The sequence below is a fragment of the Oryzias latipes genome, chromosome 7 (genome assembly GCF_002234675.1).
Source record: "Oryzias latipes chromosome 7, ASM223467v1".
Taxonomy (NCBI): domain Eukaryota; kingdom Metazoa; phylum Chordata; class Actinopteri; order Beloniformes; family Adrianichthyidae; genus Oryzias; species Oryzias latipes.
The window spans coordinates 28,923,903-29,053,887 of NC_019865.2; the positions used below are offsets into that span (position 1 = coordinate 28,923,903).

Here is a 129,985-nt window from a genome sequence, read left to right on the forward strand (position 1 = left end):
TGAAAATGCTCTCACACACACTACTGAAAATGCTCTCACACACACTACTGAAAATGCTCTCACACACACTACTGAAAATGCTCTCAGACACACTACTGAAAATGCTCTCACACACACTACTGAAAATGCTCTCACACACACTACTGAAAATGCTCTCACACACACTACTGAAAATGCTCTCACACACACTACTGAAAATACTCTCACATACACATGTGAAAATGCTCTCACACACACTACTGAAAATGCTCTCACACACACTACTGAAAATGCTCTCACACACACTACTGAAAATGCTCTTACACACACTACTGAAAATGCTCTCACACACACTACTGAAAATGCTCCCACACACACTACTGAAAATGCTCTCACACACACTACTGAAAATGCTCTCACACACACTACTGAAAATGCTCTCACACACACTACTGAAAATGCTCTCACACACACTACTGATACTGAAAATGCTCTCACACACACTACTGAAAATGCTCTCACACACACTACTGAAAATGCTCTCACACACACTACTGAAAATGCTCTCACATACACTACTGAAAATGCTCTCAGACACACTACTGAAAATGCTCTCACACACACTACTGAAAATGCTCTCACACACACATGTGAAAATGCTCTCACACACACTACCAAAATCCTTACACACATCCTACTGAAATTCTCAATAGAAACGGAAGGCATTTCAGTAGAAACAAAGTTTTTTTTAAAACTTTATTGTTTGAAACGAAGTTGGTCGACCGAAGGCATTTCAGTGGAAACGAACCTGCAAAAACAACTCTAAGCTACAGAGGATGTGAACAGGTGAACAGGTAGAGAGGAAAAGCAGGTAAAGAGGCGGGGGAGGGGCTTTGGCTTCAAACTCTGTCAGACAGATGAAAACACGGGCGTCAGATTCAGACGCAGCTTTTACTGCTGGGGGTTGAAGCAGAGACTTTCTCTGGTATGATTTTATGAACTCAAACATGGAAACATGATTACCAAGTAGAACTCTTCAAAATAATAAACCTGATCTCTCCACATTCTAAGTGTCTAGCATGCATTGATGCACACATCGCTCCATGTAGCGATCAGACCATAACCTGTAGCTGGTAGCTCCGCCCACACACGACCGCGGTATCAGGCTTTAAAGAACACACTAAGAGGTGGGGCGGGTTTTGCACACCCCCAACAACAGGTTAGATGACAGTGGCCATTAGGCGTCTCTACCTGGTGCCTTCATAGAGCTTCAGTACATAAGACTCCAACAGCCACACAGCCTAACGTAGTCCGCTAATATATATTTATGAGATATTCATGGGAACACTGATCCCGCGGGATTTTTTTTTCTGCCGCCCGCTCCCGCCCGCAGCACAATTCAAACCGCTCAATCCCGCGGGATTTGGATTGCAATCCCAATGCAGCCCTCTGCATCAATCCACACTGGTTTCCGTAGAGACTTCTGGGAAATTGCTAGTGCAGGCTGCCGACACACATCACCATAGCAATGCTTTTGACTGCTTTTGACAGCCAACTTCCGTTTCTTCTGAAATGCCTCCGTTTCTATAGAAATTTTCAGTAGTATGTGTGAGAGGATTTTGGTAGTGTGTGAGAGCATTTTCAGTAGTGTGTGTGAGAGCATTTTCGATACTGTATATGAGAGCATTTTCAGTAGTGTGTGTGAGAGCATTTTCAGTAGTGTGTGTGAGAAAATTTTCAGTAGTGTGTGTGAGAGGATTTTCACATGTGTACATGAGACCATTTTCAGTAGTGTGTGTAAGAGCATTTTCGATAGTGTGTGTGAGAGAGCGTTTTCAGTAGTGTGTGTGAGAGATTTCACATGTGTATGTGAGAGATTTCACATGTGTATGTGAATGAATATATTTTCAGTTGTATGTGTAAAAACATTTCACTAGTGTGTGTGAGAGATTTCATATGTGTTTATGAATGCTAATTCTGAATAATGTCCTACACGGCACCTCATAAAATAGACCCAGTTTTACACCTTGGTAAAGGTCGTTTACCTACTCATTGCATGCGGTGCCGTACGAGAACACACCTGGTTTTGCTAGCTAAAGCTGGACCTCGTGGCCTCTTAGCACAAACCAAAATTCCTAAACGGAAGCAGCGATATACATCTAAAACACAATTTCACACACTAAATATTTTAAAAATAAATTTAGATGAATATAAGATACAGAAAATGAAATAAAAAATTTGAAGAGGAACACATCAAACCCACCAAATGTTTCAGTAACTCAAAGCAAAAACACACCTGGTCATCACCGAGGCAAAAATCCAAAAACGAAGGATTTTCAAGGTCAAACATCGTTGGATATTTTTATAAAGAAATGGAAATAACGACAATAAAATACTCTACACGCTTTTTTCCGTCACTCCTTTTAGATTCTTTCTCCCCACAGAGCCTACTCACAAGCTGTATCATTCTTCTTTTTCATCTTGTAGTTAAAATGGCGAGAGGTACCAATGATGAGGTGCAACACCACCACCTACTGTGTAGGAGTGTGAGTTGGAGTGGTGGACTACCTAACTAGTCTGACTGTCTCATGACTGCTACTAAGGTCATTCTGAAAAGAAGAATATGAGTTGGACAATCACTCCTGTGATAAGTAAGAGTTAATTGCCATCGAAGTGTGCATTATCACATTTTAACGCATGCTTTGCGTCGGACGGTTCAGGCTTCCACGGAGTGCGTTAAAAAGGGATAATGCACACTTCGAAGGCCATTGACCCGCTTATACCATGGTCACTTACAAAAGAAATAAATATTAACCAGTTTTTAGTCCTTAATTCTTGTTTTTTCTGATTTGGATCGCTTTTTTCACGAAAAGCGAAAAAGCGCCAAACCGCCGCACCACCGCTGCAGTCAAGATTCGGCGATATAAAGCGATAAATATGCTGATCGTCCTGATGGGTTGAATAAACCATCAGTTTAGTGAGAAAGTTCACCTCTTACCGCTTGTTTTTGTCCAGATGGTGGAGCTAAAGGTTGTTTTAAAGAAGCTGGCGCAGTGATACAAAACATTTAGGATATGTGACAGGAACTTCTTTTTGAGGCGTGCGGCTATCACCGTGCGTTATCACTTTTTAATGCACACCCAGTAGCCAATCAGAATCAAATATTCACCCGGACCATGGTATAAGCTGTTTTAATACATTCACTCATTCATGAATTTGTCTTTCAGACGTGCGGGGCCTTGAGGTTGGAGCGGCCTATGGAGAAGCTACCAAAGTATAAAGATGGGGTAAACCTAATGACTGTATATGGGAACCTAGTGTGTTGTCGCCCACAGAAAATGGCTTACCTCCGGTTTCAACCAAATGATCCAGCCAGCAAGGCCAAGTGGGCCCTATATGATTAAAAAGTGGGAAGAAACTATGGGCCCCAAATGGGTTTGTCTGAAGTTTCCATGGTGGTCCCACTTGTGTTTGCCCACATTGGCTTAAGAGGACACTCAGTGCTGTCCATCGGCCTGGCATCCCCCCAGCTGTGGGGATGCTATCTTGCTACCGTAGTGAGGCAGCCCACTGATTGTTCACTTGAGCCAAAGCAGACAAACACTTCCCCCTTACTCTTTTGTTTTGGATAAGCATTCAATCTGACCTGGCGCTTACCCGATGAAAGAAATTAGCATGAACATTTTGACGACAGGCTCACCAAGTGAGTAAAGATTCGTGGCCCGTACAGATTTGCCATTTTTTCATCTGCAGACAGGCTGTATCTATGTATAAGGGCAGTTGTGACTGAGGCTTTAAATGCAGACAGCTGTGAATAACGGACAACCTGAACGGGGTGTGACTGTGACAGGGGGAACACAAAGAACTTAAAAACAGAACCAGGAATAAATAAATCAAACAAAATGGCTTCACACACACCATGAGGAAAGAAAGGTAAGTGTCAAGTTTAATCACCGAAAGGCTCACAAACACAACCGCTGTGACAGACACACATTCAGAGCATAACTATGTGTCAGTTTCCTTAAGTATGTCAGCTTTTTTGATCTGACTTTAGCTTTTTTTGGGAAAAAACGAACTGAAGGAGAATCTTTCACGCAAACCTACCGAAAGCTACGTCTAAAACTAATCTCACCGTGAAACTTTATCCCTTGGAGGCAGGTTAACGTTGGGAGTGGGGTCAGCTGGACCCCACTAGACAGTGCTCTGAACCTTTTTTCTTCAATGATTTGTGATCTTCACTGGTGTCCATGGATTACATAAAATCCTCTCCACCTTTATCCACCTTTGTCATGGTAGGAATAACACGTCAATGCAAGGATTGGGGTCATCTGGACCCCACAAGATAGCACAAGAGTTAAAACTCTGGCTCTGTGTATGTCACTAACAAGGTTTTGCACTGTTTCCTTTCATGTTACTGAAGATTGATGGAGAGGAAGAAGGAGGCGAGGGGTAGGGGGTGCACAGACCTGGGAGAACAACTGAAAGTTTAAAGAGATGGAAGTAGAAGGATGCAGCGGGTAGAGAGGTAGACATGGAAGATGGCTGAAATATTCATTGCTAACTGCTGTTAGTGCTCTCAGGTTATTTCTGGTGCTGCATGACTGGATGAGTGTGTGTTTGGGTGTGTGGGTGTTTGCCTGCAGCACTTTCAGCCTTTTTATAAACGATCCATCACTCCGTCTCTAATTTCGTTTTTTGCTTTTGTGCCTTTACATTCATTCTCACTCAGCTGTGTTCTCTCTATGGTTTTGACTGTTTTAATCTTTTTTTATTATTATTATTTTTGTCTTAAATTAAATTAAGAAGCCAAATATTTATTTTTTAAAAACTGAACGTTTTTCACAGGCAAAACGGAGTGGGAAGAAGGAAAAAGATAAAAACGGAATTCATATGCCATATGATATCTACTGATATTAATACATTTAGTAGGATTCTTTATGTTTTACACAGAAGCAGAGCTTGAGCACTGTATAGAGGGTAGGGGGCAGAAGATTTTGGAAGGGTGGCAAAACACCCATTACAATGGCCATTATAAATGAAAGGATCAAAAATATGTATTTCTAACTGTTTCACTATTGGGGCTCTTATTTCATATAAAAATGTTGCTTTTGTTAATTTTGAAATGCCCAAAGAAGCTTGTATTGATGATTTCTGACAAAAGTGAAGGCCTGCAGTACACGAGAAGAGTCAGAGGTTATGGAAACATTCCTTTCTGAGCACAATTTCCACTTTTTTATAGCTGTTGCAAACCCAGTGAGCTTATAAAATGTTCATATTTATCATAGTCATACTTTTAGCATCTGTAAACTAATCTGTGAACTCACTGTTTATCCAGTTTTCTGCAAATTACAGAAATCAACACATTCCTTTGTCTTGAGATGCGGATCTCAAAACATGGTCCACAAATGGAAACAATAGATTTATTTTTTATTTGAATGAAAAATCCTTTTAACAAATACATTCTTTTTTTTTTAATTTTGTACAGGTATATTTTTTATTTTTAAACAAAAACAAAATATTTTTGACACAACAGCTTCAGACATTCAAATCTGACGTTTTGTCTTTTAGACTGTTGTGTTCTTTTTGGTTAAATAAAGTGTATCTTTTTCTTTTTAAGGTATTGTTTGAAGCACTGTGAAAAAGGGTTTTCATATGTTGAGAGCACACAACACACATCCCTCACTGTGGTTCACCTTCAGCCAATTGGAATTGACCCAACAAGCTTCTGATTGGATGTCTTTTTGCATGCATCACTTGAACATAAAAAGGCAGACAGTAGAGACGCAACAGGAGGAGAAACTGACAAAGTTGCCAGAAACCGATTATTTACTTCCTGATCAATTTTATACCTTCTTACCAGCATAATCTTGTTCGTGCATCGAGCTCTGCTGTCACTCCAAGTGCTCCATTGATTTTTCTACATGTATCTGTTTTATTATGGCCCGCAGCAGCAGTCACTGACTGCAAGGACCATATTGTTTTCGCAGTTGGAACGACGACTTCGCCGCCTTTCAGCGAGAATGTGACCCCCGCCGCATGCTCGAAAAGTCACCAAAACGTGCACACACCTGGGATAAATTGCAAATGAATTTTCCACATAGTCAACGTCACCCCCCCCCGAAGACGATGACATCACGGCCAGCGATCCCGTCAAAAAAATGAATGGGCCGAAAATCGCGTATGGGGCCCAACAAAATGTACTTCAAAATACAGTCGCGAAACCAGAACACAGGTGTCGGGGATATCCCAAAGAAGTTTTGAAATCATTACGCCGCGGCCACATGACCTACGGCTTGGCGGCCATTTAGTGGCGAACTCTGAGAATTGGCGATTTTCGTGTTTTCCCACGATATGGGGAAACGACACTTTTGTTTGAGCGATTTTCACGCAATTGCACACACTTGCTGCCAGCTCCAGTCTACAAACACCACAGGAGTGTCGTTGACCTTTGACCTTGGGAAAAGGCCGCCATCTGTAATTTTCTCAAAAAAGCACCTTTAGCACCAGATACAAACGAAAACTCGTCGTTGGAATTTTCGTCAATCGTCTCGTAACTTTTCGGGCATCAACGGCCAGCTACCCTGGACAAAATGTTGGAATTAGAAGTTGTAGAATTTGAATGGCGTGGGCGTGGCGAGCTAGTAAAGTGGCGCACTGTTACAACTCCTATGTTTTTCAAAGGACTACTGTGAAATTTGAATGCATGCAATAATGCCTGAAACTGCATAAATTGAAAAACACTGGATATGGACATATAAGGAATGTGGGCGTGGTTAGCATAAAACCACTGTTGCTAAGGACGAAAAAAAGTTTACTTTTACCGATTTGCCCGAAACTGGTGTCAACCTGTTCGTCCTCCCGAGGGGACCAAAACATAAACTGGTTGCTATGGAGATAAAATAACAAGAAAAGCCGCCATTTTGAATTTACTAACTTATGATGTATAGCTCTCACCAATGGAGTAATGGGTTTTTCTGAGTCAGTTGATGATGCTGCTCGCTATGCTAGCACTTTTAGCCACATTAGCATAGCTGGCATAGTTAGCATAATTAGCATTTTAGGTAATGTGTTTTTCTGAGTCAGTTGATGATGCTGATCGCTATGCTAGCACTTTTAGCCACATTAGCATAGCTAGCATAATTAGCATAATTAGAATTTTAGGTAATGTGTTTTTCTGAGTCAGTTGATGATGCTGATCGCTATGCTAGCACTTTTAGCCATATTAGCATAGCTAGCATAGTTAGCATAATTAGCATTTTAGGTAATGTGTTTTTCTGAGAGAGTTGATGATGCTGATCGCTGTGCTAGCACTTTTAGCCAAATTAGCATAGTTAGCATAATTAGCAAAATCAGCCTTGACTAGCTGTTAATTTGTGGGCGGTGAGGGCGGTGAGGGCGGCGGTCGTGCGTAGAGTTGGGCGTAGAAGGCGGGTTGCGTCTGCGGGCCATACAACGCAGCTTGCGGCTTTAATTTTACATCTCCTTTCTTTTCTGTCCTTGCTGCAGCTTCTAACTTTCCTGTTTTGTCATACAAACTGGTGTTCTAGTATTTTTTTTCATTTGTCCCTCAGACTTTGGTCACAGTGAGCGGCTTTTCCTCAGTAAGTCTGATTCTGTTGGAGGGTTCTTTTTACTCCTACATTAATTTCCTTGGCTACTGTTGCCTTTTGGTTGTTCAGTAAAGAGATTGCACAGAAAACCCCTCTGGAGAATATGTTGCTTAATCATATAATTTGGCCACATTGTGGAATAGTCTGGATATTTTGGAACTTTTACTTCTCTATATAAATGTAAAATATTTTATATAAGTCAACAAAACGTTTAGTGCTGGGAGCTAAACTAAGAATGTCGCTTGCCTCTGAGTTTTCACTTCTGACTATCTTGAGATTTATTATCCTTCACATCCAATAGAATGTGAAGGATCCTTCAATGGATCTTTGAGAGTTTCCATGATTGATTTTAACTATACAGATTATATAACCAAGATAATCTGTTGAAGACTAAGGAAAATAAGGTCAGGACTTCAATAAGGCTTGGATTTTATTTTTATTTTTGCTAAACTAAAAAAGGTACAGTATTATAATTTGTGTTCTTTTATTAGGATTACATTGAAATTTTGGTCAAATGTGCATAAAAACATTTTGTAGCGTCCCGTACTGAACTTGTCTGTCTCCTGCTGCCAGAGTCCCATGATGCAGTGTAAAATCCGCCCCTGGATGACCACAACAGCACTGACCTTCCCTCCAGCGGATCATGTGCGTGTGCAATAAAAGAATGTCCTGAATACAGCAGAGGAAAAGGAGAAAAATGTGGATCAGCTAGAAGAGCAAGATAAAATTGGGTAAAGAGGATGAAAGAAGCGTTAACTAAAGCTGAAAACGATTTGCAGTGACGTGACCGCGTTTCATCTTCCACCCTACCCCATCCTCCTTTCATTTCCTCACGCCAATAATCCATCTTTTCTGGTTGTTCTTGATTTTTTTGTTTGTTAATTTACTTATTTGTTTCATCATTTCCTCATCACTTTACTTATTTGTCTCCCTGCATGGTTTTAACAATGGGAACAAATCCGGTTGACTTATAAGTAAGAATTTATAAAAATAAAAAAAAGGTTTGTAACAACAACAGAGAGCTCGAAAAGTTAATACTCCACGTCTGGAAGGATGGCTATGCTGATGTAGTGCCAGTTTTTTCAAAGCCTTCTTGTCTTTTCTCACATTGTCATTCTCCACTAGATGCTGATTGTAATGTCACTGTGAGCTGAGCTCGAGAGTCTTTGAATCGTCTGCTTTATAGGTGAGACCTTGCTTATTGTAGTATTCAGCTGTACTTTTAAGGAAGTGTGTAATTGGTTCAGTTCAAATATACTTTATCATTTACTGAGGGAAAATTAAAAGTTGTATTAGTTTAAGTTTTTGATGATTGGACGAGGACAGGTTGTTAAGTAGGAATGTTGATTATCCAACAGCGTGGTAATTCTGGCGAAGTGGCTGGGAGTAGTGCCGTGGGGTGGAGTTGTGGCGTGGCGTGTAGTCGTGGCATGGCTGGAGGCTTCGATCTCTGGTGATACTCAGTTGGCTCATGTGGAGATAGGACCCAGGTCGGCACTCGTGGAAAGCTGTCCTGTAGACGAGGTGGAGAACTTGATTTAATACATAGCACGGAAAGTGTAAACTAGAGATCGTAACTTGGGACCAGGTAATGCACCATAGAGGGGCAACGAACTACCAAAGAATGCTGGAGAAGGTTCCTCTAAAGTAGAGCAGGCAAGATGATGAGGTGATTGCCAGCTGGGTCCAATCTAGAAAGCAGAGAAGGGAGGGGGAGGAGAGGACTCCCAGAGGCACCATGACAGTGCCCCCCCCCCCCCACACACACACCCCCCAACGACCGCCGCCGGGCGGTCCAGCATGTCTGTCCGGGTGAGCTCGGTAGATATCTTGATCAGGGATGGGTCCAGGATAAGGGAACGGGAGATCCATGACTGCTCCTCAGGACCATAACCCTCCCAGTCCACAAGGAACTTTAGACCCCGGCACCGAACGTCCAACACCCGGCTAACAGTGAAGGCCGGGGTGCCATCAATGATACGGGCGGGAGGTGGGGAAGTGGAAGGCGGGCAAAGAGGGCTCTCCTGGACAAGTTTGATTTGGGATACGTGGAAGGAAGGGTGGATCTTGAGGGCAGCCAGCCACCGGAGACGGACACAGGAGGGGTTGATGATCCTGTCGATGATGTAAGGTCCGATAAAATTGGGAGCGAGCTCACGAGAGGTGTACTGGATAGGGATGTTCTGGGATGAGAGCTAAACCTTTTGACCTGGTTGGTAAGAGGGCCCCACCACCCTGTGACGATTGCAGATCCGGCAGTTGCTCTCCTTGGTGCGCAGGAGAGCAGCCATGGTCTGGCGCCAGATGCGTTGGCACCATCAGAGACGGTGTTGGACCGAGGGTACCGCCAAATCGATCTCCTGAGAACGAAACAGAGGTTGTGAGTACTCAAGGGAGGCCTCAAACGGAGACACCCCGGTGGCAGATGAAGGGTGAGTATTGTGGGCATACTCAATCCACACCAGAAAATTGGACCAGTCCGTGTCATTTTGAGCTGCATGGCAACTGAGGGCTGCCTCCAACTATTGATTAGCCCTTTCAGGTTGACCCTTGGACTGGGGATGACAATCAGATGTGAGGCTGACTGTGGCTCCTAAGGCATTTTTAATCACTTTCGGATTCTTTGACCCTTCCTGACTTGTGTGTTTATCCGCACCAGCATCATGCAGCTCAATCAAGTCCCACAATCCACAAATCCTCTTGGAAATGTAATCAATCTTAACATTTAAAGTCTGAATCCTTTTTCACCGCAGTTCATTAAACAATGGATCTTCTTCTTTTCAGAATGACAGTGTGGTGTCATGTGGGATCTAAAATCTGTAGTATTGCTCTTGAATTGGTGTGGTTCTAGTGTTTGGTATCTGCACAGATTGAGCTCTATCAAAAGAACTCCTGGCTTGTATTTTTAGATCAGGATAGAGACTGAATCACAAACATCGGGCAGACAGGGAGCATTCAATGGGTGCTTAGTGAGTTGGGGGATTGGCCTAAAAGGTTTTTACAGTTGCAATAAAACTTTGATGGGCATTATTGGGGCTAAATGTTGGCTTATAGAGATGCATTTTAATCCTGCCGCATTTATTTAAAAAAACTCTACAAACATAGATAATTATGTCTCCATGTCATGAGATCAGTCAGAGACTCTCCCAGTACGGTGAGATTCGCCATATTATAGCAGGAGCTAACTCGGGGGTCGGCAACCCGCGGCTCAGGAGCCGCATGCGGCTCTTTAGCTCTGCCCTTGTGGCTACCAGGAGCATTTTCAAAAATGTTTGAAAATGTAAAAAGATGGTGGAGAGGAATATATTTTTTGTTTTAATATGGTTTCTATAGGAGGAAAAACAAGACACGAACATTCCGAACGTTTTTCCAATGCTGTAAGAATGTGTAGAATAAATATTGTAACGCCCAGCAGATACATCAGTTCCAGCGGGAGAAACGGGAGCCAAGCTGTCAATCAACTGGCTGCTGGAGAACTGTCCGTGTCCCACACACCACACGACTTTGAACAATCTCAGGATGTAAGAGACAGAAAGAGAAGCTGAGAGTGCATTCTCCTTTCTGGCACAACAAGTCCACTTATTTGAACACACACCACATTGAACATCGCACAGCCGTCATCAACCTCTCCCCCTCCCACACTCATGGTGCAACAGAAAGAAACAACATAACAGGAAGAATAAACTAAGGTGGAACAACAAAACTGCCACATGAAAAGAAACGTAGGCAAACAGAAACGCTCATTCTGAGCCCTAATAGACCTTTTTCACACTTCCGCATTTTTTGACCGGAAATACGTCAATGACGTGTAAAACAACTTCCTGTTAGCATAGCGGCACATATGAAGAATGGCAGAGTCGAAGAGTTGCAGTTTCTGTTGTGTTCCAGGCTGTTCGTCTTCCAACCAAAAACAGCCTGGCCTCTCATATCATTATTTTCCTGTGGATCCAAACCTGAAACCCAAATGGATATAGGCGATCTGAAGAGAGGAAGGGCATAGTTTTAATGTAAACACAGGTAGCACCCTCTGCTGCCGGCACTTACTAACTTCGCTCCGGATGTGTGGTGCGGCTGCGTCGTTCGTCGCCTGAAGAGTGGTGTCGTCCCGAGTATTTTCCCTTGGAAAAACTTTACTGCTCCTTTGAGAAGGGAGTCAGTATATGACAGAACCTCAAACGTCAGTCTATGCAGCTATGCTGTGAAGATAGCGACACGGTGGCTAAGCTAAGGCAGTAAAGATGGATCAGGACTACGTGACACACCCACCTGCAGGTAAGGTTGTTCATAATGTGTTTGGTTAACGTTAGTCAACTATGTGTACCGTTATTGGATAAATGCATTTCTACCTGAAAAAATTAATGTATATAATAAAAGCTGTTCACGCTCTCACCTATTTTAATTACATGTATTTAATTAATTTTGGGTATTTTGTCATTAACCAAAATAAATGAAATGTATTTGTAATTAAATACTTAACATACTTTTCAAAACATGATTACTGTGTTGTGTTGAAAGGTAGAATAAATATATCAAGACTGATTTTTAATTTCTTTATCTTCACAGGTGCTCTGGATGAGGCTTTGGATTACATCCATGACTTAGAAGCCAAGTTCCTTTGCTGCAGCCAGGAGACGATGTCATGGCGGACAAAAGTTCCTCATTGAAGACCTCCTTACTGACAATGGATCTGAGATCATGATTCCACCTTTTAAGCTTTCAGCTCCATCAGCAAGGAGGAAATAGAACAAACCCCAGCCATTACCCGCCTCAGAATTATAGTGGAAAGAGTGATCAGTAGGATAAAGTCCTTTCACATCAGGGACTCTCTGTGCCGCTCACACTGATGGGCAGTGTGAATCAGATCTGGCTTAAATGCCGTGTTTTGGCAAATTGTCAAGGACTTTTTTGTGTTGAAGAGTGAATTAATGTTTGGTATGTAAATAATGTATAATGTGCAAATAGTATGGAAAAATTTAGTGTTTCCACATATTCTTAAAATCTAGTTAAATATAATTGTTATATTCGTAATATTTTCCTGTTGAAATGTGACTTTGACTTCACAAAAATAATTAGATGAACAAATAAAACAATTTTGGTCAAAATTGTGCCTCATTTAATATTTTTAGGTATGCGTAACAACAACTGATTAATAACAACACAAATAACATCAAAGATTTAGAATAAAAAAGAACATTACAGATCATCAACAGTAAGACAGAAGGCTGAACTGATTTTTAAAGACAAGATAAGTGTAATTTAAGGTATGCATTCATGCATTTGCTATAATATCTATCCAAGTTCTCTTTCATTCCATCTCAGAAACCCCATCCAACACAGCCATGAGAGGTTGGGGCTGCACCTGGCATAATCTGCTTCCAGATGCCATCAGATATGGATCTGGCAGTGGTCCTACACAAGAGAAACACAACACACAAAAGTTAGACATAAGTGCATAACTACATTTAAATTTAATGTAATTTTTTTACATTTAAACTTAACTTGCTCTCACAAAGCAACAAAAAGTTAAATTATTCACCTGTATATGCCTTGTACAGTGTGGACCTCAGACCGTCTTAGCCAACTGTTTTGGGTTTTTGCACCACCAGCTCACTAACCGGTTCAGGATGGATTCCCTTATAAATAAAAGGCAAAAAGAAATTACAGTCTGTAATAACTACTGGGGGTGTTTTTATAATAATCTACAGTTGTTATGGATACACATCCGTTCTTAAATCATAATGATAATTTGATCACAAACCCACCTGTGTTCTTGGTCTGTGCCATCTTTGCAAGCCACTCGTGCAGGCCAGGGGGGGGGGGGGGGTGGATCAGCCTGCTGACCCAGCTGTGAATAATGTGCGGTCTGGAAATTAAATAGGTTAAAATTAAGACATACTTATGTTGCTACATCAATGTAACATGAAACTATAACTGACAGTAGGGTGACCAGATTTGAGTTTGTAAAAAAGAGGAGTGAAGTGAGTTTGTGAGATATTTCATCGAGAGTAATTGGTGTTCAGAGCTGCATACATGAAGCAAATATGATTACATTTCATCTATGTTCAATGTTATTTTATCATATAAGTATCGAAAAATAGGACATGTCCAGGAAAAGAGGACGTGTGGTCACCCTACTTTCAGAAAAATAATACTAATAGTAAGTGAAGAAAGTGCCGCAACTGTCTGCAGCAAGAAGAATGAAGACGCAAACGGGCACCTTAACATTTCTTATTTACAGCTTCACCAAATTTTTGGGTGTTATGTTAATCTCATGCCTTTTCACTTAAACACACACACAACATATTAACTGCGATGTGTTATACCTTATATTACAAATAACACCAGGATTTACAGTTGACGTAAACAAACACACAGAGTTACCGGTGATGCGGCTATGGCTAAGCTAGCTGAAGCTTACCTTGGTAATGGTGGATAAACTCTTCATGGACGAATTTATATCCCTTGTCCAATTTGTTTCCTTTAGTGGACGAATGCATCTTCACACTCTTCATCGCATCGGCGCTGATGAACTTCGGAACACAACTCAGGCTCTTCGAAAACACTCTAGGCTCTGCCATTCTCCGCCAGCGAAGCACAAACCGGAACTAGGTTTACACGTTGCTGACGTGTTTCCGGTTTTTGCGAAAAAGGTCTATTAGATCAGGAGACCGCATCCCACAATCCCCTGCTGCTAACAGACCTAAAACGCACATGACCGCCACTACAAATTAAATTAACATTTATGTCAACGAAGATTTGCGTCATAGCCTGCGACACACGTTTCTACCAGCAGGGTTTTTTTTGTTTTTTTTTACTTTTAGCGGACCGCTAGGCAGGTGGCTGATGTAAATCAAACCACCGTCAGTTCCGTGCATTGCTTGATGAAGTTGAAAGCAAATATTCTGTTGTCCTGCTACACAACAAAGTCCGATGGCTGTCCAGAGGTGACGTTTTGCGTCACTTTGTCGTCTGTCCTTTACATACACGTGAAAACATTCCTGAAAAGCAAAGACCTGGGGCCTCATTTATAAAACTTTGCGTAGGATTTGCGTCAGAAGTGGCGTACGGATGAAACATAGGACGTGCGTACGCACAGAAATATTCGGATTTATAAAACCGTGCGCACGCACATCCTACGCATCTTTTCCTTAATAAATCACAACCAATTCTAAATGCAGCGCAGCTTTTGCGGCTGTATGACACGCCCATAATTGCCCATAAATGGTCCGTGAAACGCCCACAAATGAATATTCATTGATTGCGAAACCATGGCAAACACCGAGAGGAAATGAAAAAAACGTAACTTCACTCAATGTGAAGTAGAATTTATCGTTGGCGAGGTGGAAAAGAGGAGAAAAGTGTTGTTTGGAGGGCACAGTGTGGGCATTACTAATGCCTAAAAGCCACGTGAGTGGCAGACGCCGTTAATGCTGTAGCCTCACAACCTCGGACCGTGGTTAAATAAAAAAGAAATGGTCGGACATCAAAGTCGAGGCAAAAAAACGTCTGGCGCTGCATCGCCAGCAGAGTGTGTCTGCCACGGGGGGGACACCGGAGCTGACCCCTCTTGATGAGAGACAAGCGGCAAGAATTGGGGAATCCCTATTAAGTGGAGTGGTGACTGAGGCGCAGGGGGACGCCGACGCGCCAGATGCACCGGGTGACACACCCCCAAAAGCCCGCAGAGGGAGTAAGCCCTGGCTGCAGCCTGCAGAATGGGTCAACATAGTGGAATGCTTTGAACGCAGAGGAATGTGAACACGCTGTGGAATGTTAACCCCGCCCACACTGAGCCCGTCTGCTGTGGAATGTTAACCCCGCCCACGCTGAGCCCGTGCATTTGATTCACCTTTGTCACAGCAGTTGTGATTGCAGGAAAGGGGAAGAATCAGTGGAGCACATTTTGTGTTATTGTGAGTTGTATGAGGAAGAAAGAGAACAGAAGGGAGGAAAATTTGAATGGTGCAATTTTTTTTATGTATCACTCAAAAAAATGATTCAAGTCCCTCTTTCATGTAACACAATAAAATTCTGTTTGTTTTATTTAAAAATATTTATTTTAAAAGATTGTATCTGCATTTAATTGACCTAACACAAAATGTATTAATATTTTCCCCTATAACTCCAGTAATCCAAAATAATTGAGTTCAAGTAAGGGGCATGCTGTTGAATGCTGTTTTCCTGTTCCTCTTTATGCTTTTTGCCGACTCTCACGGCTACAATTTTTCACCTATTTTAACCATTGAACTATTAAAATGTTCAACTCCTTCATCTAATGTAATGCCTGGTATGACTATTAGTCCTTCAAATCCTTCGACTTTTCAAAAGTGAAAACTTTAGTTCGTTTTTTCCACGTAAAAAACGAAACTGTGGCATGAAATCGTTTCAACTCGGCTTCTCCCAATAAGACGATGCACGAAGAGCGTCATTTATAGAAATAAGGAATCTATTTATTTATACCGGCGGCCCCATTTCATCACTAGTGTGTTAGCTCAGTGGCTTCGTTAGTGGGTTAATAATATAGAGGTTCTGAGTTTGAATCTGGCTGTAGACTTCTGTTGCATGATCTTTTTCCTTTGCCTTTCTTGATAAAATTGAGTTCGACTAACTCGATTATATTTCGTTACATGGAAGAATTTTCTTTGAGGTGGGGTTACTCATATTTATTGGATGGAAATCCTGCCCACAATTAAATTGAGTTCATCCAATGAGTTATTTTTTTGAGTCTGTGAGGCCAGACAGAATTTATTAACTCCCTAATACATGCACATGGAAACTTGTAAAAGGCATAAGAAGACAGGAATCACTATAAATTCTCTAATTCAATTACATTTTTTTTTATTTAGCGCAATGAAAAACAATAAAAAGGGGATCATGAATACAAAGAATCTTCTTCTTTCTCTTTCGGCTTTTCCCATCAGGGGTCGCCACAGCGAATCATCCTTTTCCACCTCACTCTATCATGAACATCTTCTACCCTAACGTTAGCCAACTTCATGTCCTCTGTTAAGACATCCATGTATCTCCTCTTTGGCCGTCCTCTTGCCCTCCTGCCAGGCAGCTCCATCTCCAACATCCTTCTACCAATATATCCACTATCCCTCCTCTGAACATGTCCAAACCATCTCAGTCTGGCTTCTCTGACTTTGTCGCTAACACAGGCAACGTGAGCCGTCCCTCTGATGTACTCGTTCCTTATCCTGTCTAACCTGGTCACTCCTAAGGAGAACCTCAACATCTTCATCTCCGCTACCTCCATCTCAGCCTCTTGTCTCTGTCTCACTGCTACCGTCTCTAACCCATAGAGCAGAGCTGGTCTCACCACTGTCTTGTACACCTTTCCTTTGAGTCTTGCTGGCACTCTTCTGTCACACAACACTCCTGACACTTTCCTCCAACCGCTCCAACCTGCCTGCACTCGCCTCTTCACCTCTTTTCCACAATCCCCATCACACTGAACTGTTGACCCCAAGTACTTAAACTCCTGCACCTTCTTCACCTCAGTCCCCTGTAACCTAACGCTTCTACCTTGATCCCTCTCGTTCAGACACATGTATTCTGTCTTACTACGACTGACCTTCATACCTCTTCTTTCCAGAGCAAACCTCCACCTCTCTAGCTGTTCCTCCACCTGCTCTCTACTCTCACTGCAAATTACAATGTCATCCGCAAACATCATTGTCCAGGGAGATTCCTGTCTTACCTCGTCTGTCAGCCTGTCCATCAGCATAGCAAACAAAAAAGGACTCAAAGCTGATCCTTGGTGTAGTCCCACCTCCACCTTGAACTCCTCTGTCTGACCTACAGCACATCTCACCACCGTCATACTTCTCTCATACATGTCCTGAACTACTCTGACATACTTCTCTGCCACTCCAGACGACCTCATACAGTACCACAGCTCCTCCCTCGGCACCCTGTCATACGCCTTCTCTAAATCTACGAACACACAATGCAGCTCCTTCTGACCTTCTCTGTACTTTTCCATCAACATTCTCAAAGCAAAAATGGCATCAGTGGTGCTCTTACGGGGCATGAAACCATACTGCTGCTCACAAATCTCCACCTTCTTCCTAAGCCTGGCTTCCATTACTCTTTCCCACAGCTTCATTGTGTGGCTCATCAACTTTATTCCTCTATAGTTGCTGCAGTTCTGCGTGTCACCCTTGTTCTTAAAGATCGGGACCAGAACGCTTCTCCTCCATTCCTCAGGCATCTTCTCACTCTCTAAAATCCTATTGAACAACCTTGTTAGAAATTCCACTGCTGTCTCTCCTAGGCACTTCCATACCTCCACAGGTACGTCATCAGGACCAACGGCCTTTCCGCTCTTCATCCTTTTCAGAGCCTTCCTAACCTCATCCTTTCCAATCTCTGCTACTTCCTGCTCCACAACAACCACATCTTCCTCCCTTCTTTCCCTGTCATTTTCCTCGTTCATCAGCTCCTCAAAATACTCCTTCCATCTTTTCTGTAAACTCTCTTGGGTTGTTAGCACCTTTCCATCTCTGTCCTTAATCACCCTTATCTGTTGCACGTCCTTCCCATCTCTGTCTCTCTGTCTGGCTAGCCTGTACAAGTCCTTCTCTCCTTCCTTTGTGTCTAACCTGTCATATAGCTCATCGTAAGCTTTCTGTTTGGCCTTTGCCACCTCTCTCTTCACTCTACGCTGCGCTTCCTTGTACTCCTGTCTACCTTCCTCAGTCCTTTCTACATCCCACTTCCTTTTAGCCAACCTCTTCCTCTGGACGCATTCCTGTACTTCCTCATTCCACCACCAAGTCTCTTTACCGTCTTTCCTCTTTCCAGATGACACACCTAGCACCTTCCTACCTGTTTCCCTGATAATCTCTGCTGTAGTTTCCCAGTCCTCTGGAAGCTCATCCTGACCACCCAGGACCTGCCTCAACTTCTGCCTAAATTCCTCACAAGTTTCTTCATTCTGTAGCTTCCACCACTTGGTCTTCTTTTCTGTTTTCCCTCTCTTCTTCTTCCTGACCTCCAGAGTCATCTTACACACCACCATGCGGTGCTGTCTGGCTACACTCTCTCCTACCACCACTTTGCAGTCATTAACCTCTCTCAAATGACCTCGTCTACATAGGATGTAGTCCACCTGAGTACTCCTACCTCCACTTCTGTATGTCACTCTATGTTCCTCTCTCTTCTGGAAGTAAGTGTTGACTACAGCCATTTCCATCCTCTTCGCAAAGTCCACCACCATCTGTCCCTCCAGATTCCTTTCCTTCACACCAAACCTGCCCATCACCTCCTCATCACCTCTGTTGCCCTCACCAACATGCCCATTAAAGTCTGCTCCAATAACAACTCTCTCTCCTCTGGGAAAACTCTCTATGACCTCATCCAACTCACTCCAGAATCTCTCCTTCACTTCTAACTCACAGCCAACCTGTGGCGCATACCCACTGACTACATTCATCATCACCCCTTCAATTTCTAACTTTAGGCTCATCATCCTGTCTGAGACTCTTTTCACCTCTAGAACACTGTTTACGAACTCCCCCTTCAGAATCACACCTACCCCGTTTCTCTTCCTATCAGCACCATGATAGAACAGTTTGTATCCTCCTCCAATACTACGTGCCTTGCTGCCCTTCCACCTTGTCTCCTGCACACACAGTACATCTACCTTCCTTCTCTCCATCATGTCTGCCAGCTCTCTGCCTTTCCCTGTCATTGTGCCAACGTTAAGAGTCCCTATTCTCAAACCTATGTTCCTGCCTTTTCCCTTCTCTCTCTGGTCACGGACCCTTCTGCCTCCCCTCTTTCTTCCACCAACAGTAGTCAAATTTCCACCGACACCCTGTAGGTTAACAGCATCGGTGGCGGTCGTTGTTAACCCGGGCCTCGACCGATCCGGTATGTCTAAAGTGTTGTGGATGATTCGCATGGTTATTTTGGCAATTTTTACGCCGGATGCCCTTCCTGACGCAACCCTCTCTATTTATCCGGGCTTGGGACCGGCACAGAAGTTACTGGCTTGCAACCCCTGTGGCTAGATTATGAATACAAAGAATGCATTAGGAAAATACTAAACTTTAACAAAACAGACTAAACTAAACTGATATTCCTGCCCTTACCCCCCCCCCCCCTCCTCACGGTAAGGAAAAACTCCTTAAAAACCGGTAGGTGGCAATATTGCACATGGAAACTTGTAAAACCATTGAAGAAGACAGGCTAAATGTGGGCGGGGTTAACATTCTACAGCGTGTACACATTCCTCAGCGTTCCAGCATTCCACTATGTTGTGCAGTTCTGCAGGCTGCAGCCAGGGGTAGTTGCGCAGAGGTCCAACAGGACGGCTCGAGGAAGTCGGAACCGGCTCATAAGCCAGTCGTCCTCGTTTGCCAGCACGTCTTCTTGCTGTCTAAAGTTGCGTTCACTCCGAATTCTTCCATTTGCCACATCTTCTAAGAGCGCAAGATCAGCCATTGTGCGTCATTACGCATTGTGATGGGGCATTTTATTTCCCTCCATTTAATTACATCTGACAAGCTACAGATGTCGGTAATAATCGACGTGGAAATGGGAAATTGATCAGCGCAAATGTAATTTCTTGTTGCTTTCTGAATGGTTTAGACATACGCCATACATTGTTTCATCAAAAATAAAACAAACTAAAGGCATATGCATGAATACCACAATTCCGTAGCTTATGAAGACATGTTTTACTATGTAAACAACTTTCCCCAGTGGACAATTAATGCATCTCTCTCTATCTATCTGTCTGTCTAATTGCACCTATATCTGCTCCGCCAGACGGACACATTGACGGGAATATCAGTTTTGTACATTATTTCGTTCTGTTAACTATATTATTTATGAGGATGAATTGCACAACATGCCAATATTGCAGAACATTTTTCACTTTTCTTTTTGCAAATATGTGTTCATTTGAATTTCTGTTGTAATTTTCATTTGATTTTTTATTTGTTTCACTGCTGATCGATCAAACGGGTGTTGGTGTAGCTGTTAATTGTAAGACTTGCTTTGTGAAGTCTTCATGTTATTTCTGAGAGGCAGTATTGTCATTTTCACTTTCACGTGTTTCTTCCATCTGCCGACGGCGTCGCCGTTTCTCATTTCACCGTTTTTGTGCGTACGCCTGGGTCAGAGCTTGCGTGAAGGACCGCACATTTTCCCGTTAAGTTTGCTTTTTATAAATCTCAACTATTGCGTGGAGAGTGGCGTACGCCTTCTTTTGTGCATACGCAACGTTTATAAATGAGGCCCCTGAACTACCCGCAACTGGAAGATCCTGAGTGGCTGGAAAAGCTGCACTTTTTGGTGGATATGACTGTGACAAGCCACCTAAACGAGCTGAATGAAAGTCTCCAGGCGCCGCAAATGCTTGAAGCTGTTTTGTCATTCGAGTGAAAGCTGACCGTCTTTGCCAGAGATGTACAGCGAAAGAAGAGGATACTGCTGCTTTTTACCATGCACTGACTTGCTTGGCATTTGCACAGAAATCAAACTTAACTGTATACATTTTATTTTATATACTTTAACCTTTACAAAAAGCTGATGTTTTCTTTTTTATGAACGCAGGCTGCGTTTTATTGCACTCTGTTTAGTTCCCAGAGAGGGGGACGTCATTATGCACGTTCCATTTCGTTGCTTTTTGTTCGAATCCTCAAAATAAAAATGACATCATAAATCGGATTTCTTTATTGCATTTCTTTAATTTATCAAAGAAATGAAACATAATTCACTGATATTGTAATGAAGTTAAACTTGCACAACATAGCAGTCACGTGACACGTCGTTCTCCGCAGAATGCACTGCAGGACAAATAAACATATAATCATGAATGCTCATTATGTATTTGTAGCAACTTAGTCATTTTGATAGTAGGCTAATATAGCTAATATAGATACATATTGCATGTGTTGCCTTCATTATAAGGCTTAAATAGGGCTTTTAATATTTTCCAGCTCCAGACATATTTGTTTTTTGTTTTTTTCGTCCAATTTGGCTCTTTCAACATTTTGGGTTGCCGACCCCTGAGCTAACTGAATGATTGTGCATTGAAATTGAACTGGACTCTCGGAACACAGGAACTGCATTCATCGTGAACAAAGCCAAAGAGAAACCATTTTTGCCAAACGTGTTTTGAATCTCAGTTTATCTTAGTGTCGCCAGTTCACTTTGATAAAACCCATGCTGACAGAAGATCAAGTCATTAAAGCTTCTAAAATACATACTGCTCCTTCAACTGACCCCAAGACTTGTCCTGCAACCTGCCTACCAGTTCTGCTGTAACCAGTTCTTTTGCTATTGCTGCAGAGGACACAGTGATCTAAGAAGTACAGACAAAGTCCAGTGGACATCGCAGTAGACTTTGCAGACATTGTGATAGAACTGATATGTAGAGTAAAAGGACATGGGTGTTCTGTTCAGCAAAATACCTACAAAAATGCAAGTCATACCAGCTCATAAGCTGCAGAAAGTTACACAATTGTAGAAATGAATTTGTTGTAATGATATTTTATTTGATTATTTGTCAGCATAGTGATCGAAATGCAGATTACATGCAGCACTTCACAGTATTGCTGTCTAAGAAAGGAGAAGTCTATGCCATATGCTAGTCTGTGTGTGTGTGTGTCAGTGCTTTCAGATCCCGCTAATTCAATGGAGCTTAATTCCTCTGCATTAATTTGACTTACATAATCCCCTCCATCTTTCCACCCTCAAGGTGATACTCCGTAATCAACTTCCTCTCTCTCTAAGGGTTGCAGCTCTCTAGATTTAACACTGAGGATTTCTAAACACTTCTTTAGTCCAATAAATAACTCCATAAGTTGACAAGTTACCTGCTTACCACACATCTTTTTGTAAAAGGTTTTAAGCCTCATTTATTTTGTAATGTTTGATGTGTCCTGCAACAGTCTCACAGCTGTAAGCTCTCTGCACTCTCCATTCTGATGCTTCCACTGTCAAACAAATAGATCCACGAATGTCTTTGTTTTCCTCATCTGAGCTGGAATCTGGATCTAATACGTGCAAACAAAATTTAGCTTCATGCACTTAAAATCAGTGTGGTCAATGCTGCAATGTGCATTTTGGCTGTATGTAAATATGTGGGAATAACATCAGCCTTTATTTTCTCTGGACACGACTGGTAACACAAATCCATGTGATTGTTTACACGGTTTCACAAGATGCGGTCTAAAGTCACTCCTCTGCTCGGAGACACAGTTCTACCAGGAGACACGGTTCTCCTGAGTCCGGCAGCTGGCTCACGCAGGGCATGACGCGTTTTTATTCTGATCAGGCGTTTATTCTGATTACTTTTGTCCATGTAACCACAGCTATTGTCAGGCTTCTGAAGAATTTCAAGATGAGCTGAATCAGGTATGCTCAAACAGAGACACATGGAAAACAAGTAAGACAGTCGTCCTTTCCTAAAGACCAGGGTTGGGAAACACTGGTCTGCGGGAATGTTTGAGGTTGGTTTTTGTTGAAGACCAAAGACCAAAGTAAAGCAAATCCCTCAGTTTTGAAAGGTGCAGTAGACGAGTTCTTATCAGGGAGTGAGCATGACAAAAACTGCTTGATCCCCCTGTGGGTGTCAAAATTCAGGTCTCAAAGGCTGCTGCTGGTTTTCCAAATATCTACATATTAAATGTTGCTAGTTACCTGGATCAGGTGTTCTCCACCAGTGAGTGGCTGTAATGACAATATGTTTAAAAAAGAGACAGGATAACGGCCCTCAAGGTCTGTAACAGAATGTCTGATACCCCCCCCCCCCTCATACAGTGGGTAGATTTGTGTGTGTGGGGGGGCTTCAGAATGTAGAGAAAAATTATTTATTGGAAAATAGAGAATGTTTTATATTTCCAATTAATATCTATTGCATGTTTCTTGTGAATCTGTGTGAAGCTGGTGTGGCACATTTGGAGAATCGCGGCACATTTAGCAGTTACAGTGACTTTGTATTGGAAGAAAAATGAGCAAAAACAATTAAAATAAGCTAATAAAAACAAAACCAAATGCCATCCGTCTTCTAAACTCGCTGTATCCCTTTTGGGGTCACAGGGCTGCAGGACCTGGCCACGGTTGGGCGGAGGCGGGGTACACCCTGGACAGGTCGCCAGTCAGTCGCAGAGCCACAAAAACACACCCCCATACACACTCACATTCACACCTAGAGACTTAAGAGTACTCAGCCCATAAAAATGTCTTTGAACTGTTGAAGGAAGCCGGCGTCCCATGGAGAAAACCCACACATGCTCAGAGAGAACATGCAAACTCCAAACAGAGAGGTCCCAGCTTTGGCTCAATGCAGCCACGTACATTCAAGCTGTTTTACAAATGTCTCTGTTTTTTACGAAAAGTTTAATTATAACTAATCAGAGCTTTTTCTCCTGTCCAAATATTTAAGGTATTTGATGGTTATCCTCATTTTTAAAGTGATGCTTCCAGTAGAGGGCGCTAAATAGCAAACACAGTTATGAAAAAGCTGCCGTTCTTTCTGCGTGTGTTTCGCTGCAGCCACAGTACAGAATGAGCACACTCTGTGCTCTGGATCCTAAAGCCTGAAACCCAAATCAAAGACAGAATGTCAACACAAGACAAACAAAACACACACACACACACACAAGGATGACAGGCACTGCTGAGGAGAGAGAGGTGGAAAAGACACAGACCAAGGAGGGAAGCAAAATGCTGAATGGATGCTTCAGCTGTTTCTCTTCTCAACCAATCAGAGCAGCTGCTTCCTGCTTCTAGCATCTGGGCTCTGTGATTGGTCGGCTGCAGCAGAGATGCAGACAGAAGAATAAACAAGAAGGAGAAGAAACAGTCGGGCAGGGAAGGCTGTTCTTTGCACCTCTCTCTTCCAGTGCCTCATTGGTTCTTCTGTCACGTTTGCCTCCGCTCTCTGTTTGCTTGCTCATGCTGCTTCCTGAGCCAAGAGTGATGGCTTCATTTCATGAGATAAACCTGCAGCCCACCGACTGCAGCTGCTGTTTGCCCAGCGGCATCGTGGGAGTCGCATCTCCTAGGTGGCGCAGGAGGATGGCTGACGGACTGAGGATTGTGGGTCAGCAGAGTTTGGAGATGTGAGCTGGTGGCCAGACGAGGCTCAAGCGAACTCTTGCTCTCTTTGGTTGCCTCTCATCTTTCGGTTTTTGCCTCAAATCAGTCGCACATTTCTCCATCCGTGTCCCTCCTGACCTGCACCTGTCTGAGGAGGAAGCAAAATGGGCTGCCGTCTTACTCGAGCCAAGGTGAGTATGCTTCTGCAGGTGCGTAGTGTGGATGGATGAGAAGCGGAGTCAAAACCAGATGTGGGTGCACAGACGTTTGGATCTCAGTTCGACAAACAAATCCCCAAATCAGGCAGCATCTGATGACAGGAGGCTGTTTTTCTGTGAGCATGGAGAGAGAATAAAGAGGAAAAAAGGCTTGTGGAGTTTCTGATGGTTCCATTTGGATTTTTATGAAAAACATGAAGAAAAAAACTTGTTTTTGTCAATAATATTCAAAATGTAATATGAATAAAATAAATCTCGGTAATTTTTTTTTTTTCATGACTAAATTTTTGAGGATCTTCTACTTCTCTAGTGTTTTTATCATCTTCCTAAACGCATAGCTTTACATTTCTTCATTGACTCAGCCACACAAACTGTCACAGTCTGAGTTTGGGACAGTTCATCCTCCTGAAAATGTCATCAGGATGTTCTGTTTTACTCTCCACCTTTCAATTGTTTTAAATGAACTGAACCAAAAAGCAAGTGAAAATAAAGTCAAGAAGATATTAATGTCATCTAAATTTTTCCCCCAAAAAATTCGAATTAGATCCTTCTGTATTTGGAGATGAGAAAATAAAGAAAAAAAGGGAATAAAGCTGACTGTATGTCTGCTTTAAAACAAAATTAGACTTTAATAGCTCTGCACTGTATTCTATTCAGGCAAGAAGGTGCTTTGGAGGTTTTTTCAGGCAGGATTCCTCTGTTCTGACACACTGCTCCTCAGGAAAAGATTGTTCTTCTGTGAGCATTCTGGACATTTTTCTGAATTCACCAGGTTTAGGTTGAGGTCTTTATTTGTGTTAATGATCCTTAGTGTCTTTAAGTTTAAGTATTTTTTTAGTTCTTCATTGTTGTTTGTCACCTTTTTGGGATTTCATGGGTTTTTGTTACCTTTAAGTTAGTTTATTAAATGTTCAAGTTTAAACCACCAGGCCTGGTTTCCTGTATTTTGGGTCCTTCACCGCTAGTTCCTGACACCTTGTAAATGATTTGAAATGGTCAGGACTTTATTTAGGATTAATCAAAATGGAACATTTTATTTTTAAAAACCAAACCGAATGGCTGCTTTGTCTTATGTCATGAGTGTTGCTGCATTAGCTTTAGCATCAAAAGTATAGCAGTGACTCCTCAGTCCGATGTGAATACATGGGCTTTACTCTTCCATTGATTCTTTAGCAGTTCCACTGAGCGGCGTTCGGTGCAGCTGGACCTACTTTAGCAGATCTGCATCTCAAAACAATAAGGAACACTCAGAAAGTCTGCGCTGCCTAACTGTGTGTCACACAAGTTCTTCTCTTTGTGGCTGGTGTTGTTCTTTAGCAAATAAATCCGGAGTTTGAGGTCTGAGGTGAAAACAGGTTCTTCTTCCTGTTTTTCAGTCTCCATCTGTTAGGTTAGGAGTAAGCTGGACCCAAAAATGCAGACAGGGACTTGGTTTGAAATTGTGAAATTTACTATAGGAGGAAGAGGGGTTTGGCTTTGGATCTTTGACGTAGGTTTTGGGTTCTTTGGCGTTGGCTTTGTTTTTTTGGCGTTGGTCTTGGTTCTTTGACGTTGGTGTTGGATTTGGTTCTTTGGCATTAGCTTTGGTTCTTTGGTGTTGGTTTTGAGTTTTTTGGCGTTGGTCTTGGTTCTTTGGCATTAGCTTTGGTTCTTTGGCGTTGGCTTTGGCGTGATCTTTGGCGCGAGCTTTGGCACGGGCCTTGGCTTTGATCGGTAAGTCCTTCATGGAAGCAGACGAACCGTCAATGGCAGGATGGTGGGAGTACGAGGGCGACCCTGACACCTGACACCATCCTGCAGATACTTTTGGACTTCGACTCCTGCGAATGTCACTAATGCCTCTGTCTGTTTTACTGATTCATTTTTTAGCTTTATGTGAAATCTAATATTTCACATAAAAGGAAACTACAAAAACATTTTTGCATAAAAGGAAAAAAAATATTGTACAACTTCAGAACTGATGACATTTTTTAAAAAGAAATAAAAGAAAGAATTCAAACAAATGACCCTCTGCTCAGTGTTTACCAACAGTGAGTGTAGAAAAACTGTCAGAGGAACAAGAACTCTGGCAAAAAGAAAAGATTCTGAGATTCTCAGTCCACACTTGAATGGGCTATATTATGCAAAATACACTTTGTGATCTTGTAATTATATTATAAAATTGGGTCCTCACTATAAACAATCCCAAAGCGGTATTTTGATTCCTCATTCCTGAGTATTCCTCTAAAAACCTAAAACGAGTGGATTCTCACATTGTGACATCACAAAGTGAGGAACAGCCCCTTCCAGACTGCAATGCCAGCACTGCAGAGAAACACTGATTAAATCAGGGTATTTTCAATAAATTCTGGGGGACTCATCTCTTCACTGCCCACTTCAGACACAGAGCTCTGCAATTGTCATAAATTCTATCTTTCCATCTTCCTGAACACTAGGCCTTCATGTTGCTTCAAAGTGTTTCTTTGGATCAAACTGTGAATCTGTCCTGATATATTTTTTCAAGTGGCAGTTCATTACTGGAGAATTACTGTGCAGGAAATCTGTTTTTATTTACCCTCGCAGATGGTCTGAAGCTAAAGGAGACAGTAGTCTAACCAGTTTGTTTCCTTTTTCAGCCTCTGACACCTGGAGGAGGATTGTTGTTTTATTATTCAAATCTATGACTTAAATATTGAGGGACTTTTTCTTTCTGAAGTGGACAAAATTTTCCTCATCTCTGGTTTTCTCATTGATGTTTGTTAGTCTTTGTGGTTGATGACGTTGCCATTCTTCTTCAATGCTGCCGCACAAAGTGGCGTCGCTGTGATTATTGTCAGTTCTCAGCCTGTACTCCTGCAAATGTTTCTTTCCTCTGACTCAGAGTCTTTGGGAAAGAGCTCGACTTTAGCCTTGGAAAAAGCAGGGAAAGCAGTTCTGCCTTACAGTCATCCCAGAGCGCTACATGTTGGAGGTTTTGTCCTCCATGGATGGGTGTGTGGTAACACGTGTCATTTAACACAGAGACACAGAGAACTCAGAAGGCTGGTAAATCTGTGGCACAGAAAAGTGAAAAATGTGCAGCGACAAACAGAGCAGGGAGTCATAACGCAATGTGATGGCTGCTGAGGTGACCAGAACTGAGCACAACATGCAGGACGGCATGTTCAGTCAGTCACTGCACACATCAGTCCACACATAATGGAGCCTCACGGGAATCTGGAAGTAAAATGTGGGGAAGCACAGGCTGATGAAGTAACCCTCTACTTTTCTTTAAATCTTGTTTAGCTGTTAAACCCAACATTTGAGCTCCACTTAAAGAAGCCATGTTGCACTGTTTGAAGAAGTCTTTTTCCTACATAGTTTTAACTATTGAGTCATTTTTTGCATTAGTCAAAACAGTCGCATTGAATGTGAACTCGTTCTGACACTCCCACTTCTCCATGTATGTTTTAAGCTGTTTCAGGTGATGCCCAACATCACTGACACCGAAACTTCTCAGCCTGCTTTTACTCCTCATGCTCTTTAGGTCCACCATCACACCTGTGCAAAAGTTAGAACCGCACAGGACAAACAATTGCAATTGTTTGGGAAAGATTTCAGACTGGTTCTGTATTAAACAAGGTCAAACTTAATCCTCTTTAAATCCAATGCAATTCCATTTTATTTATAAAGCCCAATATTACAACAATAGTCGTCTCAGTGGGCCTCATACTGGTAATTGTACGTGAAATCATAAAGAACATGAAGTCAAACTAAATAGGTAATGGCTAAAATAAACTAAACTGGGCATCCCTCCCCTGATGCTCTCCTTCTCAGTAAGGAAAAACTAAAAAAAAAATACAGAGTGAAAAAATGTTTTTTAAGCCTATAAGTGTCTTATCATGTTCAGACCTCTCTATACCCCAAGGTGGTATTTTGATCCATTCATGCATTTATGAGTTTTCCTTTAAAAACCGGCTCTCTGAGCACCAGCCCCTCCCAACCCACAAAAACGGCCCCCTCGAGGAAGAATCTGCGCTGCCAGGTTAACACACACGCCCACTTTCTCCTTGGAGCTAGCAGTGATCGGCAAAACACTTCTGTGAAGCTCCACAATGTGCACATCCATCTTTGCAAAATGTTGTTTGTTTTCATGGGCAAAACGCAGACACGCTGCTGAGGCCGGCTCTGGGATGATGTCATGAAATGGGCGACACCCACAAGAAAGGCGGGGCCTCAGAGATCGAGTCGTCTTACTTACGGGCTGGAAAATGAGCTGGAAAAACAACTCATCTTTATGAATGAATTTGTTTTTTAGTGAGCTAAAGGTAATATATGATGATATATATGGATATAGGTTACTCTGAAACACTTAAGGAAAGCAGGATTCAGGATTCAACTGCTTCTGCACAGGAACACATTCTGGGAGATCTGAAAAATTTAAAGCTGCAGTTAAATGACATCATTAATAAACGAACACAATTTCAAATACAAAGGCTATGACTTGAAAGATTTGAAAACTCTAATAAATCTGGCAAATTTCTGATTAATCAGCTTAAAATTAATAGAGAAAAATCCTCAATCACCTCTATTACGGACCAAACAGGAAATGTCACTCATGACCCGGTCAAAATTAATAACGTATTTGAAAACTTTTATAAAAACTTGTACACACCGCAGATCAATCCGTCAGAGCAAAGTATTGACTCATTTCTTTATAATGTAAACCTACCCAGGCTAAATGAGGATCAAATCACAAACTTAGATTCTCCGCTCTCGCTGTCTGAACTTCATGAAGCTCTGTTACTTATGCCCAATGGTAAAGCACCAGGGCCTGACGGCTTTCCTGCTGAGTTTTATAAAGAATTCTGGGAACAACTGGCACCAACATGTTATAAAACGGTCACATCTATTAATGAGAGCCAATCAATGCCACCTAACATGAACTCAGCCAACATAATTCTTCTTCTACAACCAGACAAAGATCCCACTAGTCCTTCAAGCTATCGCCCTATTTCTCTAATCAATGCAGATGTAAAAATTATCTGCAAAGCACTAGCACAGAGAATAGAAAAAATCACTCCTCACATAATTCACTTCGACCAAACTGGATTCATCAAAGGCAGACACTCGGATGATAATGTCCGTAGACTAGTTAATATAATAGACTTTGCCACCATTGAAAACCAGGAAATGACTATACTATCACTGGATGCTGAAAAAGCCTTTGACAGAGTAAATTGGAAGTTCCTTATTGCCGCCCTCCATAAGTTTGGTTTTGGAAAAGCATTCATCAATTGGATCAAAATATTATATCACAACCCCAATGCATCAGTTAGAACTAATAAACAGACTTCAAACAGGTTTTTTCTTGGAAGAGGAACCAGACAGGGCTGCCCACTCTCTCCTTCTCTTTTTGCTATATTCATTGAGCCTTTAGCTGCAGCAATAAGACAGAATGAGAGCATTATAGGAATAAAAACCAAACACAGCCATCAAAAAATTAGTATTTATGCGGATGACATATTACTGTTTTTAAGGAATTTATATTCTGTAAATGAAACAGCAATGATCATAAATTAATTCTCCTCCATATCAGACTATTCCATTAATTGGAATAAGTCTGTTTTATTACCACTCAACAGGAATATGGAACAAAGACTCACAATTCCAGTTAAAACAGGAAATATCAAATATCTGGGTATCTACTTTTCCCCCAAAATATCAGAACTGGTGCAGCTAAACCACACCCCACTACTGAAAAGCATACAGGACGATCTAACACGCTGGACCAACCTGCCTCTGTCACTTATGGGCAAGGTAGCCACGGTTAAAATGAAAATCTTACCCAAGGTTAATTATCTCTTCTCAATGATTCCCACACAACCGCCATTAAAATGGTTCAAAACATTAGACTCATCCATATCAAGCTTTCTATGGAACAACAAACCTGCAAGAATTAGTCTAAAAACTTTAAAATCTGCAAAAAGCTGTGGAGGATTAGAATTACCTAACTTCCACAAATACTTTCTTGCAAATAGATTGCAATACATCTTAAAATGGTTAAAAAATAATCCAGAAACCAACTCATGGTTAGACTTGGAACAGGCGTTATGTGGGAAGATCAACCTGTCACAGCTACCATTTATTAGCCAAACAGTTAAAAAACAGGATTGTTTCAAAAGCATTAATATAAATGCCACTTTAACAGCCTGGTGGGAATTTCTCAAAATATCAAAATCATCAATTCAACCGTGCAAAATGACACCCATCTGGAACAACCCGGACATCCTTATTAACAAAAAAATGATTCACTTCCCAGCTTGGCAAGCAGGGGGCATAAAACAACTAGAGCACGTAATTATTGATAGAAGATTCATAACTCCCCAGGAACTTCAAGACAAACTGGAATAAATAACTTCTTGGAATACTAGCAACTTAAATCAAGTATTACTAAAAAGTATAAATTTAAAGAAGACGATTTAAAGCTACCAGATGTAGTTACCACTCTGATTAATTTTTCAATGAATAGAACTCTCTCCAAAATATACAAACTTTTATGTAATTTAGATAACAATATTGCCCTTCCAACAAAAAAATGGGATGCAGATTTGAGCATCAGCACAGATGAAAGCTTCTGGTCAGAACTCTGTCTAAACACCTTTAAACTGACAAAAAGTCCAAATCTGCAGCTAATCCATCTCAAAACTCTTCACAGAATTTACTACACTGGACAGAGGATGTTCAAGATGGGTCTCAGTAACTCAGACATTTGCGAGCACTGTGATAATAATCTACCCGACAGCTACATGCACGCGCTGTGGTTCTGCACTCCTGTCCAGGCTCTCTGGCAGCAGGTATGTGCTGATTTATCAGTCTGGCTTAAGGTTTCAATCACGGCCTCACCGTCACTTTGTGTGCTTGGTGACATGAGTGCCATCGATATAGAAGAAGGATTAGCATCTATCATTTCCACAACTCTTTGTAATGCCAAAAAAACTATTTAATAAATTGGAAAAACAAGAAAAATATAATCATAAGTCAACACAGAAATCTGCTGTTTGATCATATCAGCTTGGAAAAAATGTCAGCCCAAAGTTCAAGTAACTTTGAAAGAATTCAGTCTCTCTGGTCTCCTGTGGTTGACTCCATGACTTAGGGGGTGAGGGGCTTGGTCGACGCTGCTCCGTGCCCTTCTGCCGTGGTTTGGGGTGGGGGTCGGGGCCTCCGGTGCCTGGCGGGGGCGGTGGGGGCTCCGTTGGTCGGGTCCGGTGCCTGGGTGGGGCGGGCTGGGGCGCTGCGTGGTCCTCTGGGCTTGGGTGTGGGGGTGCGTGGTGGGGGGGTGGGGTGGTGTTCTGGCTTGGCTTGGGGGGGTGGTCCCTTTGCCTGCGCTGGAGGGGTTTGGCGGGGGGCCCTGCTCGGGGGGGGGGGGGGGCAGCGGCGCCGGATAGGCTGCCCATCTGCACCTGGGGCTGGGATCGGCCCTTCCCTGGCTCTGGGACGGGACGGGACAACCTTCTCGGGGCCCCCGTTCGCTCTGGGTGTCATCCGCTTCGGCTGCGGGGTCTGGGGTGGTGTGGGGTGGGGGTTTGTCGGCCCTGTCCTGTGGGGGGGCGTTCTGGGGGGGAGGGGGGGGGCATTATTGGTACGGGTCGGGGGGGCTAACGGGTCGGGGGAGCTAACGGGTCGGGGTCACCGCTGAGGCAATCAGTGGTTGCCTCGGCTGGTTGGCCTCCTCGGTCCCGTCAAGGCCTGACCAGAGCTCCTCTAGGGCCGGCGTCTGGGGGTGGGGGCCTGGGCTGGGTGGCCCTGGCCCCTTTGCTGGGGGGGGGGCTGGGGGACAGCTGTTTGACCACCGGGGGACAGTCTACCAGCTGTCCCCAACTTACCCCCTTCCTCATATATCCTCATATTAGGGTGAGGGGGTGGGGGGTCTAGCCTGCGATGCGCCTTGAAAGCAAGGAGCCCCCCTCCTATGGTTGCCGTATGGAGTGGGCCCCCCCTCTTTCGGTTTTATTTGCACCTTAGACATGTAGGGTCTTGGTAGGGGGGGTGCTTGGACATCACTGCAAGCAAGCAGCAGATGTCCTCCTGGCACCCTACCCGCCAATTTTAACCGCACCTTAGACATTTAGGGCCCCTTGGTGGGGAGGGTGGGGGGACATCACTGTGAGTAATCAGGAGATGTCCCCTTAGTGCCCTACTCGCCAATTTTAACTGCACCCCCCTTAGTACACACACCCCTCCCCCTTCAATATATACATTCCAACATAAACACACACACATGCACACACACACCCTCTCAAACACACATACACGCACACACATTTTGCAAGGAAGGGGGGGACCTGGGTCCATCTGTCCCCTACCCCTTCCCTGGTGGGGGGTGTGGGCCCCTTGGCGATGGGGGCCGTGTCCCTTGGGTGCCAGCTCCCTGGGCCCGGCGGTGCTCTCTCCACACGGTGGGGGGGTTCATGTTACACCTGAGCCGGGGGTGTTCGTGTCCCTGGGGGGTGGGTCCTGGTCCTTGCCCCTGAGCGCTGGGCCCTGCCAAACTTCCAACATGGACGAGCCTGGTCGGGCCATATTTATAACACCCCTTGTGGGCCACCATTTTTCCCCGGGGTTCCCCCCTCCTGGGCGGGGGCGGCGGGCCCCTGCCTTGCTCCTCCCTGGACCAACCGTGGGCCGGGTGGGTGGCTGCCTGGAGTGCGGAGCGGGTCTCCCTTGGGGGGTCCTGGCTCGTACCTGGGGTTGGGGCGGGGGGATGCCGGGAACTCCTGGGTGGTGGTGGGGTGCTCGTCTGGGTCTGTGGGCGTCCTTCTCCGGTGGGGCCCTGCGTTGGGCTCTTCCGGCGCGGCGGGCGGGCTGCTTTCCTGGCTGGGCTGGGGCGGCGCTCTCTTTCCCTCCGCGCCTCCCTGCTCTCTGGCTCTGGGGGCCTCGTGGCGGTCCTGCTGGCCCTGGCCTGGGTGGCGGTCTTGGTCGCCCGGGGGGCGGTTGTTCCCTGCCTGTTCCCGTGTGGCGTTGGGGGAATTCCGGCTGCCGCTGCTGCTGCGGCGGGGGTCTGGGTGAGGGGGTGGCTGGGCGCTCCTCCTCCTTCTTTTCACATTCCACCATCCATTTTAGAAGAACATAAACACTCACCTGAGCACAGGTGTTAGCTCACCTTTGCACTTATAGTTTGCATGATTGAATGAATGAAAGATTTCACACTAGTTGGTTTAAAGGCATAAGTATGCGTGTGTGAACACTATCTGTTTTGTGTACATGTTGACATGTGAACATTTCTTGCAGCTAGCAGGTGTGTTGATAATATCTGAGTGTGTATGAACAGGCCCCGCCCTTTTTGTACTACATTTGAACTGTACCGTAACGATAAACAACCAGTAAACCTGTCTGCTCTATGCTGCTTCATGGTCTTACCCCCCCCTCTCACTATCCCCCCCCCCCCCCCCCTCTGACATCACTCCCTCTTCTTCCCTTCTTTCCTTTTCCGTCCGGTCCAACACCAAAGATTTTCAATCATGGTTGAAATGAATAAAGTTGGGCCTCAATTACAAAAGGGGTTTGTTCAGTCACACCTTTGGTTTGTCTGAAGATTAATAACCCCTCTTGTTAAAGTAAAATATGTCCAACACAAGAGGCCCTCAGCTCTCATCTGCCTGCCTAGCTGTTGGACAGGACAAGTTAAAAAAAAAAAAAAAAAGGAAAGCAGGATTCAGGCCCTTCAATTAACGCAGCCAGCAAGGCTGTCAGTCTAATGAAGACGAATAATGCTAGAAAAGGAAAACAGAAAAATAGCCCTTAGCTATAAAGAGAGGTGCTGTCTTGATCGATGCTTCATTTAATTATTTTTCAGTAGACTCCTGGATAACTCTTTACAACTAGCTTTAGCTCCAGTGTTATAACTTCCATTATCGTGCCTTTTTAATCATTTGCACAATTAATGTAATTCCAACAGATTCTCGAATGCAACGCTTTATGTTAGTAATGTGTTACATATTGGTGGATAGCTGAAATGAAAGCCACTTTTCTTCACATAAGAATGATCCGCTGATTCACAGTGGTTGCATGAATGGATGAAAGGTGTTTGGGTATGTCAAAGAGCATTTGCTATTTAGGTATCACCGCTCAACATCTCGAGTGTTTAAGGGTTAAACGTGCTCTAAATTGGAAACCGTATCAACAATGCCAGCCTCCGCCTCATTGTGTGAGGACTTTGCAGACCACTTCGGGAGCAAGATTGATTCTGTCAGATCTAACGTCATAAATGGACAGAAAAGCCTTTTTATTGGAAATGATGGCTTGATTTTACCCGAGGAAGCACTAGACAGTTTTGACCTGCTGAAGCTGCAACACTTGGTCGAGTTTTCTCCCAAGTTAATCCAACAACCTGTTTTTTAGATCCCATCCCTACATCACTTTTTAAATCCTTTTACGGGTCTTAAATATCATGAACTCCTCTCTACAGACGGGTATTTTTCCTGCTGCCTTTAAAACGGCAGTGGTGAAACCGTTACTCAAAAAAACTAATTTAGACCTTTCCGTTTTTAATAACTACAGACCTGTGTCCAACTTGCCATTTTTAAGTAAGGTTTTAGAAAAACATGTTTTTATTCAGCTAAATGAGTTTCTCTTACAAAACAACATTTTTGAGATAAACCAGTCTGGTTTTAGAACGAACCACAGCACAGAGACAGCCTTGTTAAAAATCGTTAATGATGTCAGATGTGCCTTGGATTCAGGTCAGATCTCAATACTAGTTCTGTTAGATCTAAGTGCAGCTTTTGATACCGTTGATCACCTGATCCTTGTAAACAGACTTAAAAGTCTTGGCCTTTCAGGGACTGTGCTAAAGTGGTTCGATTCTTATCTCATGGAGACAAACTTTATGGTAAGCATGGACACACACTTTTCTGGGGTCCATGAAATTAATTGTGGTGTGCCTCAAGGTTCCATCCTTGGCTCCTTGCTTTCTAACATTTACATGCTTCCTCTGGGGAATGTCATCAGGAGCCACAACATCAGTTTTCATAGCTATGCTGATGATACCCAGCTGTACATAGCTATGTCTCCTGATGACACAAGACCAATAGTAGCACTTTTTAACTGTATTTTAGATGTGAAATTATGGATGGCAAATAATTTTCTGCAGCTCAACCAGGAGAAAACTGAAGTTTTAGTTATTGGTCCTGAAGCCAAGAGAGAGAAACAGTTTCTGAAGCTGCAGCAACTTTCATTAAGTCATTCAGAAACAGTCAGAAACCTGGGCGTTATCTTCGACTCTAAGCTAACTTTTATCCCCATATAAAACAGGTGGTTAAAACTGGTTTTTATCATCTTAGAAATCTGGCTAGAGTCCGCCCACTGCTCTCTCTTGCGAATATGGAGATGCTAATGCATGCTTTTATCATGAGTAAAGTTGATTATTGTAACGCCCTGCTTGCCGGTCTTCCAAAAACAAACATTAGGAACCTTCAGCTTCTCTAGAACTCTGCTGCACGAGTTCTTACAAAGACCAGGAGGCGAGCTCACATCACCCCAATTTTAAAATCCCTGCATTGGCTCCCCATATGCTTCAGGATTGATTTTAAGATACTTTTAACCGTTTTTAAATGTCTTAACGGTCTTGCGCCTTCTTATTTATCAGATCTTTTAGTAAAATATGAACCCTCGCGGACCCTGAGATCCTCTGGCACTGGTCTGTTGACCATTCCAACTGTAAAAACTAAAACCTACGGAGAAGCTGCATTTCAGCACTATGGTCCCCGTTTATGGAACAGTCTGCCAGAGGACCTGAGTGCCGCATAGAGCATTAATGCTTTTAAGAAAAGGCTCAAGACCCATCTTTTTAACCTGGCTTTTAGCTAATTTTTTACTACTTTTATTTATTTATTTATTCAGTTATTTATTTATATGTACTTTTTATTTTATTTATTTATCTATCTATCCATTTTATCTTGTTTTATGAACTTGAACCTGATTTTTAACGCGTTAGTTTAATTAACCTTATTTAAATGTTTTATTGTTTTTATCAATATGTTTACTTTTTTATTCTAATTTTTATTCAATTTTATTTCCGGTGCTTCCTCAGCTGGATCCTCTCCCTCTGGGTCGGCTGCTGTTCAGCCAGTGCGGCTCTAGATGGGGACCTGCATCACCGCTTAGCTGTGGTGGAGCGGTCCCCGCCTGTGATGCTGCATTTGGCTGTCTATGCGGCTGTTCACGGTGGGGGAGGTTTCAATTATCAGCGTTTCCAGCATCCTGTTTTTGTGCTCAGCCTATTTCTTATTGTCCTTTGCCATCACTTAGGGGGTGGGAGGTGTGAAAGGAGTCGGGGGCTAGGTACGGGGAGGGGGGCCCTATTTATTTATTTATTTTTATTTTATTTATTTTTAATTCGTCAATGCTTGTTTTTATATTTTGTTTTTTAATGTAAAGCACTTTGTGTTATATTTTTATATGAAAAGTGCTTTATAAATAAAGATATGATTTGATTTGATTTGAACACAAATCCAGGCTCAAACTGAGTTTTATTTTAGAGAGTAGTCCAAACAAAACCACAGAATATCTATTTGGAGGCTCATTTTTTTATTTAAAAACAAAACTGACTACTCCTGCCCTTCCACTAAAGCACAATATTACTAACAAATGACTGTTCTTAGGCTGTTCTCAGCCAAGAAACTCATGAGATCAAGCAACAAACTCTGATGTGTGATGCACTTCACCCAGTAGGGCCGGTCATGGTGCAAGATTTCCTGACGTCAGGAGTTCTCAACATGCCTTCAAAAACAGAAAAAAAGGAATTTAGGCCATTTTGGGTAGAAATAAAAAAGGCAGGCAGAGCTACACTCATTCTTAACATTTAAAGTTTATCGTTAGAGAATTTTTTATCCATTTTTGACCCAGAATGCTTTAAGTTCCTCCCAATTTATGTACCGAAAACCTTTACCTTATATTTAGGAAATCCAGCCTTTTAGTCTAATGAGTATCTTGTAGTTTTTTTTTTTTTTCCAAAGATCATACATGTTAAGGAACACACCTGCAGTGACTTGCTGCACATAATTACATGGAGGGCCTGAACATAGTGGACAACCAACCATTATATTATTTTTTGATATGGGCCACTTAATGATCATCTTTGGCATCGGTAAAAATGATTCATTATTAGAAATGATATGTGACATGTTTTTTTGCTGCAACCAGTGACTCTGCCCCTCCCACACATAGCTGTGGCAGGGCGTTATATCAACCGTTTGCACTTAAAACTACAGCTGCAGGTAAAGGGGAGAAATCATTTAATGCAATTTCTTTTGCAGAAAACCCCAAAGCTCACATTGTTGTCCCTTTAACAATCTAACTTAAACAAAGTCAGTTAAAACTGTTTTTTTGTGCTGGTTATTGTCTTGGGGGAGTAAGAGACACAAGCAATGTTTTGGTGATTTGAATTCCAAATAGGCTCTACTGTTTGAATTAGTTGGCAGTTAAAGGATTATAAAGTTTTGTTTTTATTGTTGGTTGATTTTGGTTTGAGTCACAAATTTCCAATGACAAACTTTAAATAATGTCAAATGTAGCACTCCATCCACTGTCTCTGCAATTCCAATTTTTCAGAGCGATGTATTTATAAAAACTTGACATTTGCATCACATGTCTGTATCTCCAGGTTTTGAATGTAAAACCACATTTTACTAGATTAGATTTAAATTGGTTAATCAGGTCTATTTTTTTTGGCCGTTGTCTATTATTGTGCGTCTGAGATACACTAAACAAGGTTTGTCAAACTTTTTATAATCTTGCCAACAGGCAAACAATACAACATCAGTACATCTGACAGTGGTTTCGATTTTCTAAGTAGCAAAATAAGTAGTGTTTTCACTTAGATAAAGCATTAGAGATCTTCTTTTCATGTGCTAAAAATGTAATTGCTAAATCTGTTCTGTAAAATCATGGTATCAGAGATTGTAGACATAAAGTGTGCAGATGAATCTTTTATTGGAGGACAGCAGAACAGAGAACAAACTGTGACTGCACAGAAACTGGCAGTTTGACATTAATAAGTTGTGATGCATGGAGGGATGATGGCTCTATGCATTGTTACTTACAATAAAGCTCTTTGAGCTCATCAGAAATGCAAACAACATTCTGAGAAATTATTTTGGTAGTTTCTCATTACCATCTGATGCAAACCAATGTGCCTTGTGTTCATCCACTTCTCATTGTGCAGGAATAAAATAAAACGTGCACAGAGCAGAACATTTTAGGCTTTTGTTCAATTTTTCAATTAAAGCTCACACTCTTTGTATGAAGCAAACAAAGGAAAATGTGAGTCACTCCCCATTTTTCAAAAATTCCACATCTTTTTATTTGTTGAATAATACTGTATCTGTTGGAAAACCACCACCATAAGCTGTAAGAATTCTGTCACTGTCCGACTTTTAAACCATCTGTTTCTTTCAACTAAATACTGTTTTAAAATTTTCATTTTGGTATGTGTTGATTAGACATAAAGATGTTTTCTTTCTATTTTTATTTCTAAGCCAAAAATCTTAGTGGTTAGATGTTGTCTTTGGTTAACTGCAACTTTGGCCAGCTGGATTATTGACATTTTGTGGGGGGTTTTCAATCAGTGCTTGAACTGGTTAACACTGCTATTCAAATGTTTGAACATTTGTATTAGAGAGGGGATATGCTCACATATTTAACTGCACCTCTGCTTTACATTAGCTTCCTCTAAATGTTAAAAAGAAGAATACATAGATTAGGTTTGGATTTCTCCAGCTGGAGTTGGGGGCCCGCATGCAAATGCATGTTATTCCTTCGGACTGTGCCCGCCACCAGCAGGAGAGCTTAAATGGAGTTGGTGCAGTGTGAGTTGGGCAGCGGTCAAATGGGGGTGCCTCGGGAGCCCATCCCCTTCCATGGAATCTTCTCTCTGGAGGGAAAAAATCCTGGGTTTGTGGAGAAGGTTTTCCCTAGCTATTGCCTAAATATAGCTGGGCTCACCTTTAGGCATGGCTTGTTCTCTGACATAAGTCGAACCCCAAGCCTTTGGGTGTCTGACTGCAGTTTCAACCTACAAGCTGAACACCCAGTCTTCATAGGGTCTTTCAGAGGGGTACTGACAAGTCCTCTGACAGGGACCCCCATCACCTCATGGTGGTACTTCATTATCCTCCTAGGGGAGTGTAACATGGGCAGTCCTCTAGTGATTGAGAGGAATATCTTCCCTGATCTGACCCTGAGGAGTGTCCTGTTGTTGGACATCTGTGTTTATCACAGTTTGTCAATAGCAAGAAGAAGAAGAAGAAAAAAAGAGGCTTGCTTTATCCAGAAGGGAATTAAAATAAAAAATAAAAAGAATAAAGCCATACCAAACCATCAATATTGAAATCTATTTGTTGTAAATAGTAAAATATTCGAAATTTATAATAAATCCATAAAATATTCTAAAATAGAAATCTACTACAGTGAAACCAGAAAATTTCAAAAATGAAAACTCACCTCTTGATGCTCAGTCAGGGAGTTGTTCTATGCTATGGCTTAAGGGACAAAAGACATCCTCAGTCAGTCTGACAGTAGTCTGCTGCTGAACACGCTCCTCCTCCAGGTGAAGGCCTGGTCCAGCGGGTGTGAGGGATTGGTCACAATGGCCCTGAACTTGAACAAAGTCCTCTGCTCCGCCATGTCAGTGGGGCCAGTTTCCGTCCTACTATGGAGCTGGCCTTATGGACTTGAAACGCTTTGTTTAAGTACAAGGGAGTCCAGCAGTGCACATGGGATCGGGATACCCTAGACAGGAGGTCGGTGGTTGATTTTGAAGTATTTAAAGGAGACTTTTGGTTGTGTGCCTTGAACATGTGGGTGGAGGTAGGGACACAGCTGTCAACTGGTGGTAAGTCCAATCCCCTGGTGGGGGATGAAGACTTCACAGACCCAGTCACACTGTGAAGGTTTGAATAGGTACTGATGGGGGCTGGGGACACAAGATAAAAAAAGAAGTCCATCCAAGTCTGGCTAGTTTAAGGGACTCTGGAGGAAGCTGACTGTCAGTTGTGAAGGCAAAAACTTTATCCTGGGAAGAGTTCAGAGCAGGTAGAAAGATTATGACTTTGACTACAGTTATTGCTAGGGAGTGGAAGGAATGTTTCAAGGATCTTCTCAACTCTACTGAAACAATTGCTGTTAAGAGGCTGAGGAGTCCAGGCTGGAGGTGTCTGTCAGTCAAGTTGAAGTCACAGAAGTAGTTGAGGAGCACCTCAGTGTCAAGCTGAAAGGGGTGGATGAAGTCAACACTGAGCGCTTGAAGTCTCAGAATGCTGTGGGGTAATCTAGATTGACATATCACTGGAGTTACACATAGCCATTTGGGACAGAACAAATGAATTGGCAAACTGAGGTGACGGTTCCCCTTTTTCAAGGAGGATCAGCAGGTGAGTTACAAGTACCAGGTATTCTAACTCCTCAGCCACTCTTGGAAAGTCTATTCCGGAGTACAGGAAAGGAGAATTTGGCCAGTAGTGGTTTCATGAAACGGTGAAGCAGCTGTACACTCTCCACGGGTATTGGAAGGTTGGTGGGAGTTTGCTTATCTAGTCCATATATGCCATTATTATTTATATCTATATATCTATATCTATATCTATATAACGGTTTTGGAGAATTAAGTTTGACCGCATCACCCTTCCTTTGGAGTGTGCTCTAGGAGTATGCGGTCCGGGGAGCCTTATAGACCTTTTTCGCAAAAACCGGAAAGACGTAATCAAAGTGTAAACCTAGTTCCGGTTTGTGCTTCGCTGGCGAAGAAATGGCAGCTAGCCTAGAGTGTTTTCGAAGAGCCTGAGTTGTGTTCCGAAGTTCACCAGCGCCGATGTGATGAAGAGTGTGAAGATGCATTCGTCCACTAAAGGAAACATGTTGGACAAGGGATTAAATTCGTCCACGAAAAGTTTATCCACCATTACCAAGGTAAGCTTTAGCTAGCTTTAGCCATAGCCGCATCACCGGTAACTCTGTGTGTTTACGTCAACTGTGAATCATGGTGTTATTAATTTGTAATTTAAGGTATAACACATCGCAGTGAATATGTTGTGTGTATGTTTAAATGAAAAGGCATGAGATTAACATAACAACCAAAAATTTGGTGAAGCTGTACTAGTAGGTAAATAAGAAATGTTACCGACATTCGAAGTTGCCCGTTTGCGTGTTCATTCTTTTTGCTGCGGTTGCGGCACTTTCTTTACTTACTATTAGTATTATTTTTCTGAAAGTAGGGTGACCAGACGTCCTCTTTTTCCTGGACATTTCTTCTTTTTTGATACCTTTACAAAAAAATAACATTGAACATAGATGAAATGTAATCATATTTGTTTTATGTACGCAGCTCTGCACACCAATTACTCTCGATGAAATATCTCACAAACTCACTTCACTCCTCTTTTTTACAAACTCAAATCTGGTCACCCTACTGAAAGTTATAGTTTCGTGTTACATTGATGTAGCAACATAAGTATGTCTTAATTGTAACCTATTTAATTTATTGTGTCTAGATATCACTGGATGCAGAAAGTGCCAACCTGAAAGCTTTCTCCTGCAGTTGTGCTGCTGGTAAAGGATTCTGCAATCACATCCTTTTGCCATCCTGTTCCAGACCGCACATTATTCACAGCTGGCCTTCACAAGTGGCTTGCAAAGATGCCAAGAACACAGGTGGGTTTGTGATAAAATTGTCATTATGATTATGAACCGATATGTATCTGTATGTACTGTATGTACTATATGTACTGTAATTGCTTTTTGCCTTTTACTTATAAGGGAATTCATCCTGAACCGGTTAGTGAGCCGGTAGTGCAAAGACCCAAAACAGTTGGCAGGGACGGTCTGAGGTCCACACTGTACAAGGCATATACAGGTGATAAATTTAACTTTTTGCTGCTTTTTGAGAGCAAGTTAAGTTTTTTCTAATCTTATGACAAACCAAATTATGGTTATTGCAGATATAATGAATAAAATTTAAATGTAGTTATGCACTTATGTCTAACTTTTTTGTGTGACCAATAATCTTGTGTTTCTCTTGTGTAGAACCACAGCCAGATTCATATATGATGGCATCTGGAAGCAAATTATGCCAGGTGCAGCCCCAACCTCTCATGGCTGTGTTGGAGGGGGTTTCTGAGATGGAATGAAAGAGAACTTGGATGTATATTATTATGGCAAATGCATGAATGCATACCTTAAATTACACTTATCTTGTCTTTAACAATCAGTTCAGCCTTCTGTCTTACTGTTGATGATCTGTAATGTTATTTTTTATTGTAAATGTTTGATGTTATTTGTGTTGTGATTAATCAGTTGATGTTACGCATACCAAAAAATTAAAGGAGGCACAATTTTGATTGTTTTATTTGTTCATCTAATTTTTTTGTGAAGTCAAAGTCACATTTCAACAGAAAAATATAAAGAATATAACAATTATATTTAATTAGATTTTAAGAATATGTGGAAACACTAAATTTTTCCATACTATTTGCACATTATACTTTATTTACATACCAAACATTATTTCACTCTTCAAAACAAAAAAGCCCTTGATAATTTGCTAAAACACAGCAGTTAAGCCAGATCTGATTCACACTGCCCATCAGTTTGAGCGGCACGGGAGAGTCCCTGATGTGAAAGGACTTTATCCTACCGATCACTCTTTCCACCATAATTCTGAGGCGGGTAATGGCTGGGGTTTGTTCCGTTTCCCCATTGCTGAACTGAGCTGGAAGGCTTAAAAGGTGGAATGAAGAGCTTAGATCCAATGTCAGTAAGGAGGTCTTGAATGAGGAACTCTTTGTCCGCCATGACATCGTCTCCTGGCTCCAGCAAGGGAACTTGGCTTCTAAATCATGGATGTAATCCAAAGCCTCATCCAGAGCACCTATGAAGATAAAGAAATTAAAAAACAGTCTTAACATATTTTTGTTACCTTTCAACACAACACAGTTATCATGTTTCAAAAAGTATTTTAAATATTTAATTACAAATACATTTCATTTATTTTTGTTAAGGAAAATACAAAATGACAAAATACTCAAAATTAATTAAATACATGTAATTAAAATAGGGGAGAGCGTGAACATTTTATTATAAACATTCATTTGTTCAGGTAGAAATGCATTTATCCTATAACGGTACACATAGTTGACTAACGTTAACCAAACACATTATGAACAACCTTACCTGCAGTGGGTGTGTCACGTAGTCGTGATCCATCTGTACTGCCTTAGCTTAGCCACCGTGTCGCTATCTTCACAGCATAGCTGCATAGACTGACGTTTGAGGTTCTGTCATACACTCACTCCCTTCTCAAAGGAGCAGTAAAGTTGTTCCAAGGGAATAGGCTCGGGACAACACCACTCTTCAGGCAATCCGGAGCGAAATGCCGGCAGCAGACGATGCTACCTGTATTTACATTAAAACTATACCCTTCGTCTCTTCGGATTGCCTGTATCCATCTGGGTTTCAGGTTTGGATCCACAGGAAAATAATGAAATGAAAGGCCGGGCTGTTTTTGGTTGGAAGACGAACAGCCTGGAACACAACAGAAACTGCAACTCTTCGACTCTGCCATTCTTCATATCTGCCGCTATGCTAACAGGAAGTTGTTTTACACTTCATTGACGTATTTCCGGTCGAAAAATGCGGAAGTGTGAAAAAGGTCTATTGAGGCCTGTCCTGTCTTTGTATCAAATCAAACTTTATTGATCTAGCACTTTTCCTATGAAAGCATAACACAAAGTGCTTTACATTAAAACAAAAGAAAATAAATAATATTAAAACAAACAGAGAAGAGTCCCCTCCCTATACCCCCCCCCCCCCCCCCCCCACACACACACACACATCCCTTTCACACCTCCCACCCCCTAACTGATGGGGAAAGACAATGAAAAATAGGAAATAGGCTGTGACATGAGCAGGAACTTGGCTTGCATAGTCGGCAGTAAGTCAGACCTGTTCCCAGTGCATGGTGGACTCTGGCAGGGCTGCCCTTTATCCTCCATTGTCGGTTCTGTTTTTTATATCTATGGATAGGATTTCAGGTCGAAGCCAGGGACCAGAGGAGGCCTGTATTGAGACCACATAATTTCATCTGCTTTTTGCAGATGGTGCTATTCTATTGGCTTCATTTAGCCAGCACTCCCACCGTGTGTTGGGATGCTTTGCAGCCAAGTGTGAAGCAGCTGGAATGAGGGTCAGCACTGCCAAGTCTTAGGCCATGGTTCCTGACTGGAAAAAGGTATTTTTTCCCCTATAGGTTAAGTGCTCATGCCTAAGATGGCGTTTTTTAAGCATCTTGGAGTCTTCCTCATGAGCCAAGGAAAATTGAAGCCTGAGATTGAAAAGGCCGATAGGCCTCCACTGTCAAGCAGTGTTAAAGAAAGTAAAGCTTTCAATTTACTGGTTGATCTTTATCCCACAATTCATCTCTGGGTCCTGAGCTCTGGGTCATAACCCAAAGAACAAGTGGCCAAAATGCGCTTCCTCTTGGAGGATGGCGAGGCGGTCCCTTAGAGATATAGGGAGGATCTTGGTCACCTCGGTGGAGCTTTTAGTAGAGCTTCTCCACATGAAGAGAATTCAGCTTGACTACTCAAGCATCGCCACACATCCCTTGGGATTGCCCTGGAGGAGCTGGAGGAAGTGACCAGAGAGGAAAGTCAGGACATCCTTGTTTAGACTGCTGCCCCGGATGAGTGGAAGGAAATGGAATGGAGATGGAAAGATTGATATTATTTTTTGCAGTTTTGTCTGATCAGAGTTAATTTGCCAAGTACTAAAAATATATGTGGATTACTGATTTAACTATGGAATTGTTTAAATTTTGAGCAAAACTGGTTAAGTGGAACTGACTTTGACTAAACTCTGAGAAGACTCAGATTGTGATTACTGCTCCTAATTCAACTAATCAAGTAACACCCTGGTTTCTTTGGCTCTACAGTCCCACTGAGCCTATGAGATGCCAGCATTTTTCCTTTGAGACATATATCCTAAAAAGGGACAATTTAATCTAATGTTGACCTTGATTTCCTTTTTCATTTAAGTAAGTAGAAATCTGAAGGGGAGGTGTATTAGAGCAACACGCTAAGTTTACATAATAATAGCGCATAAACTACGTAATTTTCGACCGACCAAAAATTTTTGAAGCTCAAAACCAAATTCACGTAAAGACTCATTGGCTGAAACCCTCGACGGACATCTGTGCACATCGATGAATGAGTTACATATGTCACCTACGTGTCACAAGAGACTAAAATTTCATCTGTAGAAAAATACTCAAAATGTCTTTCTGTGTGACACAGCTTTTATTCATTTGAAGGCGATAAAAACATGTTAATTGGCTGAAAAATGGCATGCAGTTTGATAATTGGTGGATGATTAATTGGATGATTGAAAAGTTCAAATGAAGGCGGTTTAGGATTCTTGGAGTACAAATTCATTTGTAGATCTCTTTTATTGGAATAGCTCCCTAGCTTCACTTGAACTACTGTAACTCTCTTTACACTATTTTCTGAAAATGTTGAGTGTTCATCTTTTTAACTGGTCCTGACACTGTCTCACTGTTCTAACTCCGTCTCAGACAAAAAACAAATGTCATAGATTGTTTTGTTTAAAACCTTAGTAACTTATCAATGGCTAATCTTTATTGTAGCGAAAACAGAGCAACAGATCTCTCTCTCATTTACTTATCCATCATTCAATGACATTAAAAAGTTAAGCTAGACAAAAATCATGAGTCATTGGAATGTATAAATATCCATACACATATTTTAGAAAAGTAATTGACAGACAAGTAAGCGCAACCAACACCGATAAAAACTCAAGAATGGGTCAAATTTACTTTCTAGTTGTAAAGATGTAGGGTAGGCTGCCCAACCGCAGTCCTCCACATCTATCATACAGCCCGTTGTCTTGTTCTCTGCTATGCTTCTAGTGAATAACTGGATAAGGAGTGTTCTGTCATCAGAATAATGTAAAACCTGAGTCTAGTAGCATACAGGTCAGGAAGAGGTGGAACATGAGTGGTAAATCCCAACAACCCTGATTGAGGAGCACTGATGTAGAGGGCGTCTGCCTGCTGGACCTTTTTAAGTATTTAATGACATGAAGGGCCTTGAAACGTCTATGAGAAGTGAACCTCCTCTCCCTGTCGGAAATAGCATCAACAGTCTCACTTCTTTTGGCATTTTTTGTGAGCTGGCTGTGATTATGTGCTGAGAACGAGGAGTGTCACATTTAGTGAGTTTTGCACTTTTGGACTCAGTGTAAACTGAGTCAAAGCATCACAAACAACAGTGAGAGATAGAAGAGACAGATGAAGAGGGAGAAGCAGAGAAATCAGCCTGAGTTACTGTCAAAATGCAGTAGAGCGCGACACACTTCTCCAGGGTACAGGATATCACTCTTGACTGTTCTGTGTGTGTGTGTTGCTGACTTTGTGTGCATGCTTCTGCATGTTTAGAGCAAATTTCCACATGTATGAACCTTTATGTGCTTATCTGTATTTGTAAGCATGTATGCAGTCAGAAGACAATGGTGGATTCTGGGGTCAAAGGAGACTGAAGCCTGACCTACATGGTTGGTGCTGCGTCTGGAACCTGAATGCATCCCAACTCTCAACAGTATCACACGAGCTACCAGCATTAGGACTCAGTGGACAGAATGACTGGCTGGCCTTCAGGGCGTGAGCTGTCCTTTTGTGTTCTTAGTCGACAGAATGATGAAATGCTCACATTTTTTCACTGCGGATCCCATTTTTCTCTTAAGCTTTTCTGAGGCTGATGACTTTTCATAAAGGGCGTAGGCAAAATGATAAAATTCCTTAGATTAGGGTTTATAAGAATATATTATTATATTAAGAATATATTTATGAACATATAATCTCAATGAGAATTTTTGCAGTTCTATGAAGTAGTCAACAGTTGTGGTTCTCTCAAGAAAATAAAAGGATTGTCTTTACTGTATTGAAATAATCTAGGTAAACAACAGATCACGTCAAAGATTTTCTTATGTAACCCCTTTACTGAGACAACAAGGGACAACCGTGGACAGGAAAACTCCCTCCAAACAAAAGATCAAGTAGAAGTTCTGCGGTGGAGACTGAGAGCTGCATTCTTATTTGTTTCATACATACCCTGCACTGGCATGCTGTAATTGGCTGAAAACACCTGATCCAGGTGATCAGCCTCAAGTAGGGCAATGATGTCTGGAAAACATGTAGACACACCAAAACTTAAGGCCTAGAGCTCCCCACGCCATCTATAGCAGAACAAGGAGTACTAATGAAGAACATTTGTAGTGGCTGGTTGGGGTCTGAAATGGCAGTAAAGGAATGTCTTTTAGAAGACAAAAGGCAAGTGTTGGTTTCTGTAGGGGGCAAAGAACATAAGTGAAGATGGAAAAAAAACTCTAAATCCCTACAATTTCTGTTATGAAATGGAAAAAAGGTACTCATTGCAGCAGAGAAAGACAAGAACCAATTCACTGTCATCTGCTATTGGACAGAAGAGTTAGTTATTACTGCATTGACAGAACTGGAAACAGTCAAATACACAAAATCACAGAAATTCAGTCACGCCTTAGTCCCAACAGCCCTTGGCATGTTGGCTGTCTTCGGGCAAAAAATGGGCAAACCTGTAGGGGACACGCAGGTGGCCCATTCACACGAAAACCGTGAACCCATAGAGAGAAAATGTTCATGCACCATTTTTCTATTGGCAGGACATAGGTTAAGGCAAAATTATTACAACGCAACTATGGTTCTTCTTTTTTCTGAAAGTGGTAGGTACTTTATGTACTGTAAAAAGAGAATCATAATCTGGGTTTGAAAAAGGTTTCAGAGGGTAACAAGATGAAATATTAATTTTTCTTTTTGAAACTAATTTTTTGAAATGTGTTGGAGTGGACCTGACAAAACAAACTGTGTTTTGTGTGTAAAAATGTGTCATTTGGTTCTGAACGCAACTGTACAAATAAAAACTTCTGATCTGCGTCTTCCCTTTTCTCCACTCAGAGATCCACATCCACTTTCAGCTATTAAGCCTGTGAATGGAAACGTTTTCATCCACCAACATTGGTGGATGTTGGTGGACTTTGAACAATCAGACGATTATTACTCTTCTCTGCAGTGGTGCTTTAATGACATAAGTAATTCAGGGCCTTGCTTAACAAAAATGTTTCTTAAAGAGGATCAGTGGTAAGTGTATCAGTCTGACTGCAGACATGTGCAAGTGTTTAACCATGTCTCTCATATCTTTTAATTTGTGCAGATATAACACAAGATATAGGTAATACTTTCTTTTGGTCACCATTATAAAGTATTTATGTCCTCTTCCTTTTTGCCAGGCAAAGGCAAAGGCCCGTGAACCTTCCCGGCATCACCACAGAGAGCAGTTGCACTTTGTTGATGAATATGGCCAGCCAATCACTGTGCAACTGGAGGACCAAAGGGGGCATGCTCACAGAAGGCGACACTCCCGGCGTGCGACTGAATGCAGTACCACAACAGAAAGACAATGGGAAGCCTTGAGAGCAATGGGATTGGTGGAGGGACAGGAAGTTCAAGAAGACAGCTACAGTACAGGGCAAGTGCTGATGGAAGTTCACCCTTGTTATCACAAAACTGTTGATCTTGACCAAGTTTAGGACTGTACTGCATTTTTCAATTAATCAGTTGGTCAATCACTTAATTTAATCAGCAGAGTTATTGTCACATACATTGGCATACTTAGTACCACATGCAGTGAGATGTGTTGTTCAACTGAAAGAACCATCATGATAGCAGCCAACATTCTGGTGCCATCTTCTTAGATAGAGCGAAAGGGGGAGGGGGGTCCATAAGAGGGAGGATAGGAGACAGTGCTGGCAAAAGGGAACACACATCTGTACTCTCCCCTCCGCAGAGGTAAGAAGTGGCTGAGTAGCCAAGATGCAGCATGTGCTGTTCAGAAGAGCCAACGACAGAGCCAAGGCTAAAGCACTCAGCACTGGGGAGACGGATTAGAAAAAAAATTTAAGGCGTCAACAGACCTGCTTTTTTGTCTGCCAGCTTAGTACTTGACTGGTTTGACAGTCCGTTGAGGTGCTTTATAAACAGAATACCGAACAATTTCATTTCAGTTTCCCCTTGATTTGGGAGAGTTGCTTCAAGTGGATATCCCTTTTCCAAAAGTTCAAGCATCAGAAGAGGCAAAGAGCATTCGATCAAATTCTGATAGTCTTTCAGACTAACAACGGTAATAAAAGATCCACACGTGGCTCTGGAGTCTCAGGTAGCAGAAGTTCTGCAAGGTTCTGTCCGGGCAGGAGGGGTCCACTTTTTTCGTTGTTCGAATTCACACACCATCTTCTCAAAACCCTTTTTAGTGTGAGAATGGCACCAGGGTTGGAATAGGAGAAACAGGTTTAAGGGGTAAGGCAGGACAAAAGCCTGGACACAGGAGGAAAAACAAAAAGTATGTGTGGCTCCAGCATATGCAGGAAGAGAAATCTATTAATCAAATAGGAAAATGGATCAAATAAAACAAACATGAAAGTTAAGTCTATTGAAGTTTTAGTTCAAATGGATAAAATCTCAGTTGAGGGCTATTTTTAATAGTGCATCTTAAGTTTCTTTGTAAAAGATACCAATTTTCTCTTGCCCTAAGCTGTTTAGTAGAAAATCAATAGTGAAATGAAGTTTCTTTGTGTGTTTTATTTCTAATTTTTATTAGGACACACTGGTGACTACCAAAAGTTATCAAACTCTGCATGACACAGAAAGATGTTGTTTATATTTGAGTTTGGTGTATCAAAAAGAACCATTTGATGGAGAATAAGGACTCAAGTGCATTTGTGGCACAGCTAGATACTGTTTAGCTAACAAAAGCGTAATCAAATGTAGTTCAACAGAAGAAAGATAAGAGCTTGAATACTTGAGGTTATGACACAAAACCTTTTTTTTATGACACCAGAAAATAACTCAAATTAAGATTGTTTCCTGTGTTGTTTTCTCTTTTTACCCAATTTCTGCTGTGTAACTCATATACAATGTCACAAAAGTGGAAGATGTAGAACTGCAGAACTGTAGTGAATGTACCCAGTTTAAAGCCAGGACAAACAAACCTAAACTTTGCTGTTTCAATAGTAGGTAAAAACAATTTTTATGTTACACACCTTAAGGTGATGGGGGAATTTGGGTAAATATTTGCATCGACTTGTTTACCCCAAGATTGAAATGGAGCTCAACCTGTTTCCATTACAAATCTGTAAACTAAATATAAAACATTTCACCATCAATCCCAAATGTTTTTCTATTTGCTATCATAGCTAAGTGTTCATCGAATACGTTAGAAGGACCAAAGATTTTCCTCCAAAAGAGACAGAAACACGAAAAGAGCCAAGAACTTTGAAGTTTTCAAAAGGAATTGCTATCAGAATAGTTAACGTTTTAGCTCAAATATAGAGTAGATTCTAGCAAAATTGTTATAGGCGTGGGGTTATTTACTGTAGGCTGACTAAACAATTAGAATAGAGGATCAACATTGAGAATGAGTCTCAGGGATCAATGTAAAAGAACAGCTTAGATGTGAAGGTATATAAGAGATGTGTTTGTCTCAGAACAATGTCTGTAATTTGAAGATCTCTGTTAATTAATGTTTTCCATGACCAACTGAACATAGTATGTTACATGGGGGGCCATTGTTTACATCGCAAGGCACCATGATGTAACACTGAATGTCCAAATGTTGTCATAAATATTCATTTTTGGTGGAGTGCTCTGCTGAGGGAGCTGTCAGTGCAGGATGTGCCTTCATTAGCATGCTAATGGAGACTGAAACTATTTTTGGAAAGAAATGTGCATCGTTTTAGAAAGTAGAGTGCTTATCACATTGGTTCCCAGACAAGCAATAAATCTAGAACTTAGATGACTCTAGAAGATGAACCTAGAAGTCTGGATAACAGATGTTCTCGATGCACTAACATCTCTTTAACGCTGCCTCTTTGTGTAACTTGATCTTTTCCACTCAACAGACCTTATTATGGACACATGTCCGTGTCACCTGACCTCTACCCTGCCAGTAATCATATGTTGATGCAACCCGAAGTGTACTCATCTAACGGCTACATGCCCACATCATCAGATGAACGACATCCGTGTAACAGCTACCTGCCCAGTGTCTCATACAGCTTAGACCACCTGGACCGACTTGATTATCAAGTGAGTTGATTTGTAGAGCACTTTTCTACCTGGGTGTCTTTACTTTATGTTGCCCTTTTGTGTTCTGTAGATTTTCTTAAAAGCACTTTGTGTAACTATGTGTGAAAAGTGCTAAATAGAAAAACATTGATTTGATTTTGAAAAGGGATGTGTCAAAAATAACTGCTAATAACTTACAATCAATGTGTCACAAGTTTCTTGGATGAGGTGTACTGCCTAAACGAGAAGCTTCATATCGATGCATTTGAAATACTTAGATACTGTGTACTTGGTAGAGTATAGACTGCTTATAAGGTTGATATTTTCTTATTTTGTCAGTTAATCAGCAATCTATTTCTAAGTTAAATTGCATATGGAGGTAGATTTTCAAGGGTGAAGTTTACATAATAAAACCACCTTCACCTTCTACTCTCCAGTTCACCACTCACACTCTTGTTTAGACTATTTATTAGTTAATAAATCTCTTTTAAAATATATAAAAAGTTCCAGCATCCATCCAATTATTATCAGTGATCATGCATTAGTTTTTTGTAAATATTTTTGGGGAAATATCCACATCCTCTGGTACAAACTGGAGGTTTAATACATCTCTGTTAAAAGACCAAAAAATTATTCATTTCTTCAAATAAGAGTGGGCAACCTTTTTAGAATTTTTACAATACTCCAGACATGTCACCATGTCGTCTTTGGGAAATAGCTAAAGTAGTGATGAGAAGGAAAATAATTTCTTATTGAACAAAGAGAAAGCAGATTTATTAGAATTAGAGCATAAAATCAAAACCCCGGAGGCTGCTTCTGCTGCTTCAGCACAGGAACACATTCTGAAAGATTTGAAAAACTTAAAGCTTCAGTGAAATGACATCATCAATAAACAAACACAATTCCAAATACGAAGACTATGACTTGAAAGATTTGAAAACTCAAATAAATCCGGGACATTTTTAGTTAATCAGCTTAAAGTTAATAAAGAAAAATCAACAATCACATCTATTATAGACTAAACAGGATATGTCACTCATGACCCGGTAGAAATGTATAAGATATTTAAAGATTTACATAAAAACGTATACACATCACAGATCAATCCATCTCTCATTTCTTAATAATGTAAACCTACCCAGACTAAATGAGGATGAATTCACAAACTTAGACTCACCGCTCTCATAGTCTGCACTTCATGAAGCTCTGTTACTTATGCCTAACAGCAAAGCTCCAGACCCTAATGGCTTTCCTGCTGTGTTTTAGAATTTTGGGAAAAGTTGGCACCAACGTTTTATAAAATGGTTATATTTATCAAGGAAAGCTAATCAATGCCACCTAACATGAACTCAGCCAATATAATTATTTTTCTAAAACCAGACAAAGATCCCATAAGTCCTTCAAGCTGTCGTCCCATTTCTTCAATCAATGCATATTTAAAATCAATTTGCAAAATTTGGCACAGAAAATAGAGAAAATCACTCCTCACTTAATTCACCATGATCAAACTGGATTCATCAAAGGCAGAGACTCGGATGACAATGTCCGCAGACTCGTTAACATAATAGACTTTGCCACTATTAAAAACCAGGAAATTACCATACTATCGCTGGATGCTGAAAAAGCATTTGACAGAGTAAACTGGAAGTTTCCCATTGCCCTGCATAAGTTTGGGTTTGGGGAATCATTCAATAATTGGATTAAAATATTATATCACAACCCAAATGCATCAGTCAGAACAGACTTCCGACAGGTTTTTTCTTGGAAGAAGAACCGTCCTCTCTTTTCTGTATATGTATTGAGACTCTAGCAGCAGCAAAAAGACAGCATTTCATTTATTTGTTCCTTTCATGAAAATCATTGATTGTCCAATATGTTTACATGTTTGTCTTACAATATTGAAAATTTTCATGATTGGAAAGGAGCAGATTTGAAGAATACAATTCTCATAATTGTCTGCTCCCTTTTAAAAATTGCATCATATTTACATTTCTCACACCATCACCTGTGTGAGAAAAGTAAATATGATGCAATATTTAAAAGGGAGAATGTTTAAAAGCATGAGAGCATTAAACGAACTAAAACCAAACACAGCCATCATAAACTTAGCCTCTATGCAGATGACATATTACTTTGCAGGAGTTGGACTGCTTCAGGAAAATAAATTATAATACCTTAACCATTGGAGATGTCACCAGCGACTCCTCATGTAGTAAATAGTTGCATAACGATGCTAAACGGCATGGATAAACCACATGGATTATGTGAATTATAAACGATTGAAGTATCAGACCAAAGAATGTCAGCACTGGAGCTAAAGCTCCGGTGTAAAAGGGTTAGTATCTAATTTGTCCATGCACTGCTTAGGTTATGCCTAATTTAAATAATGTCCCATTCACCTAAACTGCATTAGGTTTTCATGCCTCTTTTATTAATTATTGGGGAGATAAGCAGCAGTTTAAAGTTTTCTCCAGCAGATTTAGTAGATTCTTGGTAGAATTAAGAATATTTATGTAATTTAAGTGTCAAACTCTTAGAAAGCTGTTTCCTTTGGATCCCCATGAAGCCTGACAACGTCATGAGGGGTAATTAAAAAACTGTGTTGTGTCGAGCCAAACAGCAACTGGGTTGATGACCTTTAAGATGGCAAACAGTCAGTAAATGTTCAAGGGTTATGTTCAAGGTTAGGTTTTGGAGTTAGGTTTAGGGTTAGGGCTTGGGTTAACCTTCTCGTGCACGGGGCTACCGGACTGGGAGATTATTTGGAACAAGCCGGGGGTGTGCTTTTTTTTTAGCTTTAGGCTCTCGTCTGCTTTATGTAGTGTGGGGTTGTGCCGCCTGGTCCAGTGCTTCCTCTGCATCAAACTGTTGGGAAAAGGAGAGGATTAGGTCAGGAGAAATTACACCTACATTGGGAATTTTACCAATTTGCATAGTTGCACAGGCAGGTAAATGGGTCTTGGTAGGGGAGGTGGATGGATTTGTGCCAAGAGTGGAATAGTTGCCCCTGAGTGTGGCAGCTGTTTAGTGAAGGTAACTGTTAAAGCTGTGGGGCTGTTGAGTGTTAGGCGGTCCCCCTTGGCGGGGATGAGTCCCCAAGTAATCTTCTTAGGTTGAGTAATTGGGTTGAGTGATTGTGCAACTTTGTTGAAGGACTTTCCTGAGGGGGGTTCCCTTTAGATTTAGAGGAGTCCTAAGGGGGCATTTTTGGGCCCCTGGGTTGATGATACGGCAGGGGGTTGGGAGCAGTGGAGTGGACCCCTGGACGGAATTCTGCTAACATCTGGGGAACGAAATGCACAGAAATGCTGCCATTTTAAATTTGGTGTAATGTGTTTCTGCTCTCTGCCCCTCGTCAGAACTCATTATAAGGGAGGCTACTATCCTTATGTTGCTAAGAAAGGGGAGAAACTGAAGAGTTGACCATGGAGTTGTGAGCATATTTGATCCAAGGAATTTGAGTTAACGGTTATATGCTCCTGCATGCCAGGAACATATGGCAAGCAAAGTGGTCTCAAAGACATGGATGGATAACTCTACTTGGTTGTCATTCCAGGACCAGAAATCAATCTTGGAGCCATCCTTCGAGGTGGTCTCAGTTCGTTTCCAATCGGACTGAGCTTCGATTTGCTCTGAGATTCCTCAGTTTGAATACAATCTGTTCCCAGAGCGGAGCAACTGAATCTAATTGGCCACCGTAGTCAACGTAAACAGAGTAGGAATGAACAGATGAGCCATGGACAAATGTAAAGGAATGATTAGCCTGTTATCAAACAGAAGAAATTTTCTAATTGTTTATTTGTTAAACTGTTGATTATAACACGCGGCATGTGCCCAACATGATGGGATGACGATCTCAGTGGGGTTTCTGGCATCTCTTGTTTCTAGTAATCCTCTGCAGATCAGGTGTAAATTCAGTTGTAGCCTCTCTGATCGGTTCCTTTACACGAGTGTTGGTCAGAACGGACCGATGCCTTGATTTCACGTGTTTCAAGGTAATAAACCGGGACTGGCAGACATATTGAGGAGAACGTCGACAGCAGCTTGAGAGCAGCTCTTTTACACACGGGTATTTTTCCGTTCTCCAAAACGTAACAGGGCCTTCTTTCAAAGAGATTTCAGCTCATTTATCTCCAGTTCGCTCGTTGGCTCATCAGTGACAAGCGGGGATCTCAGGCAGTCAGTCTCTGCATTAAAGAATCCATGAGAAAAGTGATCTGCAGTCGTTTCTGCTGCAGGTCCTCAAACCGCAAATTAAAGTTTTCGTCCATTTGCGCAAGCAGCGCCACGTACTGCGCTTTATTCATTTTGATTGCAGCTTTCTGCTGTGAGCTCCACAAAGACGGAAAGTGGGACAGATTGACGTTTTGAATGTGCACTTTGAAAAGCTTCAACTTGTTAAAAAGGAGACAATTTGTGTCAGATCAGGAAGTTTTTAATTTTGTTCTTTTCTGCCATGAACAATTTTACTGCTTCCAAAAGCTCATAATTATAAAAATAGTGACTGGCTGTTCCATTCAGTGAAAAAGCAAGAATCTTCCCGTTCTTCCAGAAACGTCCTGTGTTCATATTTATACTCTGAATTTTGCCATTTTGACCATGAGGGTAACAGTCTGCACGCCGATTCAATGTTTAGTTTTATTTATTTTTGTTTTAGTTTTATTGGCCGTAACCCGTGCAAATGAAAATATGAAGAGACGCAAAGAGCAGAATGCTTATTGGCCGAGAGCTGCATGCGGCTCGAGAGCCAACTGTCCTGCAGCATGAACCGCTGTACCCAAGTAACAAGTAAAAGGTTTTGTTCCCCACGTTCAAAACTGGTAATGGAAATATAAAGTTTTAATAAGTTAACTGTCCTGAGAAGGATTGTGAAGTGCAGCACGTCCATCATTGCCTTGTTGTTTTGACCCGCCCTCGCAGTTCCAATGACTGAAGAGATCTTTAGTTCACGTGGTTTTGTGGCTTTTTTGGCTTGATGCGAGTCTGAATACAGACCAAACGCAAGGTACAGGACTCAATCCTGAACAAATTAAGCGGATTAGATCCAGAAAAAAGGATTTTCCAGTCTGGATACACCCTCAAACTCTTGCTGGTAAATGACCATGCATCACTGCAAGGCTGGTGGGAAACCGAGTGGGCTAATTTATTTGATACAATTGAGTAACAATGCTTTAACAGCTAGTGCATAACTAGTTATTGCATATAAGTTCAATAAAGTTCATAGTGTCTGTATCGATAACTGACATCTTAGGTTCTTCTATTATCGGACACAGTTGTGTTTTTTCACAGACCTTACATGTCCTCCGTCTTCGTCATGTTACTTATTGCATATGTTTTGTGTGACCTTCTTTTTTCAAGGGTCCAGAGATGTTGCCTTACGAGCCTAACTCAGACAGTTGTCTCATTGGCTGCTATGGTGGAGAGGAAATGGAACCTAAGAATTTCCCCCGACAGGTAGTAAACCGCTGACTTAATCAGACTTTTGTTTTCCATCCTTTTAGATTTCAGCCTCAAGTGTTTTTGCAACAATATTCTGCAGCTTAAAATATATTTTTCTTAGATTTGGGATTTTTCTTTTGCACTTTAATTTATTTTTGCAATTTAATTTAATTGTATCTTTAGGCAAACTATCATCCTGCCTGGAGGTCTGATCGTCCCCTAGGATACCTTCCCCTTAGCGAGCTTGACAGTGGCTTGGGATGTGGCCCTGACAGCCCACATCACAGAGTGGCACTCTCCGAAGCCGAGACAGATGCCATGTCATCATTGCCAGGGCACACCCCTTCATCCCAGGGCTCCTCCTCCTCTTCAGAGTCCCTGATTTCCTCAGAGCCCAGTGACTCTGGCTTTCACAGCGTCAGCACCGGGGAACACAGGCGACTGCACAAGATACATGGCAGTCACACTCAACGCCAAGCCCACCTCCTCCGCTCAGGCCATTCCCCTCGAGACCAGAGAGGACGCTGGGATCTGGAGTCCATCCCTGAAACAACCCCAATGATCCACAGCGGAGCACCACGTGCATCTCAATGCTCAGTTGGTAACAGCACAACCACTGTGGTTCACTTTCACAGAGCTGAGAGGAGCCCCACTCTACCACGACACCTGTCACCACCGTCGCCCTCCAGTGGTGAGTCACATCATTTGAAATGTTCATCAATCATTTATTGATTATAAACAATGCAACTTTATATCAAATCCAGAAGTCCAAAATATAACCATTAAACATCGAGTTCAGTTTCGAAAGGTTTTTGAATATTTTATGAAAAATCATTTACAAATTCTAACTGTATTTTAAAATAGTTTACACCAGTGTATCTTGACCCTTGAACTGCGTCCTGGATGTTCCCCTGCTTAAGCACATCTGATTCTGCTCATCATTAAGCTCTGCAGAAGCCTGATAATGGCACTCACAAAAGGCAATTATGTTTGAGCAGGGTAGGTTAAAACATGCAAGACAGTGTTTCCAAGGGATCAGGGTCAGGAAGCAGTGGTTAACAGCAGGGGTGTCAAACTCCAGGCCTTGAAGGCTGACATCCTGCTGGTTTCCTCCTATGAAAGGTTAGTTGGAAAAGATGTAGGACACCACTTTATAAAGTGAAGGCATTAAAGGTGAGAAAAATGGCAATAAAATACCAGGCAGACCTTTCTTAGCAGATTTTTGGGTGATCTCCACAAACTATTGGATGTTTGGTTGTCTTTGTAGTCTTTTTGGAGAGCTTTTGCACAAGTGTTCATAAATTTTGTCACATCCACCAGCTGTTTAAAAAAAAAGATTTATTAAAACTGTACTTTAACATATTTTCTGCCTCTTTCTTTGCCCCAGCCCTCAACATTTTTATCGGTCAGGCAATAATTGTCTTACAGCTGACCCAAGCGTGACTTGGTTGAGGTGTCAAAAAAAAGATGTTAGAAGTCCTCGTTTTACACTGCAAAACCAAAACAAAAACATAATTTTCCAGCTGCTGTGTATGAAATTAACCATCTTGATATTTGCAGAGTTTATTGAAACCTCTATTCAGGTATGGTAAACCAACAAACAGTTGTATACAGCCACCTGCTTGAGACAACGAATGAGATGGGCAAAAAAAGCATGTCTTGAAGTTGTCCTGAAAAATGTACTGTTACAGATTGCTTGGTGTGACTGTGCTCTTCGAAACTATGGCTGGAAGTTGCTCGTCTTCAGATCTTCTTCTTTGGGCTTCACTGTACCTCACTGTCTGCAGGTTGTCGGACTGAGCCTTGCCAGCGTAGGGCGCTGTGGTTGGAACAGCAGCACCAGCTCCAAGGAAGAGGCAGGACAATGGAAGCTCCAGGGAGGAGTCGAACAATAACAGATCTGAGTGAAGCACAGAGACACCGGAGGGCAAGTCACCCCGATATGATCTATTCAAACACTCAGAGAAATGCACAGCAAAACATCTGTGCAGGCACAACTAAAAACACAATGGGCCCCAGGAGCAGGGCCAGTTATCCCAGCAACTTTCATCCCCCAAGTCACCTCAGTATAGACAGAACCAGTATCACCAACTATCAAAACATGTTCAGAAACAGCCGGAGCTCTAGTCGCAGTAGAGAGGAGGATTCTTTGTCCAAGAGTCCTGGATCTGGCTCCAGTGGCATGCCAGAGTGGCGAGGCTCTCAGACTCTTGGAAGTCGCACAGAGAAACCCAAAAGTGTATCTGTTCCTTGTTACAGCACACTTGGAGCCCCTCAACCAGGTCCTCGATCTCCACCCTCTCCCCGCTCTAGACTGTCCAACCAGAAGTCCGTTAGGAACCAACTGCTCAAAGCCAGAGCTTACCGACTGGCTAGAGAACGCAGTGAGGTCACAACAGATGAAGAAGTAAGAGGAGATGGGGCAAGAGAAGGGGACGAGGAGGGGGATGATGGTCGACGAGCGGGACGGTACTGGAGTCGAACAGAGAGAAGGCGCCACTTGGCGCTGTCGCGGCAACACAGAGAGAGAAGGGGGGGGGCAGAGGAACAGGTGGGGATGGGCCTGGGGCCTTTGTCTTCTCAGACGGTACTAGAGCTGAGCCACATGAAGCAGAACCGCCTGAGGAACAGTAAGTTACTTGATGACTGGACAACAGTGGAGGAGCTGCTGACACATGGCACACGAGTGGAGAGTGACAGTCAGCTTTGTCCCAGCCCTCTTTTGTCAGTTACTACTGTCTAATGAGAGCTCAGTCTACTACACCTGCTTTACGGTTTTACATCAGCTCTTTGTGAATGCTCAATGGAAAGAGCTCAACTAAGTATTCATTTATGTGTTTGCAATGCACTTTGCAATAATACCATCAAACAGTATGATTGCAACAGGCAACAGACTTGGTTAGCTTGGCGCTAACCAAGCATGCAACAACTCAGCACAATGTCAGAAATTTAAACTGTGAAGAGGCTCCTGTCCTCTGCCTGGTTATACTGCTGTCATATTAAAGTCTGCATTGACGATGATGGACATGGAGTAGCATAGGTTGCACATCATGATTTTTTGTCGATACTCAGTGTATAGTTATTAATGACTGGAATTGAAAAGGGTAAAAAAATATGTAAAAACAATAGTGAAATGAAGCAGAGCTGAGGAAAATACAGGGAATCTAATGCTACCAAACAAACTGATCAAAGCTGTTATGACCCGTTTCAATCCAACTCAGAAAGTAGACAGTCTACAATACTATCAGGAAAATAAAGGTCCCAAATTGTCTGTTTAAAGCAGAACCCAAAAAAAGGTTGTTATTGTAAATACAACAAACATCTATGGTCTAAAAAGACCAGATTTATCAAAGTTTTGTGTTCCCTGAATGATGATGACACAATCAAAATGGTTCAGGAAGGTCTTGTGAGTCCACTTCAAATTCTTCTGATCAAATCCATAAATATTAGTTATTCCCGTTGCAATGATTATTGGATTTACACAACATTTTTGAGTTTTTAAAAAATCCTTAACAAGCCAGTAACAAGGTCTCCACAAGCCCCCAATGATCCACCGGTGTAATATTTAATTATGTAAAAGCTACTATAGGGAATTTAAGCAAAAGTTAGAGAATAAAAAAAACCATGAAACCAACATATATCCTAGAAATCTAGGATTAAATGACTCAGCAAACAACTTGAATGCAGTAATCCCTGTTCAAATTAGAAAGTGCTGCCGATTTGAAACCATTATGGGGCCCAATATACATAATGTTAGAAAAATATGAACCCAAGCAAGAAATGGAATAAAAGATTTTCATGACCCAATTCATTCTGAACACATTCTGTTTTTCTGTTCTTTTTAGATAATTCCAATTAGTGAAATGAATGTAAGGGGAGCCTTTATAAATGCTGTACACATAACAATGAGCAATCTTTGTGTATTCTTGTTACATAGCATGACACTGGGGAACTGAAAAGAAGAATGACTTACCATCATTGGATGACTTGAAACAAACTACACTTAGTTGGATGGAACATCTACTGTGACCATTTCGGGTCCAAGACGCAGAAAAAAGACAGGGAAAAAAAACTGGAACATCTGTCATAAATTTGGATGACATTACAAATTTATATCTGCAACAATCACATTGATTCATGAATGATAAAGAGAGCAGACACAGAAATAGACTGCAGTGAGGAGTAAAGAACAGGCCTAGTTTGGGTTTGAACACCAAAACCTTCGGGTCTGGAGCAGGATAACTAAAGGTATGGTACAGTTTTACCCAGGCCAGGCTTAATATAAGGTAATTAAAAAAAGGAAAGTTTAAGGTCTAGACTTTAAAGATAGTGTATGCCCCTTAAACTGAACTCCTAAACTAAATTTGAGAATTTGCATGTAAATATGAGGAGTTTGAAACCCAAATTTAAAAGAAAAAAAGAGCTTTATTTATTGATTGATTTGATGCATTGATTGGAGACAATACAACAGGAATTGACACATATACATAAAACTCAGTGCTAAAATAATTAAATGTTTATTTCAAAAATAAATACAAAAAAACAAGAAAAATTAACATAAACATAAAGAAACAATGTAATTACTTATAAATAGAGATTTTTGCAATGATTCATACAATTCACACTTAAGTCACATTATATTAACTTAATATGATTATAAACTAAAGTCAAGTAGAGTTTGAGTTATTGCTTGCAAAGGAGTGGCAGAAAGTGTTACACGACTCGTTTCTCATCATCCCAGGTAAAGTGCAAGTGGTCACATGACCTACACATCCATACTGATGTTTCTTAAAGTAAGCAATGGAAACAAAAAGCAAAGTATTTGTTTTGTAAAGACATTTAAACTAGATTTCCTGTGCAACTTTAGTCAAATCTGGATCTCAGCTGCAGTGACAGACTTTTAGCTGACTAACCAACCTGAGGAATGTGATCGAAGCTACAAATGAAGTCCTAATTGAACAATTCATACTTTTAACCAAAAGCTAGAAAATCTATTACAAGCTGAACCTTGCCACAATTAGAAAGGCTGCTTCACAGGAGACTTTCTGCATGTCAGTATGAGTTGAAGGAGTGAAGATCTGCAGGGATTTCTTCACACTCCAGACCGCCTGTGACTAAATGTCACACAAGTGCTTTTGCCTTGTGGAAAAGTTGTTTACTGCCTTTGCTTCTGTATTTGTTGCAGAAAACTTTAAAGGAGAACTGAACAGAAACAGGAAACTGTTTACTCCGGTCACTCATTGGAGGACTGCTCCACAATCAGAAAACTTTTGTCTCCTCTGAGATGCAGATTCTCCACGGTTCCTCTTTAGTTTGTCTCGGCTTTCTCCTGAGACTTTTTTTTAAAAAATCTTGTCCCAAAGAGATGGAATGTGTAAATACACAGGCATCAGCCTGGAGAGACTCCACCAGCTTGGCTTTTTCACCTTTAGTGGTTTAACTGTCAAGTCTTAAACACTTCAGTGCTGGAAAACTTAAAAAAAACATGTTTTACTCCACACAACCCCAGAGTTTAGCTGAAATCTACCCCATTAGGCTTTAGCATATTTACTGAAAAACTTGAACAAAGGTGATTCATGTGAACAAAACAGCTGACTCAGCAGAGACGGGTTTTGCCCTTTTTAGGTCAAAAATCCCAAAGCAGCCTCATAGAAATGCTTCATTGTGAAACCACAAACAGCAATAAACTACATTTCTGTTGTGGGAGATGAACTGGCAACTGTGTAAATAACAGTTTTATATGTTGAATTCTGGTAAATTCCAGTATAGGCTTTTTTCCCTAAACCACCACCAACAGACTTATGACATAAAACTAAACAAACGTCTGTTCTTTGCACTTTTTGTATACTGCTCAGTGTTTTGGGTTTAAAGAACAATATTTAGCTGTAATCTGTTCCTTTCTCTACCTCTATGCCGGTCCCAAGCCCGGTTGCTTTGAGAGGGTTGCGTCAGGAAGGGCATCCGGCGTAAAACATTGCCAAGTTTCCCATGCGACTCGTTCGCTGTGGCGACCCCAGATGGGAAAAGCCGAAAGAGAAACATTTAGCTGTAATCAGATGAGATTGATTATGGGATGGACGGAAGCCAAGCAGACAATCAACGAACCACTTTCACACTCGGCTCTGCAGTTACAGATCTGACTGGCTTTGGTTGAGACGTGTGGTGCTGTGAGGGTTTTGACTGCAGAGATGCATATAAAAAAGAAGACGGGAGGCAGTGAAGAAAGACGAAAGTAAGGCATCCGGAAAGTCAGAAAGGGAGTGTGGGAGGGGATATTAGGTTACGATGGAAAGACAGAAGGAAGAATTGATGAAATAAGACAAATGAAAGGTGATCTCACCCTAACAACCCCTTGTAATCCAAAAAACATATTTCCTATAATTCAGGGTTTCAGTTACAAAAAGCAGTCAAATATTCACCTGTGTCCTTAATGTAGGGCAAAAAGCTTAGTTAACTAAGTGCTGATGGTGGCTGATTAAAAATTCTAGGTTGCAATGATCAACATAATCTAGGAGAAATGTTTTTAAAAGACATGGAAAATCGTAAAGAAAAGATGACACTGCAGTGAGGTCTGTAAAACTGCCTCAGATAAAAGTTTTGAGATGCTTTGGAAACCTTATGGGTCACACACCCCCTCCTCCTGTGATTGTCACTGCAGCACCGACTGTAAGCAGCAGTTGCAGTCGGATGAGACATTTAGACCGGTAAAGTGCAACCAGGAAAAAGAACTCTGCACACTGGTGAACATAACCGACTCATTTTCACGTCTCCGCAGAGCTGCTGGACTGAATCCGCTGTGAAGGAAACAGTAAAACATTCAGGATAAGAGACCTGTACTGGGAAAAACTGACCTACTTAACAGCTAAGCTAAAACATTTGAAATAGTGCTGTCACTACCCGATTCGTCCCTGCATGCGGGAAATGCGTCTACTTCTGCTAAAGCAGCTAGCTAGCTCTTGAGATCCTAACAATAATAATTACCTCATAAAATCGTGACAATGATGGAACATTTTATTTTAATGTTGACAAAAAAAAGAAAAAAGTTACACTTCAGGACTCCTCTTTGCACATGTGCAAATGCTCTTCTTCTGCTGCTTCTTCGTTGACTCCCCAGTCTACGAGGACTCCACCACTTTATGAACTCAGTTCACACAGACACGTTAACAGTTCATTTAGCTGAAAGCGGCTGCAGTAGCCAGAGGGCATCTCCTCAAAGTTAAACGCTCTCAGTTCTCCTCTTTTCCAGTTACCAGCATAGTCTGTAATAAAATAAAACCTTGAAATAGAGAGAAGAATGGCTCCAAACTATGTGGCTTTGATGATTTATACATAATTGTGATTCATTGTCTGTAATGACAACGATATTAGAGTATACAGTGTTGCATTGAGGCCACATTCCTTTATTTTAAGATGCTGTAATCTGAGTTATGTGCTGTTTAAATGCCTCGAACAATTGTAAAGGAGGCAGAACTGTCAGGAAATGCTACCACAAATGCTAAACTGTGGAAAAGTTGGCAACTAGAGGAAGTAACGTCCAATTTGTGCGTGTGGGGTACTGATCGGGTTTCCAGTCCAGATTCCCTTTGTTGTGGCTAATGGCTGTTCTTGAAACATGTATTTTTTTATATTCATTTTTTTGTCATGCTGAAGTACAACAAAACTAACATGTATTAAAGAGACTGTAACAGGTTGCATTGCATCCTTTTATAGATATTTTGATAGGGTCATCATTTCTTCTTTTGACAAAACTAACATTGTGACAATCCTGTGGCCCAATCATGTTTGGAGGTGAAGACCCAACAAGTTCACCATCAGGCTCTAAGCTCTCGGAAACAACGCATCAGTGGGGACAAACATAAAGGAACGCACACATTCAAAAAGGAAAGAAGAACGAGACTCAAAACCAGATTCACAGGATTTCTCTGAATTTTTCTATTCATTTTACAAATAATCAGAAATTACATTTAATTTCACAAACACCCGAAGATGTAGAATAGTTTTGTTTATTTTTGTAATGTAAAAAATAACTTATTTTTTTAATGAAGCATAATCTTAAACCACGTTGATCCTTTCCAGCAGGACATTTATGGGATGTAAATAGTTCCAAAACTGAAACTAGTCGTTTGTGAAATAAACTCAGAGGAAAACATGCAGGTGAAACTCTGCTGATAACAAACCACTTTAGCATATTTACAACACATTTGATCCACTTTAAATCATAAATAAATATGTTCAGTTCAGATCAATAACAAGAAGGTGAAAATCCACGAATGCATCACACAGAGATCCTTCCACCAGAGAATACAACACAGAGAAGACAGAAGCAGGCTGTCGAACAATGTGAGAAATGTTTGTTAGAGCAAAAGACTGTGGTGTAACCATGTACTGCATTCTGAAACTCTTCAATGCAGCTCTGTAGAGATTCATGTCTTTTTATTTTCATATTTCTAATGGATGGAGGAAAAAAAAAAGAAATGCATCATGGGAAGAAATTTCAGAATCGAGCAACAAATATGTAAGAACAAATATATTTAAGGATTTTTTTTTCTCTGAACCTTGTGTCTATAAGACAAAGAAAGTTTGATACTAACTTGTTAGTATTGTATGACCAAAGCTATTTGGGTATGTGGAGGGTGTGGAAGTATATTTTCATCTTGTTTGTGATATTTTTTATATATTTTCTTTCCCCTAAATGGATTTGTTGCTTTTCAGAACCATCCTGCTACACCTGCAGTCCATGTGGAGACCTTTAATCTCAAACCAAGCCTGCTACTGCCTGATTGGTGGAGAAAAATAAGACACATACACTATTTTTTGCACTATAGGGCGCAGCACATCATAAGGCGCACAGCCAATGAATGGTTTATGTACAGACGTGTCATATATACGGCGCACCGGACTATAAGGCGTGTTGAGCGAGACAAAAGAGTCAGAGAAAAGTCAGTCAGTCAGACTTTATTAACTGCATTTACAGTAACTCTAGAACTGGTTTGCAACACACTACACGTTCGCCACGTTAGAAGCATTAACCATGTTAGCGTTTTCACGATACCTGTTACTCCCAACCTTGTTTGTAAAAAAAAAACATTACTGTGACTAACGACAAACCATGTTAGTAATAGATAAAAAAAAATATCAGACACCACTACAAGTTAATGTCACGTACCCACTATGTACATTTTGCGCATTTTCCACGTATGAAATTTTGGTCTTGATACGTGCGTGATATACGTGATTCATGAGTGTTTCTTGCGTTCGTCATTCGTTGATGTGTGCAGATGTCCGTTGAGGGTTTCAGCTGACGGGTCTTTACGTGAATTCGGTTTTGAGCTGTCCAACATTTTTGGTCGGTTTACGTGTATTTTAGATAGTTTATGGGCAACTATGATGTAAATAATACACAATTGTGTGTGATTTTTGTAAGATGCATATGCTATTTTTGTGGCTTTCCACGACCGTCCCACGTATGTATAATGGACTTTTCACGCATGAACCACCGATGTATAACTTTTATGACGTGTATAAGGCGCATTTAACACGTTGAAATTATGTAATTGACACAAATCACTAATGAAATGCATTTAAACAGCACAATAATCACGTATGTGATTACGTGTTATTTGCGTGGTTTATTCATACTCCTGTGATTTTAACGTGGTTCAGCCGTGATAAAGACAACAACTTTTCTCACTCCTTCCACGTATATTCACGTATGACCAATTTTCCTCCGTGCAAGATGCGAAAAACGTATGTAGTGGCTGTGCGACACGACCTATAGCAACACTGAAAACATGTAACACGTCAAAAACATTTCCATCATTGTCAGAAACAGACTTGACAAAACGCTGAGTACCTCTAAAAATCTCTTTGACATCAGTAAGCACAACCAGAAAAAAATCAAAATGTAAGGCGCTTCAGATTATAATGTGTACTGTTGTTGTTTTTTAATTAAGGCTTTGAAATGTGCCTTATATTGTGGAAAATACGGTCCATCCCCCTGATCAAATGTGCATTGGTATTTTCCTCCCAAACACACCTCAGATGACTCCACAAAGCTAAAGATGAAACTGTTCTGTAGATCAGACTGCTAAATTCCAACAAAACAACAGCGGGTGTCAGTTCGGTGGTGGGAGGAAACTCCATCAGCAGCTTCTTCAACACCAAAGACACAAACAAAAAAGGGAAATAAGTTATTCTGAAGGACTTCAATGCAACTGTGATGTCTTACATGTTTCTGAAACTTTGTTGTGTGAAATCTAGTGTGAATTTTTACAGAGTTAGGTACAATAGAAGCTCCTGCGTTTGTCCTTTCAATGCCCCATGAGCAAGAAGGAGCAGACAGCAGGACGGCTGAGCAGCTTGAACTAGAATCAGCGGGTGTTAAGCTGCACATATTCAGAATGAGTTCCTATTTAGAGATGACTCATGAGATGGATGCAGATTATCAGATGTTTGGGAGAGTCCAGCTGTCCGTGTGGCCACTTTAGAGTAACAGCATTTCATCCTATGAGTGTTCACACAAACCACAGACTTCCTTATTGTTTTAAACTCCAAGTTTGACTAAATAGAGGAGTTTTTTTTCCAATCAATAGAAATAAAATTGAAGATTTCAAATCAAATCAGCAAATCATTTATTTACAACAATTTGCAGTTTAGAAAATTGATATCAAGTGTTTTATAAAATGTCACACCTTATTGCACTAAATGAACTTTTTTTAAATCGGATGAATGCTTCAGCTCCAAAAATGCTTACAGACCCACTCCAATGAAAACTGTGTTTTTGCTGTTTTTGTGGAATTTGTTTCTCATGATGGAGGACGTGTATAAAGAAAATTAAACTTAAAATTGTGTTTCTGAGTGTTTCTTTATTCGATTCATTTAGAATCAGGAGCAGATGACAAATGCTGATTGAAAAAAGAGCGTATTTGTGACGTAGAAAATACGATGGGTGGACCCCAGCTTCCTGCTCCGCTCCATTCTGATGGATCCACCTGCAGACGAATAGACCCATCTACATCTTTGTGTTCCTCGTCTGAGCTCCAATCTTCCTTACCATTTTTGTTACACTGCTAATGTTAGCTTGGGGGTGTTAAGGGCTGTAAGCTAGCGGGAGAGAGTGTAAACAAAGGGTTGATGGGAAGTGGGGGTGGGCTTACTCTGTTCCACTGGGAACAGTTTTACAATGATGGGACTGTAAGACCTCCATGTGTTTACTGTGATGAAGCATCTCCACTACTTTTTACAAACTTTAGCCATCAAAATTGGAACTCTTAAGATTACTGCCAGAATTCCGACCAACTCTTCCCACAGTGCACTTTGCCAGCTGCTGAAGAGTTTGTGGTCACCTGTCATTCAACAATGCTTCAATGCAGACTCTTTTAGGGTGACGCTACGTTGCTTTTATTGAAGCTGTGTGCTGTTTTGCATTTTGAGCTGAGCATAGAAGGTCCAGGTCTTTAGGGGAGAGCTTTTTGCCTTATCAGCCTCTCAGCCTTCACTGTTCACACCAGCGGAGATGCTGGCTATTCAACTCAACACTAATTTGAACCCTTGATATCGACAAATGTGCTTGAATACACAACACTTTTCCACATTGAGATATTTTTTCAATAAGTCCTGGCCCAGCGGCCTCTGGACTATGTTCAAACATGGCTTCTTTGTTGCACAATAGATGGAAAGACACAGACAAGTTAAACCCTTGTGCTATCCTATGACCCCACCCTTACATTGACGTGTTCTCCCTACCATGACAAAGGTGGATAAAGGTGGAAAGATTTCATGTAATCCATGGACACCAGTGAAGATCACAAATCATTGAAGAAAAAAGGTTCAGAGCACTGTCTAGTGGGTCTAGATGACCCAACTCCCAACGTTAAAGTGCCTAGGATAGCACACGGGTTACAGCTTTACCGTTCATCTGCAGATGGAGGGTTGCAGGTCTTTGGTTTATAGAACACGGATATCTTTGGTTCTGTCACAAATGTACAGAGAATTCTTTATTGATTTGAACATTTTAGGTTTAGTGTAGATGATGTGACTGACAAATTCATTGCATTTTAAGTATTTTACAACCCTGTTATTGACTCTCTCACAGATTGAAGAGCCTCTGTCTAGCTTTTCTTTTGAAGAAAGTCTTTCTCAGACCATAACAGCTTGATATACTACAGCCCTGGTATTTCTGAAATGTTTTTCTACTCCCTTCTGTGCTGCTTTTGCCCTCTATGATAACTTTCCTGCAGTTGGTAAAGGTGTATTTTTAGCTAATTTAGTGAATAACAGCTAAATATCTCAGTCTTAAACAGAAAGTTTTAATAAACAGACTGCAGACATTTTTCACTATTCAGGTTGAGTCATTATTTGGGAATCTGAGCAAGAATTAATATATTAGTGTATCTATAAGAGACTTTTCAATGCAGGTTAACAAATGACATCATCTGCATTCACTTCACAGCACCATGCAGTTATAGACATAAAATACATGGTATTAAGAGAACAACTCAAATAAGAACAATTATTATATTTTAAACAAAATGTTTATTTTGTAATTTTTTCCAACCTCAACTTTACTTTACTTTACTTACCGTTGTTATGAGTATTTTCGTTTAAGTGATTGTAAGGATTCTCCCAGGTCTTCAGTCTCCTCCTGTGTTAAATGAAATAATAAAGTCTCCTGACCTGCAGTGTTGAGGAACTGTTTCATCGACGTGGGTTTCCTTCTAGATGTTCAAGCGATCCAGAATTTTGTCAAACCGTTGGCTTAGGAGAGACAGACGCTTGAAACGTGGGAGAAAAACCAAAATATATGTAACACTCAGGGTCTGACAGTTTTCATCCGCTGACTGGTTTTTATTGCATGTAAAATGGTCACATAAACCACTGGGAGGAGTATTACTTTGTTCCCATCTCATCTGTAAACCTGATCTTTCCTACAAATGCTAGAGAGGGCAGATCTCTTCAGGATGAGAAAAAAGATCTGTGCCCACAGCTTGATATTTTTAGATCGTCTGTATTGTTTCCTTCACGCACATGCAGAGAGAATGACATGAATGTCTGGATGGGGAAACAGTCAGCGTTGACTTCCTCTATTATTACCATCTTGCTTGTGTTACTTTTTCCTATTTATTTCCTGAAGTAATTAGAAGTCAAAATGTTTCTTCTGCTGGGAGTTGGCAGGAACCTTTAGCAATCAGGTTCTGTGACAACGCTCGTCAGAAAATCACTGCGACAACCGTGACTGACAGCACTCTAACTTTAGACGTCACACCTTCCACTCACATGCTGATCCGTGACCGTCGCCATAGCAACTGGTGTTTCTGCAGCAGCTGATCTCTCTGTACTCGGCCTCGTCACCATAGAGATGTGCTGCGCAGCACTGACTTCAGCTAGCAACCGTCAGCTGCGCTGGGAGAAGCTGACCGGGGTTTGACAGCAGACCACCCCCCAGATCACCAGTAACGCCATCAGGCCGTCCTCCTCCAGGCAGGGATGCCCGCAGAATTGTTTCTTTAGGGGTGACTACTGTGTGGCCAGAGCAAAATGCAGGGTGGTCAAGGGATATTATGTCAATCATGCATAACGCCAAACGTTAAAAAAGGTTTGTGCTAATGCTCGGAAGAGTTCCTGATCTGCAATGTTCCTAGAAAACAGAAATTATAAATATAATTGTCTTCTAAGATCCTAAATAAAAATCTGAATAACGTTAGTCATTCAAGTTGTGTCTCTGCCACTAAAAAAATGACTTTAAGTTTAGCATAAACCTGAATTTATTATGTCAAAATCCAGAGTCCAAAGTGAAATCATGTGGAGACTTAATATTCATTGACAGTTTTATTTGGGATTTCATTTATAACTTCGTAAAATTCTTGTGAAACAGAATTTTACGTAACCCTTGTGCTGTCCTAGGAACTATAACATTGGGAGTTGGGTCATCTAGACCCACTAGACAGTGCTCTGAACCTTTTTTCTTCAATGATTTGTGATCTTCACTGGTGTCCATGGATGACATGAAATCTTTCCACCTTTATCCACCTTTGTCATGGTAGGGAGAACACGTCAATGTAAGGGTGGGGTCATCCTTGGGGTCGCCAGTCTGTCGCAGGGTGGAATATCTTCAATCACACATCCAATCACTCTCACACTCACACCTATGGACAATTTAGAGTTGCCAATCAACCTATGTAGCATGTTTTTGGACGGTGGGAGGAAGCCGGAGATCCCGGAGAAAACCCACGCATGCACGGGGAGAACATGCAAACTCCACACAGAAAGGTCCCCCATTGATGTTGTGTTTTTCATGTCCCCCAGCCGGGACCTTCTTGCTGTGAGGTAAGAGCGCTAACCACTGCGCCACCGTGCAGCCCTAGATGACCCAACTCCCAATGTTAAAGTGCCTAGGATAGCACAAGGGATAAGAAAGTTATGACACTTTGAACCCTCTCGTCCTTGTTTTGGGTCACAGCAATTGTACAAGTTTGCTGTTTATTTGGAAAAATCAGACAAAATTTGCACACTTGAAGTGGCATAACTTTCTCATTCTTTGAGCTATCTGGATGATCTTAATGTCATTGGAAAGCTCTCTTTATGCCCTTTCTAATGACAGAAGGATCAGGTAAATCCAATTTGATGGTCACGTATGATGAAAAAACACATCTGTTATTAATGAATTCACATTTTTTAGAATTCTGTTCTGTACAAGATGTGTAAATACCATGACAAGTTCGGACAAAGGGTTGGTCAGAAGAAAACGTGTTGCCGGGATGTGGGGGAAATTGGGGGTGCGGGGGGTTTGTGGGGTGTGCGCTGCCCCGAGCTCGCACTCCCGCTGCTGCAAACGATGAAGACACGGCACCATTCTTGAGGTCTGGATAGCAGAATGGAGGACTTTACAAAAAACTGTTTTTTTAGGCATTGTTTCCTAATTCAGTAATTCAGTGCCTTTAAGACTTTTTAGGACCACGACAGCCCTGTTCAAAAGCCAAAGACTAGCTAGCACTATCCATCACCCTTGTCATTATTTCGAGCACATAAACATGAGCAGAAACTTTACTTTACTGTTAAACTGACAATACTTACTGACGATTCCATGCAGACTGTTTCCATCTTCTGAAACTCCCGCCTCCGTCCTCCGACTTAACTACTCCTAGTAGGACCCAACGTTTGAGGTGCTCTGTGCGCGCCAGATTATTTTTTTATTTATTCAATTATATTTGTAGCAACAGCAGCATTCCAGCACAAATGTTTGAACAACATGGCAGATCACAACCATCTGAATGAAACATTCCTCAAGGTGAAGCTTTCCTGCTTCTTGAAATCCTAACATCAAAGAGGAGAAAATTCTGTCCCACCGTGTGATCAAAGTAACACTTACTGAATATAACTCTGAACAGCTTCTAGGGCTTGCAGGCGAGTGGAACCACATTTACTGCAAACATGAGGAAAGCTTCTGTCCTCTACAAACAGGTAAGGAACAGAAGGTCGATGCCTCCAACCTAGCTTTAATATTGTTGACAGGTCCTGGAAATGTGAGCAAAACGTGAATGGTTGGGATGGAAATGTGTCAAACTCAAAAACTAAATTGGAAAACGGGACAGAGTGAGTGTGACATCACCACCCATACTAAACGGTTTACTTCCAGCTCCAACCAAATGAAGTCAAGTCAGTGTCCACTGTTTTGCGATACGGATACGCCATGTTGGAACCAGACATTTTTAGAAAGCCGTGATTGTTCCGAGTCAACGTTTCTATGGCAACCACTCTCGCCAATCAGGAGTGAGCTTGTTCAAAGGCCGCACCCCTACCACTGAAAAGTGTTCTCATGAGAATCTGATAACCCTTGTGCTATCCTAGGCACTTTACCATTGGGAGTTGGGTCATCTAGACCCACTAGACAGTGCTCTGAACCTTTATCTTCAATGATTTGTGAACCTCACTGGTGTCCATGGATTACATGAAATCTTTCCACCTTTATCCACCTTTGTCATGGTAGGGAGAACACGTCAATGGAAGTGTGGGGTCATCTAAGATAGCACAAGGGTTACATGTTTAACACGTTGGATGAACTTTCATTGAGGCATCTAATCAGTTTAAAAAAATATGACAAAATGAGGATTAACAAGAACATCTTAAAAAGGTATCAGATCCAGAATGTTTATCCTGAACAATAGAATGACTGAGTTACAGCTGTTCATTTCTCTATAGAAGTCTGTAGGATTTTTAGCTTCTTAGAGCCAGCAGGTCCTTCCTGTTTGGAACGCCAGGGGGACGGGTCACTCGGTCCAGTTCCCATGTAGTCATTGGTCAAAGCCAACACGAATCCGTAACAGACCTGGCTCCGGGATGCCTCTGGAAGTCAAAAGTTTTGTTTAGACCAGGGGTCGGCAACCCTTTTTACTCAAAGAGCCATTTGGGACCGCCCCTAATGAAAAGAAAGCTCCCGGAGCAACAACCAGTTTTGATATCATTATATATATTATGCATGTATATATTATTCAAAGGTGCTCATTACGTCGATCGCGATCTACCGGTCGATCTTCAATGACATGAGTGTAGATCGCGGGCCAGAAAAGATTTTAAAAAAAAAAGGACTTCTTTAAAATCCACCAAAATCCTCACTGAGAAGTACGGGACTTGATTGACATGTAGATTGGCCAATCGGACATCGTCTGAAGCATACACCGCTGCAAATGCACATTATGTTCTTTAAAGGATGATACCGCGGCCGCGTGTGAGAGGAGCTACTGGTTCTGGTCTGATCGCTGCATGGAGCGATGTGTTTATCAATGCATGGTAGACACTTCATTATTTTGAAGAGTTCTACTTGGTAATCATGTTTCCATGTGTGAGTTCATAAAATCATTACAGAGAAAGTCTCTGCTTCAACTCCCGCAGGGAAAGCTGCGTCTCAATCTGACGCCCGTGTTTCCATCTGTCTGACAGAGTTTGAAGCCAAAGCCCCTCCTCCGCCTCTCTACCTGCTTTTCCTCTCTTCCTGTTCACATCCTCTGCAGCTGAGATTTGTTTCCCCCGCGCTCCTCAGTGTGTCCTACACAGAGAGCGCAAAATACGATAGCACAGCGGGTTAAGCAAATGAATGGAAGAAGGCGGCCCGCTGAAGAAATATTCAATATTGTAACCATTTTATTATTAGTCTGAACTATATTTTATTTAGAAAAATCTTTTATTTTATCAGTCCAGTACGAAAATAAACATCAACAAAAGCTGTGTTGGGCGGTTTTTGGCTGGGTCTGGCGGTTTTCAGATGACTTTTCGGCTGGAAAACTGTGACTCTATCTGGCAACACTGGCGCGAACTCTCAGTCTGTCATCAGCGAGTTGATCTCTGCCCCGCGGTACGTCAAGTTCCCGGCAGAAGATCGGAGTGTTTATTGAAGCCGCCCCGCCTCCTGCTATCAGCTCTGCAGGTCTCGCCCGATAAATACGAGCTCATTACGAAGCTGTTTTTTTACGTGACTCGCGCTTCGTGCAGAGCCCGCAGCGCCTTTGAAATGGCATGAAAAATGACCAAAATAAAATAAAATTTAATTATTATAAAATACTCATTATTTTCCAAAGTCACAGGGAGCCACAACAGAAGGATGAAAGAGCCACATGTGGCTCTTGGGCCATGGGTTGCCGGAACAGCCTAGACATGCATGACGCAGAAGGATCCAAAAACACTGACGTCTTGTTTCTCTGGGCAAAGAGTTATTTCAGGAAAACTGAGGACAGTCTCCTATTAACTGACAACTTTCACATCTAATTTAATCTTCATTTGAAAAGTGTGAACACAGAGGAGAGGGATCATCCATCGACTAAGCACAAACCATCAAAACTGTTAAAGGAGGCATGCATATACAGTACATATGAGCTCAACACGGTGGAAAATCTCAAAAACAATGTTCCTGGATGTCTAATGGTAAAAACTTAACAAATCTCATCAAATCCAGTGCAGAAAATAAAGATTCAGAAACACATGCTAAATGTGCTCAAGAATAATCCTAGAACACCAAGTGCCTAGGATTGCACAAGGGTTACCAAGAATTGAACTGCTTTCCTTGAAGTTCTTGATGATCCTATCAATTGTTGATTTAGGAGTCTTAGTTGCCACAACATCCTCGCCATTGAAGCCATTTTTATGCAACGCATTGATGGCTGCTAGTGCTTCTTTGCAAGTTACCAATGGAAGAACATTATCTGCGGTTACATGGGCAGAATATCTTGATCGGATCAATGGTCGGGTTAAAATTCACCCGTGCACATGGGATCAGAAAACCTTTTTCCGATTAGAACAAACGTTCCCATGGCTCACACTTTCGCTCGGAATGAATAATTTGGGAATGCGCAGTAGTGCAAAATCACCCGGATGAAGAAATAGGTCCCGTTGTGAACAAACCGTTGCCACAGACAGACAGCATGTGCAGCAGCTCCGTAATACGAGACGATCTTCCAAACGTGCTTTTATTAATGTTATGAATATTATGAAGCACCTGTTCGCTCATCATTATATTTAATCCATGTGGTCAGTGCTTTTTGGTGGAAGAATTAAGCTGGAAGAAGGGTTAGGGCAGGCTAACACGGGCTAACATCATTAGCCTGATGGACACAAAATCCAGGACCATAAAACGCAGCAATCTGCATCTTGGCTGCACGTAAATGTCTGGGAATAACATCAGCCTTTATTTTGTCGGGACACAACTGGAAATACAAATCCACGTGATTGTTTGAACAGTTTCTAAGGCTGAGCGACATTTATTTCTGCTCTGAAAAGTTCACACAGACCGCCCCAAAGCCACTCTGTGAGCTAGCGGCCCGAGCTCTGCTCGGACACGGTTCCTCCTGAGTCCTGCAGCCGCTAACCCAGAGCGGCGGGACGGCTCGCAGTCTGAATTCTCCAACACATAACCAAACAACAAAACGCACACGAAAAAAAGCATCCTCCCCCCCAGACACAAAATTATTAATCCAGCTGCTCTGCTCACTCAGGTGCCAGTGGACCGAGTGAAGTGCTCCTTCCCCGCATCTCCCTCATGAGGGGTGAAAGAGAGGGGAGAGCCAGCGGGGTGAGGGCGGAGCGGCGCTTTTCACGGGGCGTCCGCAGAGCAGCTGGCCGGTCCCGTATGCGCTCCAAAGCTTTCTCTCAGCGAAACACCGTCTATGCATGACGTAAACCAGAGCAGTAGTGACACACGATCGAATGACCGTTTACATGCTCCACGATCGGATAAACGATCGGTATAACCCACCTATCTCGATCGGAAAGAAATTCTGATCCAAACGAGTCTGACTGGTGTGGGTACCAGATGTTCTAGGGTTGCCGGATGTTCTCGGGGTCCTTCAGGGTCCTTCGACCAATTATGACGTCACACTATTTGATTGGCTGTAAGTTGCCACGACCAATTTGTTAACGTCGCTAAGTTTTTTTAAAAACTTTATTGACAATTGCGGTATCATACATTAACAATGACATAAACGTTAACAACGAACCATAACAATGTAATGAATATTGCTTCGAAGATCAGTCACCATTGCCAAAAATAACATATTAACATAGAAAATAAAGAATAGAGGGGAAAAAAAGAAAGAATGAACATAACACACAAATAAATAAAAATATAAGTAAAATAAAATAAAGAAACAGAAAAAATCTAAATAGTCTAATACTAGTTAAGTTAGGGGTACTCGTGAAGTTTGTATTTCTGAACAAAACTAAGCAATTTCAAGCCATTCTTCTTTTTCTTTTTTTTTTTTTTCTAACTTGTCCTGTCCAACAGCTAGGCAGACAGATGAGAGCTGAGGGCCTCTTGGGTTGGACATATTTTACTTTAACAAGAGGGGTTATTAATCTTCAGACAAACCAAAGGTATGTCTGAATAAACCCCTTTTGTAATTGAGGCCAAACTTTATTAATTTCAAACATGTCTGAAAATCTTTGGTGTTGGACCGGACGGAAAAAGAAAGAGGGGAAGAAGAGAGAGGGACGTTAGAGAGAGGGGGGGTAGGGGGTGATAATAGGAGGGGAAGGGGGATAAGACCATGAAGCAGCATAAAGCAGCAAGTTTACTGGTTGTTAATCATTATGGTAAGGTTCAAATGAAAAAAAAACAAAAAAAAAGGGCGGAGCCTGTCCACACACACACTCAAATGTTATAAACACACCTGTTAGTTGCAAAAATGTCCACCTGTCGACATGTACACAAAACAGATAGTGTTCACACGCATACTTATGCCTTAAAACCAACTAGTGTGAAATATTTCAGTCATTCAGTCTGTTGAGCTAACACCTGTGCTCAGGTAAGTGTTTATGTTCTTCTAAAATGGATGGTGGAACGTGAAAAGAAGGAGGGAGAGTGCCCAGCCATCCCCACCCCAAGACCCCCACCGCACCAGCAGCGGCAGCCGGAATCCCCCCAACCCCACACGGGAACCGGCAGGGAACAACCGCCGCCCGGGCGACCAAGCCCGCCACCCAGGCCAGGGCCAGCAGGGCCGCCGCAAGGCCCCCAGAGCCAGAGAGCAGGGAGGCACGGAGGGAAAGAGGGCGCCGCCCCAGCCCAACCAGGAGAGCAGCCCCCCCGCCGCGCCGGGATAACCCAACGCAGGGCCCCACCGGAGAAGGACGCCCACAGCCCCAGACGAGCACCCCACCACCACCCAGGAGTTCCGGGCATCCCCCCGCCCCAACCCCAGGTACGAGCCAGGACCCCCCAAGGGAGACCCACTCCGCACTCCAGGCAGCCATCCGCCCGGCCCACGGTTGGTCCAGGGAGGAGCGAGGCAGGGGCCCGCCGCCCCCGCCCAGAAGGGGGGAACCCCGGGGAAAAAAGAGGGCCCACAAGGGGTGTTGTAAATATGGCCCGACCAGGCTCGGCCACAGTTGGAAATTTGGCGGGGCCCAGCACTCAGGAGCAAGGACCAGAACCCACCCCCCAGGGACACGAACACCCCCGGCTCAGATGTAATGTGAACCCCCCCACCGCGCGGAGAGAGCACCGCCGGGCCCAGGAAGCCGGCACCCCGGGGACACAGCCGCCGTTGCAAAGGGGCCCGTACCCCCCACCAGGGAAGAGGCAGGGGACAGATGGTCCTAGGTCCCACCTTCCTTGCAAAATGTGTGTGCGTGTATGTGTGTTTGAGAGAGTGTGTGTGTGCATGTGTGTGTGTTTATGTTGGGATGTATATATTGAGGGGGGAGGGGTGTGTGTACTAAGGGGGGTGCGGTTAAAATTGGCGGGTAGGGCACTAAGGGGACGTCTCCTGATTACTCACAGTGACGTCCCCTCACCCTCCCCACCAAGGGGCCCTAAATGTCTAAGGTGCGGTTAAAATTGGCGGGTAGGGTGCTAGGAGGACATCCGCTGCTTGCTGGCAGTGATGTCCAAGCACCCCCCCTACCAAGGGCCCTACATGTCTAAGGTGCAAATAAAACCGAAAGAGGTGGGGCCCACTCCATACGGCAACCACAGGAGGCCATTCTTCTTTTTCATATAATGAAGTGATTGAAAGTAAAAACAGAGCTCTTTATTAAATGTTATAAAAAGTGGTTTGATCTTCAAAATTTCACCTCACCAAGATGGCGGTGCTGTCCTCCCATGGGGAACCACGAGGTGTCTCCTCTAGTGATATAACTCATTGAAAGGACCCCGAAGGACCCCGAGAACATCCGGCAACCAGAGAACATCCGGTACCCACACCGGGGCAGAGTATTCCGAACGTCGCGTTTACATGACGCATTTTCTTTCCGATCAGGCGTTCATTACGATTACTTTTGCCCATGTAAACGCGGATATCGACAGCCATGAAATGCAGTGGATAGTTCTTTTGGGATTAAGTTCATTTTCATGGCAAAGCAGGACTATGCAATTCATCTGATCACTCTTCATAACATTCTGGAGTGAATGCAAATTTCTATTATTAAAACTTAAGCAGCAACTTTTCCAATTACCAATATTTATGTCATTCTCCAAACTTTTGGCCACGACTGTAGAGCTGAAGCGCCGTCAAGCAAAAAAACTATCAAATATGACCAAAAGGTTTTGAGCAGATGAAAACCTCTAGGAGGGACGAATATAACCATCTATTTCAAATGTTTCAAAAGGAGACGCTGCTCCACTGATGATCCAACCGATGACTTCTGTAGCAGAAACAAGATTTAAAATAAGTTTTAAAACAACTTAAGTTTAAACGAGTTACATTTATTTTATACGTGTGAAGAAAATATTGACCTATTTGATTTAAATCTAGTTTCATTTCATTTTATTAAAATATGTTCCAACTATTCCAGGCTTGACAGTGTAAAAGTGCTTTTTAAATGAGAAATATCATTCCTGAGAGTCAAAAAAATAAATGAAAGACAAGAGAAGCAGATTTAACTATAAATTTATTCCATAAAACATGCTGCACACGTATAACTCTGATTATCAAAGCATGCATCTGAGAGGGAGCAGTCCTGACTCATCTGCATGTTTATTCTTTTTCTGTACAATAGAAGCTGTGAAAAGCAGCTAAAACCAGAACCAGATCTTCAACCTCACAGACCAAAGGCCCTCTCTGTCGCCTCCTGGAGGCCGGAAGAAGCAAAGCAGCCTTCCGTCCGTTCCTCCTGAAGCTGGTTTGAACTTGTCACCAAGAAGGCTCGGTCGTGATACGACCCCAAAAATCGAGCGTGAGAACTCATGAGCAGGAGGGGGTGCAGGCAAAGAAGGTGGAGCTAAAACTTCCACTTCCCTTTAGGGTTTCAACATTTCAAACACATTTTAAGCTGTCATCTTAATGCTGTTGCTCCTGATTATTGAGAAATGTTGGCTTTGAAATAAACATCCAACTGCATCCCACTAGAGGAAGAGCTTCTCTTAAAAAAATATCCCAGCAATCAGACATTTCTATTGATAACAAAAACAATGTAATACCTGCAGAATCGTAGCAGTGGAAGTTCCCTTTTGTGGTTTTAGGATTAACATGAAAGAAATGCTGAAAATTAAATGAGACAAAAGCTCATTTTGAGCATAAAGTCTTCAACTTTTTCCCTTAACACATTCGTAATGTTTTCTATACTCTGTTTTAGTAAAATACTGGCTCGTATGATTAAGAAATGTACTGGTTTTCATTTTATTCAAGTAAAATAAATTCTTAATTTTTCAGAATTCATCATGTAAAACTGCACAGTGGGGAGAAAATGTCATTAAAGGTGGTCTGACTTTGTTAAATGCCATTGTGAGCAGTTTTCCCATCATGCTTTGAGGTATGGAGTTGCATGACAACAGTTTGTCATCCACCATAAAGAAGGTAACTATAAATGATTACGGTACTGCTGTGAGCAATAAAGTGCTTCATGCAAAGACAAGATTTCAGGAAAAAGTCAAAACGTCTACAACTGCATATAAAAGGCCTGAGGAGATGATGAAAAGTGACTTGTGTAAGGTGTAGTCCTTGTATAATTGAACGTGCATCATTAGTAACGGTGAACTCTTCTGTTAGTGACTGCATTTCCCATCAGGGACGGTTCACTTCCCTCTGTAATCTGCTCCTTTCTCCGCTCTGCTTCCAACCCATGAAACTCTGCAGCAATTACAGCTCATTTCTATTTCCGTCTGAAATCTAGTCATCAGTCCAGGTCATCGTTGAAACCACGTCTCCATAGTAACCACATCCTCACTGAGCCGGGATTACCTTGGCGACGGTGAGAGTGAATGCCACGTCGGACTGTGTAGGTGGAGAGTGTGGTGTGGCCACGGTCCATGCAGATGGGTGGAGGTCTGCCAGAGGAGCGCCACAGCAGACGCTCAAACTGACTCCAAGAGCTCTTAGACACAGAAGAGCTCTCATTTTAGACTCCGGCTGAGAACACCTGCTCAACAGTGCAGTTCGGAGGAGGATCACGGTCGTAACCTCTGACACAACCCCCCCCTCCAGCAAAGACAGCTAAGCATCTCCTGTGATCCTCTCATCTGCCTCTGCTTCCGTTGGTTTGCACGCCTTCATTTCAGCACCAACAGTCTCATTTCCCCAGGAAACACCACGATGGGAATATTAAAAGCGAACCACATCCTCACTTTGAGTTTCAGCAAATGCTCTGCTTCCTGTTTTCTTTTTGAAGCAGGAGTCACCTGCTCCAATTCCGCCAGTCCAACCACATGCTTTCCAAACACGCCTACAATGCCATCAACGTCAACAGTATATGAAGTCATCTGGAATATTACAAGGTTCAGATGATTTTCATTCTTCGTTTCTATATTCGTTCCTACTTTTCCCTTAGAACATCAGGTTTTATTGAGTGTTTAATTCCTTTTGTCCCTTTTTGCGATGTTTCTTTCCTTTTCGGTTCAAAAGCAGAACAAGGTTCCGGTCCACCTGCCAGGTCTCAGCCACAAGTTCTGGATTGTGATACCACCGTCAACTCAATTCTTCTCTGGACTGATAGATGTAGAATGAATGGAGTAGCTTTTGCTTACAAAACAAAGGGATAGAGTTCAAGTGCCACTGAAATGTGAGTTCATTAGTTAGATGTTTTCAGGGACCTGCAGAAACTGTCTCTTCCAACACACAACTTTTGCAGAACTCCACAAAAAAAACTGAAAACCTTTCGGCAGGACAAACGCTGAAGGTCTGATGGATCAACAACAACCGACTGACTTCCCTCCCTTCTTCAACAATCTCCTGAAAACCCACTGCATTATGGGAAGTGTTGGCTGTTCTGCACGACTCCAATCTGCTGACTGCTGAACGTGCACAGCCCTGGAGTCTGTGCACGTTCCTTCAGGACAAGAGGAAAACTGGAACGCTGCCACAGGTGAAACAGGGTATGAAAGCCTGAGGGTTGATGTCTAATGTAGTTGTTTTGGTCAAGGATTCAGGAGGTCTGAAACGATCAGATGTGTCACATCCTTCACCTGAGAACAAACCAATAATGTCACGTTTTGCACCAATCTTATCCCTAAAAACATTTGACCTTTACTCTGAAAATCTCGGCTCACACCCCAGCGTGGCTTTAGCCGTCCCCTTCGCTCTCCTGCAGGTTGTGTTGGATCAAAAACTCTTGAATGGTGGGATGATTGTCCAGTCCCGCCTGCTGCTCTTCCAGGTGCTGCAGAAGCTCCTCCCACTGCCGCTTATCCTTTCCTGTCTGCCATGACAGTCGGACCACCACCCGCAACAGTGGAAGCAGCAGGGGGAGGAGGCTGTTGCAAGCTTGGTGCGGTGGGAGGGGCTTGTCTTCTGCGTTGGAGCTGGTGGGGGTCAGAACCCGCAGGGCGTGGTCACAGTGGTCCCGAGCCTCCTCCAACTGGCCCACCTCTTGGAAGCAGCACAAAAGCCCCACTAAGGTGAAGAACCAGTGGGAAGAGGAGGAGGAGGAGGAGGAGGAGGAGGAGGAGGAGGGGAGAGGAGCCTGGGCCTGGTTGTCATGGTAACTCGTCCAGCCCAGTTTGTGTTGCAGTCTTTTGGCGTTGAGGAGTGGACCTAAGGCCTCCTGGAAACATGCCGACCTGAGTTAGAGAGGAGAGAAACTCAACTGAAACAAAAGATCCATTCTGACAGAAAGAAGAAGAAAAACACAAAGAAGGGATTCTGTGTTTGGACCTGAGCTTTGTGGAGAAAGACTGGTCAAAGGCCTTGCTCAAGGGCAGCCAGGTTCTAAGTAAAATGGGTGGAGCCAAAAACTGCCCCAACTCCTGTACCACCCAGGTTCAGTTATGGTTCTCCTCCACCCACCTCACTAACCGCCACGCCTCCCACTGTCCAGACATCAGAGGACACGCCTCTGACTGGACGGTAAAAACATTAGAGGTGGATAAAGAGCGAAGAGTTCCAACAGCAAAATCCCCCCAAACCTGCAGGAAGCCGACTGCACGTCATTGCTGTCGGTGGTAATCATGGTTTGGGGATCCACGCTGTACAGCGTTCCCTCAGGGGGTTACGTTCATCAATAACCCGCAATCATCTGCAAAGTAGTCACCTTCATTTTACATAGTAATAATTCTAGATGTTTTGTGCTGTAAAACCTCTCGCTACACACTTTATGCAGTTTTCTCTGACAGACATGAACATTTTTACACACTTGTCTGTCCTGTTTAAACTCTCAGTGCTCATAAAAAAGTAATCCAGTATTGCAGAATGTAAAGAAATATCTGATCGTGATCAGACATGTATGTAGATTTGTCAAACTGAACGCAGTCTGTACAAGAGACACAGCTCAGTGGAAAGTGATTGACAAGATCAACAGCCAATCAGGAAGCAGAACACAGCATGTTGTTTGGAGAAGCCAAAAGCATCCAAAGTTGCACTGAAAAAAGTGAGGGAGCACCGTCATACAGTTCAGAAACAAAAACGTGTTCAAACGTTAAAATAAAGAACATTTGAATGCATTAACATGACTGACAAACATTTCATACCGGAGATTTTTCAAAACAACAGCAACATACTCGTGAACATTAGTGGAATATTTAAGTTTGACTGAATTGAATCTTAAACTGACCAAAATGTCTTTCTTCTTATTTTTTTCCAAACAAAATGAGTCACTTAAAAAATAGTTACAAGTATGTCTAATAAGCTTTTCTTTGAAAGCGCTCTTGGCTTTCAGTCCAGCAGAAAAACTGCTCCACAGAGCAAAGCAGTGATGAAGATGAACAGTTTTGCCTCCAGTAAATAATAAACATTCATGGCAGACTAATGCAGCTAACAGTTGGTGATGCACTTGATGATTCCCATCAGAAATGTTAGCTTACAGCGCCTTTTGCAGGCTGTGAGATGCATTACATTTCTGATGTGGAAAAAAAACTTGAGCTGATTTAATCTCCTCCTCCTTTTTCATTCTTTGTAACTTTTGTTTACCAAATGAGAAACAAACTAATTTTAAGCTGCAACTGCAGGACGGTTTGGACGATCACACTGAGAAAGCTTATAATGGTATCTTATGTGTCTGATGGCTCTTTGAATAATAAAAGAGTGCGATAGCACAAAGATGGAGCAGGAGGGAGACTTTCACTGCAGACGTGCAGGGGGAAAATGACCCAGTGTGTTCAAACGGTGATTGGGCAAGAAAGCAGAACCCCAAATTCTGCTCTGCTCAAAGAACATTTCTAGACTCTGACGTTTGCAGGAGCTGCATCAGAGATGAAGAAGAACTGCAGCAGATGGTCTCAGGCCAGACTGTAGGCAGGCGGAGGCCAAGAAAACTTTAGAGAGAGGGAGCACATTGATGTGGCTAGTATGAGTCTTCTTCTTTCTCTTTCGGCTTTTCCCATCAGGGGTCGCCACAGCGAATCATCGTTTTCCACCTCACTCTATCATGGACATCTTCTACCCTAACATTAGCCAACTTCATGTCCTCTGTTAAGACATCCATATATCTCCTCTTTGGCCGTCCTCTTGTCCTCCTGCCAGGCAGTTCCATCTCCAACATCCTTCTACCAATATATCCACTATCCTTCCTCTGAACATGTCCAAACCATCTCAGTCTGGCTTCTCTGACTTTGTCGCTAACACAGGCAACATGAGCCGTCCCTCTGATGTACTCGTTCCTTATCCTGTCTAACCTGGTCACTCCTAAGGAGAACCTCAACATCTTCATCTTCGCTACCTCCATATCAGCCTCTTGTCTCTGTCTCACTGTTACCGTCTCTAACCCATAGAGCAGAGCTGGTCTCACCACTGTCTTGTACACCTTTCCTTTGAGTCTTGCTGGCACTCTTCTGTCACACAACACTCCTGACACTTTCCTCCAACCGCTCCAACCTGCCTACACTCGCCTCTTCACCTCTTTTCCGCACTCCCCATCATACTGAACTGTTGACCCTAAGTACTTAACCTCCTGGACCTTCTTCACCTCAGCCCCCTGTAACCTTGTAATGGTTACCACCTAAATACTAAAAACTGTTTCTATCCATGACAGCAAGCTTGAAAAACATGTGAATTTATTTAACAGGTTGTGATTCAAGTGGACATTTGTGGTCATGTTTTGTCTGTCGTCGTCCCATTGGATGAATGGGACCAGCTGACAAATGACAGCCAGGTGACAGGGTGACACACCTATTTTTTTTAAATGACGCGGGTGCGTGAAAGGTAGAGGGCTGACGGCAGACCAGGAGGCGGAGGAGCAAGAGAGGCTCGCACTGTGGAATACTTTCTGGCTACGTTTTGGATTACCCCAGACATTTCAATTCCTGGCGGAGTATTGTTCCCAAGAGGCTCGGATCGTTCCGGTACGAGGATCAGCGGCTGGCTCTTTACAGGTGGAATGCGTCCCGATGAGTGAGGCGGGGCGGCCTCCCACCTAAAGCGTGAGACTGTCGAACATTTTTCTTTTCTTTTCTTATCAGACTGCAGGGTTTCGGGATTACACTTTGGTTTTGTGAATATTATGGACTTTGGGAAATCGGGCGTTTGTACATTGAATGATGAATGTGATAGTTGATTGATAAAAAGTTCATGCACTCGCAGAATACACGACTGCACCAACAAGCGGTTATTTGTGTTTTTTGTTGTTAATATTATTGTGCAGAGATTGACAGGATATTCAATGCCCCTGCCGTAGAACGGCGTTGTGACATTCCCCTCTCAGTGTGGAGGATAGTTTGTTACAACCTAACGCTTCTACCTTGATCCCTCTCGTTCAGACACATGTATTCTGTCTTACTACGACTGACCTTCATGCCTCTTCTTTCCAGAGCAAACCTCCACCTCTCTAGCTGTTCCTCCACCTGCTCTCTACTCTCACTGGAAATTACAATGTCATCCTTAAACATCATTGTCCAGGGAGATTCCTGTCTTACCTCGTCTGTCAGCCTGTCCATCAGCATAGCAAACAAAAAGGGACTCAAAGCTGATCCTTGGTGTAGTCCCACCTCCACCTTGAACTCCTCTGTCTGACCTACAGCACATCTCACCACCGTCATACTTCTCTCATACATGTCTAGTATGGCTAGTATGATTCTAATACTTGGTTTAAAAAAAGCTGATAACAGTCAAGATATAGTGAGGCAAAAAAGTATTTAATAAGATACCAATTGTTCAGGTTCTCCCACTTAAAAAGATGAGAGGCCTGTAATTTTCATCATAGGTAAACCTCAACTATGAGACAAAATGAGAAAAAAATCCAGAAAATCACATTGTCTGATTTTTTAAGAACGTATTTGTAAATTATGGTGGTAAATAATTATTTGGTGACCCACAAACAAGCAAGATTTCTGGCTCTCACAGACCTGTAGCTTCTTCTGAAAGTTGCGTTCACACCAAACGTGGTCGGCGACGCAAGTCAACAGTACAGATGAGGTCCTGCAGTGGGTGCGGCACGAATGTCTGGTAGCAGCGCAATTCTGGCAGCATGGCCAGTGTTCAAATATGTGAATTGTGGCTAGGTCACCACGCCGCATCAACCAATCAGGGCCTCACCTTTGAGTACAGATGTTTTCTGTGAATCGATCAGCGGGTAGAATACACATCCAACACGAGCGTTTTGGTCCTGAACTTCCATCCATTTTCTTAACCCGCGGGGTCCACAGGGTTGCCGGAGCCTGTTCCGGCTACCGTTGGCTGAAAGCAGGAAACATCTTGACAGGTCGCCAGCCTGTCGCATCTGACGGAGCTTGATCGTTATGCCAGCAGACAGAGAGCTGCTGCGGGATGAGAAGGCGGCCTGCCTGGGCCTCCAGAAGTGTGCGATATTTTTCTTATTTTCATAGAGAAAACAATAAAAGAAAAAGGTCCACTAGTTTTTATTTTTATTTTGCCCTCTCGAGTCTCAGTGAGCCTTCAAACTGGGTCACAGAGACGCATATAAACCCTATCAGATACAAAAAAAAATTGCAAACGATATGGTAATTACAATTTAAAAGGACACCCAATTTTCAGTAAAATAAATTAAATGTGTCAAATTATAGAATGATCTATAACCATAAACCAAAGAGCCTAAATAAATGTATATAAAAAGCATGTTTCAAATATAATATTTAAAGAAATAGGAACAATAAGAAATGGTGATCATTTTGTCCATATTATTATAGTTATATGTATTTAAATTAAGGTATCCGCATTATGTTAGTGTTTGTTTTTAAGTATGGCAGAGATGATCATTTTTCTTTTTTTTGTTTCCTCTTTCATTGTCACATAAAATATGATTGCATGTTGTATTATTTTGTTTTTTGTGAAAATGAAATAAAAGACCATAAAAACAACCATAAAATATATTTGTGGCAGAGTTTGATGTGTAGGCATGTGGGTACGACCCCGGGAGAGTTCGTTTCTCATATGTTACCTGATGAGGAGCTGTCCAGCCTGAAGATCGTTCAGGTAGAAGAACTGCCGCACACACAGCGCCCCTCGCAGGGCAGATATGGAACACAAATGGGACAGGTACTGTTCAAAGGCCCGGCTGCGTACAGCAATGGTCTCTGCTGCAAAGTTTCTCCGCAACTTTTTTCCTGCACAGGAACACAAGTGCTTGTGTTATGGTCCTTCACTTTCCATGCCTCAGAGGCCTTAGATTTTGTCCTGTTCAGGTCTCAAGGACGTCCTGGTCTGTCCTTCACCTGCTCGACACGTTCAACTCTGTCTAGATCCTCTAACCGACATTCCCATGTTTTTGTGTAAGAACAAACAGTCCTCTGTGTAGTCTCTTTGTCACTATTATTGCTAAATTAATTTGCCTCCCTGTTAAACTTCTGGAAAGAGTTCAACAGGAATGAACTGAATCTAAATAATTTTTATTTTGTTTGTGTTTCTGCTGCCTTCTCCATGAAACGTCTTTAAAACAAGTCATGATTTGGCCCTCTGTAAGTACACGGAGATAAACTGGAATGGTGTTTGCTAAAACGGACACAGCAGAGGCAAAAAAAAAGAGCCAAAAGCTGCAGAAGTGAGTCCCTCAGTGACAGGATTCCATGATGTGTACTTACGGGGAAAACAGACGCGCTCCATCTGGTCTCCATAGTTACGCCGCAGAGTGGCATGCAGGCGCTGGAAGTCAGAGTAGCGTCGGGTGATGACGGCTGGAGTCTTATCGCTGCCACCAGACTGGATCACATGGATAGTGTACAGCTGGACATAAATGGGGACCTAAGGTAAGATTTTTTGTAAAGCACAACTCCTACTAACGCTAACTCAGAGAGTTTTACATAAAAAAGCCAAACTAAAAACAAAGAGGCAAAGATTAAAATAGCAAAGCATACATTATAATTGAAATATCCTGAAATTAAAATTAAATTAAGACAAGTGCAGATAAAAGCTTTTTAGTTGTCATGAAAAGATGAAAAAGTATTTCTTTTAGACTTAAATATGGTCAATAAGGACTTTTTTTAACATAGAAAGAATGTTCCAGATTGTATCTGCATGAAACGTAAACTCCACAATGTTTAGTCCTGACTTTGATCTATACGGACATGACAGCATCACACAGTTGCTGCAGATTTGTCGGCTGTACATCCATGATGCTGATCTCCTGTTCCACCACATCCCAAAGGTTCTCTGTTGGGTTGAGATCTGGTGACTGTGGAGACCATTTGAGTCCAGTGAACTCATCGTCATGTTCAAGAAACCAGTCTGAGATGATTCCAGCTTTATGACATGGCGCCTTATCCTGCTGGAAGTAGCCATCAGAAGATGGTTCACTGTGGTCATTATGGGATGGACGTGGTCAGAAACAATACTCTGTGGCGTTGGAACCTTGCTCAGTTGGTACTAAAGGAGGCTTAAAGTGTGCCAAGAAAATGTCCCCCACACCATGACACCACCACCAGTCTGAACCATTGGAACAAACCAGGATGGATCCATGCTTTCATGTTGTTGATACAAAGTTCTGACCCTACCATCTGAAGGTAGCAGCAGAAATGGAGACTCAGACCAGACAATGTTTTTCCATCTTCTTTTGTCCAGTTTTGGTGAGTCTGTGTGAATTGTATCCTCTGTTTCCTATTCTTAGCTGAAAGGAGTGTGGTTTCCTGCTGCTGTACACCATCTGCCTCCAGGTTGGATGTGTTGTGTGTTCAGAGATGCTCTTCCGCAGACCTCGGTTGGAACCAGTGGTTCCTTGAGTTACTGTTGTCTTTCTATCAAATAGAACCAGTCTGACCATTCTCCTCTGATCCTCAGACCAGCCCGTCTGGCACCAACAACCATGCCAAGTTCAAAGTCACTTCAATCACCTTTCTTCTCCGTTCTGATGCTCAGTTTGAACTGTAGCAGATCGTCTTGACCATGTCTACATGCCTAAATGCATTGAGTTCGATTCATATAATTTGTGGTTGACAAAACGATTCATAGTAAATGTTGGCTCATTTAGAATGATCAGATTGGATCTGATTCTCTGACCTAAAATGGATCCAGAACATCTTCAACCAAACCTTCCACCAGTCTCACTCAAAGAGAAATACCTGGTATTGAACAGAGCAGGTGAACTTTTTATCTGAACTGATGCTTTATTTAACCATCGTGACCATCAGCATTTTTAAATCGCTTTATATTGCAGAATCTTGACTGCGGTGCATTGTCACGGTAAGTGCTGCACGACATAATAGCAGTTTCTGAAATCCTCAGACCCCCCCGTCTGGCAGGCCTGATGATTTCTGCTTCACGTCGGACGGTTAAGGCTTCCACGTTGTGCGTTAGTTTCTGATAATGCATACTTCGTCGGCCATTAACCCTTACTTAGTACAATATAAAATTGACTAAGAGCATCACAGCGGACAACACGTGATGTGTGGACACACAAGTCATGTGACCATACAGTGTGCCAGAATGCTCTAATAATGTTCCCTTTGGATTCTTTGGATGTGGAGCATAGGGGTGTGTGTGTTCAAATGAGAATGAGGTGCTTCGGTGCTGAGTTAAATCTCCGTTCCCGGACACTACCCCCCACCCGCCACCCCACCCCCTTCTCTTTCTCTCTCTCCCTCCATGCCCCTGTCTCAGTGCTTCTCAAATAGTGGGGCGCGCCTGATGTGATGCCAGGGGGGGCGCGCAGTAGTGGCGGTTTTAGGCACAGGTAATACGGGCAGTTGTCCGGGGCGCAAATTTAACGGGGGGTTGTGGTGACAGCGGCTCAGTGCTTGGAAAAAAAATCTGTGCCACTCGTGGTTTCCTAATGTCTGTTATATGACAGAGTTTGTAACAGCCTGAAACTGTGAACTGCCGTCCCTGCAGCTGCTCCTGACTCCCGTCACACAGAAGGAAAGGGGAACGGGGTAGTGGGCTCAGGCTGCCAGGTGGAACGGGGCAAGCGGAGCGCTGCTTGTTGCACAACACCTGGATCATGCGCCTTTAATTACTCAGCTCATGTTAATGTCATTGTTTATGAACTATTATAGACATTTTGATAACGTGTCTTTACTTTCCGTAAATGTATTCTTTGTCTGCCTGTGGTTTAGTTGGTGTCAGTGTTTGACAGAAAGACAGCAGGTAATGCAGGAAAACAGCTGCACTTTATGAGATCATAAATAAACAATCCATCATTTAGAAAAAAAAAAATCAGCGCAATATTTTTTTACCTATTTCTTCAGACTAAAAAGGTTAAATATATTGGTGGGGCTGCGATACATTTTCTTTTTCTTTTTTTTTTTTCAAAAAATAATTGTGCAGGACTGCCCTGCATGGAGAAATGCCATCAGCTGACTTAGAAGTGGCTGAAAAAACTCCTGATGTGCTGAAGAAGATAATCGCAAAGGATAATTATCATCTGGATGAATGAATGATGGATGAAACTGGCCTCTTCTGAAACAAGATGACCTTGTTAAGGGGGGGAGACAGTACCTCAACTATTAGAAACTAAATGAGAAAAAATAAATCCAGAAATTGAGTCCCTGGTGGTGTAGTGTGTTACTGATGGCAGCCTTTGTTACTTTGGTCCCAGCTCTCTGCAGGTCATTCACTAGGTCCCCCGTGTGGTTCTGGGATTTTATCTCACCGTTCTCGTGATCATTTTGACCCCACGGGGTGAGATCTTGCAGGAAGCCCCAGATGGAGGGAGTTATCAGTGGTCTTGTATGTCTTCCATTTCCTAATAATTGCTCCAATGCTTGATTTCTTCACACCAAGCTGCTTACCTATTGCAGATTCAGTCTTCCCAGCCTGGTGCAGGTCAACAATTTGGTTTCTGGTGTCATTAGACGGCTCTTTGAATTTGGCCATACAGAAAAATTTAATCTCATTCCCTCACTCATAATATACATATATTTTTCCCTTTTACTTGTTTGAGAATTGAGCCAAACCGTGCCTCCAAAACCATGACATGATCTGAACCGTGAGTTTCGCAATCCCTTGCACCATCCATCAAATTGGACTAAGATGCCAGAGATGTACTTTGAATCATGAAGACTACCGAACAAAAGCCGAACCATTTTAATGACTCCAAGCACAGAAACTCTAAATCTTTATAGTATTTTATGACGTGGATCTATAAGATCTCAAGACTTAAGGGCGAGGCTTGAAGAAAAGTGGGACTCCACATTTGTACAGATGAGATCCTGAACAAGTTAAAAATGTAAGAATCCCAAAGTGCATGATGGACAGAGACAGAAGTATTCTGTAACATGTAACACACATCCACAGGAAACGAACTGACCACATATTTGGAGGTTCCATCGTGTATCACACTGGCATCCGTCACCTCGAACAACACAGTGTCAGTCTGTCGTGTCACAGACGAAATAGCACTTCTTGAACCAAGTCCACGCAAGCTCCTCCAGCTCCAGCCCTCCTGGAGGTGCGCAGCCAGGAAGGAGGGGGGCGAGGGGCCCACTGGGGAGACACCCACGGGACTGGCATCTGGAAAACACAACAGGTCACAAGACCAAGTCAAAAACAGAACCAATGAAACAGGCTGACAGGTACTCGGACGTTACACAAGGAAAATAATTAACTTTATGTTGAAAGAGAAATGATTTATCTGGGAAAAGGTTATGGTCTGTAGGTTTTTTAAAACTCTTTTTTGAAGGATAACCACGTCAGATGTTTTTAGGGGGCTGTTAACATGCAGAGCACACGTCACAGAATACCATTACATGACAACCAAACAAATACAAGGCTTTAGCAGGAACAGACTAGGAAGCTTTACATCCTCCCAGTTCCAGTACCAAACATCTCATCTATCTGACCTTAACAACTACAGAGCTGCTGCTGCTCTAACATCACACAACATATCCATTTTTGACGGTCTGACACTAATTCAATTGATTCAACTGCAGTTCAAGAGCCATCATACACCTGGACATCATCTGGACAAAACAGACACCACTGTGAGAATCATGTTAATATAACCAGCTTATTTAACACAGATCTACATGTTTCCCTTTAAGTAAAATCCACAAGACAAAGAAAAATGCCTCCATAATCTCCTAGATTAAAGATTACCAAACAAAAAAACACCGTTTGTGAAACTCAAGGGTTGGGTGCCTAACCGGGAGATCAGCATTAGTGCATTAAAGTCTTACCTTGAAAGGCAAAACAGGAAATTGCAAACGTTTTGCTAGGTAACAGGGCTTTTGGTGGGTAATGCTCAAAGTAGGTTTAAAGATGACAAAAAGTATGTTGAGTTGCTCTGAAGTGTGTTACTAACTATTACTCCCTAAAAACACAACATTCATCAGCAGAGGCCTCAAAATTAGCTGTTAGCCGCACCCTGTGTGTCTGGAGCAATTAAAACAGGACCAATAGACCACTTTGTGACATCGTGTAGAACAGGGGTCGGGAACCTTTTTGGCCAAGAGAGCCATAAACGCCACATATTCTGAAATGTAATTTCGAAAGAGCCATACAATAATGTAGTGTCCTTTTCCCACACTGAGGCACGGAGACTTAACCTCTTTTAAAGTTCTTTATTCTGATTACTGCAGACCGCACCAAACGCCGTTCAATTCATTCAGCAACTCCTGAATCTCTCCCGCCGAGACGAGAGCGCTTCTCCCAACTTTATATTCCCCTGCTCCCGCTCCAGCCCCTCCCATTTTCCTTATTCGGCCCACAGCTGAACCCCATTGGTCCAAACTACCTAACAACAGGCTGAGCGACAGAACTGAGGGCCAATCAGATCTCTGCTTGATCGATGCGTTCCATGAACTCCAGAACTTTTAACGCGGCCCAACAGCCATCCAACTCAGTCCGCGACAATTTGTTTAAAACTAAATATACAAGTGAATGTGTGCATTTGATTTAATTTCAACATTTTTAAAGTACAATAAGTCTGTGGATCCTTTTTAATAACATTGTTATGCTGTTGCTAATTAATGATGAGTATTTCTCGTGGTAGTTTTGCTGATGGTCTAGTCTGGTTTATACGTAGTGAGTTTCTTTCCGCTACTACTGCGCGCCTCTGGCATCGCATCGCGCCCGACAAGGACTGGTCTAATGAAAGAAAAAAAAAAAAAGTATAATTAAAGATTTGTCTGCGAGCCACATGTGACCATCAAAAGAGCCGTATATGGCTCGCAAGCCATAGGTTCCCGACCCCTGGTGTAGAAGCAATAATATAATTTTGAATGAATGGGATTTCAGGATGTTATGGATCAAACCCAACAGCAGGACACAGGAATGATGCACATTATTGGGTTAACTTTACACTGAAAAATGCAACCAAACTTAATAGACCTGTGACTAGTCAGCATGACATAAATATATTCATATACGGTAACCTAAACTAGTACCAAAAATCCACTGATTTTACACACAAAGGCACAACAGGGCTTATATGATTTGATTAAGCCAACCCCCACGACACTCATCAGTGAACAAGGCTGTTTGAAAATGAGTCTCCAAGTCTGTCTGGCCCACTGCAGCTGTTCCTGCATGTGAGTGTTGTTTAGGGGGCCTGAATAGAAGGTTTACATAGAACAGCAAGCCTCTGGAGGATCCTACACCTTGATGTTGGTGGGACTCCAGAGACACCAGCAGCTTCAAATGTGTGCTTGCTGCTTTGTAATGGTATTTTAGCAGCTTCTCCTGGCAGAAAACCTTTGTCATTCTGCTTTTATCTGCAGCTACCCGTGTGTGCTCTGAATCAGCCACAAATACCGTATCTCACGACTAGAAGGCACACTTAAAAGTCATACATTTTCTTCAGCCAGCAGGGGCACCCTTTGAGCCGGTGCACCTTCTGTGTAGTTGTGGGTCATAGAAGAAGATGGAGTGAGGAAGGGAGAGAGACGTCCAGGCCAAGTGGAACCTAACTGCGTTGCAACTATCTGCAATTTAAAACTGTCTATGGTTCGTCTTTCTCATAATTCACATCCAAAGGCTCCGCCTTTATTTATACAGACACGTAACTTTGCGCTGCAGAAAATAGTTCCCAAACAAAACATGTGGTGATATTCATCAAAATCTAACAGTGCGCCCTCATGTTTGGTGTTACGAAGTGAAGGAGAACAGTAATAAACCCCTCCAAAACAAAATCCTCCGGCGGGCGGCTGTGTCGCGCACTTAAGAACGCACGCAGCTTGAAATGGAAATTAATAATTAGAACGCAGTAAATTTGTCGTATTTTTTCGCGAGACGGAAACTTCTGTTGTAGAATGAGGATGTGTATGTGCTTCTGAAACTGCGTGCGTGTGTGAGTGGAGGGAGCGTGCCGCCTGCAGCGTAGAGGGAGTGACAACCGAGCGCCGGCAAGAGGGAGTGAGAGGCGCGGCACAGGGAGTGAAGGAGAACAGTAATAAAAGGTTTCCCCCAGAAACCCTTGAAGTCTGAACACAGAACTAGCAGAAAAAGTAAGTTATCAGCAAAGATGAATGCGTTTAATGTGTTTATTATAGTTCCAATCACGCACCATATGCTGAACTTAAAAATTAAATAAAAACTTCCCTGGCTCTGGGGCGGGACGGGACAACCCTCTTGGGGCCCCCGGTCGCTCTGGGTGTCATCCGCTTCGGCTGCGGGGTCTGGGGGTGGGGTGGGGTGGGGGTCTTGTCGGCCCTGTCCTGTGGGGGGGCATTCTGGGGGAGGGGGGGGGCCACTATTGGTACGGGGCAGGGGGGGTTGACGGGTCGGGGTCTCCGCTGAGGCCATCGGCGGTTTCCCCGGCCGGTTGGCTGCCTCGGTCCCGTCGAGGCCTGACCAGAGCTCTTCTAGGGCCGGCGTTTGGGGGTGGGGGCCTGGGCTTGCTCCGGGGGGGGCCGGCGCTTTCTGGCTCCCCTCTCTCTGTGTGGGGGTGGTGGTGCTGGGCCTGGGGTGTCTGCGCCTCCGGGGGTGGGGCCCCGGGGCTGGGTGGGCCTGGCCCCCTTGCTGGGGGGGGGGGGGGGGCGGGGGACGGCTGTTTGACCACCGGGGGACAGTCTATCATCTGTCCCCAACTTACCCCCTTCCTCATATAACCTCATAATAGGGTGAGGGGGTGGGGGGCTTAGCCTGCGATGAGCCTTGGGGGGGGGGGTTTACTAGGCAGTGACCCCCCTCCTGTGGTTGCCGTATGGAGTGGGCCCCCCCTCTTTCGGTTTTATTTGCACCTTAGACATGTAGGGCCCTTGGTAGGGGGGGTGCTTGGACATCACTGCCAGCAAGCAGCGGATGTCCTCCTAGCACCCTACCCGCCAATTTTAACCGCACCTTAGACATTTAGGGCCCCTTGGTGGGGAGGGTGAGGGGACGTCACTGTGAGTAATCAGGAGACGTCCCCTTAGTGCCCTACCCGCCAATTTTAACCGCACCCCCCTTAGTACACACACCCCTCCCCCCTCAATATATACATCCCAACATAAACACACACACATGCACACACACACTCTCTCAAACACACATACACGCACACACATTTTGCAAGGAAGGTGGGACCTAGGACCATCTGTCCCCTGCCTCTTCCCTGGTGGGGGGTACGGGCCCCTTTGCAACGGCGGCTGTGTCCCCGGGGTGCTGGCTTCCTGGGCCCGGCGGTGCTCTCTCCGCGCGGTGGGGGGGTTCACATTACATCTGAGCCGGGGGTGTTCGTGTCCCTGGGGGGTGGGTTCTGGTCCTTGCTCCTGAGTGCTGGGCCCCGCCAAATTTCCAACTGTGGCCGAGCCTGGTCGGGCCATATTTACAACACCCCTTGTGGGCCCTCTTTTTTCCCCGGGGTTCCCCCCTCCTGGGCGGGGGCGGCGGGCCCCTGCCTAGCTCCTCCCTGGACCAACCGTTGGCCGGGCGGATGGCTGCCTGGAGTGCGGAGTGGGTCTCCCTTGGGGGGTCCTGGCCCGTACCTGGGGTTGGGGCGGGGGGATGCCCGGAACTCCTGGGTGGTGGTGGGGTGCTCGTCTGGGGCTGTGGGCGTCCTTCTCCGGTGGGGCCCTGCGTTGGGTTCTCCCGGCGCGGCGGGGGGGCTGCTCTCCTGGTTGGGCTGGGGCGGCGCCCTCTTTCCCTCCGTGCCTCCCTGCTCTCTGGCTCTGGGGGCCTTGCGGCGGCCCTGCTGGCCCTGGCCTGGGTGGCGGGCTTGGTCGCCCGGGCGGCGGTTGTTCCCTGCCGGTTCCCGTGTGGTGTTGGGGGGAATCCGGCTGCCGCTGCTGGTGCGGTGGGGGTCTTGGGGTGGGGATGGCTGGGCACTCTCCCTCCTTCTTTTCACGTTCCACCATCCATTTTAGAAGAACATAAACACTCACCTGAGCACAGGTGTCAGCTCAACAGACTGAATGACTGAAATATTTCACACTAGTTGGTTTTAAGGCATAAGTATGCGTGTGAACACTATCTGTTTTGTGTACATGTCGACAGGTGGACATTTTTGCAACTAACAGGTGTGTTTATAACATTTGAGTGTGTGTGTGGACAGGCTCCGCCCTTTTTTTTTTGTTTGTTTTTTTTTTTACATTTGAACCTTACCATAATGATTAACAACCAGTAAACTTGTTGCTTTATGCTGCTTCATGGTCTTATCCCCCTTCCCCTCCTATTATCACCCCCTACCCCCCCTCTCTCTAACGTCCCTCTCTCTTCTTCCCCTCTTTCCTTTTCCGTCCGGTCCAACACCAAAGATTTTCAGACATGTTTGAAATTAATAAAGTTTGGCCTCAATTACAAAAGGGGTTTATTCAGACATACCTTTGGTTTGTCTGAAGATTAATAACCCCTCTTGTTAAAGTAAAATATGTCCAACCCAAGAGGCCCTCAGCTCTCATCTGTCTGCCTAGCTGTTGGACAGGACAAGTTAAAAAAAAAAAAAAAAAAAAAAAAAAAAAAGAAAAAAAAAATTAAATAAAAACTTTCACACACAAAAAAAATTATAGTCACACCCCTACTTTGAAGACCCTCAGAGTTCAAGCAGAACATCACCTGTGCTCGTGGGGCCCTCCTCCATCGACTCGCCCAGGAAGTCCGAGTCGCTGTCCAGCCCCGACCCCTCCCCCTCAGCTCCATCATCAGGTGCTCCATATCCGCTGTCAAAGCACAGTGTCCCTCCGAGGCGGTCCGTTACGCACTCCTCTTCCTCTTCAAGCTCTGCTTCCCATTGGTCTTCACTAAACCTTTCCTCTCTGTGCCCGCCTTCTGTTTCCTGCTCTGGCTCCACCCCCTGGCCATCTTTAAAAAGTGATCGCTTCAGACGGTCCAGGAGCTTGGTTGCCATGACTCTACCTGCATGAGACTTGACAGCACACAGAAAAGAAATGAAAAGTGAGGATGATGCCCTGATGCAGTTTAATTTCTATAGAACTAGGGCTGCTCGATATGAAGAAAACTCACGATTTGTGATATTAATGATCAGTACTGCGATGACGATATAACTCGCGATACATGAACCAATAGCAAAACAAGCAAAAACATCGATTCTATTTCACTGCAACAGTTTAATTTAAACAGGAGTCGACATAACTTAAATTATGCTCCAAATGACCCTCGTCTACAGAGGAAGCGAACATCTAACATAAAAGGGCTCCATCTGATTGGTCAAATCCATAAAGGGATTTTCTTTATTTGTTAAATACTCCAAGGTGCCATAAGATTGTTTTAGCATATTTAAGGTAACATTTATTACAATTTTCGTCTTTTGCAAAATGCTTGATTTCGCCTTAACGATACATTTGCGATTTATTGTGCAGGCCTATATAGAACCAGTTTGCAAATATACACCTAAAACGCTGTATATGTCAGAAAAATTGCGCATTTATAAGAGAGAGGAAATTTTCCTTTTGTTTTTCAACATTTTTTAGAAATCCTCCCTGTGATTAGTGTTGGTTACCTGGATCAAAAGTGTCCTGTAATTAAAAAGTTGCTGTGAGATTTACCTATCAATCGTCAGTCTTTCTTCTAACATGACATAGCGTAGTACAGCACAGGTTTTGGTCATTTTTGATTTAACTAAGCTTATAATTTGTTTATCTAATAGCAGATGTTCCTGTGTTTTTGTCTCCTCCCAGCAGATGCTCGTTCTTCCTCTGTCTGCTTTTCCATTTTTAAAACAAAATGTTTTAAAATGCAATGTTTGATTTGGAAATCGGGGCCCTACAGTCTGAAGGGAGAGTGGAGAGCCACACGAAACCACAAGCCCACAGTCTAAGCAGCCGTTTACCAGCAAGTTCTAGAGAACGTCTGGCTGCCCTCTACTTACAAACTGTATGTAGATGATGCTTTATTTTCCTGCGGGACTTGGTCTTGACTTGGACTTGAGTCCTGATCTGTTGTCAAGAGAAAGATGAGAAACTCCAGACCCAACAATACAGATGCCCTGAAGGCAGCTTTCAAACAGATACCATTACATCTGTACAGAACCACAGGCTGATTGCCTCCACGCCATGACCCACTTAGGCAGTCTATCATGCAAAGGAAGCCCAACCAAGTATTGCATGCATAGAAACATAGATGGTAGGCCTGCACAATATACTGCAAATTTATCGTTATCACGATATCAAGTTGTGTAAAATGCATATCGCAAAAGACAGCAAAAATTGCAATAAATGGTTACCTTAAATTTGCTAAAACAATCTTATGGCAACGTGAAGCATTAAACGAATCAAATAAATCCCTTCATGTTGATCAATTGGATGAAGCCCTATTATGTTAGATGTTCGCCACATATGTAGACAAGGCTCATTTGGAGTTTAATTTTTAAGCTGTTGCGATGAAATGGGATTGGGAATGATGTTTTTGGTTGTTTTTTCTAGTTGATATACTGCAAATTATATCATTATCGCAATATTAATCACTAATATCGCATATCGCTAGTTTTCCTCGTATCGTGCAGCCTTAGTAGAAGGTTTTCAGAAGCCAGATATTTGGGCTGAAACATCCTATTTTATTGGTTGGATGTGATATTCTAATTTTCTGAGACATCAAGAAATACAAGTTTGATATTTTGGACTTTGTGTAATAATGGAAAAAGTGCCTTTTACTTTATGAAATTACTTGACAATAAATTCTATTTTAGATATATCTGAATATTCAACACCAATAAAATATAAATAAAACAACAGTCAAGTGTAAGAATATGGATGGAAATCTTAAAATGAATTTGTATTAGTAGCACTCATTGAGTTGTGGTCAGTTGTAGTAGTCCATCCAATGAAGAAAAATCCTCAGGGATGAAGGGGACTGTAAAGCTGCAATGTTCTCAAAAGTTGAAAAAATGGATCCTAAAAACAGGATACACCTGCGAAGCTAAAGTTTGTTTTGGGACTTGCGTGGATTGTCAAAAAGGAGGGAGTTACGGACAAATTCTTGGTAATGTATGTCTGTGAACAAGATGCATCAATAACAGAACTCTGTCCATTTTATTGCAGACTTTTTTCAATTATGGCAAAGATATGTAGACCACTAATAAAATATAGTTAGGATAATTTAAAATTATAGGATTGATCTGGACTGAAATAATATTTAACAATCTTAATTATTTTAATTAGATTGATTCAGATTATTCTGTACATTTTTGGTCTGGTTTGATTTTTTTCTAGTTTTCTTGGTGTAGCATCTAAGGAGAACTTTGGTTGTTAAATTATGATGTAAATTTTAACTTAATAAAATTATCTTTTTAAGGCTTTCATTGTGCATCTGATCTCTAAACAGTTCAGTTAAAGTAACACGGATGGTGCATTTCTTACCTCACTGAAAAACAACCTGTAGACCCCAAAGCCCTCACAAACATGAGCCAGAGCAATACTTCAGTGCGAGTTCTTTGACTGCAGTACAGATCCTTTAGTGGACGGAAAATAAGCACGGCTGCATGTTCCAAGAGCGCTAAAACTTTCATTTAAAACCTAAAAAACTTGAAAACCAATGCGCTAAACCTGGGATTAAGAGGAATTGTCAAATCATTCATTTACAGAATCAGGGTCAGTGAAAAACTGTTCAGTCTGAGCTGATTAGACACACTGATCCAGATCAGGGGTGGCAGCCGGCGGAGCCAGCTCCTGTTTCAGAGCTGGCAGCTTCTCTGAATGGAAATCATGCCACACATCAATAATGCAGAGACCTGCTGACTGCAGACCATAGCCTGCAGCAATGACGATGACAAAATGAGGCTGCATTCTCTCCCTGAGGAGATCTAGCATGTAAAATCTAAGGAAACCTGCAGGGAGGAAAAACTGAGGTCCAATCTCTTAAAGTCTAAAATGTTTGAATATTACAGTTCACTGACGGTGAAGCTAAAAAAATACAAAACTAGTAAAGTTTCTCCTCCTAAATTAACCAGTGTTGGGAACACTATGGTAGTTCCGATCCACCAATAACAGGTAGCCAGCTTCAAAAACCAGCAGCACAAACAAACAGAAGGTTCTTCAATTACAGTCCCCTCAGAACTATCTCAACAAAAGTTAATCAGCAATAGATAAAAATGACAACACATTTTGGAACAGGACATTTTTTGATGCATGACTAAAATACATTCAAATTCTATGAACCTAAATACTATTTATGGTAGAACAGGAGGGGATGCATGACGGTGTAGTGCTTAGCGCATGTGTGGGTTTACTGCTGGTGCTTCCATAGTCCAAAAACATGCTACATAGATTGAGTGGCATCTATAATTTGTCCCAAGGTGTAAATCTGTGAGTGTGTGAGCGGATGTGTGACCCTGCAACAGACTGGCGGCCTGGCCACGGTGTAGCCCACCTTCACACAACAGTAGCAGTGATAGGCTTCAGTAACCCTGTGACCCCTAAAGTCACAGGGTTCTGAGGATGGACGGATGGATAGATAAAATTGTATAATCTATCTGAATTGATCCAAGCTTCATAAATCAATAATCGATCCATAAAAGTAGAATTCAATGCTTTATTCCTTTCCTTTCCCAGTGACCCAACGTTACTATCGTGAGGTTTTGTAAGATTTGGTGAGATCAAGCTTCTAATAATATACTCTGATACATCGACTGTTATTTTAACAATAACAGCAGTAAAGCCAAAGTCCACTAGCTTGATGCTAACGTATAATGGAATTTCCCAAAGGACAGCTAATGCTAACGCTCAGTCGACCTAAACATACATTGCTGACTACATTAACAGCTTTACAGTAGGGGTGTGTATTGGCAAGAGTCTGGCGATACGATACGTATACCGATACGCGCCCCGCGATACGATACGCATCCCGATACGCATCCCGATACGCGTTCCGCGATACGATACATATCCTGATATTTTACCAAAACTTTTTTCTTTTAGTATGACTTTGAAAAAACTGTACCTGAATTTCAATGTCTTCCACTGTAATAAAGTGGTCAAATTCAGTTTATTTAATTATCGCAATGTTAACACTGCAACTGTATTTCATATATAAGTTCCGTTTACCAAGGCAAATTCATTGTGCTTTTATTTTGGTAAGTTAAAATACAGAAAGGGAACAGTCAAAATTGTATGATTTCTACAACAAAATATGTTTCGGTATAAGAAAAAACAAAGAATGAATGTGTCTTAACCAATAAGTTTGTATTGGGGAAATAAAATGCTGCTTATTTTCAACATTACTTATGTAGCTTCTCCAGTACTTTTAAACCAGGGGTCACCAAAATTTTTGAGATCGAGGGCTATTTCATGGGCACTAAGTGGTATGAGGGGGCCACTTAAAACCTCCTAGCCCCCCCACCACCACCACCCACCCACCCACACACACACACACAACACAAGCACAATTTGAGGACATCCTTTTGTGTGCCCTATTTTTATTTCCTCATTTCACACACAAAAACATGCATGAATTTTCTAGACTCATATTACATGGGGGTCAAACTCAGTTGCAGAGGGGGCCTAAATCCAAAACACACTTTAGGTTGCGGGCCGAACAACCATTCAGGAGCCTGAATGGTGCTTCGAAAATATAGGGGGGGGGGGGGGCACATTGATTCTTTCCAGAAAGAATAAAGTGTGATGATGAGGCAGCGTGACAGAACGAAGGAAAGTTGCTTTCATGTGACAAAGGTGCTTTGTTTAGAGCAGTCTGCTCTGCTGCACCTTTGCAGGCACGCTTCTCACACGCGGAAGTAAACTGGTAACGCTCCTCGCCACGATGTCTGCCTTTTTTCAGAGCGTTGTACACATCCCTCTGATCCATCAGGTCACTAAACTAGAATGTATTCCTGGGAGGTTCTGCAGAACTTTAGCCCGCTTTGCCGATAGCATTTTAGCCGATGCTAAGCGCATTAGCCTATTAGCCGTATTACCTGCCGTGCTTCCCTCATATTTCTCTGAGCCGCTAAAAGGACCACAATCCTCGTTTATATATGTTGCTGGCAGCAACATGGCTCAGAGTTTCTGTTTGGTATCCATCCCAAGTAAAAACAAAGTAGTTCATGTCTCATAACAACAGAACAAGCTGCCTCTGGCTGCAGTCTTTCTGTTATTTTGCGTGGTGAGTTGCTGCTCTAAGAGGCTCCGTGTGCTCTGCTGCCAACTAGCGGTCGGAGGGTGAGGTGGACAACAAGAGTCAGACATTGAAGGACGCTCAGAAATAATTAAAGAAATATCATCCTGGAAGAATTTTGAATCTATACAAGTATTGCCAAATGAACTATCGCAATATTTTGTCGAATCGATTTTTTCTTACACCCCTACTTTACAGTGCTCAGCATATACGAGTACTTCCCACTACATTTGCCAAAAAACCTTTAGGGACCTTTTAGAATCAACATTTTCTGTGAAATACTAAACTACAAAATACACCTCCAAAGGTGGGCCATTGGTTACAAACAACATATGATCATTTGCACACACAAAAAAGTTATTTTTCCAAACAAATTAATTCAAGACCATGTTGCAAAAATGAGTTCACTACAGTCATAGTCCTAGGAGAAAAGCCAAACTTCAGACTACCAAATTCTAATTAACATGCAATCAAGCACAGGCGAGTCTAATAATTAATTCAAGAGGTGTCCAGCACACAGGTGACTAGAAAAGGGCATTTCTTAACAAAGAACAGCCCTTCCCATTTCACGCTGTCAGCAATGGCTTCCCACAGAAAATAAATGTCACAAAATATGAGAAGGGAAATTATTTCTTTGGACAAGAAGTGTGAGAACTACAAGAAGATAAGCAAAGCTTTACATATCAGTCAAAATACTTAAGTGATCCAAACATTGAATAAAGATGGAAGTGCAACCATCCTACAGAGATGTCCAGGCCGTCCACGTAAGCTAACATCTCAACAGGAGCGTCTTCTGATGAGAAGGGTTAAAGAAGATCGCCATGACCAGGGGACAGTCTATCAGCTGTCCCCGACTTTCCCCCTTCCTCATATTAATATATAATATTAATATTGATATTAGGGTGATGGGGGTGGGGGGTTTAGCCTGCGTGCACCTTGGGGGGGAGAAGCTACTTGGCAGTGGTCCGCCTCCCATGGTTGCCGTATGGAATGGGCCCCCCCTCTCTCGGTTTTATTTGCACCTTTGACATATAGGGCCCTTTGGTAGGGAGGGGGGGGGGTGCTTGGACATCACTGCCAGCAAGCAGCAGATGTCCTCCTAGCGCCCTACCTGCCAATTTTAACTGCACCTTAGACATTTAGGGCCCTCAGGTAGGGAGGGTGATGGGACATCACTGTGAGTAATCAGGAGATGTCCCCTCAGTGCCCTGCCCGCCAATTCAAACTGCACCCCCTTAGTACACACACCCTTTACTCCTCCAAATATATATTCCCTCATAAACACACATACATGCACACACACACGCTCACAAACACACAAGCATGTCGCAAGGAAGGTGGGACCTTGCACCATCTGTCCCCTACCCCATCCCTGGTAGGGGGTACTGGGCCCTTGGCAACGGTGGCCCCGGTCGTCCCCTGGGTGCTGGTTTTCTGGGCCCGGCGGTGCTCTCTCTATACAGAGAGGGATCCCTGAGCTTTCTGGCAAAGCCAAGAGCCGGGGATCATATCACACCTGAGCCGGGGGTGTCCGTGTCCCTGTGGTGTGGATCCAGGTCCTTGCCCCTGAGTGCTGGGCCTTGCCAAATTTCCAACGGTGGCCGAGTCTGCCTTGCTCCTTCCTGGACCAGCCGTGGGCCGAGTGGGTGGCTGCCTGGAGCGCGGAGCGGGTCTCCCTTTGGGGGGTCCTGGCCCGTACCTGGGGTGGGGCGGGGGGATCCCAGAACTCCTGGGTGGTGATGAGGTGCTCGTCTGGGGCTGTGGGCACTCTTCTCGGGTGGGGCCCGGCGTTGGGCTTTCCCGGCGCGGCGGGGGGGCTGCTCTCCTGGTTGGGCCGGGGCTGCACTCTCTGTCCCCCCGGGCTCTGGGGGCCCCGTGGCGGTCCTACTGGCCCTGGCGGCGGATGTGATCACCCGGGGGCAGTTGTTCTCTGCCTGCTGTCGAGTGGTGTTGGGGGGGTTCAGGCTGCCGCCGCTGCTGCGGCAGGGGTATTGGTGTGGGGATGGCTGGAAACTCTCCCTCCTTTTCACATTCCACCATTTTAGAAGAACATAAACACTCACTTAAGCACAGGTGTTAGCTCACATTTGCACTAATATTTTGTGTGATTGAATGGAATATTTCACACTAGTTGGTTTGAAGGCATAAGAATGCGTGTGTGAACAATATCTGTATTGTGTACATGTTGACGTGAACATTTTTGGAGCCAACAGGTGTGTTTATAACATTTGATTTTGTGGGTGGACAGGCCCCGCCTTTATAGATTTGTATTACATCTGAACTCACCGAAATGATAAACACCCAGCAACTTTTTAATTTATGCTGCTTCGTGGTTTTACCCCCCCCCCCCCCCCCCCCCCATTATAATTACCTTTCTAACCCCCCTTCTAATATCCCTCTCTCTTCTTCCCTCTTTCCCTTTTCCGTCCGGTCCAACACAAAACATTTTCAAATACGATTAAAATGAATAAAGTTTGGCCTCGATTACAAAAGGGGTTTATTCAGACATACCTCTGGTTTGTCAGAAAATTCAGAACCCCTGTTGTTAAAGTAAAATATGTCCAACACAAGAGGCCTTCAGCTCTCATCTGTTTGCCCAGCTGTTGGACAGGACAAGTTTAAAAAAAAAAAAGCAGTACAAAGCCAAACTGGAGTGACTGTTTCCCGTGACATCATACGGCGCACATTCCAGAAGAATGACATGCTTTGCTATCGTCCATGAACGAAGCCTCTCCTAAAGCCCATGCACAAAAACGCACACCTAGAATTTGCTAGACCCCATGCTGAAAAAGATGAAGACTACTGGGGCTCAATACTCGGGAGTGATGAGACAAAAATCACCCTTTTTGGAATTGATGGTTTTAAAACTGTATGGCGTCAGGTGAGGATTTCAAGGAAAATGCATGGTTCCTACAGTGAAACATGGCGGTGACAGTGTCCTAATGTGGCCTGCATGAGTGATGCTGGTGTGGGCGGGGGGGGCTACAGAGACGTCCAGGCCGTCCACGTAAGCTAACATCTCAACAGGAGCGTCTTCTGATGAGAAGAGTTAAAGAAGACCGCCATGCAAGTTCACCACAGTTAGCTAAAGCTAATTTCGTGTTATGAAGTTAAAGAAGTGTTCAATAAAACTCAACCTTGTGGAAAGTTTGGAAATGTTTCTTTTGTTCATTGAAATACTGATTTTTAAAGCGGGTGTACTCATTTAACCTGAGCTCTGTATAAACTCACAGGCAGGAACTTTCCAAACTCCTATAAGTAAACTTTTTTTGAAGTAACCATTTGTGGTCTAAAGCTGTCCTCTAGAATAAAGTGTAAAGCTTTAGCGCGAGCTCCACCAAGTGGCCAAACTGAAACGCCCTCCAGGAGAGGCAGAACATTTACTTTGGTAATATGAGGGAGTTTAGAGTCTTTACAATCTTAATGATCCGCACATTTTTGTTGGAGCTTCTCTGTTTAAGAAATCATGTAATCATAGTGTTAACAATCTCACTAACAATATTTCACTGATAAATTTTACACTATGTGAACTGCATTTAGATTAGTATAAATATCTTTAAAACATACATAGATTATTAATGTATTTCTATACAGATATGTCTAAATGTGTCTAAAATCATGAATAGAGATGATTCAGGCTCTGGTGAATCAAATTGAATCGATTCTTGAAATGATTGGTGTTACCCGGCCCTAGACAGAGGTTCTTCAATCTGTGGCTGTGGAATGCAGTGTTCTCTCATTTATTGTGGGGTTAAGTTCTAAAAATAACCTGTGATAGATGAAATCCACGAAGTAGGATTACAGACGTTTTAGGGTGTAAAACTCCTCACTACACAGTTTCAACACTTCTCTCAAACAGACATGAACATTTTCACACTTTACTCTTTCATTTAAACTCACATTAAGTTCAAACCTTCATAGAAAGATAAGTCCAGTACTGTAGAAGAAAAACTAAGATCTGATCATAGTGGAAAACTTGAAAACTGATGAGATTGATTGACAAAGTCTAAAGCCTTTTTACAAAGTGTGCTGGGAAAAAAAACATGCAATATTACAATAAAAAAAACTCACAAAGCAGCGAGACAGTGAAAAATGAACCACGATAAAGTGAGGGAACACTTGCACTTAAAAAAGAAAACAATATTCTTTACTGGTAAATTGTGAAGGCTTTAAAAGTCTCATCTACCATAATTAAGAAAAACTAAAGCTGTTTTTGTCAGGAACAAGACTAAACATCAAATACTGCATGGTGATTGTGTTTCAGACCTCAGACGAGTCTGCATCATTTATCAGCAGTACCATGTCTGTCACACCGATAATAGACTAAATTAAACTTCTAGAATGTAAAGTCTGAAAACACAACCCTGCAAATGAAATTCCAAGATCTTTTGTCAATAGGAAGCCATACATGAATAGGGTCCTGGAGCAATGCTGAATCCTGCAGGACAAAACGCTGTTGTGATTAGAGAAGTACAGATGCTAAAACCATCCCGCCTGCCGTCCAGAGAACATTTAGTGTCTGTAAAATTCTTCAACATTGGACCTTTAGCTCCAGTGTTTCCAGTCTACCGTAACATTTTCAACCGTCAATGCATTGAACACAATTCCAGCAGATTTTGAAGCAGGGAAACGCATCTCTAAGCTGATATGCAGCACCGTGCAGTTAGGAAGTGTTTGTGTAATCAGCGTTTATCAGCGGATACCGCCGCAGAGAAAAGCAGAACCGCAGCTCTACGTTAATAATGTGTTGCATATCACATACAACGCCCCCCCCCCCCCCTCCTCTCGGTTTTAACTGCACATTAGACATTTAGGACCCTTGGTAGGGGGGGGGGGGGGGGGGGGGGGGGCTTGGACATCACTGCCAGCAAGCAGCAGATGTCCTTTCGGCGTCCTACCCATCAATTTTAATTGCACCTTAGACATTTAGGGCCCCTTGCTGGGGAGGGTGTTTGGACATCACTGTGAGTAATCAGGACATGTCCACTCAGTGCCTTACCCGCCAATTTTAACTGCACTCCTTTAGTACACACACCCTTTACCCCTCAAAAATATACCCCCCAACACACTTACACACACGCTTACAAACACACATACATTATACAAGGCCGATGGGACCTCAGACCATCTATCCCCAACCCCATCCCTGATAGGGGGTACAGCGGCCGTGTTCCTTGGCTGCTGGCTTCCTGGGCCCGGCGGCCCTCTCTCCACGCGGCGAGAGGGATCCCTGTGCTCTCTGGCAAGACCGGGGGCCAGGGTTCACATTACATCTGAGCCTGGGGGTGTCCGTGTCCCGGCAGTGTGGGTTCTGGTCCTTTCTCTCGAGCGCTGACCCTCTCCAGATTCCATCTATGGGTTTTCCTGGTCGGGCCATGGTAACAACATTCCTTGTGGACCCCCGCCTCTGTTGGGTGTCCTCCTCCTGGGCAGGGGTGGCTGCCCCCTGCCTTGCTCTCACCTGGACCAAGCGTGGACTGGGTGGGTGTTTAACTGGGGCGTGGGGCGGGTCTCCCGTGGGGGGCCCTTTCCTGTGCCCACTGTGCCCAGGGTGGGGGGTTGCCCAGAACTCCAGAGTGGTGGTGGGCTGTTTGTCTGGGGCTGCTCTCCTGCTGGCCCTTGCTTAGTTGGCGGATGTTATTGCCCGGCAGGCGGTTGTTCTCTATTTGCTACCGTGCGGGTGTTGGGGTGTCCTGCTTGCCGCTGCTGCCGCGGCAGGGGTCTTGGTGTGGGGATGGCTGGACACTCTCCCTCCTTCTTTTTACATTTCATAATTCACTTTAGAAGAACATAAACACTCACTCGAGCACAGGTGTTAGCTCACCTTTGCACAACTAGTTCGTGTGACTGAATGAAATATTTTACATAGATCGATCCGAATGCATAAGTATGCGTGTGTGAACATCAGTTGAACTGTATACATGTTGACATGTTTGTATGTGGAATTTCTTTGTTTTTGGAGCCAACAGGTATGTTTGTGGGATTTGGGGGTGTGTGTGGACAGCCCCCGCCCCTTTTTGGATTTATATCACTTATAAACCTGACTGTAATGATTGTAAACATCCAGCAACTTGCTGCTTTGCGGAAGTTCAAATCACATTTTAAATAAAACACTTCAGAATAAAAATCACAAAGATCACTACGCCAATAAAAAAGCAAAAGAAATAATAAAAAGATAACATTAAATATTTGAAATCAAGACAGTTCCTAAAACTATAACCATTTCAAAAAAAGACAGAAATAGAACAAAAGACAGAGCGACAAAATAACAAATATTTAAGAAAACAAAAGTAATTTTCAGAAATGAAATGTTAAAAATGACAAAGAAGAAACTGGAAAAAGTTGGTTTTATGGGACATCTATGACTGGCTGATGATGTATGTCCATCATTTTAACAGTTATCTGACATGAAGCGCCTCAAACCAAAGACATTCAAGTTACTGCATGTCGTGGGTCCCGTCAGGGAATAATTGGGCAGAGGTGCCAAGGTGAAAGTATTCTTGTTTTATTTAAGAATAGACCACACCACTTGCTCCACAAAGGCTAACCAATATGGAGAGAAATTAGACTCAGTCGGATTTGTGCGTGCGTAATTCTTGATTTGTGCGTAAATTAGGATTTGTGTTTGCATATTCTTGCTTTGTTCGTGCGTAAATTAGGATTTGTGCATAAATTTGGATTTGTGCGTGATTTGTTACTCACATAATACGTTTTGTGTATAAGTTAAAAAAATATAAAATGAAAAAAATACAAAATGCAATTTACGTATGCACAAATTAAGATTACAACAGCTTGAAACTACTTACACACACACATCTTTAAAAAACACGCACGAATCCCTTGTTACGCACACACAAAGCCAAAGTTACGCACGGATCTACCGTGAGACTGTTTTCACGTCTCACAAATTCGTCCGTAAATGCTGCGTTTAAATACCAGTGGATGCTGGGTCATTAGAATTTTCCTATCAGCCTTCCCTTCTAAACGTATCCAGACAATGACTCAATCAATACATGAAGACAGTAGATGTTAGTGTTGAACATAGAGGCTACTTACTTCGGGGCGCTGACCACCGAGATGGCCCGTCATTCTTCCCGTGACTCTCTCAGTCTGACTGCCTTTGAATTTTCCGGAAGAATAAAAACAGTGCCCCCTACTAGTCGTTCCTGTTACGCATTTTGTATCAATTCGGTGTCTCTGAGAATAATATACTTTTAACATATATATTAGCGTTTAAAAGTGAACGTCATATTCTCAGATAATAATTTTTATTTTCCTTTAAAGTTTTTTTAAGCCCTGCTACACCCACTGAAGGAAATACGTTTAGAAGGGAAGGCTGATAGGAAAATTCTAATGACCCAGCATTCCACTGGTATTTAAACGCAGCATTTACGGACGAATTTGTGAGACGTGAAAACAGTCTCACGGTAGATCCGTGCGTAACTTTGGCTTTGTGTGTGCGTAACAAGGGATTCGTGCGTGTTTTTTAAAGATGTGTGTGTGTAAGTAGTTTCAAGCTGTTGTAATCTTAATTTGTGCATAAGTAAATTGCATTTTGTATTTTTTTCATTTTATATTTTTTTAACTTATACACAAAACGTATTATGTGAGTAACAAATCACGCACAAATCCAAATTTATGCACAAATCCTAATTTACGCACGAACAAAGCAAGAATATGCAAACACAAATCCTAATTTACGCACAAATCAAGAATTACGCACGCACAAATCCGACTGAGTCTAATTTCTCTCCATAAACCAAAGGCTAACCCAACAGCTGCTCCCGTCAAAGAATTATGTAATTCAGGATATATGGAGATTCTGGATATGCTCTGTACTAATCATAAAACAAATTTACAAATCATACCCCTCATTTTTCTATCTTTATCAATGAGTTCAAACAATACATGAACACAATGAGAAACTGACAATAAGAAAGGTGTAATAATGACCGCCTGGTTTGTTCCTTTCCTGTTGTTGTCCTGCACTGTTGTGTATTGAATTGCTGCGGTTAATAAAGTTTGAAAATAATAATAATAATAATAATAAAACTTTTTAATATTTTTTCTTACTCAAATTTCAGCTCAGTGAAGCCGACTCCCACTCCAACGATATTGTATCTTTTTCAAAGCATTCCCAGTGGTCTTTTAATCATGATTATGCAGCTTTCAGCCAATATAAAAGAATCTGTGTCGTTTTCTAGGACATAGTTTCTGTAGAGCGGCAGTTCCTTAGCTCTGAGTTGTGGGTAGGACTGATATCTTGTGAAATATTTGTTTACACACTCTCCCTCTAGCTTACAGCCCCAACCCAACACTAGCGGTGCAACAAAAAAAGTGATCAATATCAGAGCTATCCATTCATACAGTTTAGATCCAGATTTCATTCCAGCTCAGAGGAGGAAAACAAAGACACACACGGATCTATTTGCCTGACAGTGGAAAGAAATACTCAGAAATGGCAGTTTTAATCTTTCAATCTTGACAAAAATGATGCCAGAACATGTTAAAAACACCAAAGGCATGAATTTCATTGCAGTGGGTTTTTAAACACCAACTTTTTTATGTGATTTATAATTATTGTAGAACTTTTTTTCAATTAAATAAGTTTTTTTTTTCCAGTTTATAAGTTCATCTTTTTAAAGTCCGAATACCAAATTGACCTAAAGTGACTTTTGAGTTAATGCACTCTGTTCAGTGAAGGTGGGAGCACCAAACCGTAGAGCATCTGAGAAAAAAGTTGGCTACTTCGTCTTCAAGCAGCATTTCACTGCCGACTTCTGTACATCAGAGTATATCCACTAAAACACAGATAAAATCAGGAGGCACCGTTCAAAAGAGGTCTTTGAATGCACTTCATGATGATTGACAGCTAAAAATGACAGCGCGCGCGTCTTTTCAGCGGTCAGAAACTCTGGTTGAGATGACCAGAGTCACCGGTAAACCTCCAGAACGAGCAAACGAGTTGGTTTTCAGCTGTGGACGGCATTTGGGTCGTTCATCCTCCGACTCACCCACACATGCCCCGCTTTAGCGTCAACACAAGCCCACAAGTTGCGCTCGAGGAGCGCTAGCGGCTAACTAGCCTGCACGCAAAGTTAGCTGCCGAGCTAACAAGTTCGCTTCCACTCTTCCTGCGACTCGAGAGTTGCTGCTCCGAGTAAAAGTCCCGAGGTCCGCACAACTCACCCCAGACATTCAGCGGAACGCCGCTGCGTCTCAGCGTCCATCGTGGGTCAGCTCTGCTGGTCCACCAACCTTCATATTGGAGGCAGAACTTCTCCTGACGGACTTTGCTGGACTCGCACTGGCGGCTGAGTCGACTGCATCCTGATTCCTGAAGCTTTGCCCGTCCGGAGCCCGCAGGCAAGAGGGGGCGGGGCCGCAGGGCACCGGGGAGGTGCAATACCCCACTCTGGACGGCAGAGGGCAGTAAAGTATGTCAATACAACACGATTTAATCTAGAAACTGTCGTTTCAACGCTATTTGGTTGAATCCTATAAAGCATTCAACCAAATAGCGTTTTTCTGTTTCTCTTTATTTCTTTATTTATTTAATATAATATCGTCTGCCATTTTCTGATGGTTACCTTCTTCTTCAATTTTTCAGCTATTTTAACCATTCAACTATTAAAATGTTCAGTTTTTTCCAGCTATGACTATTGGTCCTTCAAATCCTTGAACTTTTCAAGATATTCCAGGATTTTTGCCTCCATTAAAATACATGGGGAATCCTTGGTGCAGAAGATTTTCACAAAAATATATTTTTGTTAGTGTGCTGTTTTCACATTATTTATGGTCAACTTTGATCATTTCTTTATTTATTTAGCCAATTATTACCCTCTAAGTTTCATTTTTATTCAGCAATATAGCATTCAACCCTGCATTGTCTTCTGGAAATGCAGCTCCTTCTATTTAAGCTTTGAGATGTCTTCTAAACGGTCAGGGTAACCATGTTTGCAACATAGCTATAAAAGGCATCCCATGACTTAAAAAGGAGCAAATGCCTTCTGATATGTGATATCTGATAATGTGCAAAAATAACATGAAACAATTTTAAACTGTTTCTTCTAATGCTAAACAGCACAGATTTTGTATATTTCCTCATCAACAAAATTGAAGAAGCAATAATAAAAATGGACGCTCAGAGCCCTTCCAGTGCGTGTCCTTTATTCATTCATACTTGGTGATGGTAACTACTGATGCCACCACAGCTGCCCTGGGGCAGACTGACAGGCTGCCAGTACATCCCCTCTGACCGTTACTGGGACTCTGTGGAGCCACCCTGGAGGCAGGGAGGGTGAAGTGTCTTGCCCCAGGACAATGTGACAGTTGACTGGGGAAAGCGGGGTTCAAGCCACGACCCTTTGATCATTGGCCGACCTGCTCAACCGCCTGAGCCACTGCTGCCGTCAAAACTCAAGGAATCTCTGTGTATTGGGGGGAGGGTAAGATAGTGTTGGCCAACTGTTGGTCTTCTGCCAAAAGAAAAGCCATGTTTAAAGTTTAAAGGAAAACCCAACATTTCTGATGAGTGGAGGTGAACGTGCACACTTTACAGGTTATTTGCAAGTTTTATCTCAAATCTGACTAGATTTACATATTGTACAGCAACTGCCCTGCTCTGATCGAGTCTATGGTTGGAAGGACCTTGTATTTTTTCAGCAGGTGAAATCAAAACCCCAAACTTTAGCTTTACAGCAACATTGGAAAAACATGAACCACAAAGTTCGATATTGTGTCAGTGACTTGTGTTAGATGTTACTGTAAATATATAACTCTTTCAGGACCTTTCAGTTGATAAAGACAAGCAGACACTATTTACTTATTGGTTGTCAGGTTCTGGACATGGCCTGTGAATGTGACAGAGGAACGCACACCCGATCTGTATGTATTAGGACACATCCACAAACTGCTCTCCATTTCCACCTCCCAAACCTTTCTGCCCATCTTTACACACACAAAACACACAGAGAAAAAAATCCAGTCATGCACCCTCTGTGCATGGGCTACAATTCTTTCACCAGCTCGCAATATTTTTCAAAATGTGCATGTATCTGTACTTTTTTAAACTTTACTACCTTTTTGTCAACATTTTGTAAACATTGCTGCTGGCAAAAAAAATTAGTTCCCAACGAGTTTGTTAGGTGTTGTTCTTATCTTCTCAGAGCTCAGTGGCCTTGTGGAAGAGTGTCCACCCTGGTGTCCGCCCTGTGACTGGAAGGTCGTTAATTCAAATCAAATCCAGGCCGAGTGATACCAAAGACTCTAAAAATGGGACCCAATGCCTCCCTGCTTGACACTTAGCATTAAGGGGTTGGATTAGGGGGGTTAAGCCACCAAATGGTTCCTGAGCGCGGCTGTGTCTGCAGCTCACCGCTCCCCCAGGGGATGGGTCAAATAAATAAAAAAGTTCACACACCTAGGTGTGTGACAGATAATGGGACTTTAACTTTAACTTCTTATCCTTTCAAAATAAACAGAAAGTACATTTATCAAGGATGAACATGAAAAAGTATGGGTCTAAATAGGGTGTTCTTGAAAAAGAGAGCCCCCTCTGAGTTGATTTCTTCCAGTAAAATTAAGGATTAGAGAAATGACAGTCACAGGCTGTAGCTGCTATTCATGGTCAGAACAAGGAACCAGGTTATTTGAACTTTTGTAGGAAACTTTGACAAAAAGATCAAATGAGACTGATGACTGCGTCCTTAAGCTAATTTCTTTGAAAATGTAAAATAGTAAGAAAACAATTCCTGGAATCTTCCTGTGAGAAAAAAAGGCAGGACTTACTGTGGTCCTAAAGTGCCCTAAATGCAGCATTGGAAGGGGGTGTGGTTAACTTTACACAACAAAAAGAGGAGTGGGGTGGGTGGTGCTTAAACCACACCTTTGCAGGTCTAGGCCAAAGCCAGAGTTTCGACAGCAGTTAGTTGAACTGCACTAGCTGAACAGGTAGGAGAACCAGGACTTTCTGTTACTGAACCAACATAAGCTGCTGTGTCTCACGTGGGTTCGAAGGGGGTTTAATGTTTTAATGGCTTTTTGTTGATCTTAGAGACCGAAGGCTTTTGTTATTTAAGTCTGTCTGTGTTTGAAGGTATAGAGACTTTTTGCCATGTTGATGTGTGAGTCAGACATAGTGTGTGTGTGTTTTTGTGTTGTTGTCAGCTTTGAGTTGATAGCTTCAACTCTTGAAAGGCTTGTTGTCCTACTAAAGTCTGTATTCAAGTGAGGCCAAGATTTTTCCATATTGACAGTATTAAGTAAAAAAGTATGTTACGTATCCCTGCTTAGGTCATGCTCAGTCTTAAAATGACTCACTGAAAGTCCGCCATTCCTCAAACGGATTCTTGGTGTTGCTCATACAATCAAAATCCAGCCTCATGTTGGTTATTCAGTGTTCAGATAGAGCAGAGTCTCTTCTCTTAGTTATTAGTTGTTAAAGGACTTGGATACAGTCTGTGAGCACCCACCAGAGGAATCCTCCAAACCAAAATCCATCTTTAGCTAAATGTTGAGTTTTCTGTCACTTGTCCTTTAATTCTGCAGATGATGTGATTGGGGGGAATGTTAAGGCATGATGGTAGTGTTTTTCTGTTAGTTTTCCGAAAGTCAACCAGGGTTAAAGATTAAACATTTAAAAGTCGACTTCCTGACAGATCTAGTTAATGCAGCAGACTTTGGTATTCTTACTGTGACGTGCTGCCTGCTAAAACCAGATTTCTTGGCAGGAAATTGTCTTAATTTTATTTTTGTTATTATTTTAGTTTTGAGGAACTTTAATTCCATATTGGATTCTGAACTATTCAGTCACTCAGAACTGGTAAAAACAGAACTTAGGGTTTTAAAAAAATGGGGATTGTTGCAGTATCAAAACAAGAACCTTTTGGCTTTCGCTGACTTTTGAACAGAAACTGAAACCCGCTCAGATGACGATGACTAGTGGTTGGTTTGTAACGCAAAGAGTCAGTTTCTATTCATTACAAATTTGGTTTATCTTTAATTTTTTTCTTTTGCGTGGGGATGTTATGTTAAAAAGGAAGACGGCCGACATTTTTCAACAAAGTTTTATGATTTAGATGCAACATTTGACTTCAGAGGTAGTTTGGCCTCCACTCCTAAAGTTGAAGATGCACCTTACGACAAAGCAGGACACCTGGGCAGAGCAAACGATTTACTACAGATGTAGGTTTTGAGGTTGTTGATTTGTGTCTCACTGACTAAATCACAATAATGTACAAGACGCTTCAGCTTTATGCTAGTTCCATCAAAAATCCATCCTACCGCATGGCATTCAAAAGTGTTGCTACTGATAAGGCTGGGTTGTATGACTATACATTTTGTCCTAATGAAGAATCTTCTATTGTTTTTTTTGTTTTGTTTTTTACGAAGTGTCAGTGTTGTTTACAGCATGGTTAATAGTTTTGGGGTACCATTTTACATTTAAAAAAATGCACATGGAAAAAAAATGGTGGTAGACGTGTTTCAAACTGGAATCAATTAAAATAAGATTAGCAGTTAGCACTGGGCTTAAACAAACATGGCAACTTCTGTCGCAGGATGTTGTTTTAAAACAAGGGGACCGACGTGGACCAGGCAACCGTTATTTAAGTTATATACTCCAACAAAATAAACAAATTCTATCACCTGTGCAAGAACCATGCTCAAGAATACAGAGAGAGTCAATGAACAATGGCAGTGTAGAGTGACGGTAGAAGTTGTTGTTCCCCTTTTGACATACAGTGGGGCAAAAAAACTATTCAGTCAGCCACTGATACTGCAGAACCACGCAAGGGGAACCTAGTGAATGACCTGCAGAGAGCTGGAACCATAGACTGTAAAAAAAACGGACTTATCATGGTGTGACATCACCCATAGAAAATGCCTTTCCTCCGGCTCTCATGAAATGAGGTAAAATCCCTCACCGTTGCTTTCCTGATACAGGTGCCGCCCTCGACAGTGATTAGTCCGAGTCAGTTGAGTCATTGTAACTATGGCAATAGCGATAGTAGTTGCCATAGATGCAACTTCTCTTTGACCAGTGCTCATATTGCTAATAACAATCCATGCCTGAGTGTAGATTCCACTTTTTCCCTCTCCCCCTACAATGACTGACAGTATTCACTTACTGTGTGGTTAACCACCCACCACTAAATGGAAAAAACAAACACATACCAGTCATTGAATTATATTTTGTTATTTGCCTTTGGTCAATTTTGTAAAAACCATGGTCCTATTTTCACACTGAACATGAACCAATCATCCGCTTTTATTTTGCTAAAGACTTCAGCCACTATATTTGTGTTTCTCTCACAGCTTGATTTTATCGCTACTGCATTTTAAACGTGCATTTAGACACATGACACCACTGATGGCTAAAAACATCGACTAATTAGGGAGTTTCTGCAGAATTTTCCAGACGCCAATGTAGGTCATGTGATGACTAGCTGGTGCTGCAGTTGGAGACTCTGCCCCTCCCACAGACTGCCAGGCCAGACTCGGACATAGATTTTGGTAATCAAGACACTGGGGTGAGGCTTTTAAAATGAATTTGTAATATTTAAAAAGAAATGGAATTATCTCCGTTTACAGATTTAAGGGTTTTAACTGATGCTGTCATGCGGTTTTTTATCGGTCGGATCATTAAACAGTCCTGACTTTTGCAAGAAACTGTAAGGCAGCAGTTGATACAGTCACGCTGGTTGTGTGGAAGGCCTTATGGAGATCAATTCTGAAAAGTCACTCAACTGGTTCCACCAGACCCAGCGGAGGGAGGGGAAGACACAAACAAACTTGCCTGAAACAGCTCAGTCACTGCTGGATTGAGCTATGACCTGTGAAATGACCAACTCCACATTAAAAAAAATGGGGGAAAAAACTTCCTAAAAAAACATTCCTCCATGGGAACACATCTGTTCAGCTGAATGGAATTTAGTTTTCTTATTGAACACTGGATTTTACTTCTAAGTTCTAGAGCCTCCCAAACAGCCTCCATATATAGTTAAGACATTCCTAAAGGAGGTATCTTCCAACAGTTGGCAAGTGTGTAGAACAGCTATAACTAGCAAACATGAAAAGAAATATGCAAATAGTATTTGGAAAAAACAGAAAAAAGACTGTGTGGTGGGAATTGCACAACACACCCGGGAGAAAAACAGGTATATTGTGACTGAACTTAAAAAGTTTGGGCACATTTACGCTGTTTCAGTCAGCCAAGAAATGGGGCTTGTTCTGGTCTTACTTACCTTTGCAGTTTGGACTTCTAAAATCCACGGACTGATTTTGCTTTAATGACTATTCCTGTAACTCTGGTGACAAACTGCTTTGTATTTCATGGAAACTGTAATGATATTCATACCATGCGTTTCACCACTTGTCAGTTCGAACATCTGCTTATGTGAATTCTTTGTCGTTACCAAACAGAACTTGTTTCAGAGTAAACATTAGAAAAGTTAATCAATATTGAACAATATCTGCTCTGTGATGGACTGGTCCAGGTCTTGCCTTCATACAACAGTGGCTCGGATCTTGAAAAAGATTAAGCGGGTATAGAAGATGAATTGGTGGATGAACAGAGTAAAGTAATTTATGGTTGTTGGCGATGATGCCTGGTAACTAAAAACATTCAGCACAAGGTCATAGCGTGAAGTACAGGACATGTAGGCTCTGCAGCCCCCCTGCTGTATTGCTGAATTTGTTCTCTGTACCTGGGCACTAATGCTAAAGAGTTTGAGTGCAGTTAGTGAGGACTTGAAAACAGCACTTAGTGACATGATCAACGCGATTAACAATTTGATCACTGCGTGGAAATCTTATAGTAGTGCGAGACTTGTTCAGGTAATTAGCAAGGACAAATATGTTGGCCCTTGAGTTCTGGAGTTTGACAGCCCTGTTGAATTTAAACACTCTCTAGTGTTTCCGTCTGTTGTGCACCTATTGTCTTTTTTTCTTTAGCTGAGCCTTCACTGCTGCTGCCTGGCCTGTCTCTGGTATAGTTTCATGGTTTAAGGATGGATCCCCAGAAGTTGAGAGACATAAACAGACGTGAAAACAGTTCAGAAATTTTTGGGCATGGTCAACTACCTGAACAGATTTTCCACTCTTTTCTGATCAGTGTAGTGAGACACTAAAGAAATTGAATTGAACAACATGAGAAGGCATTCCTCAAACGGAAAGAGGAAGAGCTGACAGAGCTGAGTACAGCATTCCTGCAGAAAGGTAAGCCTGTTACCTTTGCCGGTAGAGCACACACGCTAACAGAGCGAGGTTATGTGCAGGAAAGGATATAATACTTTTTTTTTGTGTGTGTGTGGAATTCCACCAATACACCTATGGTTGCAAACGTTCTCAGTGACCAGATAGCTTGACGTTTTTGACAGACAACCACTGCCCAAAGAACTTCAATAAATGATGTTTAGGATCCAAAACTGTGGTGTGGAAGTGTTGTGTGTTGCGACAATGGAGATGTTTTTGGCTTACACCCTGACATTATATCCTTGAAGACTCTCTTCATGTTTCAGTGATAGCAAAAACGGACATGGTGAACATGATGCAGCACTGGCCGTTATCTGACAGAACCTAAATGCAGCACGCAGAGCAAAGGAGCACAAAGCATGAATGTCCCATGTTGACAGCTTCTTTCTGCCGTAATTTTAAACTTGTCTGCATTTAATTTGATACTTTTATGTCTCTCTTTGACCTGTGATATGCATGTCATCTGCAGGTGTGTAGACAAGGCAGATTCTCCAGAGCATGCATCAGCTTCCTTTAAAAGATCTCTGGTGCTGCTACCAAAAGGCATACTAAGCCAACAATATTGTTCAAATGTTGACGAGTCCGGATAGCTGGACTGGTATTTGGCTTGAGTTGCCAAAATCCACGTAAAAACTTTGGCTTTGGAAAAGACAAGTCCTTTGTTTAAGTGACCTAATCGATGCGCACAAGGTTTTTCATCAAACATCCCCTCTGACTCAATTTTTGCTGTGGTCAACTGATGAGATTATACCTCTGCACCCTAGGTCTTGCAGTTTTTCACTAAGCAGTTTCATCACAGCAACAGAAAAAGCCTCTTTGGTAGCTTTTGTCTAGCTCCACCTGGTAGTTTTCATCTGCCATCCCTATTTTCCCAATTGGATTACTGCTGTACTTTTTTTTTTTTATTGTTTCTTTATATCTTCAAACTTTGCATTGGAATTCGGCAGGTTAACCGGGATGACATTCCGAATAGCACCACTGTTTGTTTGAAAATGTACCCAGAAGGCATGCCTACAAAAACTGAGGTCTCTTCTCCATTCCTAGTGTCTGTTGCATGCTCTGGACCTGAGCCTGTGTCATAGGTTTTCTTCATCCTCATCACTCTTGTAACAATAATTGTTTTGCATGCATCTCTTTTTTTTGCTTTTTTTGTCACATTTGCATTTCTCACCGTGAGATGGGCCTTTCCACTTGCTTCTTTCAAGCTTTTTCTCTTGGTTTTTGGCATGTTGCTGCATGCACCTCGTCCCCTGCTGATCCCGTGATTGCTTTACTGCATTTAAACGGTTAACAAGTGAAACCTGCTTTTCTTTGTGTGAAAGTGGGCCTGTGATTGCTACACTTACAAAAAAAGGTAAAACCCATGTGCTTTATTCTTACATTTGCCTTTTTATCTATTTATATTTTTCACGTAAGTTTTAAAAGCTCTTCTGGCCCAACAATTCAGTTCAGCTAGATCAAACATTTAAGCTTGAAACTGGTTTAGGACAATGAAAAGGAGGTGTGTATTGTAAAGTAACTGAGATTATTAAAATACATGATGGGTTTAAAAAAAATTAAAATTAATACGTTCATGTGTGGGTTTTCTCTGAGGCCTCCCACCGTAGGTTAATTGGTTACTGTAAATCGTCCTTAGGTGTGAATGTAAGCGTCTATGGGTGTGTGATTGTGGTCCTGCGACAGATTGGCGACCCGTCCAGGATGTCCCCTGCCTTCACCCACAGGAGGCCGGGTTAGGCTCCAGCCGTTTAAACCGTTTGTTCCGAAAGGGAACAAACGGTTTAAAAGATGAATTAACATTAATACTTTTCTGTTAGAAATACAAGACAAAAAAGTATCTACAAACCCCCATGGTATTTTATCAAAGCCAGTTTCTTGTAATAGAGGGTTTCTGATCTGCTGCTTCTGTCTTTGTGGCTCCGCTCAGACTCGGAGAGAGTCTGGGACAGCCGGGGACAGGGAGACAAACTGCTGTCCCACGAAGAACTGAAGAGAAATATGGTTCATATTTTAGAAAAAACGCTCTAGATTAGTGAAGGAGCCGCTATTTACTTTAGGCGGACATCTGAACTGGTCTGAACACGGCAGATCAAGTCATGCAGGGACAGGAAGTTGGGGACTAAGTTCAAAATAAAACACCAGGGAAATTTCAACATAAATAAACAATATTTGTGGTGAGTTCATAGCTTCCACATTGCGGGTCTGACACTAAATGTATATGTTTAACGTAATATTTTATGATTAGAATCACCTTCTTAAACTCTGCATCATTTAGTTTCACAATCTTTTGTATTAAAATATTTCCAATCACAACAAAAGCCTGTGTTTAGAGGATAAGATGCAAAAGAGAATTTAATGTATTCCTACAAAGAACAGGAGTCACATCAAACACAGCTGTCAGGAACTGGAGGCAAAATGCAGGAAACTGGGCATGGAGGCAGAAATGTAAAAATGTAATAAATAAACGGGACAAAAATGGTGGAGGGAAAAAGGGGGATAAAGCAGATGACCTGACAAACATTACCATCTGGATTAAACTTGATTCATGTTGATTCTGCCTGCAGCACATTGTGCCAACAGAAGAGCCCCAAGTGTTTTATTGCTTTGATGTCTTCTGTGATAAAGTGAACAAACTCATATTGATAATGATTTGTTCAGACAAAAGAAATGACAAATCTATCACTTTCATCTACAGTAGCAAAGTATTTATCTATTAGTAGTTTATTTTAATTTTCTGTATTGTTTAAAGGACAAAAAAAAAGTGTTTTGCTGCCCTTTTTTGACTTTGGGCCCCTGTCCCTCTGAAATCCTGTGTACGTCCCTGAATAGGAGTGTGTGGAGGTGGCACCATTCAGAGTTGGTCTTTTGGATCTCGGATCTCTTGGGTTGAGATTTCCTCCAGCTTTTGTCTGTTTGGCTGCTCATCATTCAACACTTGCATGAGAAAAAAAGACAGGTTTTTTTTTTTTGTGCACTGCTGATGCTGTTTCTGAACAATGCACCGGTTGTTATGTTAAATAATCATAACTAGATTGAAGGAAGTTCTCCCATTTAAGGCGGCGGACCGGTACCAAACTGTGGTGCAGTTGGTACCAGGCCATGGAGGAAAAAACATGACATTTTGTTTTTGTTTTATTTAAAAACTGATTTTTGAAACGTCCCATCGAATCTAGTTTACCGTATAAATAAAGTCTAAGCCAGCTATAGATATTTTAGAGAATGAAGATAAACTTTATCCTCAAAAGTTAGGAGAAACTGGTACCTAAGAAGAAATCGGATTTCCACTTTAGCCTCATATGGTACCATGAAAATATTGTCTGACATTAAACCACGGCCTGATAAAGGGTGGGGCCCAGTGATTCAGACCACAGGTTTTCTTTGAAGAAAAAAATGTCTTGAAGTTAATTCATGGCATCTGGTCTCCATTTACTAAGTAAGAAGGCTTTAGGTCCAGATGCCAAATTTCAAGACGTCACCTGTAAGAATGAGAACGTTTATCAACATCAGAAAACGAAGAAAACCTTTTGTGACGTCTGAATGTTAACTTACCATGTGTGTGTGGTTGTGCCAGCTGTTGTCCTTTTGTTCAGTAATAAGTCCTGTGTTTTGGTCTGGATGCTTTTGAAAGTTTTATTCTGACTGAAAAGAAACCCACGGTAGGGGAACTGTGTCACTGATGTCACAACCATGCAAGAATAAGCTCTTTTTTTAACCACAAGAACCCTCATGTGACAGAAACTGGAACTCCTGTCTTTGGCGTGATTCTGTTGATCTCCACAGATCCAGCGATGAGGCCGTTTACTTGTGTCCCTCTCCTCGTCCTCCTCTCCCTCTTGAGCCTGTCGACTGGAAAAAAGGCAGAGAAAGGATTCAGGATATGCGCATTCAATGTGGAGAAGTTTGACAAGGAAAAGGCAGCAAACTCAATAACGTTGCACTTTCTGACGCGGGTAAGCCTTACACTATCTGTTCAGCTTCTGTTCATGGTAAAGAACCTCAATGTAAAGTTGTCTGTCGTGCTTTTGCGCATTTTATGGTGTTTAAAGTTGCAAGTCATTCAATTTTCATTCATTTTTAGATAAAAGTGAATACAAACTAAAAGACGTTCCCAACATTTGGGTTCATATTTTCAACATTTTACGCATTTTTAAGCATCCAAAGGTTTTCATTTAAACAAAACATTACTAGGCTACATGGTCACCATGCTGAAGAGCCTTTGTTGTTTTAAAAAAACGATTTGAAGACATTTTGGTTTCCACATTTTTAATGTCTGGAGTTTTTATAGTTTTGTCTGACATGGTGTTCTGATGAAAATGTTCTTCTAAAAAAAGGTTTATCTTGTGTTCTCGGCCCACATCAACAAATCTCTCAGACAGACACAAGTGGTCGAGGTGATTATTTATTGGGAGAACGGTACAGTGACCCCATTTCACCCGTGGTGTCTTTTTCAAACACATCCCAAGCACAAAATCTTATGGCACAAACCACAATAGAGGTGTTGCACCGAGAAAAATGATAACCCAGCCAGATGCAGAGGAGGCCCCCCTATAGGGGCCCCCCCGGCGCCGAGAGGCATAGTCGAACCCGGCGTCTGGGCCCCTAGGCCACAGGACAGGCGCGCTTTTTTTTTTTTTTTTTTTTTGGTGGAAGTGTAAAAGATTTTATTAGCTTCCAGATTTTTTTTCTCAGCTGAATTTTTAGAATAGTCTGCCTCTTCAGCAAATGTAACCCCTTTGTGGTAACTTTATTAGGACATGCAGCAGCATCAAATTTTATTTAAAACACCAACTTTATTGGGATCTGGGCTGTATTGACAAAATGGTTGGTTGGTAGTTTCCTATTTAGTCTATTCTCATCATACTAGAACAGTTTATATTTGACACTGCACAAAACTTTTTTGTCTTTTATTTAACTAACTGTGCGTGTTTTGTGTGTGTGTGTGTGTGTGTGTGTCTGTGTGTCTGTGTGTACATAGATTGTGGCTCGCTGTCATATCACCCTCCTGCAGCATGTGGTGGATCCAGATGGTGAAGTCATCAAAACTCTACTGTCTTCACTCAACAGGTACAAATCAAATCCATCCAGTCAACCTTGGAACTAGTTAGTTTTATGTCAGTCTAGCAGCTACTTTGAATAAATATGAAAGAAGATACAGAACTAAAAATAGGGGGGGGAAAATAGTTTTTCACTTTTTGCTTCCTTTTTTTTTGCCTTGAAGCCCACATAAAATCAATTTACAGAACTCAATGCCCTCCAGGGCCAGATCACACCATTTCCTGAGACCTTAGTAAAACATGTGAAATGATATGTCACACAGCCACTATGTACATTTTGCGCATATTGCTCACATGAAAATTGGTCATATGTGAATATTAATGGAAAAAGTAAGAGGTTTTAGTCTGCACGTGAAATTTTCACAGATGTAAAACCACAGAAGAACTGCGAATAAACCACACAAAGAACACGTAAATCAACGTAGAATATGAACCGTGTGTGATTATTGCACTGTTTATATGCAATAATTTTAACTTGATATGTGCGTCTTACACGCGATATTCAAGTTAGACATCCGTGGTACATGCGTGAAAAGTCCAGTAGACACACGGGTCGTGGAAAGCCACAACTTTTACGTAATTACGTAAAGATTTACATATTAATTGTTTATAAACTACATTAAACATGTGTAAACGGCCTAATTCTCAACCAACCAAAAATTTTGAATAGATCAAAACCAAATTCACGTAAAGACCTGTAGGCTGAATCCCTCGAGGGACATCTGCTCACATCGACGAATGACGAACACAAGAAACACTTATGAATTACGTGTATCACAAAAGACCGAAATTTCAGGAAAGGTACAAAATGTACATCGTTGCAGAGCGACATGGCCTCATGAAACCCGCCAGAAAATAAAAGGCAGCAGTTCACTTTTGAGAAACAGACTCGCACAGCAGCTGAATGAATGTTCTTGTATAGTTTTGCTCTTAAAAGAGGACATGTATAAAGAAAATTAAAACTGCTTTTCTGAGTATTACTTTATTCAAATTGTTGTGAATCAGGAGCAGACAAAAAAAATGCATTTGAAAAAAGCTAGTAGTGTCAGACATAGAAACTACTATCAGCAGGTCAATTGCTCTGTTCCATTCTGATGCATCCACTTGGACAAATTGATCCATGAACGTCTTTGTTATCCTCGTTTGAGCTGAAATCTGGATAAAATATGTAATATTGCTCACCATTTCTGTTGCATCGCTAATGTAAGCTTGGGGTTGTCAATGGCTATAAGCTAGTGAGAGAGAGTGTATGCAGATGGATGACGGGACGTAGAGATGGGCTCAATCTGCACTAACAGTCCCACCTACAACTCGGAGGCAAATTTCCAATGAACTCCTGCTGCTCTGTTAAAACTATGTGCTAAAAGACAACACAGGTTTTTTTTTTTGGCTAAAAACGGCATAATCATAATCAAAAGACCACGGGGAACATTTCGACGAAAGATTCAAAGATGATTGGAGTGGGACTATAACCCTTGTGTTCTCCCTACCATGACAAAGGTGGATGAAGGTGGAAAGATTTCATGTAATCCATGGACACCAGTGAAGATCACAAATTATTGAAGAAAAAAGGTTCAGAGCACTGCCTAGTGGGTCTAGATGACCCAACTCCCATTGTTAAAGTGCCTAGGATAGCACAAGGGTTAAGAACCTATCCAGTCCAAGCTCCTTGTTTTCAATTAAGCTAAAACCTAAAAAGCGGTATTTTTACAAAATTACAAATCAGTAATGTAAAAATGAATAATTTGTCTATGTATGTTCTATCTAGTATCAGTTTCAGTTATTAGTGATGTGAAAACTCTTTCATAGTCGAGCAACCAAAGTTACAAATTTAGCACGACAAAATGATCAAATTAGTTTGTGGATAAAAATGTAGAAAAGAATAAATCAGTTCTGAATCTGATTGGACTATCAAATCTAAGTCAGTTTGATTCAAGCAGTGAAATCCAGCTCTGTCAAAGATCCATTTAATCAAATAATCTAAAGTCCAATCAAAGGACAAAGCCAGTAAAAAAGGATTAATGGCTTCCATCAAAGTCAACCTCGTGAGAAGAAGAGCAGGGTCCCTAACGCGTTTAGCATCAAGCAAACGTGTTCAAACAAGAGAGTATGCAGCAACAACAGGAAATGATGTCATCCAGCAGCTCAGCTTTGAGTCTGACTGCACTGTTTGTGTGCTGATCACCTTGTGTCTGCTGTGTGCTTCCAGCCTGGAGTCTGAAAGGTACAGTGGATTTATGAGCATGCTCAGCATCTTGTGTGATCAGATGAATCATTTCCTTGCTCCTGTATCTGCACTGTCAAATCACATCTGGGTTGTTGGCTTCACTCTCCTGTCTTCCAGTTTAATCGAAGCCTTCTTCTTTGTACGGAGGTGGGATCATGGTGTTGGCTTTGTTCATGTGCTGCACAGGTTTTTCCAGACCGGCAGAGTTCAGGACACCTCAGTGAGGCTTGTCCAGTCTGTGATTCTGACGTAACACTGAGGGGGGGCAGTTTTCCAATTATTTTGAGCTGTGTGACAGAGATGACTATCATTTCACAGAAAATGGAGATTGTAGTTTGATTATTTTAAACCTTAACAATATTTGCTCTTAATTCAGAGATTTGAAAGTCTGCTTATTTTGTTAAAATCACTAACTTCAATTTAAAAACTGGTGAATTGGTGAATTACATGCTGGGAATTTGGGACTCTGTTTCTGCTGAAGATTCACTTTGTTGGGGTTTTCTCTCAAGGTGGAACAATCGCTAATCTGCATCGGCTAAAAAATCAGAGAGTTGTGGAAAAATGGGAAGAAGGGTGTTTGGGAAGGGGTATTCAGGCCATGGCTTGCATAAAAGTTTGGAATGGTCCACCAGCGCATCAGAAATTAAACATACCATTTCATTTATTTTGCTGCTAGAATTGTAGATTAAAGGTCTTTGTTTTATGGAGGAACCAGAAGGCTTTATTTCTAGAAGAACCTTGAAAGTTGCCCTGTAGCACAGAACTGTGTGATGATTGATTTTAGGCATGAAACCGCAGAGAGTTTCAGGCAAAGTCATCAGCTATATTTGAAGCCACCATGTTGGAAGCTGGTCTAAAGACTATTGTTTTATGTAAAATTGTCTTCTTTTCTGTCTTACAAGAAAAACAATCTTATCAAATATAAAGCAAACATATTCAAATTACTAGAATTTTCTTTTAAATGCTGATTCTTGGTAAGATCATTTTTTTGCTTATTTAAAGAAAATCTTCCAATGGGGTAATAATCTTTGACTTATTTTTACGAGGCCTGTTCTTGTAGCACACCAGCTTGAGAACTTGAGAAGCTTGAGAACTTGTGCAAGTTCTCCCACTAAAAAAGATGAGAGAGGCCTGTAATTTTCATTATCGGTAAATCTCAAATATGACAGACAAAATTAGGGGAAAAATCCAGAAAATCACAATGTCTGATTCTTAAAGAATTTATTACAAATTATGTTGGAAAATCTGTATTTGGTCATCTACAAACAAACAAGATTATCTGGTTATCTATATAAAGACACCTGTCCACAGCCTCAAACAGTCACACTCCAAACTCCACTATGGGCCAAGACCAAAGAGCTGTCTTAGGACACCAGAATCAATATTGTTGACCTGCACCAGGCTGGGAAGACTGGATCTGCAACAGGTAAGCAGCTTGGTGTGAAGAAATCAACTGTGGGAGCAATTATTAGGAAATGGAAGACAAACAAGACCACTGAAAATCTCCCTCCATCTGGGGTTTCCCCCAAGATCTCACCCCGTGGGGTCAGAATGATCACGAGAACGGTGAGATAAAATCCCATCATCAGATTTTGAGTGAAAACCTCCTCCCATCAACAAGGGCATTAAAGATGAAGCGTGGTTGGGTCTTTCAGCATGACAACAATCCCAAGCACACTGCCCGGGTACAGAAGGAGTGGCTTCATAAGAAGCATTTCAAGGTCCTGGAGTGGCCTAACCAGTCTCCAGATCTCAACCCCATAGAAAACCTTTGGAGGGAGTTGAATGTCTGTGTATCCCAGCCAAAACCTCAAAACATCCCTTGGTCTTGGCCATAGTGAAGTCTGGAGTGTGACTGTTTGTTGTCACTATAAAGATAACCAGTTCATACAGGTGTCATTATTACAGGTAACCAGTGGAGGACAGAGGATCCTCTCACAGAAGAAGTTACAGGTCTGTGAGAGGCAGAAATTTTGCTTGTGACTAAATACTTATTTTCCACCATAATTTGTAAATAAATCCTTTAAAAATCAGACAATGCGATTTTTTTTTTTCTTCTGGATTTTTTTCTCTCATAAGTTGAGGTTTACCTGTAATGAAAATGACAGGCCTCTCTCATGTTTTTAAGTGTAGAACTTGCACAATTGGTGGCTGAATAAAAAATACTTGTTTGCCCCACTGTATCATGCTTTTCTTAAACCTTTCATAGGACACGACATCAATATTTAAGATGATATATTACCTTTAGCAAACTAAGGAAGAATAGTTTTTAATAAAATATGAGTTATTTTCAAAGTTCATTTCTTTCCCTGAAGTAAGACGTCTCGATCTCCGAGACACTGGCTATCTCTCTAGGTAGGTGCTGCTCATTTCATGATGTTTCATGCACGTAAGACGTCTGTAGGATGTCCGCACGAACTACACTCTGATTGTCTCAGTTCTTCATTTCTAAAAGCCAGGCTGCACACAAGGGACGTGCACCTATTTGCTTAAACAGCAGTTTAGGGGGGATTACATTTTTTTAACAACACGCCTGCGTCTCACCTTATTCACCCTTGCTTACCCATATACTGTACGTGTTGTATAAGTGAAACACTCTACAGGCTTACCGAGCGATTTATGACTTTGAAATCTCATGCAGGCCACCTGGGTGCTCTGTACAGTTTTGCCCCTCTTTTCACCCGTAGACGGCTCATATCCACCTGTAAGGACAGTTGTTACTAAGGCATTAAAATTAAACCTGTCCCGTTTTTGCTTTTACTGAGATCTTCCAGGCTCTGCAAATAGTTTGTCTGGCTATTATTATGTGGACATCCTTCATTGCTCAGTGATCTGAGGTTATTATTTTTATATCTAATCCTGATGCCTGTACACCGATCCAACTTTTGCAATGCTTCTTTGCCTCCCAAATCGTTTATAAATTTCCCTTTTTAAATCCCAGATTGAAAGTTTTTTTACACTGAAAAAAACTTTCTAACTATGCTTAACCTTGTGTTGGTTTGACAGCTGCTCCTTTTTAGCACACGATAACTTCAGAAGGCCTGAGAAAAAATTACTGATTCATGAAATGTAAATAAAAAACAGTTTTCTTGGTTTTCCAGCTTTGATCTAGAGCGGAAATGTGTATAGGGATTGTTGTATGCCTTAAATTCAACCTACAAAATTAACATCAAAGAAATAACTTTGAGTGAAGTCTTGTTTTTTTTTTTTTACATCTAGTGCCACTTTGTACTGTTGTGAGGCTGA

General features: G+C 42.2%; 3 protein-coding genes across 5 annotated transcripts in view; 2 read left to right on the forward strand and 1 right to left on the reverse strand.

Moving 5' to 3' along the window:
* Positions 1-24,253: 24,253 nt before the first annotated feature.
* LOC105353666 (E3 ubiquitin-protein ligase PDZRN3-like) lies at positions 24,254-66,573 on the forward strand. Its single transcript, XM_023956999.1, has 6 exons — positions 24,254-24,841; positions 49,217-49,455; positions 51,884-52,070; positions 57,408-57,503; positions 57,672-58,179; positions 59,276-66,573. Exons 1-6 carry the CDS (start codon positions 24,815-24,817, stop codon positions 60,229-60,231), a joined length of 2,013 nt encoding a protein of 670 aa, XP_023812767.1. The 5' UTR covers positions 24,254-24,814; the 3' UTR covers positions 60,232-66,573.
* Positions 66,574-79,845: 13,272 nt separating this feature from the next.
* Positions 79,846-112,542, reverse strand: snx21 (sorting nexin family member 21). 2 transcript variants are annotated; one of them, XM_023957001.1, is made up of 7 exons: positions 112,394-112,503; positions 98,967-99,033; positions 97,694-98,003; positions 92,031-92,233; positions 88,372-88,513; positions 87,732-87,897; positions 79,846-82,965 (listed from the first exon to the last, which is right to left on the reverse strand). In XM_023957001.1, exons 3-7 carry the CDS (start codon positions 97,983-97,985, stop codon positions 82,470-82,472), a joined length of 1,299 nt encoding a protein of 432 aa, XP_023812769.1. In that variant the 5' UTR covers positions 97,986-98,003; positions 98,967-99,033; positions 112,394-112,503; the 3' UTR covers positions 79,846-82,469. The 2 variants fall into 2 exon arrangements, with proteins under 2 accessions (XP_023812769.1, XP_023812768.1); XM_023957000.1 differs by lacking the exon at positions 98,967-99,033 and having other exon boundaries at positions 112,394-112,542.
* Positions 112,543-115,067: 2,525 nt separating this feature from the next.
* Positions 115,068-129,985, forward strand: part of LOC101169591 (deoxyribonuclease-1) — a 23,753-nt gene continuing 8,835 nt past the window's right edge. The window contains exons 1-4 of one of the 2 annotated variants that reach the window (XM_004086324.4): positions 115,068-115,156; positions 123,239-123,408; positions 124,434-124,522; positions 126,722-126,736. In XM_004086324.4, coding sequence (XP_004086372.1) covers positions 123,247-123,408; positions 124,434-124,522; positions 126,722-126,736 — 266 coding nt within the window. In that variant the 5' untranslated portion in view covers positions 115,068-115,156; positions 123,239-123,246. The remainder of the gene's footprint in view (positions 115,157-123,238; positions 123,409-124,433; positions 124,523-126,721; positions 126,737-129,985) is intronic. The other variant, XM_011472960.3, reaches the window with a different exon arrangement.

Excerpts from the sequence above, each read along its gene's own strand:
- LOC105353666 (XM_023956999.1), top strand. The coding sequence starts at position 24,815 with ATGGGCTGCCGTCTTACTCGAGCCAAG. Across the intron at positions 24,842-49,216 it reads GCCGTCTTACTCGAGCCAAG|GCAAAGGCAAAGGCCCGTGA; the intron begins GTGAGTATGCTT and ends CCTTTTTGCCAG. Across the intron at positions 57,504-57,671 it reads CTAAGAATTTCCCCCGACAG|GCAAACTATCATCCTGCCTG; the intron begins GTAGTAAACCGC and ends TTGTATCTTTAG.
- snx21 (XM_023957000.1), bottom strand. Across the intron at positions 92,234-97,693 it reads GGAGGGCCCCACGAGCACAG|ATGCCAGTCCCGTGGGTGTC; the intron begins GTGATGTTCTGC and ends TGTGTTTTCCAG. Across the intron at positions 87,898-88,371 it reads GGAGCGCGTCTGTTTTCCCC|GAAAAAAGTTGCGGAGAAAC; the intron begins GTAAGTACACAT and ends GTTCCTGTGCAG.